This window comes from Apium graveolens, chromosome 5 (genome assembly GCF_009905375.1).
Source record: "Apium graveolens cultivar Ventura chromosome 5, ASM990537v1, whole genome shotgun sequence".
Classification (NCBI taxonomy): Eukaryota; Viridiplantae; Streptophyta; class Magnoliopsida; order Apiales; family Apiaceae; genus Apium; species Apium graveolens.
In genome coordinates this window covers 218,713,207-218,857,385 of record NC_133651.1, presented here as the reverse complement: position 1 = coordinate 218,857,385, position 144,179 = coordinate 218,713,207, and positions in this window count along the sequence as shown.

Genomic DNA, 144,179 nt, shown 5'->3' with positions numbered 1-144,179 from the left:
TAAATCGTTAAGCTCTCAGAGTTCCAAGGAACAGGTTGACCTAGTCGAGGCAAGAGCCTGGCTAAAGGAAATATAGGAATCATTTGAGATTCTAAATGATTGACGAATCACAAAAGACTGTTTTTATCACTCACCCTCCTAAGAGAGAGACCACCTGCTGGTGAAAGGCCAAGGAAGGCACGGAGCAAGAGATTATAATAAACTGATTAAAGTTCAGCCAATTGTTTTCGGGAAAGTAATTCCCAAGGTTATGGAATAGTGTAAAAGCTTTAGAGCCAGAACAAAGGCAGACGAGTATGATGAATTATGAATCTAAGTTGTAAAAGGTATCAAGATTCATTCTGAAGACACGAATCCAGAATGACGGGATGTTTGAAATCAATGCTTATGTTGTGTTGGTTCATGAAATAACGATAAGAGAAAGGAATATAAAGGCAAGAGAGTTTGAGGAATGATAAGGGAGTTGGGTATGAGGAAACCCTAAAGACTCGTAGAAATAGAAATAGAAGAGTATGTAATCGTCAGGATGAGGGTGATTCACCATGAGTTAAAATTGATGGTTGAAGGCATAAAAGTTATGTATATTTTATCCCCTTTAAGTTGGGAGGATTCGAGGAAAACCTTGAGATAGTTCGAAGGATAAATAATGAGACGCGGATAGACTGAGAAGACAAGAAAGTAAGAAATTAGGAAAATTGGATGAAGGAAGTGACCTTCAAGAATGTGAAGTGTAAGACCGGTGGCTTGATACCCAGAAAGGGAGACGCTAGGTATGAAAGATATCCCAACATTGAGGTGACTGTTGAGATAAACAACAAAAGTAAATAAGGAATTATTAAGAAGAAGTTCACATTGAACACGACCAATATTCTCCAGAACATCCTTGTTATCGTTACCAAATTAGGCGAGTCAAGCGGACAACCGTTGTTATCTTTTGGAGGCCATATTGATTGACCCCATTTTGAATACATATGTCATTGTGAAATTAGGTATATACTATCGAGGTGGGAATGATTGAATAAGACACCCTTATCAGGGATATATGACTTGATTTATCCATGAAAGGATGCAGGTACCTTTTAAAGGTGGAATTAAGGATAGAACATCGATAACTTAAAATGAATCCTAGGGGAATGCATAAAGGTTGGCATTTCACCCTTAATAGGGACAGTATGAGTTTTGACAGAATGATTGGGAAAGGGTTAAGGTAACAACAACCTTTAAGAATCAGTGGAGAAATTTTTCAGAAGTATATAGACAATGATTCTGGTATTAATAAATGGTATCTTGATATGCCCTGTATCTAGGGAATACAGGAGGAACGATTGAAGGATAACCTTAGAGGTTTTACAAGGAGAAAGGTAATATTCAAAATTCTCAAGAATAGAAATGTTGATAAAGAAAATATGACGTAATTATAATGTTGCCAGGTGGGGCACGTGTTAAACCACGAGAAAGTATGGATCGAACCAGTAATGGTCGAAATTGTTCAGGGCAATTAGGACTTAAGATAAAAGATGTTCTAAGTATGATTAAGAGTCAGTCTTGACAGTGATTAGCCTCTAAAGATTGAGGCAATAACTTATGGAAAAATGGTGATATTTTTTTTTATTTACTCGTCAGATATTAAAGAAAAGCATTTTCACATAAGCTGTGATTGAAATAAGGTAGAAAATTTATTTGGAGGTGGTTAAAATGACATTGACTGTAAGGAACTATTACTATCAGGAAAGGCCAAAGAGGTGGCCGACACTTTAACGGTAAAAGGATAATTGTAGGCGCTTGTGCCAAAGGATACAGTGATGATGGTTAAAAGCTGAAGGTTGTATTATGGTTTGGAAGATTGACATTCCTTCTGATGACTGTGCAATACCCAGCCGTAATAGTAGTTGGTAAAGGTTTAATTCGTGTAATCGCCATGAGCGGGCTATCTATCTTAGAAGGTACTATCTTGAGAATGAGCCTGGACCATGTTTCAAAAGGACTAAACGAACCTTTGAGTAAGTCTTCTATTTAAGGCATATGATTTAGAATGGTATTAACCTGCTATCGTTGCTTTGATTGAAACTCTTCTAAAATTTTATCTGCTTCATGTCATGTATGTATGTCAGGATCAGGAGTGTTCTTCATGAATCAGAAATGGTGATTATGTTACCTCCTTAGAAGGATTTGATACAACATGTATGGACTCCGTATGGTTAGCTATTAAGATTTCATGGAAAGTGAATGATGACAGTGGGTCAGTGGTGGACCATAGTAAGGCAGCAATGATTCTGCGAGTAACGAGCTGATTATAACTGTGAGAGTTGTATTGGAATGGATGTTGAGATTGAGTACCACTAATCGGGTCGTGGTAGTGTATAAGTTATCATTGATAGACTAATTAAGTAGAGTATCTACCTAGTGAATATTTATTCTTTCTTATCAATAGAGAGTCGTATTATTATACGAAGAAGGTTGCGGTATAGAAATGGGTTCTAGTAACGATGAGGTCTAGAATGAGATCCCAGATTCGATTTTCGATGTCGAGGGAGTTTCAAAGGTGATTGTGTATAAGCTCGAGGAAGAGCATGGGTCCATAGAATGATGAACGGAATAGAAATATTTAGGCATGGGAAATACGATGCTATAATACTTGATGCTGATATAAATACGTTTATATTTTGTTCTCCTATGACAAACCTCTATAATTCAGAGGTAGGTTCCAAGCCAGATATTTTGTGGCAGTATATATATTTTTTTATATACAATTCTCTTCAGTTCGTTCTTTTCTCTTCTTTTCATTTCATGTAATCTGAGAAGAACAACCCTTCCAGAAGGGGAGGTATTGCCGAATGACTATCTATCTGTGTGATAGAAGCCTAGTAGGATACCATCTATTGTTTAATTGCTTGTCAAGTACTAAAGGCTGGCCACCTTCTGTACTAACTATGCAATATAACAAGTGTTCATGATCATAGTGATCTCTCAACAAATTCCTTTACTTCTATATGATTGATCAAACTTTGGGAAATAGAAACAGCAGAAAAAGGAGTAATAAAGTTGTGGTAGTATTCGAAATGGAAACACATTCGTGATACTAAGGTTGAAGTGGTTATTAAAAGGTTATAGAACGCTAACGAGCAAAAGTATAACTAGTATAATATTAGGAACGGAAGGTTGTAGCGATTACGAACTAGAAAAGAATGGGTATTGAGAAGCAAAAGCTCTAATGTTAAACGCTATAATGAGAGTCTGTGCAATAGACTTGAAAGAATTTGGAATGATCACTTAACGCGGATTTAGTTATATCACGACAATAGATCATATGTCATTATCGAGGTGTCACCTTATGAGATCCTTGAGGGAAGATAATATCGATCTACCTTATGTTAGGATGAAGTTGTAGAGCGCAAGATGCTCAGACCAGTAGTGGTCCAAAGGACCAAGGATATAATAGGTCTAATCAGAGGACGGCTGGTAGTAGCCCAAGATAGGAACACGAAGTATGTTGATTTGACACGAAAGGACAAGGAATAGGAAGTGGGGGACCTAGTGTTGTTATAGGTATTCCCTTGGAAAGGAAGGATAAGGTTCGGAAAGAAAGGGAAGCTAAGTCCACGAATTGTTGGACCCTTGGATATATTAAGACATATTGGGAAAATAGCATATGAGCTAGCCCTACCCCCGAATATGTAGCAAGTTCATAATGTGTTCCACGTATCAATATTAAGAAAATGTAATTCGGATGCCAGATAAATAGGGGCATATGAGCGCATAGGCATGCGACCAGACATAACCTATAGGGAGCAACCAGAAAGGGTTATAGATCGAAAAGGGACAAGTGCTTAGGAGAAGGGTTATCAAACTAGTCAGAGTTTGATGGTAGAACCACAATGTTGGAAAATTGACTTGGGAGTTAGAAAGTGCAATACTAAGAAAGTATCCCTATTTATTTCTATCTGATTCCGGGACGGAATCCTTTTAAGGAGGGGAGACTGTAATAACCCCAATTTTTAGAAATTTTTGAAACCCTTATGAATAGTGTTTTTGCTGAATGAGAAAACTTTTCATGCCACACTATGTAGGGGTTCTGATATGGATATTCTGAGATTTTATTAGTACTTTATATGGGATATAAGTGTATGTAAAGATCGTCAGAATCCAAATCCGAACACTTTGATTTTTCCCGGAAATCCAATAGATACGGAAAGAATTGAGTATAAGGTAACAGGATAAAAGGATTTAAATTAAAGGATTATAATAGAGGATCATAAAAAGGAATATAATGTATTGAGAAAGGTTAAGGGAACCTAAGTAATAAGATCCCGGGTATGATCCCTCAAACGATAAACGAAAATGAAAGTTAAGCGAACAGTATAACAGATCAGCGGTCATTAGGCAAACAATTAGGAAGTTAATCAAAGGGATTAGAGAGGATGATGTCACCCAACCAATAAGAAGAGGACAAGGAGGGGAGGATGATATCATGAGGATGACACAAGCATGACATGGGAAGGAAGGAGATGTGGTGGCTTTTTAACCACACAAAATCAAGGGCAACTAGGTAATTTACTAAAACAAACACAAAAATCAAACCAACCAAGCCAAGCAAATCATTTTTCATCAAAATCAAAAAGAAACCAAGGCATTGTTCTTCATGCTCTCGGCCAAAACAGAACCAGAACACTAAAACTGCTGTATCTCCTTCATTTCTCACTTAAATATTGTGTTCTATAGCTCATTGGAAAGGTATTGAGATGGCCTACAACTCTTGTTCACAAGTCTCATCCAAATAATCATGGTAAGACCCTCATTTTTACAGTTCTTTAAATCGGACTTTTAGAAACTTCAAAGCCTAACTTTGTGTTCTTGATTTCTTTGGAAAGATCAAGCTTGTAGGAGGCTCCCTAAGGCTTCCTAGCAACTTAACACCTCCCAAGGAAGGTATAAACTTCAAACCCTAGCCTTTACTTTATTTGTTAGTAAGTTTAATGGTTGGTGTTGTGAAATGAGAAGCATGGATTGTGATTATTAGTAGTTTGGTTTGATTTGGAAGTGTTTTGGTAATTGAAGCTTGATTATAGTTCATAGGTCTTGATTGTGGTTGTTTGAGTTGAAAACCTTGGAGATTATGGACTGATGTGGTAAGGTTTAGGTGAAGTTTTGTTGTATTGATGGTTATGAGTTGGTTGGTAGTTAATTAGAGTAGTTTAAACATTGGTAATCGCGTAAACATAGCCGTCGTAACGTCCGATTTTCTTTGGACTATTTTTGTGCATAACATTAGGACCCGAGAACCCCCTGCTAGATTATGACCACTGCCATTTTTAGATAGCTCATGTTACGAGCTTCGTTTTGATATGTAGTTCGTTCGATTCTGATACACGGTTTAGGAGAAACGACCGTCTCAAGTAACGGCGTTTCGCGAACGAAACTTTTCCCCTCGCCTTACTTTGAAACATAGGTTAAAGACCAAAAAGAGTTAATTAATGTATGAAACATTTATGGTAAGTGTGTTAGGCAGTTGGTAACACACTCGCGAAGGAATCGCCTTAAAACTCGTAAAGGTTAAATTATTAAAAATGGTGGAGCCGAGGGTACTCGAGTGACTTAAGAGAATCAGTAAGCGCAAAACAAGCGTTAGAGTCTAAGTTAGTTAAAGTATAGATTTACAAGTGACTTTGGTTTAATTCCAACTTACTTGTTGTTTATAGGTTACCAGACTCGTCCCGAGCCATTCGTAACCCCCAGTCGCTCAGGCAAGTTTTCTATCCGTTATACTGTTGTTGTGATGTATATATGTATATGCATTATCTTGTGATAGATGCATGTTGGTTAATTAGCAAATTTTACGATATATTGAAGCATGCTGATATGGTATATATATGCATGCCTGTTTCGTATTCTTGCCATATATATCTGTTGGTTCAGTTGATAATACCTATGCTAGAGAATAGCGGTAATTTGCATATACCCTTAGTATAGGGACCCAAAGGTGAAAACATTTTCTAAAACCGGGAGTCGAGTATCCCGAGTAGATTTTATATATATATATTTATATATATATGGTTATAGTTTTCAAAACTATTAATCGAATAAGGTTTATTCGATAACTTTATTTTATTAATGAATATTATTTCGAATATTCATTCGAGGGCTTATGACTCAGCTTATTTATTTATTGAATATTATTTCGAATATTCATTCGAGGGCTTATGACTCAGCTTAATTTATTTATTGAATATTATTTGAATATTCATTTGAGGATCTATGACTCCGATTATTTGCTGAGATATATTCTTTATTTTATTAAAGAATAAGGTTTCGATAATCAAACTCACTTTTGATTATTCAAATAAAGATAGTACTTTCGTATAGGTATATCTTTGGATATTTAATATTCATTTCAAGTATAAGTTTCAAAACTTCTACTTCAATTATTTTTATAAAGATTATTCTTTATGGAAATATTATTTAAATAATAATATTCAGATATTTTCTAATATATTGGGACTGATTTATTTTGTTAAATCAGCATCACTCCAAACATTCTTAAAAATGTTTTGCGAGTCTTCAAAATGATTTTTAAAAGTTAGAGCGGATCCCAAAACTCATTTTTATATTTAAGATCCTCCTTTCGAAGGGGATTTAAATAATCGCTCAAAACCTGAGGGATCCGGCTCTGTGGTGTGTTTTATATTCGCAACAAGGTTGCTGTTTTGTTAAATGAATCGATTACTTACCCAACACTCGGGAAGTAAAATTCTTGGAACAAGTTAATCCATTAACAGGCATCGCCTGGGAAATATCGGTGAGTTCTCCTTTCCAACTAGATACGACTTCTTGGTGGAGCCGTATCAACAAGTTTCTACTTTGGGAAAGGGGGAACGAGCTTTACGTTTCAGAGTCATGGATTTCATCTGAACTAGGAGTGGCGTAAGTGGTCGAGTGGCGCCGGCCCAGCCTTATTATATTGGCCCAAATGGCCTGGAAGTTCCGCTAAGGCGGTCCATTCCTTAGGAGTTCAGTGTTCGGTTGACAAGTAAATCCGACAGGTTCTCCTCTACATGTAGAAAATGGTGGGGTTGTACTACTACGACTGATCATCGTAAGTGGTCTTCCTGGCGCGGCAAACTCCCGTAATGAGTTCATCATGATATTTCTGCAACACTACCCAGAGCACTTCGATAGAAAGGCTACGGCTGGGCGATTGTTGAGTGTTGGCAGGGTCAAGTTTTCAAAATGATGTTTGCATCAAATGAAGTATCTCGTAACTTCATTTTATTTTGATGATATTTTAAAGATTTAATCTATTCAAATCTGGTCTTGTAGTCTCATCTACGTGATGAACTTTTGAAACTAATTATAACTTGAACGGTGGTAGTTCAAGTAGTATTTGGAAAAGATATAAGTATATTGGAGTATCTTGTAACTTCATCTTTTAAACTTATATCTAGTAAATGATTATCTTATGCATGACAAAGATTTTCAGAAAAAAACGTTGAGACAAGGTTAGATATATGAGATCACCTTGCAACAATATTTTTATACAGTTATAAACTGGAACTCTGTGTATATTATGTATGTAAGAGGACTTCCAAGATTTTGAAAAGTATATATGTATATATACTGAATATTTTGCGACTTCATCGCATTAAGATATCAACTTGGTTCATTTCTTTTGACCAAGACTTTCATGAGTACTATGAGAAGGCTCATATACTATTAATCATTATACATATTATTTTGGTGGGCTTGCTGCTCACCCTTGCTTTCTTCTTTCATCACACAACAACAGATAGAAAAGATGAACAGAACCAAGCTCCTGATTCGCAAGCGATTAGGAGACGTTCCGCAGTTTTCTAGAAGCATTGATGCCGCCGTAGCTGAGGTAGGAACTACCAATAGGCTAGGCTTTCAACTTTTGATGTACCAGATTTATTTATATTTATGAATTGTAATAATGGCAAAGAAATGTAAATTTATTCAGAAAACCTTTTAAGGTGTATTGGCAGATAATTGTGGAATAAAATGACTTGTGGTTATTTTTGGATGTTCATCTCTGAGACTATAATGTGTGGTGTGTGTGTTTATTGTGGGGTCACAGTACAGAGTAGTTGAGTAATTATTAAGATTGGGTGTTATTAAGGGAAATGGAACTCGTGACGACCCGGATCCCCGACCCCGGATCTGGGGGTGTTACAAAAATAGTGATAATCAGGTACAAGAAGGAAATTTCAAAATGGATTAGGAAGTGTTGGATATGTCAAATAATTAAGGCGAATTATCGGAGGCCTAGTGGACAAGGCAGACCAAAGAGTGGTTTTACAAGAAGCGAATCGTAAAGTGTACCAGTAATATTGATGGAGAAAAGGAATGAAATTATGAGATTATGTACTGATTATCGGGAGTTGGACAAGAAAATAAATAAGAATAAGTGACCCCTATAAAGAATTAATTACTTACGAGACCTAATTCAAGAAGTATATTATGTTTCGAGGAGTAACTTAAGATCCTACCTGAGAACATATTAGAGATTACGATTAAAGTGAGTTATGAGCATTGCAAGCTCCGGTGATATCATGTGAAATAACTAGTGTATCAGTTGTCTATAAGAAATTAAGGAACATGTTGTATAAGGAGTACTCAGATACGTGAATTGTATTTATTGATAACATCTTCAGCTATTCAGGGAACTATACGTTGAGTCTTCAAGAATGAAATTTTGACTAAGGTTAACAAAAGATTCTGAATTAATCCATTAACAACTACCTAAGTAAAGCCGTATGGTAACAGATGCCTTAGGCCGACAGAAAGGATTGGATGTAATTAAGACCACCGATGAGTTAATAAACGAATTGGAAAGAGTGGAATCTGAAATTCAAATACTTAAAGGTGATAATACGTGAATATATGAGATTACTTTTCAGCCTTAACTGATGAAAAAGAGTAAGAGATGTTTAAATGTTTAGAAACCAAGTTGAAAACAAGTACCGCCTATCATTCTTAAACGGAGAGTCAAAGTACGGAAGTGATTCAGGAAATGTAAGATATGTTGAGAGGTTGAGTTTTAAGGAAACACTGGAATGATCAGTTATCATCGATGTCAGCTTTGGAATGCCACTTTATCAAGATTCATATGAACGCAAGTGCAGGTCCCCATTTTTATTGAGATAAAGTGAGAGAAAGAAAGTTGTCAAATCCTACGTTAATTTAACACATCAAGGGCATAATGATATTGATTGAAGCAGCTCGGAGTAGACAAAGAAAGAAGGTGGATTGTATCGAGAGAGAGAGAGTAAGAGTATAGAAAGAGGACCAGTGGTGTTAGTACAAGTTTCATCTTGTAAGGGACTGAATAAGTCTGAGTAGAAAGGACAGGTTAAGTCCTAAGATTAGTAAACCATTCGGGGTATTGATAAATATAGGTAAAGTTGTTCATGAGTTGATGTTACCGTCACAACAGTATGTACATATAATATGTTTGGCCTGTTAAAGTTAAAGCGATAAGTATTTGATTTGAATTAAGTGATTGATCAGGAGCCAATGGGGTTCTTACCTAAGTTTGTTTTGCATATAGTGATCAATCCAAATTCTTGATCGTTAAAGGCGAGTCTTTGCAAATGAGTGTATATCTATAGTAAGTACGTTGAAATCCTCGAGTAGAAGAGTCTACTTAGAAACTAGAGTCAGATATGCTTGACAAATATCCTCACTTGTATAATTAGACCATATTCTGAGGACAAAATCTTTTTAAGGGGGGAAGGATATAACGACTCGTGTATTTTTGAATTATTTAAATATGTAATTATTATGGAAATTATTAAATAAAATATTTGTATTGGTTTTGACCGCTATGTGTTGTTTGATTATTATCTATGTGTGATTTATGATGTATCGAGTTGTCCGCGTGATTAATTATGGAGTCGTACTGAATTATTTTCAATTTCAAAAGTGGAATTAGTGCAAATTTAATTGCATAAATATTTGAAATGTCTTTAAAATTATTTTTATGGTTGTATAATTACAATAAATATTTTTAGGATTTTATAAAATTGAGAAATCAATATTTTATTGATTATTTATCTTTAAATAATTTTCTGATTACATTTATTTGTAAAATCCATATTTAATTCTATAATTCTTCAAAAATTATGAAACTCAGATTTATTTAAGTTTGGAATATTCCGAGAATTTTAAAATTATTTTGGAGATTTTCGAGATTAATTTCACGCACTCGTTGTTTCGTTTCATTGCTAAAAGCGGGTATAAATTGTGTTTCAAAAATTTTCTTAAAATTGCTAAATTTATGTTTCTGTAAGCTTCGGGATATTTATAATATTTTAAGATTATTTCCGTAATTTTCTGAATTTGTTTTAAGTGCAGGTTGGATTGTAAATTATAAAATGCGGGTATATTGCGCGATTCAAACATGTTTTAAAAATTACAGAAACTTTAATTTATTAGTAGTTGAATATTTCGAGAATTTTAAAAGTGTTTCGAGAATTTTCGGGTTATTTTTACTCGCATTTTGATTCGTTTAATTGGGAAAAATGAATCAGCAATCGAGAGAAAAGAAACCAGGACACATGTTTTCTTTTTATAATTCTTCAGGTACGTGGCAACTTTGTTATAAATGAAAACCCGTGAATTTTTCCGCCGTCGACGATGAGCTTCGGCGAGTCGACGGTGGACGGTGATGAATTTATTCTGAGTCCTAATTTTCATAAAATAAATCAATTGATTCGTGAAATTATTTTTGAAACGAGAATTTGATTATACATTAAAGTCGAGTACGTAATTTAGTTGACAAATTGTGATGGGATGGATTGTTGGGTTAAACTGGTAGTTGGGATTGTGGTTGTTATGAATTGGATTGTTGTTATTGAATTGACGTCGACTGATGTTTCGACGAGTAGTCCGATAAACAAAGGGAACGCTGTCCGATTTCCGGGAAATCGAACTCCGTAAATACGGGAACGTATCCGATGAATATCGGGACGTCGAGAAACTATATATATATGTGTGTGTGTGTTTTATACGAAACTTGGTTGCGCTATGTGATGAAATATTTATCCAAATCGATAAACCCGATTCCATAAAGTAAAAAGTATATGTTTTTTCCAAAAACGAACACCGAACCGATTTTTCGAGATTGTGAACCCTACTTGTTGCGTGTGATATTATAATATACATAATTACGAGTCAGGTTTGAATATCGTTGGGTAAAATTGGTATTAAGGATATGTCAAGCATACCTAGACATCTAACGTAGGGTATTTCGACCCTGTAGGTTATAGTCGGGAACCTGAAAGTGGATGATGGACTAAAGATAACCTAGCGGTTAGTCGACGAGCTCAGTAGAGTTTCAACAGAAAAACCTGAGTGTCGAAGTCGAATCCAATGGGACCTAGTGGTTGGACGTTAAAGCCTGAGCGACGGAGTCGGCTCATAGTTGATCACTAATAGTTATAAAGCCCTGTAAGGCAAGTATTTCTGAACTTTTCTTCAAGATATCTTACCATTGTTGTCGAACTATTTTATAACATGTCGCTATTATTCAAAATAACTCCCGTTTTATATTGCAAGTGTTTTAAACTATTTAAACTTGAACCCTGATTTTCTTTATCTTGAGCCATAATCCTTATTCTCTGTAAACCGTCCTTTGTTGATCCTCAAACACCAAACCATACAAATATGATACTACTCCCCAAATGTTTAACTAACAAACACTGGAAGAAAATTGCTTGAAAACACAGAAACTTTTATACCCCAACCATTCCTTATAACATCAAAATAACTATACCTTGAAAAATCATCACTGATCTAATACCTGATGCTTTTATAACTGAAAACTGTTTCTTATACATACCTTGATATACCTTGTGATACTCATGAACTGCATTACGCTTTTGTACAAGTGCTTTATCAATGTTGATTATGATTTTGCTTATTGAATTATATTGTTTATTACACTGAATTGTTTTAGGATTGGATAGTTTTCTAATTGTGGACCAGATTCGTGGTCAAACCAGATTTGTGGTCAATTATAGGTCAATGTGTGCCTTGGATCCAGTAATTAGAGCAGTGCTGTGTGCTTTGCTCGGGATTAGTGCGTGACTGATCAGCAGCATAACCTTGTTTTTTTAATCTAAAATGAATATACAATTCTAATAATTAGTTAAAAAGAAACTTGATTCATCTGAATCATTTCATTTGATTATTGCTTAACCTCAGTTATCCCTATTAAGACTTGCTGAGCTAGTTAGCTCACCCTTGCGATTCTTTTATATATTTTACAGTTAAAAAGAATAAGGATGATAGTGAAGTTCCTCAGTCCAAAGTGCGGGCTAAGGTTCCAGTTGAGTTGGATCGAGCTAGCAGAAGCTTCATGCGGTAAAGAGATAGTCAGATTGTAAGAATGATTTTATTATCAGTTGTAAGTTAAATTAGTTGGGATTTGGTACGTTGTAATAAAGGTTAAGATTGTGGCTTGTTTTCATACTTTAACCTGTTGCGATCCGGGGTTATATGAAACAGGGTCATTGCAAATAATTTTTTTATAGGTTTATATATTGTGTAAGTGTTGTGGACCCCAAACTTCTGACCTGGGTTTGGAGGGCGCCACAAACATGATAAAGTATGAGACAAGATTACAACTACCAATCATACATTATAACTTACAACCCCAAAAATAAAATTAAATAATCATATTCGATTCTGGATTGCAACCGACAGATAACCCATTGTATCTTTACAACTCTCTGGCTAAGCGCTTGCTCACTCAAAAACTTTACTACCTGCTCTGGCAACCGGAAGCCCTCAACATGATAGGGACCACCAGGTACGCTCTTACGAGCAGTGCGCCTAAGCCTGACCATCTTCTTGCTTAACTACCATGGTTAGATTTAAACAAAACATATGAGTATAAAACTCAGCAAGTAACTATAAAGCAGTTCTACGATATCAAAATCCACAATATACTTTACCAATTTCAGGGCATTCTACTTTATCTGATCTAGGTGGCAGATTTCTATCTTTCGGGTTAAGAAAGGGTTATGAAGGAAAAATTTGGGGCTTTCAAGGAACAAGGCTCAAAGCAGGGTGAAAGCCGACATTCATCACAAATCATTAAGGGATCAAAACAGATCTTTCAAAAAGGAAAGCGACAATCTTTTCATTATATGGAATCAATTATATGATCAATAGAATAACAATCAGGGTTCATGAGTTATAAGCTTCACAATATCACAATCAACTCTTTTCAAAGCAATATAAACCATTTTCATTTTCAAAGAATCAATTACTGCGTAGGAAATTTCAATTCCTTTTAAAATAATCAATATGGAACCCTTGATTGGACCACGTTATCTTTCATTTCATTATAATACGGGTGATCAGCCCGTACTGACCTCCATCCGGTGTTTAAGGTACCAAATGGCATAATTTCAGCCTTAAACTGGACTAGCCCCGCTAGCCTCTTACTATGACTAGACTAGTCCCACTAGCCTCTTATGTCCCAATCTAATCCATCAGGAATTCGATTGGAAAACCTTGAGTTGGAAAAATTAGGTTTTCTAAATTCATTTTATCATTACCAAGAATATGAAATCATTCGGATTCTTTCAAGTCGAAATTCATTCTTAGATTCAATTTCAAGAAATCAAAGTTAGGGAAATGAATCAAGGATAGGAAGGTGCAATTCTAGGGATCTTGAATCAATGATATCAAGGTACTTAAGTTAGAAGAATCAAAACTGTTTCAAGGATCAATAGGGAATATGGTGATCTAGGATTGTAGCATTATTACAAGGGGTTCGTAAAGGTACTTATAGGGTTTATAACAGTTCATGATATATCAAATAAGTAAAACAGGAAAAAGAGTTACCAAAGGGGGTTGGATCAATAAGATTATCAATAACAGTTTTACAAGATCAAAGACAGGGTATCTCAAATCAATAACAGGGGTTCATTATTTTAACAGTTCAATACTCTAAATGGAATGAACAATATCCTCTCTACAACCATTTACACAAGTAATTAGAGTTACTTGCCGGAAGCTTGAACTACTGCCACCTAGTACACCTTTCCCTTTCCTAGCCTGAATGCCCTCACGCTCCGAATCTACAATAAAAACCAAACCCTTAATCAGTTCTCAACTCTCGTTCCCAGAACGTTCACTCAATACGATAGCTCGGTTATACTCTTGACTCGAACTATACGAGTATAGCTTATATACACACATGCACATAACACATAATACATAACACATTCTTTTCTCGTAGCCTCTATATCTTTATACTCAATAATCAACTTATACTCTCTTTAATCTCGACTATTCTTTAAATCAAATGATTATAACTCATACGAGTACACGATTCATACACAACTAAATCTTTACGATTATAACTATCACTTATAGCTTTTAAAATCAATCGTCCTAGTTCCCTTTTTCTTTTATTCCTTAATTCGAACCACATACTACAATCAAACAATCGAATCCGTAGACATTTACATATACACACCCAATCATTCTTTCGATTATCAAAAACCAAGTTTCATTCTAAGTTTATATGGCCTATTCGGACTTCTTGCAATTACCAATCACAAAATCAATCAAATACTCACTTAGTTCGTATAAACACGTACTCATTCAAAAACCTTTAAAGAATCATTTTCCTTTCTTTCAATTTACGAAAATTCGAACCATAAATATATATATATACAATCAAATTTCTCAAAAATTACACCATATAACTTTAGTTCTAGCATAATCCAACATTTAAGCTATCACCCTTTTCTTTGTTGATAAAATTCGAACCAAATCATACATATATGCTCACATGCAAATCAAGTTCATCTCTTAATTAAATCAAACACTCATTTTTATCACAATTTTTGAATTACACATCAAAACATCACTTAGTGACTCAAGCTCTAATCAAATTTTCGAATTAAACATGCATGCATTCACTTAGCATCAAATCAATCTCTTTTAGACCCATTTTCCATTCGGCTAAAATCATAAATCACAATTCAAGGACCAAACAATGACATGCATCACTAGTTCTTCTTTTAAACCAACATGCAATCACATTTCTCACTAATTAAGCTTAGTTTACACTAAGATCAAGTCACAAAATCTAATTCCCATTTTTATTAGTACAAATGCCGAACCAAAACCCCAACATGCAACCCTCAAATTTGATTTCTTAAGCATCCAATCGATTACACAAGTCCAAATACTTTTAATACAATCGTAGCAATACTTTTATCAATCAACACACTTAAATTTCAAAGGAAGTACAAAACCCTTTTTGAACTCTTCAAGAAACCAAGACACGCAAAGGCTACATATAATTTTTAAAGGGCATAAAGCTCAAAAATCACATTAGTACAACTAACATATCATTTTCTTAAAATCCCACCGGCTCTCCTTGGACCATGGCCGGTGGTGGTCGAACTTAAGAGTGCCCATAACGGGTCTCCTCTTGAGTTTTAAACCATAAAATCTCTTAAATCTTCTCTTATGATCATAGATCAAGAAATCATATTTCCTTGAACACAACCATAGAGATGGAATCCATGAAACTTACATAAACACTTACATGCAAGTGATGTTTGAGTAGTATATCTAAAATAGAAGCTATGGATGGTGAGACCTTTGAATTTGGGTGAGTATTTGGTGTTCCATGCAAGAGAGAGAAGAGAGATGGGGAGAGAGCCGAGAGAGAGTGTGAGAGAGAGAGGAAGAAAGAAAGAGAGGGAGAGAGGGGTGCTCATGGAAAGAAAGAAGAAAGAAGGGGGGGTGAGTTTATATTTGTATTAGGGCCAAGGGTAGTTTAGTAATTTACTAATTCCCTTTTTGTTTGATTTATCCTTTCTTTTTACTCAAATAAGATAGAAATCGAATATTGAATATATCCCTCTCGAAAAGTCGAAAATTATTGTGAATGACAATTTTAAGACGTAGATCTCGAAATTAGATTTCCAACCATTACTCATCATAAACTTTTGAGCGTACGGTTGATCTTATATGATTTTCACAAGTTTGTGTTAAATATAGCATTTTATCACATAAAAATCAATTTAAAATGCAACGATCATCAAATAAATCCGTCCATCATTTTTAGAAAGTCTCTAGGACTATTTCGAAGATAACAGAACAAATCTCATGCCTTTATCTTACTCAAATAATTTAATAAAAATGCGCGAAGGTTAAATAAACCTTATTTAAATCAAATAATTCCCTTAAATCCATAAAAATATTAACAGATCACGTAATCATGCATACAGACAAGCAAGCACATATATGGACACATCACAACTCATGTCTGATCATAAAAATTGTCCTTCTTTAATATTATTCCTTTTTACGCGTACTGGGTCACGTTCAGCCTGACGGCCCGACGCTTAGCGTTTCATTTACGCTTCACAATATCGTTATCGACCGACACGTCACTAGAATGCATTACTTTACCCAAGCATTTCATTTCACATAATAACACATAATTCACACTTTAAATACTTTAATCCCTTTTTAGGACGGGTTCCGTTTTTCCCGACGGCCCGACAACATAGCTTAACTCCTAAGCTGACTCTTTAAATTGGAATGCTTCTAAATATGCTCCTAGATACTAATATATAGTAAGGGCAATTAATCAATACTTAATCACATAATTCATATTTACAGCACATAAATCACACTTTATTCACTTAATTACGTCGCAAAATTCTCAGTCGTCACAGTAGCGTGCGGCCGCGCTGGGTCCATGTGTTCGAAAAAAATTATTAGACAAAATGAGTGCAAATTCGGGAAATTTAATACAAAAACAAATCCCACCCGAATTTTACTCTTCCAAATCCCAAATTTTCCTCACCAAATCAAACCCATTATTCCCACTCCTTTTCCATAACTAATTCTCTCCCAATCTCCTATATATACACACACTTATACACAAACTTCTCTATCACTTCTCAAAACTCTCAAATACACAAATCTCTCTTACAAACTTCTATTCTCTCAAACTTATTCAATCTCAATGGCACCAAAAAGACATTGAACTCAAGTAGGCAGCAGCACCACCGATTCTTCGAGTGCAGGTGGAGTGAGGCCTAGACTTTCAACTCCCGAGGTTGAGGCGGAGTATGTGAGGCTACTTTCGAAGCCTATAGCTAAGAAGCATGGTTTTATGCCATCGGGGAAAGATGGTAAGTTGTTGGAGATGATATTGGAGATGGGCTGGGTTGCTTTTTGCCAGACACCCGCTGTTGTGCCCATGAGTGTGGTGCGTGAGTTCTACGCGAATGCTAAGGCGGAGAAGAACGGTTTCATGGTGGTTAGGGGGATGACGGTGAAGTACAATGCTGAGGCTATTTGTAGGGCGATTGAGCAGCCCGAGAGGAGGCCTGATCAGCAGAACTAGAACGAGAAGACTCCAGAGGAGTTTAACTTGGATTTGATTGTTGCTATCATGTGTGTTCTTGAGACTCATTGGAAGTTGAAGAAGGGCACGAACGAGTATGCCACTTTCCCTGCATCGAGCATGAACAGGTTTGCACGTGCATAGAATTCTTTTATTTATGATAACATCATGCCATCTTCTCACGTGCATGATGTTACTGTGGAGCGTGCGCGTTTGTTGTGGGGGATTCTTCAGGGAGACTATGTGGATCTTGGGATGGTTATCAATCAGGGTATTCTGAGGTTCTTGAGAGGGAGTACTATGGGTTCGATACCCTATGCGTCCGTTGTGATGAAGTTGTGTATGGCGGTTGGCGTTCATTGGCCCGCACATGAGCAGTTGCAGCTCCCTAGTACTCTGATTGATAGTTCAACATTGTTGAATATTACAGAGTGGTATGGTGGGAAACCCGATCCTAAAGGGCTTGGATATTCTTATGACCATCTACCAGGTGGAAGGCCAGCTTCTCAGGCATATGCTGGTGGTATGGCACAGGCGAGTAAGGCAGCATGGAGAGCAGAGTTGGGAGAGACTGGTCCTTCGGCATCGCAGCGGGAGGAAGCACAGGGCAATGCTGGTTTGAGTACGATGCAGTATAGGCATTTAGCTAGGAGGATGGATGTGATGCATGACATTCATAGCAGGTTTGCATATAACCTCACCCAGGCATTGGGGACTGCATTAAGAGCCACCGAAGTTGACATCCAGTGGCCAGTATTCGGTGAGGACTCTGTGTATCCACCTCCAGACACTCCTGACACTCCACCCCTTGAGGGTGATGACCCTGATTCTGATTAGGTATGCCTGATTCCTTGCTATTACCTTCACTAAGGACAGTGAATATTTTAAGTTTGGGGGTAGTAGTTAAGGATTATGAGTTTTTTGTGAGTCGCATATAGTTTGCATATTCATGCTAGTTTAATTCATATAGTTGCATATTTGCCATGTAGTAGTTTTTTTATTTTTTGTAGTTTTTATGATAGTTTGTTGATATAGTTTCATGCATTTGCTTAATTAATAACATGACCCCTTAGATGATTTTGCCGATTAATTTGTGATATTGATGCTAGTGTAGTGATGTCGTGCTTAGTGATGTTAAGTCATATCGAGTTGATTTGCATGCTAGAGATAATTGTATTTCACTAAGTCTTATAGGTTGTTTGAGGGCTAGATCATGGTCATATTTTTTTTATTTGTCGATGTTTAATCGCTTATTTATATTTAGAATTTAGGATATTCTCTTAATGATTAAATAACATGGATATTTAAAAAATAGGAGAAAATCGGATTTCATTGCTAGTTGTTGTGACTAGGTGTCAAATGGCTAGTAGCCGGCTCATTTTATATGAGTAGTCTAGGGTTGAACGAGATGGAGCGAAACGCACTCGTTCAGAAATTTGTGGAAAAAGGGAAAAAAAAGAAAAAAAAAGAAAAAGAAAAAATATATGTGTTTATGCATAAATGATCACGAGTGGGCTCTTTAATACTCGAGTGGCTCTTTAATACTCGAGTTATTAAGTTCTTAGGGGACTTTGTGCCTAGTGACCTAAGGCTTTTTATAGTCTGGGATCCACTAACCTAATGCTCGCTACATGGGTATTATTGTATAAGTCTTTTATGGACCTCACTCATTGCACGGTCAAATAAGCATATTTTTGTTATTTTTTGTTGTGAATAAAAGCATGCATCCATGTAAAACTCCGATATAATAATTGAAGTGTTATAAGTTATTTTGAGTTTAGCTTTTATTCTATTTATAACCTTGCGATTGCTTTGATGAATAGTGAGTCATGATTATTGATCTAGTTACAATAGTATATCTGTAAGCATTTGCACACACGCACGTTTCCGGATTGTAAGTTGATTTGTAAGGCTTGATTGATCTTTATGCGAATAACTGCATTTATTGAGATATTGTTTGTTGATTGGTTTTGTTATTCTATGGGGATCGTTGCATTCATATAGTTGCATTCATGCACTTTTATTTCTTGTTCTTTGAGTTTGTTTATGCTTGAAGACAAGCATTGATTGAAGTTTGGGGGAATGTTGAGTGGCATTTATGATACTTAATAATGCTCCATAAAACTTTGAATTGATGATTTGTACTCAAGTTGTTAGTGTTTTTAACGTGTTTTGCATTTCAGGCATTTATTAGGAATCCAGGTGAATTGACATTGTTTTGATGCTAATATGGTGTTAGGAATGTGCCGGGAAGATTGCTCGTGAAAAGACAAGCTCAAACCAAAATGAAAAGAAGAAGTCAAAAATTTCTCCAGAGAGACGGCGCGCCCCGGCTGTAGTAGCGCACAACCGCGCCCAAAGAGCAGAATGTCAGCGCGCCCGCGCTGGTGAAGCGCGCGGCGGTGCTAGGTCGGGAAAATTAAATCATGCTTCTTTTGGAATTTTGATCCGTTGGACTTCTATTCTGCATAGGATGCTATATATACATAACATATGTTCATTTTTTATAACAGAGACATACAAGAGCTTAAGGAGAAGGCGTAAAAAGACCGTAGAGCAGAATTCAACCAAAGCGAAGATGATCTAGTTTATTCTTGTGATTCTTTGTTTTAAGTTGTAACTTTGGATGCTAGTTTTCTTATTCCTGAACCTATACTCTTGTTTCATACTTGGTTTATTATTTATTCGGTATAAATAATATGTTTATTATACCACGTTTTCATCAGAACCCACATTGATGATGAGTCTGATTATGGGCTAATCATTATCGTGGGGTTCTAACGGATTTATTTATGGATTTCTTTAGTTAATTTGTTTCGATGCCTTAGTGTGTGGTGATTGTATGATAACCTAGTATTGGTTGTGCTTATTCGTCTTATGAGCGTCACGAACTTATAAGATAGTGTGTTAATCTTTAATGAAGCGAAATTGAATTTAAGGGTTTAGAACTTTCCATGCTAGCATAGTTTCATGTATTAATTATGCATGATTCGTAGGTAATTTTAACCATCTTACTTGCCTTAAGTAATCACGATAGATTACTTGTGTATTAAACCGTTATATTGTCAAATTCTATAGACATATAGGGTCTCAATATAATTGGTGTGTATTCAGCTTCTATCTCTTTTATGGATGTCTGGTAGTATGGTATTCGTACAACGAAAGTTGGCATTTATCAGTTTTGTGTTATCTGATTAGTGTCATCACCATTACATGCTAAGGTTAAGAACAAAAAGGCTATTGAATGAAGTATTTGATGAAGTTAGAATCCCATGTCTGTGTCATATAGTATTCAACTCTCTTTAATATCTTAGTTAATGTTCTTTAGTAGAATCTCTTAGTTAATCTTAGTTATAAACAATCTCAAATTGTTATTCGTCTTAGGATTGGATAATAATCATACCATTGTTGCATAAATACATTGATTGAAATTAACCTAAACAGGGGAACGAACTAGAATTTATTCTATATTACTTGTGATCGCGTATGCTTGCGTGAATATTAGCGCGTGTTTCAGCCCTAACACTCAATCAGTAGGCCAATAATATTACTCCTATAATATAAGAGGGATAAATCCCATCTAGTTCATTTATATTTCTCATAATATACCCAATGTATATTTTTATGATTACCCGGTCAAGGATAAATTTCAATAGTATCAATTTATATTAATTCTCGTATAGAAATTTAATGATTTCAGGTCTAAGGACCAATACATCATTATCACTGTGAGATTAAATTATGACACATTAAACATGTAGTATCTCACAACGGGTCATTCCAGCACCATGTATTTAATACATGTGCCTGTTTTTTGACTTTAGTATCATCATACCTATGATCAATGAGATTTGATCATCAGTCAACAAGCACACTGGTCTCAACATATTTATTATCGTCCCTTAACAATAATACTTGACTAGGGACCTTTAGGAATGATAATACTATTCGAATAATCTCATTTTAAGTCACGTACTTAGAGATATAGATTTACATATCATATTCCAAGGAAATTTATTAATCTAACATTTTATCACTGAAAATAAAGATATAATAAATTACTAAAGAATAATCCATAGAATCATAATTAATAATCCAAATGTTTAATAATATAAACATAATAGTGTTGTCTCTAGGGAAAAAATACTAAAATCCAATGCGTTAACCCCTAGATCAATAAAGAGTGGATTCGCCAAAACGAAGTACTCCCATCTATTGTGGGAGATGTGTTAAAGTATATTGATACTTTTTTACTATTGGGTTTGACTTAACTAAGTTACCACAATAGGATTGTGAACTTAGAGGTATAGATTTTGGCGATATTTATTAGATAAATATGAACAAATGTTGTTCCACCAAGCTATCCAAGAGTTATATAGTTGATATAATTGACAAATGTCGTCTACCTAAATAATCATGTTTTAGGAGAAAAGCTAAAGCTAACCTAACGCATGGTGAAATATGGATCTTGGCTCACTGGAAAGGATATAAAAGATATTCTTCCCAAATTATTAGTTAGTGCTATTGATTTGATAAAAATAGTAGGAGATATATACTATGAATATATATATATATATATGAATAATCACTTGAACATAATTTAATGATCATCTATAGACTAATTCATTTTTTGCACTTTAATATTGTAGATATCAAATGTTAAATAACACAAATAACTTTTCTATGTAATAGTCCTTGAGAAGTACAAGTTGACATGAAATAATTTCCTCGATTGACATGGGAACTTGAGATTGTCCTCAGGTTTAAGAATGTCACTCAAACCCCTCCCGTATTTATTCTAGCTGAGAATGAAATATATGCTGAACAAAATGCTTACCAGAAGCAAATTGATTATGCAACTGATGTTTCATGTCTCATGCTTGTAATTATGAGTGCTAAGCTTTAGAAGCAACAAGAGCATATGATTCTTATGATATGATTGAGCACCTTCAAAGGATGTTTGAAGGATAGGCTCGTCAGAAAGATTTGACAATAATAAGGCACCATACTTTTACATTAATGGGAGAATGATATCTGGTTGGACCCTATGTTTAAAAGATGATAGGTATATGTACTTTAATATTTTGGGTTTCAAGAATGGTTAGAGACTCAGCTTGATTTGATCAAACAATCTTTGAATAACTTTTATTCTCAGTTTGTAAAGAACAAAAGGAATGAGATAGACTGAACAGTCACTGAGTTGTTAGGCATGTTTAGAATTGCTAAAAATGACATGGTAAAGACATAAATTACGTTCATATTGAGGGTGTACACATGGAATGCAAATGGGAAAGGAAAGTGGACAGACAAGGTGAAGATTTGATCTTATTCGATGCTAAACCAAAGTCCAATCCCAAAGGGCTTTTGAATCCTAATAGTGGTGTTGTTGAAGGAGATGATTGTCACTTCTGTGGAATTAATTGGATGATTAAAAGTTAAATTATCAAGCTTGTTTGGAAGATCTAAAAAAGAAGACCATCAATGGTTAATCTTCATGTATCGGGTTAGAATTGGAGCAAAAGTTGTTGCTCTAGTTGGAGTAACTCAATACCTAATTTTGCCCATAAGGTGAAGTTGAGAACTTGGTAAATTGTTAATACGTGCTTGCCTTTAGCGGAGATATTATATTAATTTCTTATTAGGACAGGAAAGGTTATTCATTTTAATTAAATAAACAATAGTTGTTTATTCTATTTTCGATGATAAGGCTTATAATGTTGCATAATTAGTTAACAATTTATATGTTCTAAGATGACTCAAATCAAAAATTACCTCTAGTATTATCGTTCAAGCCATATTAATGAGAAACGCATTTTTGAGTTACATACAGAAGGATACTTGGATAAGTTTAATTTTGATCATATAAAAGATGCAGACTTTGTCTCATTGGCAAAATGACTAAAGCTTCTTTTACCAGATCAGGTGAAAGGGCTACTGAACGATTAGGACTTATACATAATGATGTATGTGGTCAAATGCGTATGATGGCAAGGGGTGGCTTATACTACTTCATAAGATTTACTGATAATTTCAGTAGAAATGGATATGTGGTTCTTATGAAGAACAAATCCGATTCTTTTGAAATGTTCAAAGAATATAAGGACGATGTAGAAAAGCAAACAAGGGAAAGTATAAAATTATACGATCAGATCATGGAAGAGTATATTTAGGCCTCAATTTTAAGAGTTTCATGAAGGAGTGTGATATTGTATCACAACTTACTCCTTCTGAAACACCTCAATAGAATAGAGATTCTGAGAGGAGAAATCGTAACTTGTTGGACATGGTGTGATCGATGATGAGTCAAGTGGATCTTCCATTCAGTTTCTGGGGTTATGCTCTAGAAACGGCTGCATATACACTTAACCAAGTTCTGACTAAAGAGGTTCAAAATACTCTTTATGAGATATAGACTGATAAACGTCATAGCATGTCATTTATGAAAATTTGGGGACGTAAGCGTTTGTAAAACATTTAGCCTCTGACAAGCTTTGACGAAAATTAGATAGATGTAATTTTGTGGGATACCCAAGTGAGACTACGGTATAGTTTTTATAAGCCTTCCGAGAATAAAGTGTTTGTTGCTCGGGCTGCTGTATTTCTTGAGGGGGAACTACTTTCTAAGAAAATCAGTAGGAGAACAATACATCTCGATGAAGATCGAGAACCACATTATAATATTGAACCAAATTTGGAATAAGATCAGAATATACATTAAAATGTTGAAAGTAATCATGTTCAGAAAACACAGGTTATTCGTAGATCTAGTAGGATTCACCATGAGTCCGAGAGAATTTATGGATTTATTTTGACTCAAAATGCTGATGTGATGCTTACGGATAATGATAAGCCTCTCACCTACCAAGATTCTATGAACTATCCATACTCTGAGAGATGGATGGAGGCCATGAAATCTGAGATGGAATCCATGTATTAAAATAAAGTATTAACTTTAGTTGATCCACTCGAATGGGTAAAATATATAGGGTGCACGTGGGTTTTCAAGAAGAAAACTGACATGGATGGTAAAGTATGGACCTATAAGGTGCGACTAGTGGCAGAAGATTTCAATCAAATTCATGGTATAGACTATGATGAGACTTTTTCACCAGTTGCTATAGTCAAGTCCATTAGGATTTTGTTAGCAATAGTTGCTTACTTTGACTATGAGATTTGGCAAGTGGATGTCAAAACCGCTTTCTTATATGGGAGCCTTGAAGAGGATGTATATATGATACAACCTGAAGGTTTTATCGATCCAAAGTTTGCTAAGATGGTTTATAAGTTGCTTCTATATATTTATAGATTGAATCAAGCCTCAAGGAGAATGAATATTCATTTTGATGAAACGGTCAAAGAGTTTGGCTTTATTCAAAATGACGATGAACCATGTGTTTGCAAGAAGGTTAGTGGGAGCCATGTGACATTCCTGTTATTATATGTAGATGACATATAATAGATATGGAATGACATACCTTCTCTACAGGCAGTTAAGACTTGGTTGAGAAATAGTTTTTCGATGAAAGACTTAGGCGATGCTACATTTATATTAGGGATCAAGATCTATAGAGATAGATAAAGAGATTAATCGAACTAGTCGGAGTTCATAAATTGATAAAGTATTGCATCATTTTATGATGCAGGAGACAAAGAAAGGATATGGTTTGATATTTATGGGATAATGATCTCAAAAGATAATTGGCCCATGAATCATTAGATGATAAGGGCCGCTTGAGAAAGTTCCATATGCTTCAACAATTGGACATAATGTGTACAATGATATGTATTTATCCTGATGTTTTATATGCTTTGAGCACGAGGAGCAGATACAGTATAATCTAGGTGAGGGTCACTGGATAGTTTTCAAGAATATTCTTAAGTACTTAAAGAGGACTAAAGATTTATTTTTGATGTATGGAAAAGATATGGAACTATTTGTAAAGGGTTACACTAATGCTAGTTTCTGAACCTAATTTTTGGACAGGCAAGGATGATTATGTGTTTATGTCTGTTTGATGTTTTGTCTAAATATAAGTGAAGTTAGCTGGAATAGTTCACATCAAGAACATTGATGATTCTATGATGGAAGCCGAATATATTTATGCTTTTGAAACAGCCAAGGAGACTATTTAGGCATGTCCTTAAGCGATATCACCTTATTAATGAGATTAATGATCAGGGATATATAAATATAAAGTGCATAGTAATGATAGTATTTCAGACCCACTGACTAAGGCTTTGTCGCAGCAGAAGCACGATGGTCATTCTAGTTCCATGAGTATTAGATATGGTCATTCTAGTTCCATGAGTATTAGATACATGGGTGATTGGCTCTAGTGCAAGTGGGAGATTGTTAGTTTTTATGCCCTAGATACAACACTATGATATTTTAGTTTAAGATATTTGGATTATTAATATTTATGTTCTATCGATTATTCTTTTTATAATTTATTAATTCTTAATTTACTGCGATATTAATGTTAGATTAATAAATATTCTTGGAATATGATATGTGAATTCTATATCTCTAAGTACGTGACTTAGAAATTAGATTATGAGAATAGTATCAATATTCCTAAAGGTCCCTAGTCGAATATTATTATTAAGGGACAGTAATAATGTATTATGACCGGTGTGTTTGTTGACTGATGATCACATCTCATTGATCATAGCTATTGTAATACTAAAGTCAAAAATACAGGAAGATGTAAATATACAATGTGTTGGACAGGCCCAATGTGAGATTTTATATGTTTGTCGTGTCATAAGTAATTCTCACAGTGATAATGATGTAATGGTCCTTAGACTTGAAATCATTATATTTTTATACGATAATTAAGGTACTTTGATTACATTAAAAGTTACATTTGACCCAGTAAAGATAAAAGTGTATTTCAGGTATATTATGAATCTTATGAGAAATATGAATGATCTAGAAAGGATTTAAGCCTCCTAATTTAAGGAGTGATATTATTGGTGTCTTGTGTGAGCTAGACTATATAAATGTGTGGCCACGCTTAAATGTTGATTTGATATGATAGTCTACTCATTGATCAAGGAAACTGGGATTAAACTATGATGAGGATGACATGTTACATGCCTCTAATTTAATCTATAATATTTGGTGAAAAGGATTATATTACATTGTACATTATCACGAAAGATTTAATCGAATCACCGATTTAATTATTACCTGGGCAGCAATAATGTATTACTAGATGTCGCTCATTGTTTACAATTTTAAATTAGATTTAAAATTCATTTCCAATGTAATAACAACCTACAGGGTCACACACAAAGGATGCTTGAAGGATATTTAATTTAAATTCGATTGAAATTATATTAAAGTAATTCGAATTATTTAAAATATTAATTAGTATGACTTAATTAATTAGATAAATAATGATATTCGAATTTACTAATATTAATTATGAAATCCAGTTGTAAAATAACTAAGTGTTACTTAATTATTATACAAATAGGAATTTTAAATTAATAATAACTCCTAAGTAGTTAAGAGTTATAATTCATTTTTCTACTCTCTATATAATATCTCATGTGGCTGATTTTAAGATAAGACTTTTACTTAAACCCTAGCCATCAAGAGAGAAGATGGAGAGAGCAAGAAGAAACGAGTTTGTGCTATTACACATCCAATCCTTGAGTTCAAGCATTCTCTGGATACCGATAGAGCGTAGATCGCAGGGGCGGGATGCGTGGTGATTGAAAAATCTTTGCATCTCCATTATTCAACCAATTTGTAAATCTTCTTAAGGTAAAAAATCTAATCTATGAATTAAATATCTATTTTTCACATGGATCATGCCTTGGATTTCATAAATTCTGGTTTTTCACATTTTAAATTACTATTTCCGTTGTGTTTATGTGCTCGAACCCCTTCAGGTATAAAGTGCAAAACAGAGGGGGTGGTGAATGTATTTTCTTGCTTTTCTTGATTATATGAAAGAGTATGTGGCTTTTAGAACTTAACAGCTAGCATTGAATTCGCAATGATAAAATACTAAATGTAAAGACACGAGTAATTTATCAAAAACTAACTTGATTTATATTAAATCAAATTTGTTTGTGCTATAAATCTATGTTCTTGAAAATATGAACTCTGCTTCTTTTCTTGAGAGTATACAAGATTTTCTAGATTATGTTTGTTACTTCTAAACAAAGGACCGGTGACATGTTTTATTGATCAACATGCACAGTTTACAGAACTTGCACTAAAATAGACTAACATAATTTCTAAAGTTCCTTTGTCTGTTTCTATTTCTACTGAAGCATATTTATGCTGAATCTACTAGGTCTATGACCCTCCTTTGTCCAGTTCATCTTGGCCCTTGATCTCATATTCTCCTAGCAACATTTATAGTCTTTCCAATTCACTGATAGAATTGTTTTTTGACTAATAATCTTGGATCTTCAAGTTGTCTATAGTATGATCTTCAAAGTTGTTGTCGAGATCCCTTTTATTGTGTATATAAGTCACATATCGATAAGTAAAATGACGTATCGATATCTCTACTTTTCTATTAGTATTATGACTTATCGAGGTCTCCAGTTGTCTACAAGTAGAATGACTTATCGATATCTCTAGTTCTCTACATAGGCTTTTGACTTGTCGATATCTCCGGTTCTCTACAAATAGATTTTGACTTATCGATATGTCCAATTCTCTACAAGTAGATTTTGACTTGTCAATATCTCCAGTTTATCTATATGGAATTTTTGACTTGTCGATATCTCCAGTTCTCTACAAGAAAATTGACTTGTCAATATCTCTTTGAACTTCTCTACAAGTCATTTTTGAGTTCTCAACATACATCTCTATATTCCTTGATCTCTGACTTGTCGATATCTGACTTAGAACATTTTTTTTAGGAAAAATTTATTCAATTCCAAGCTTCGACACTTCTCTCTTAGGCATGATCAGGATTGATCTTCTTCAAGAATTTATTCCTTAGGTTGATGGTTGTTCATTGAAAAATCTTCCAATCTAATCTCCCTCGCATTTTTACAGACTCATGAAATACAAATACAAAATACAATAAGATTATCATACAACTGATTCTTAGGGTTGTCAGAGTAACTTAGTCTTGTTATATACATGCATGCCTTGCTTCCCTCTTAGCCTTTTCTCTAACATGTCTTTCATCTCTCTCTCTTAACCTTTCAGCTAATTCATCATTTCTTATCCTGGTAAAAGCATCCTTTGCATTCATCAAACTGCTTACCCTTTCAAGCTCTACAGTGGAGTAGTTTTCAATAACTTCTTTGTTGAGCAAGTTGAATGTGCCATCCTTAAAGTAGATTCTTACTTCTCCCAAAGTTTCAACACAAACTTTGATTATTTCTTCAGTTAGCTTTTTGTTATAGTCATCATCTATTATATTTTATGAGATATGTAGAAAATTATTTTGATTAAAATAGTTTCAAAAAGCACCAGCTTCAACTTCTATTTTCTTTGTTTTTCTCCCTGTAGAATTGAAATGAGTCTTAGTTGGAAGTTTGAATGAATGAGATTTGAGGAGTTTCTATAAAGAGGTTTGATTGGATGTGATAGGTATTTTGAGTAGAGAGTTGACTCTAGGTTTATATAGATATTTAGGCTTTAAGGTGTGAATGTTTTGAGTTTGTGTTTGGCTGGGGTTTGGGGTTGGGATTGAGGTTGATAGAGTTTCGGGTTTTTAAGTTATTGGTGTTTTCTTGGAATCTTTAACATCTCCTCCACCCTTCTTTCTACCATCATCCTTACCTTTCTTCTGCTCACCCTTGCTACCTTTGGCTTCCTTATGGCTCCTACTACCTTTGCTTGATTGACTTGGATTTAAGCCAAAAGATTTGTGTTCATCTTTCTTTTACTCATCATCATCCAAGTCATCATTTTTTTAATTTATCTAAAGTTTTGGTAGCATGGTGTTTGCATTCTTCAAGTACTATGCAAATATTTTTATCAAATCAACATCTTCATGAGTCTTGATCTTCTTTGTCTTCAAATTTGTCTAAAATTTTAATCATCAGCCTTTTATTACCCATCACATAGTGCTTTTGTAATTGAAAGTGCTTGCATCTCCTGGTGTTAGGGCATATGTAAGCCACTCCTTTTTTAGGTTGCAGATAGGCTTCAGGGAAAGCTCCTATTTGACCTGATTATAGCTCATGTAGCAAAAGAGTGTTCTATGAACTCACCACCTTTATTTTGTTGATGAACCTATCCATTTCTGAGGCTCTTTTTGATTGGTAAAATTAAAAAGAGACCTACATGCACCTATCAACACCAGAGTCATTTACATTCACCATTATTCTCTTTTCTTTGAAGTTCTGTCTTGTGACCAGTACCACTCTCAGAAAATTGACATTGTTGTTCACAACCTTTTTTTAAGTGAAGTGATTTTGGTTGAGTAGGACTCACAGGCCTTCAACGAAATCACCAAACTCCTTGTCAGGAGAAGGGCCTTCAACTTCCATCTTGAGTCTTTCAACTCTAACATCATTTTTATTTTGGCTTGATTTTAGCTTGGGATCCATCATCTCCCCCTTCGGTTTGTTGGCAGAAAGAGTGACACTGTGAAGAATCTGGGCCCTTACTATTTGAGGACTTTCCTGAAGAGGGACCTTCAAAACACCCATAATATCTCCTAAAGAAACACATGTCTGTATTTGAAAATATTTCTTAGAGTCTATCAGGGACTTGATGTCTTTCTTTTGACTTTGAATAAGAGAAGTGAGCCGAGAGACTTGAGATGTGAGAGATACATTAGATGTATGTAGTTCATTTATTTGACCTTTTAATGCTTGAGATTGAAGAGATGAAGTGTTTGAAGGAGCAGATGTAGATGTTGTAGAGATGATTGTACCAAATGTATCTTGCACTACCCTTTTGATTTCCTCCATCACCAAAGCTGAGGGTTCATATCTTGTCTTGTGTAGTTGATCCAACTTGACCTTTCTGTAATTCTTTCATGAGAATTGGTTTTGGACAACTTCATGTAGGGACAAAAATAAGCCTTTGAGATTTTTGATGCTTGTCTCAACACCAACAAAAAACTGAAGGTGGCCATCTTCTCAGAAAAGTTTTTGAATTTATTCTTTATTTTTGTCTGAGATGGCACCAATTCTTCTATCTTATCACACATCATCTTATGAATTTTTTCTTGATGACCATCCACGGCTATTATTAAGGTCTTCACTTAAATATGTTTTTTTGCCTCCCCAATAGCAGGATCATTGGCAATTGGACCCCTAGCTTCAATTATTAATGCAGTTTTAACTAGGCTTTTAATGGGAGTTGTTTCTTCATGAGAAACCTCCAACTGAATTGGAGAGGATTTAAATAGCTCCCCCTCAAGAGTACTACCCTCAAACCTTGTAGTCTGTGAAGAACGGGATGCACATGAAGGTGCATTAGAAATATGAATGACAAGGTCTTCATTAAAAACTGATAAAACCCCTGTATTTGTGATGGTGTCATCAAGGTCTAACTCATCATGTAGCCTCTCATCATCTAAAGATTGGTGATGAGCTATTATCACAATTTCAAGATATGTGTCACTTGATTTTGGCAGAGCTTGAGAAGTGGATTCAAGTTATTCATTGTAACAAGAAGAAATTTGAGAAATAGGATATTGAGATTAGTGTTGAGTGTTGACAACTCTCCCTGAGTAAGAGATGGATTTTCAGTTGATGTGCTCTCACTTAAGTGTGTGCCAGCCAAATTACTTCTTTGAACCTCTTGAGAGTGCTCAAGAGGGAGTGCAGACTCTTTACAAATTGCACTTGGGATGGTACTTGATTCAATAGTGGTATTTTGTTGAGAAGATGTCTCTAGAGTCTATTGAATTCTCATTTTTACAACTGCATCTTTTTTAGAAGATGTGGAGGTGGTCATGTGAGTGGTCAGCTCTATCTTCTTTTACTTCCTTGGTTTCGTGACCAAGTGACTCACTTCCTTACTAGGATCTTTCTCACCCTCTTCACTCTCAGGAATAACATTCAGGGTTACTTGTTTTCACTTCTTTTTACTAGCTCCACCCTTTTAAGAGGATGAAGCTGTTGGTTTGCTATTAGCTAATGGTTGAGAAGAAAAGGTTTTAGCTGTGGTAGGCCCCTATGGGTTGTTCTATTTAGGTTCTTCTATAGGACCAGAGGCCATTGGTGTATTAGTTAAAAAACTGCTTCTCATGTCAGGAATTTGGTAAGGTAAGTTCTAAATTCCTCCAACATGAAGTCACTGAGATTCAGACTTACCTTTACCTCATTCTTTGTATTAAGTGAACAAAATAGAAATTTGGAAACTTGTTTACAAATGCTTATTTGATTGATATTTATACCTTTTAGGAAATATATGTCATGCACTTTATGATTTAAAGTTGACATAATAAACCTTGGGAAGAAAATTTTGTTACCTCTACTTGCCAAAGGCATGGTAAGCCTGGTGCTTAGCTCCTCAAGTATCAAGCTTCCAACATCTACATGGAGTTAAACCATCTTTCCTAAAAGATGGTAAGACCACTGAATACATTAATTTTGGACCATACCGGAGATGCTGTCATAACCAGTCTTTCTGCATGTGAATGCCCTGATAATGGAGTCAAAAATAAAAGACACTCCCTTCTCAGGTACTTTTTGTTCAGCCTGACCAACTCAATCTTCTCACTGTAACTGATGAAGTTGATGAATTCAGTCAATTCCTGATGAGTAGGAGCTTCAACCATATTATCAGTAGAAATGCCATGAGCTTTGTTGACATCATTTGCATCAAATTCAACAGCTACGCCCCTTATTGTTCAATTGACCACCATGGAAACTGTTTGATTATCATTAATGTTGGTGTGAATGATTGTAGTGTTCCAGAAATCATTAAGAACATCCAAGTAAAGCACTAGGTTGGAGGTTAGGGCTCCTGATAGATATGAATCAACAATGAACTTCACAAAACACTTGAAGTTGTCTAGTGCCTGAGTTGGGTCAACAAAAGCGAGGTAGTTGATTCCATACTTAGGGATAAAATCTTTTTCTTTGTTTGCAGCCATTTGAGAGATTGAGTTTCAGTGGGTAAGAGTTTTTGAAAGATAGAAAGCTTAAAAAGTTTGAGAGTGGTGAAAAATCACAGTGTTTAGGTCAATTGAGATCTCGAAAGCGTAAAGAGGAATTATGTTGAGATGTATGGGCATTTATAGTATAGAGATGTGCCTTATTGATAAGAGAATAATGAACGGTTTAAAAGAGTTTTAGAGAAGTCACGTGACTTATAGCGATCACATGTCGAGATGTCACTTTCTTGACTCTTATCGAGAACTAGATAGTGATTATCGAGATGTTATACAAATACCCAGCATGTCCTTTTAGGACTGATATATTCAAATTTATATGAAGAATTCAACATACAATTAGAATTAATTTTATATTAAAAGTATTTTATTGAAATAATTTATTGAATTAAATAATTTCAATTCCGAGTTATCGAGAAGTCTAAATTTTGAACTATAGAGAACACCTTATGTATAAGTATATCGAGATCTCTACGTTGCTTTTTGAGAAGTCATGAAAAGACTTATCGAGAAGTCATGAAAAATACTTATCAAGAACTCTATTGAGAAGTCATTTATTGACTTATCGATAAGTTATTTAGACTTAGTGGGAACTTAGTTCTCTACATACTTTTGTTTTTATAGAACTCTTTCTTATATTAGTTCAACATATTAATAATATGAAGTAATATTTGGACATTTTTTCTCAGAATTAGAAAAATTCTAAGTTAAATATTTTTGAGAAACAAATATACAGAGAGTTCTAAAATATTTATAGATCATATTCCAGTTAATTCCTTATTAAATCAAATTAACTTTGATTTATTAAAAATGAATCTGCTGCAACATGTTAGCTGAGTTCTTGCCTTTAGGATGAAGAATTTAACATACCAATTTCACTTACAAGTCTGGTGAAAGTTGCTTCATCCAAAGGTTCAGTGAAAATGTCAGCTAACTATTTTTTTGTTGGAACAAAAACAAGCTCAATAGTACCATCTACAACATGTTCTCTAATATAATAGTACCTTACATCAATATGCTTGGTTCTGGAATGATTAACTGGATTAGCAATAATAGATATTGCACTAGTATTGTCACACATGATTGGAATCTTTTGTAAGACTAAGCCATAATCCATCAGTTGATTTCTAATATAAAGCACTTGAGCACAACAAATTCGAGCAGTTATGTATTCAGTCTCATCTGTGTAAGTTGATACAAATTATTGTTTCTTACTATACCATGATAAAAGTCCCTGCCCAAGGAATTTACAGCTTCCACTAGTACTCTTTCTCTCTACCCTGCATCCAACAAAATATGTATTTGTGTATCCAATATTTTCAAAACCATTTCCCTTAGGATATCACAATCCCAAGTATAGTGTTCCCTTCAAATATCTGAAAATCGTCTTGACATCCATTGGATGCGATTCTTTAGGATTTTCTTAAAATCTTGCACATAGACATGTAGCAAACATGTTGTCTAGTCTACTAGCAGTCATGTAAAGTAAAGATCCAATTATTCCTCTATAGCTTGATATGTCAACACTTTTTCCTTTCTTGTCTTCATCCAATTTGGTAGCTGTAAACATAGGAGTAGATGTTAGTGTTTGTACCCTAGAGACAACACTATGATATTTTAGTTTAAGACATTAGGATTATTAAAGTTTATGTTCTATCGATTATTCTCTTTATAATTTATTAATTCTTAATTTACTATAATATAAATGTTAGATTAATAAATGTCCTTGGAATATGATATACAATTTTATATCTTTAAGTACGTGACTTAGAAATGAGATTATGAGAATAGTATCAATATTCATAAAGGTCCCTAGTCGAGTATTATTATTAAGGGACAATAATAATGCATTAAGACTGGTGTGTTTGTTGACTGATGATCACATCTCATTGATCATAGGTATAGTGATGCTAAAGTCAAAAACACAGGCAGATGTATATGTACATGGTGCTGGACAGACCCAATGTGAGATTCTACATGTCTGTTGTGTCATAAGTAATTCTCACAGTGATAATGATGTAATGGTTCTTAGACCTGAAGTCATTATATTTCTATACGAGAATTAATATACATTGATTCCATTAAAAGTTATCCTTCACCGGGTAATGATAAAAGTGGACATTGGGTATATTATGAATCGTATGAGAAATATGAATGATCTAGATGGGATTTAACCCTCCTATTTTAAGAGTGATATTATTGGCCTATTGAATGAGCTAGACTATGAAATGTGTGGCCACGCTCAAATGTTGATTTGATATGATAATCTACTCATTGATCAAGGAAACTTGGATTAAACTATGATGAGGATGACATATTACATGCCTCTAGTTTAATCTATAATATTTGGTTAAAGGGATTATATTAAATTGTACATTATTCACGAAAGGTTTAATCGATCACCGATTCAATTATTATTACTTAGGTAGCAATGATGTATTACTAGATGTCGCTCATTGTTTACAATTTTAAATTAGATTTAAAATTCGTTGCCAATGTAATAATAACCTATAGGGTCACACACAAAGAATGCTTGAAGGATTACTTAATTTAAATTGGATTTAAATTAAATTGAAGTAATTTGAATTATTTATAATATTAATTAATTTTGACTTAATTAATTAAATAAATAATGATATTCAAATTTACTAAAATTAATTAAGAAATTTATTTGTTAAATAATTAAGTGAGACTTAAGTATAATACACATAGGAATTTCGAATTAATAATAACTCCTAATTAGTTAAGAGTTATAATTCATTTTTCTACTCTCTATATAATATCTCTTGTGTGGCTGATTTTTTGGGTGTGCAAGACTTTTACTAAAACCCTAGCCACCAAGGGAGAAGATGGAGAGAGGAAGAAGAAACGAGTTTGTGCTATTACACATTCAATCCTTGCATTCAAACATTCGTGTGGATACCGATAGAGTGTATATCGCGAGAGCAGGATGCGTGGTGATTGAACAAGCTTTGGATCTCCATTAGTCAACCAATTTTTAAAGCTTCTGAAGGTAAACAATCTGGTCTATGAATTAAATATCTATTTTTCGCATGGATCCTGCGGTGGGTTTTGAAAATTCTTATTTTTCATGTTTTTAATTAATATTTCTGTTGCGTTTATGTGCTCGAAACCCTTCAGTAGATGCTGGTGAACAATCTACCAACCCAAATTCTTTAAAAGATATTTAACATACTTAGTTTGACTGATATAAATTTCATCACTTCTTTGGCTAACTTGAAGGCCAAGAAAGTAACTTAGTTCTCCCATCATACTAATCTCATATTCACTTTGCATGAGTTTAGAGAATCTTTGACACAGATTCTCATTAGTAGATACAAAGATGATATCATCCACATAGATATGAAATAGGATAATGTCATCACCATGTTACTTGTAGAATAGATTTTTATCAATTGTACCTCTAGTGAATGCATTCTTTATTAGAACTTCTGATAGAGTGTCATACCATGCTCTTGGTGCTTGCTTCAATCCATATAGAGCCTTCAAAAGTCGTTAAACAAAGACTGAAAATTCTGGATTTTCAAAGCCAGGAGGTTGTTGCACATAGACTTCTTATTCAGGTTCACCATTAAGGAATGTACTTTTCACATCAATTTGATACACCTTGAAATTGGAATGTGTAGTAAATGCAAGGAAAATTCTTATTTCTTCAGGTCTTGCAACTTGAGCAAAAGTTTTATCATAATCAATTCCTTCTTCTTGTGAGTAGCCTTTGGTAACCAGTCTTTCTTTGTTTCTTGTTACAACACCATTTTCATCCATTTTGTTCATGTACTCCTATTTTCTTCCAATGATGCTTCTATTTTTAGTTATAACGCCTGAGAAATATTATGTATTTATTTTTATCAATAAACAATTGTTATGTGATTTTTATGTGAATTTTTGGTGAATTATTTGATAATTGATATTAATATTTGGATGTGTATTTCTGATGAAAATGTGAATATTTTAATTTTTAATTATCCAGAATTAAATCTAGATAATTTTGATATTTTTCTGGTAATTTTTGGATAATCATATGATTTTATAGGGATTTATAGAATTAACAATGATTATTTTTACATAATTATAAAATTACTTTTTAAAATCAGAAATTGTCCCACTTCAATCGTTTTAGCGTTTTTACAACCCGAAACTCTTCTGAAAACTCCTTCCTAACCTAATCTGGTAATTCCGGACATTTTCCGTGTTTTGACTTTTTCAATCCGGATTACAGTTTGATCAATGTGCGGCCCGACGCAAGTTTTTCGATACGATAATCATTTCGGTGAACCAACGAAACCCGTATTTTCAAAAGACGGGATATTATTACGTTATATTTATATAAAGTATTTTATAGAAAGCCCGGTTGGGATAATTATCCAAAACTGATATCAAATCGGATCGTTATTGCAGTTACTTAGCGGCTAAGCAACTAATTTAACGATCCAAAACGATCCAAAACGAACCAATATTTCGTAAATATAAATAGCATATTTCTTAATTTATTTTATTCGTTTATTCATTTACAACCAGTAAAAATACCGTAAATATAGAGAAAAACCCTAGAAACCGATACGTTCCTGAGAATCAAACGCACGAACGAAGACGTTATCGAACTCCGATTCGGGCGTGCAACATATCAAAACGAAGCTCTCGAAATCTTCTTTCTGAATCAATCATCAGTTTCTTCCCAGAAATCATGGTAATTTTCTTATTTATTTATTTATATTCGAATTATTTAATAATTAAATTATGAAAATTTGTTCTTGATGGTGTTGATGTGTTTTGATGATTCCATGTTATAGAGCATGTTTTTCTGGTCAATTTGGTATATTATACTTCAGAAATAGGGTTCAGTATCATGTAGAAATTAAGGTTTGATTCTCTGAAAATTCTTTGAATATGTGTTCTTGGTGTTCTTGAAGAATTCTGAGAATCAAACCTAAATTTGAAGGTGATGCAAACTTCAGAATTTAAAGTATGAGTAACCAAAATGTTCAGATTTTCATGCTCTTTCTGTTTATGCCATCAAATCATTCAAACAATTAGTAATTTTCGAAATCGATTCTAGGGTTCTTGACCCGAATTGGGGGTTTTTAATCTATGAATCGTTTGGTGATTTTGAAGCTTGGATGAGCTTTATGATTGAATTTAGAGTCGATTGATGTATATACTTGATGATTATAACCCCTGGAAGTACTAAGTCGAGTTTTAGTTTTTAGACAATTTTATCTTTTTGATTTTCTGACTAATATGATGATTGTTAAATGATTGTAATGATATTAATAGATTGGCATACCCTCAAGCTTCGATTTCGTGTATATATCATTAAGTTTGATTCAATTTTTATGCAAGTCGGAGTTTCGCCGTAAAACAAGAACACCGGGCCGGATTTTGGCCATTTTCTGGGTTTGAACGCGTTTCTGCGAATGATTGTGACTGGGTTTTGTTGAGGGGAGTACGAGGAACGTTTTTCTGGAAAGAAACGGATTTTTCAATCAAGTTTGGGGGGGGATTTAAGGCTACCGGAGACCGCCGGAAGTTCGGCCAGAATCTGGGAAAAACCCAGAAATCGGCGAACCGCCGGCTGTGTTCTTCGGCTGGTCGGGTGAAGGAAGCCCTGGGGGACTGCCGTTTGATCCCCTGGGGAAGAAGATAAACCCACAAAATTCTGTTTCTACAGAATTTTAATTAAAAAGTTTATAAGAATTCTATTTCAAATTCAAAAATCCTTTTTTTAATTATTAAATAATTAACTGAATTATTTTAAATTCCCAAAATTTATTTATTTTATTATTTTAAATATGCATATTTGTAGAACTATTTATAATTTATTTTAATTAATTATTTATGGTTTAATTACTTGATTAATTCGTTTAATCAATTAATTTTACTTTTAAATAATTAAATAAAGTATAATTATTCATAATTAAGCCAAATAAATTATAAATATTATTTTAAGTTTTTTTAAATATATTTGGGTATTTAAAAATTAATTAATAATTATTATTAATTGATTTAATCTTATTTTATTCATAATAAATCAACCGTTCGTCCGTTTAATACGAAACGAACGCCTCTACACTCAGAAAAAAATTTTGCTTCTATTAAAAATATTGTCGAGATCTAAAATTCCTTTGTATATAAAGGACGTTTGTTTTAGGAATTATTCTGAGTCGGTTATTGATCGATTAAATATTCTTTTTGACCTGATTTCAATTTTAAACATATTAAGACCTATCTTTTGTCGATTTAACTTATGTGCTACGTGAGTTACGTAATTATGTGTTTTATGGATAATATGATTACCTGCCCTATGTGTACATATTATGTGAATAATGAGCCAACATGTCTTTTAAACGTTATCTGAATAAGATGTGATTCTTATATATTATTATCGGGCGGGTAGACGATAGGGATAAGTGTATAGACTAGTCAATTATATATTGTCAGTTCATTGAATAGTATTATTTGTGATAGATGCACATAGTGCGAGACGTTCAAAGCCAGATAGAGATTGTAGAAGTAAAGCCTGATTGCGTGTAGTACTGAAATGAGTGGATTCAGAATAAAGATAAACCTAAGAGGGTAAATGATAAGAGAGGTCAAGTAGCCCGTCAAGGGTAATACATATGCGACATGACTGAGTGATATGGAAGCTAGTTAAAGATCGGAGGATTATCAATTAAGAAACAGATAAGGATAAAAAGTGAATAGCTTTGATAGACAACAGAAGTTAGAGATATTTCCGCTGCGAGAGGTTGAAGGTGTTAGAAGAAAGTGACAAGAGCATTAGTTCAAAGGTATCTATACTTGTATTTTAGTTATTGTGAGTTGTAAAGGGTCATATTCTTGTTTCATACCATAACCTGTAAACGATCCGGATTCAAGGGGTTATTTATTTATTCTTTATTTTATGTAATGATGGTTTAAGTGACACCAAATCTTGACCCCGGATTTGGGGTGTTACCGTTTGGCATCAGAGTTGCAGGTATTGGTCACTGAAATAAGAATAGGTGAGAGTAAGATAGGAATGATAGGTCGTACAAGATAGGAAAGACCCTAGGCATATTCAGGATAAATTGAGTTGAGTGCGAATTAGGGTTAGCAGATCCGATAAGGAGTTGGTAAGATAGGATTGATGAGAAAGTGCAAGGAAAATATCACAACATCATAGGTATATTGAAACCTCAGATCATAAAATAATGAGAAATCGACGGATCGGCAGAGATTGGGTATGTTACCCAACTTTTCATATGGTTTTGAAGACTATGCGATCGATTCTTGTGAGAATTTGTGTAAGAAAAGTTATGATTTAACTTAGAATTAGGTATTAGGACGCGTACCACGTCGGGAGCAACCAGTTGATGGAAGCCGATGAAGAACCAACATTGCACGTTTCTAAGGTACCACCGTTACGAGAAGATTCTTACCACCCATCGGGAGCTGCGCGAGGAATGATAGCTACCTTTCTAGATATAGGTAAGATTAGCAAGAAAATGCGACCCTATCTACCGATTGAACACCGAATCACATGCGTGGTTGTAAGCATAACGTCAATGACGATGACAAAAATGTCAAAGATATTAGCAGATGTCGGCATTGCGATAAAATTGTGAATAAGATGATTTACGATGGTAAATGAAGTTTTATCGACTAAGAAATGCGAACAGAGTCCAAGGAAAAGAATAGAAGGCGTACCGAAATAGAAAGACCCTTATATGGGAATTCTTTTAATTAGATATTTCATTGGTAAATCAGGAAAATAACAAGTAACTTATATAGTAATGATGACCAAATATTTGATTTTCAAAACCTTAAAAATGAGATTTTGGAAAAGATTTCCTTAATCAACTTTCAAAAGATTTTGCATGAAATAAGTTTTACAATTTGGTTGTCAAGGTACTACTTAAGTTCTTGTTATTATAAACAGAAAATGACCTAAAAAGAAGAATAGATTTAGACTCAGTGTTGTTAATTCAAAGGGCCAAGTAGACCCACCAGCAAGGAAAAGGTTTAAGGTTTGCTGTGAAAAATGAAAGTAAACATTGTTTAATAAAATCAATAATTAAATCAACATATTAAAATATTACTTACCCCAATTCATGAAATTATTAAAATTTAACGAGATTCGTGATTCGAATGGACGGAGGATGATTGAAGGAAATGGCAGAATCTTCCAGATGATTGGAGAAGAATCGTATTTTATTGACAAAATTGAGGCATTGCGTGATCGATGGATATTTTACGCGACATAGATGAAATCTGAAGCCGTGATTATAAATTTCGGGAGGACGCGATTAAGATCAAATCATTGAAGCATTTGATGTAAAGGCATTTCCAGACAGCACTTCGAAGCAATGATGTGACTTGAATCGTGAACCTGTATTCGCACCATCCCGGAAACAGATATAGGTGAAGCATGGAAGGTGATAAACACTGATATTTTTTCTTCTAATATGATAGTATATGTTTATCTTGATTCGTGAATATGTTTGAGCTTCTTCTGTTGATAAATTATATGAGGCAAAAACGAAAGAAAATTTATTGTATTCCTTCTGAATTATTTCTCTTTTCGAATCCTTGATTTCTGATTGAGACAACAGTGTTGTGATATGACATTTTGTCGAAACGACGAAAATTCGGGTGGGACGCCACCTAATTATGTGCTGCATGCCATATAGTATGAAAGACTGGCCATCTTAAGTACGAATATGATTGTCTCATTCTTCACTCATTTTTCTTCCTTCAATTTTCTGATTTACAAATTCTTTCAATTGGTTGTTGTATTGTTATTCCTTATTCCGTTTTTAATCAAAATCATGTTCACAAACTTTCCTCTTGCGCAAAGTTTGATCTCTGACGATTTCATAAGAAATGAAATAGGATTATACGTGGAACCATACAACGAACATAGATACGACTGCAAATCGATAAATGGTGGACATCTGCGAACGAGGAAAAATAGATGCACCGACAAATGTGGACATGACGAAGATATCAAGTCAGACAGTTGTTCGTGTTACGAGGATCTCATGAGTACGGTAGATTACGTTAATGCGATACACTTCAAATTGGAAAATTTTGATAAGGAACGAATCGTTAGTGAACCGTAATAATTTGATCAATGACAAAATAAGGAAGTAAAGTTGTGTGCATCAAACGGAGCAAACAAGTATCGGGACAACGATCAAAGATCAAGGAAATTCTGAACAATGACTCAGACATGCAATTACGACGTGAAACATCCCTTCGTCGCTGAAAGATACTTGTCGTGAAGATTCAAGGTGGAAGGATGTGGCTTAATTCTTAAAAATAACTGTACACAATGGGTAATGACAAGAAATAAGTTAAGATACTCGCGAAATAAAATTTTGAAAAACAAGACAAATTTTAAAGTTCACTAATAAAATTTTATAAGATTTTGAAAGAACTGGAAAGGGAGTGGTTATGTTAATCCTTGTTGATTTAAGACCTTAAGTCTCATTTCAAAAGATATATGATATGCCAGACAGGTGCTGATCAAGATGATAAAATGTGAATTGTGGAAAATTAATGATTTTGGTTAATAAAAGTGGGTGGATATGAATGTGGATGATCTGGTTGATTGATGGTGTCGGCTTGAATCCGACTGGTAGACAATGGTATTGGGGAAGTGCTGCCCAAATTTTCAGAAATTATCCTATAGTTAAGAACAAAGAAATAGATTGTCGTTCTCGTCATTACTCCAAATAATTGAAATCTCGGTGCTTGAGAAAGTTGTTATGACCAAACCGACTTTATGTAATTGGTCTTTGATTCCAGTTAGCTAGTCATCACTTGGTTTAAGTGATCATTTAAAGGAGTTGATTGATCCACTTTGCCAACTAATGGTTAGTTAAATGGAAATCGATTCCAATTAGATTGAGTCAAACTCTAACATGATTTCCAGATCCGAAATTAAAGTGATAAGAAATTGGAGAAAGTAATGGCATTAACGTAAAGTAAAAAGGCCTAGTTCAATCGGCGTGATGTTATTGTAATCAGGTGCAAGGTGTCATCTAGAAAAATACGCTCTTTTCGATGAATAAGAGGAACACGAAGTTACTGGTACACGTTAGTAAGAAGAATATTTTTAAGAACTGAAGGTTCAAGATAAAGTAAAGAGATTATATCATCTGTAATAACGTTCCAAGAAGAACTTGGATGTATATCCATATCGAATGACGAATTAATGGAAGATTTGAATGTACACTTCTTTTGAACGGCGATTGAATGGAAGTTGCGGTAGAATAACGGAAAGCTCGCAAATTCAAGCATCCAATGAACGACGGAGATTGATGAAGTCTGTATGTGAACTCAGGAAAAGAGATGAGAATCAATGAAGAGAAGTCAAACACGTGATTTGTGACATGCCAAGCAAGGCTAAGAAACTAGCTACCGTGGAAATTCGATAATTCTATTAGTAAGAATTTTAATAGTACAAATAAAAGCCTTTATTCCAGTGTGAACTCCAGAAATGACCTATCCAATAATAAACAGAGTAATATTACTAAAAAAAAGAGAAATTTGTTATGTATGAAAAAGATAATGAATAATGAGAATGAAGAACTAATCAAGACTAGAAATGGAATCAAAAGGATGATAAAGAAATTTATAAAATAATCCAGAAAATATGCAAGTTGGGAATGTCGGTTGTGCCAAAACTATTAGAAAAATGAGGTGAAACGTCGATACTTGAAGATAGGAATTTCATTCAAGGAATGCGTGTAAACAGGAATGATTAAACCAAGGTATTGATGGCGACTGCTGAAGAAGAACGTTGCAATAAATCTCATATCGGAATTCTTTCAAATTAAAGTGAAGTCCCGAAGGTTCGAACGAATAATTTACCAAAGGTACCTCAGGGAATGAGGTAAGAATTTCTCGTCGGTTATTGCACAGAGTCAAGCTAATGCCAAAAGCATGTGTCGTATAACTCAAAAAGAATGAAATAATAAGTGAAGGAAAACTTCAGAAATGTAAAAAAAAAGAATAATGAAATAAAGAGTATTTTGCGCTACGCACAAAAGCGGTCATGGAAAAAGAGAATGGAGATATAAGGTTACGCGTCGATTATCGGAAATTGTAAGTTTGAAGATTAAGTGAACACAATATACCAGGAGTATTGAGATAGAGTGATTGTATTTATTGATAACATCCTCGCCAATTCAAGGACTAAGGAAGACTAAGTCGAACGACTAAAGATATGCTTGCAAAGAGCTGGAAAATAACGGCTGCATTCTTAGCTTCAAGGATATGAATTCTGGTTAAGAGAATTGGGAAAGTTAGGAATTGAAAAATAGGTTTTGATCCGTCTTCTGGGTTATGCTGATACTTACTTTGTTGTTGATTATCAAAGGTGGTATTAATGCAGATGATTGATGTTGACTTCGGTATGGGAAGTTGTGAGCATCAAAGTTCGTATTGATATCTAATTTGATATGACAACAAAATGAGTATTAGTACCCAAGAGACCGGGTTTTGAATAAAGTTTGGTTCATTTCGTTTCAAATTAATGTATTTCCTTTCAGATAATAAGGGAATCTTGCTTGATGAAGCTACTTGATAGTGATTGAAAAGAAATAGAAGTATGCTACCAAATGGTGAGTAGATGCAATTACCGAGACTTTTCTTTTTAGCTTTTGACTAGACGTAGAACATTTCGAAGCATCATACGTCATGAACTCAGGACATCGGGTGCAGATGGATAGAAAATGCAAGAGACCGATTAAGAATTCTCAAATATGATTGGAAACGATCATAGGTCAGGCTAATCGAACAGAAGGAGACATGAAAAGTAGAATACAACAGTCAGTGAAAATAGACAGTTCATGAACACGAACTATTAGAAGTGGAAAGAAAAGAAGATTAGTGTGAATTAAGTAAGTCCTTTGAGGCAATAAGATAGATAGAATGAGTGTGGATGAGTTGATCTTGTTGTCACCGGTATAATGAATCTATAAGACATTCATGTGTGTATGACTACGAAAATTCATTTAGCTTCAAATTTATGAAGTAGAAATTGAGATAGGGATAGCATGAGCAACTGATAGAGTTAATGACGATAAAAGGTCGTTGAGTTGTGATTAATGAGAACTGAGAAATTATAAGAAAGATACTTGAGAAGCATCATGGTCTGTTCCTTAGCATGATTCTGAGGACAGAATCCTTTTAAGGGGGGAAGGATGCAACGCCTGGGAAATATTATGTATTTATTTTTATCAATAAACAATTGTTATGTGATTTTTATTTGAATTTTTGGTGAATTATTTGATAATTGATATTAATATTTGGATGTTTATTTCTGATGAAAATGTGAATATTTTAATTTTTAATTATCCAGAATAAAATCTAGATAATTTTGATATTTTTCTGGTAATTGTTGGATAATCATATAATTTTATAAGGATTTATAGAATTAACAATGGTTATTTTTACATAATTATAAAATTACTTTTTAGAATCAGATAATGTCCCACTTCAGTCGTTTTTGCGTTTTTACAACCCGAAACTCTTCCGAAAACTCCTTTCTAACCTAATCTAGTAATTCCGGATATTTTCCGTATTTTGACTTTTTCAATCCGGATTACGGTTTGATCCGTGCGCGGCCCGGCGCAAGATTTTTGATACGATAATCATTTCGGTGAACCAACGAAACCCGTATTTTCAAAAGACGGGATATTATTATGTTATATTTATATAAAGTCTTTTATAAAAAGCCCGGTTGGGATAATTATCCAAAACTGATATCAAATCGGATCGTTATTGCAGTTACTTAGCGGCTAAGCAACTAATTTAACGATCCAAAACGAACCAATATTCCGTAAATATAAATAGCATATTTCTTATTTTATTTTATTCGTTTATTCATTTACAACCAGTAAAAATACCGTAAATATAGAGAAAAACCCTAGAAACCGATACGTTCCTGAGAATCAAACGCACGAACGAAGACGTTATCGAACTCTGATTCAGGCGTGCAACATATCAAAACGAAGCTCTCGAAATCTTTTTTCTGAATCAATCATCAGTTTCTTCCCAAAAATTATGGTAATTTTCTTATTTGTTTATTTATATTCGAATTATTTAATAATTAAATTATGAAAATTTGTTCTTGATGTTGTTGATGTGTTTTGATGATTCCATGTTATAGAGCATGTTTTTCTGGTCAGTTTGGTATATTATACTTCAGAAATAGAGTTCAGTATCATGTAGAAATTAAGGTTTGATTCTCTGAAAATTCTTTGAATATGTGTTCTTGGTGTTCTTGAAGAATTATGAGAATCAAACCTAAATTTGAGGGTGATGCAGACTTCAGAATTCAAAGTATGATTAACCAAAATGTTCAGATTTTCATGCTCTTTCTGTTTATGCCATCAAATCATTCAAACAATTAGTAATTTTCGAAATTCGATTCTAGGGTTCTTGACCCGAATTGGGGGTTTTTAATCTATGAATCGTTTGGTGATTTTGAAGCTTGGATGAGCTTTATGATTGAATTTAGAGTCGATTGATGTATATACTTGATGATTATTACCCCTGATGTACTAAGTCGAGTTTTAGTTTTTAGACAATTTTATCTTTGATTTTCTGACTAATATGATGATTGTTAAATGATTGTAATGATATGAATAGATTGGTATACCCTCAAGCTTCGATTTCGTGTATATATCATTAAGTTTGATTCAACTTTTATGCAAGTCGGAGTTTCGCCGGAAAACAAGAACACCGGGCCGGATTTTGGCCATTTTCCGGGTTTGAACGCGTTTCTGCGAATGATTGTCACTGGGTTTTGTTGAGGGGAGTACGAGGAACGTTTTGCTGGAAAGAAGCGGATTTTTCAATCAAGTTTGGGGGGGATTTGAGGCTACCGGAGACCGCCGGAAGTTCGGCCGGAATCTGGGAAAAACCCAGAAACCGGAGAACCGCCGGCTGTGTTCTTCGGCTGGTCTGGTGAAGGCAGCCCTGGGGTACTGCCGTTTGATCCCCTGGGGAAGAAGATAAATCGACAAAATTCTGTTTCTACAGAATTTTAATTAAAAAGTTTATAAGAATTCTATTTTCAAATTTAAAAATCCTTTTTTTAATTTCCAAAAAAATGATTTAGTTAATTATTAAATAATTAACTGAATTATTTTAAATTCCCAAAATTTATTTATTTTATTATTTTCAATATGCATATTTGTAGAACTATTTATAATTTATTTTAATTAATTATTTAGGGTTTATTTACTTGATTAATTCGTTTAATCAATTAATTTTACTTTTAAATAATTAAATAAAGTATAATTATTGATAATTAAGCCAAATAAATTCTAAATATTATTTTAAGTTTTTTTTAAATATATTTGGGTATTTAAAAATTAATTAATAATTATTATTAATTAATTTAATCTTATTTTATTCATAATAAATCAACCGTTCGTCCGTTTAATACGAAACGAACGCCTCTAGACTCAGAAAAATATTTTGCTTCTATTAAAAATATTGTCGAGATCTAAAATTCCTTTGTATATAAAGGACGTTTGTTTTAGGAATTATTCTGAGTCGGTTATTGATCGATTAAATATTCTTTTTGACCCGATTTCAATTCTAAACATATTAAGACCTATCTTTTGTCGATTCAACTTATGTGCTACGTGAGTTACGTGATTATGTGTTTTGTGGATAATATGATTACCTGCCCTATGTGTACGTATTATGTGAATAATGAGCCAACATGTCTTTTAAACGTTATCTGAATAAGATGTGATTCTTATATATTATTATCGGGCGGGTAGACGATAGGGATAAGTGTATAGACCAGTCAATTATATATTGTCAGTTCATTGAATAGTATTATTTGTGATAGATGCACATAGTGCGAGATGTTCAAATCCAGATAGAGATTGTAGAATTAAAGCCTGATTGTGTGTAGTACTGAAACGAGTGGATTCAGAATAAAGATAAACCTAAGAGGGTAAATGATAAGAGAGGTCAAGTAGCCCGTCAAGGGTAATACAGATGCGACATGACTGAGTGATATGGCAGCTAGTTAAAGATCGGAGGATTATCAATTGAGAAACAGATAAGGATAAAAAGTGAATAGCTTTGATAGACAACAGAAGTTAGAGATATTTCCGCTACGAGAGGTTGAAGGTGTTAGAAGAAAGTGACAAGATCATTAGTTTAAAGGTATCTATACTTGTATTTTAGTTATTGTGGGTTGTAAAGGGTTATATTCTTGTTTCATACCATAACCTCTAAACGATCCGGATTCAAGGGGTTATTTATTTATTCTTTATTTTATGTAATGATGATTTAAGTGACACCAAATCTTGACCCCGGATTTGGGGTGTTACATTAGTGCAGGAACCAATTCCCAAACTTTATTTCTTTCAAATTGATTTAGCTCTTCTTGCATATCAGTTATCCAATCATGGTCAACTAGAGCTTCTTCAATTCCCTTAGGCTAAATTTGAGATAAAAAGCATACATGTAGGCATTCATTTGTAGTGGCACTTCTAGTCCACACACCGGCACTAGGATCACCAATTAGGATGTCCCTTGTGTGACTTTTATCCCATTTTATGGTGTGATGATTTTGATGACTAGAACTGTCCTTATTTTCTTCATTGTTTGCATGACTTGCATAATCCTCATGAGTTTGTGCTATCAAATTCAAGTGTGCTTCTTTATTGAGATGCATTCTCATTGTCTGAATTTACTATTTCACCTATTTCTTCATTCACTCTAATTTCTGCATTATTTTCAACTTCTTCTTCAGAATCACTGTCAATATTGAGATTGTCAAATTTCAAAGCTTTAGCTTCATTTTGTCGAGGCATTCCAAACCTGGATACTTGTCATCATCAAATGTCACATTTGTACTCTCCACTATCTTCTTTTTCTCTAGCACATAAACTCTGTAAGCAATCCTCTCCAATGAATATCCAAGAAAAATAACTTCAAACACTTTTGAGGTAAATTTTCTTACTTAGAGTTGTTGTGAATATGTTGTGTACTTGATGATCACTTAAACAAAACATCTAAGTAGATTTTACTTAGTGAAATAATGTAGCACTCGACGGATAAGAATTATAGTCCCGACGGATAACTCATTATAGTCCCGACGGATGATTAACTTATTATCCATCGAGTGAGTAGCTTATGTAACAATAAGTTTGTAGCACAGTGATGTATGCACCTTTGTATAGAATCTGTAGTAGCATATAAGTCATGTTGACTTTAAATAGATATGCAGAATAGGTTGATTAATTGTACATAAGTAATGTCTTGTAATTCTGTATAAGTGAAATGAAGTCAAGTGCCAAAATAGCTACCGACGGATGATTAACAAAGCCTTTGATGGATGATCAAATGACTATCAACGGATGTTTAACATAGTAGTCGACGGATGATCAATTAAGTCATCGACGGATGATCTGAAAGTCGACGGATGATCATATCGAGAATACAAACATCAGTTGAACAGTGAAAGCTGACACACAGCCGTCGAGTTGTATACAAACACATTGTGGATGCCCATTAACTGGGTAATAGAGGACGAAAAGCAGCAAAGATTAAGACTGTTAGATTTTTTATTTGTTCAGTCTTTTTGACTTTATAATCTTGGTATTATATAAACCAAGAGAGTAGCAAATAGAAAAAGAACTGAGATAACTGAGAGAAACACAAAAATAGAGAAATCTTTGTAAGCAGAATCTTTAGCATTTCCTGTAAACTCAGTAGTTCATTTGTAAGCAGCTGTGAGCATTCTTGCACACAGAGTCCTCTCGATATATTATATATATCTCTGGTGGAATTGTTTAAATCCACCAGAAAGTTTTTAAAGACTCTTGTTTTTAATTACTTATGTTTTGATTCATTATATTTCTATTCCGTATTGTGCCAATCAAAACATTATATCTATATTCGAATTGAACATTTTTATTTCAAGAAAAAGGTTCAAGAATTCCATTCAACCCCCCTTCTGCAATTCTTGCTATATTGTTAAGGGACTAACAAGAGTTGTCTTTTAACACAAAACACTTGCTTCCAAACACATGAAGAGGCTTAACTGTAGGCTTTCTTTTCGACATGATTGAGTAGGGTAACTTGCCAATTTTTTTGTTCACCAAATAACTATTATGATTATAGCATGCAGTGTTAACAGCTTCTTCCCAAAAACTTGTTGGCAATTTGGCATCCAACATCATTGTCCTTGTAGTTTCAACTAGAGTTATGTTCTTCCTTTTAAGCACACCATTTCGTTGGGTGTTCTTGGAGAAGAAAACTCTTGAGTAATGCCTTTGTCTTTATAGAATTCACTTAGTAATGCATTTGTAAATTTAGTACCACTGCCACTCCTCAATCTTTTGACAGAATTTTGATCTTCAGCCTACTTCTCAATCTTATTTATGTGTTCAATAATAATGTATGTAGTTTCATATTTTGAATGCAAAAATTCCACCCAAGTGTACCTTGAGTAATCATCCACCATGACCAGTGCATACTACTTTCTAGATATGGACATGACATTTATAGGACCAAACAAATCCATATGGATAAGTTATAGTTGAGCATTAATTGAGTTCACAACTTTTCTTTTGTGACTTGATCTCTTCATCTTTCTTTTCTGACAAGCTTCATAAACTTTATTTTTTACAAATTCCAAAGCTGGCATATCTCTCACCAGTTCTCTTTTCACAAGAGTATTGATTACTTTGTAGTTTAAGTGAGAGCTTCTTGTGTTATAGTTTGCTTTTCCCACTTGTTGCCTTGCTGTAGAAGCAACAAATCTTGTCCCTATTTGATGAATGCATGTCTGCAACAAACAGGCTTCCTTTTTTCACTCTTTTCTGAGCAAATTCACCACTCTTCTTGTTTGTGATTGAGCAATTTTCTTTGTTAAAAAAATCTTGAAGCCTTTGTTTGTAATATCACTGACACTTAGAAGATTCACTTCAAGAACTCCAACCAGTGCTACATATTCAATGAAAATATTTTCATAAATCAAGCTGTCATATCCCATTATGAATCCTTTGTTGTTATCTCCAAAGGTCACCAAAATGCCAATCTCCTCAAACTGTGATAGCAGGGCTTTATCACCTGTCATGTGCCTGGAACATCCACTGTCAATGATCCATAAGACTTTATTCTTCTTGTCATTCACACAATAAAGTTTAAGTGTATTTAGCTACCAAATCAGTGTAGGGCACTTTCTTCTTCTTGATGGAGTTAGCAAAAGTATAGCTTGAACATTCAAAAGAAACAACATACTTAGTTTGATTAACATTTTCTTCTTTGATCACAAATCTAAAGTTAACTTTTTTTATATCTTTTGTCAACTTATGACAGCTAGTCATAACTTTCATGTTGCATGGAATGCAATCAAACTTGTCAAAAAAAGAGTATGGATCATCAGTTTGAGCTTCATTATATTTGCAGGCTCCATACTTTGGCTCACTAACAATCTTTTTACAAAGATGAGTTAGGTGATTTGTTGAGCCATATCTTTGACACTTCTTTCTGGGAGCATTGCAAAGTTGTTGCTTTTGTTGACACCTCTTTTTCCATTTTTGTTCTTCTTTTTCTTTCCAGTGCTTTCATTTTTTATTCCATTTACTGAATTATGGATAACTGGACTAGCTTCAGGCTTTTTCTCACATTCAGTGTTGAGAGTAGATTTGGCATTCTTCTTTTCTTCATCTTTATCTACAATTTCTTACTTGATCATAAACTCCTCTTCACTGAAGTTCACCTCACAGACTTTGAACAAGGGTGCATTCACCTTTTTAAGCACATGAGAAATTTCTTTGTTCATATTTTCCTTTCCCTTGTCAATTTGACTTTTCTTTTGAGATGCACCAGCCTCATAGTCCAATCCAATAGTTATGTTAACACAAGGCTTGTTTTTTTCATGTTATTTACCAACTAATTGAGATGCATTTTTAAATGACTTAAGGTTAAAATCATTTTTCTCAATTTTGTCTCTCAACGCAACTTCTACTTTCTCTGCAGATTTCAGCTTGTTTTTGGGATACGCATTTTCTTGTCTAACTGCTTTTAGACTAGCAAGTTGCAGTTCCAAATCTTATTTCTCAACTTCAAGTTTTTCACTCACTTTTGACAACCTACTAACTTCCTCAGTAGCACCCACCATGCTTGTGTGAATGTAAAATAATTCTACACTTACCTTTTTAACAATTTCCTTATATTTTGAAGCATTTAAATCAATGGTAGTTAGGATATGTACCTCAAGTTTGATGCAGTACCTAGGCTTCTTGACTCTAATGTTTTAAAATTTTCTTGCTAGGTAGGACATAGACTTGTCCATTTCATCCAACTCATCAAGAGTGTAATACTCATCCTCTTCCAACTCCAAAATGACTTATTTTTTAGGTTCCTTATTTTTCTGCTCAACAACTTGAATAACTTGAGTCTGGGATTCAATTTCATCTTTAGTTATTTTCTTTTCATTTGCTATCAAGGCACTTGACACATCCACAACATGCCCTTGACTCACTTTAAATCACGTTCTCTAGATTATTTCTAGCTCATAGTTTTTGGGAATGCCATACAAAACCTTCAAAGTTTTCTCCCTAGATCTCTTCCTTCTCATATTGCAGAGATCTTTTGTTCTAGATGGTCAGGGAGAGTGAACAGGAATTTTAGGTTAACTTCCTTAAGTTTTTAGTACTTGTCATGAAGCTACATGTCATTTATCAACTTGTTAAATCTTTCAAAGACCTCGATAATACCTTCTTTAAGTTTATCCATGAAACCCTCATATTGTGAGACTTAAATCCTTTTTTGGTTTGACCTCACTTCTTCAGTACCTTCACACAGAATCTCTATCTTTTTCCAGTTTTGCTTGGCTGAATCACAGTTGATAGTGTTGTTATACATGATATTATCAAGAGAATCAATAAAAATAAGTTGCAAGCTACTGTCAAGTGAAACTTTCTCCTTTTTCTGGTTCAGTGTATGTAGATGGATCTTTAGGAGCAAAGTGACCAGGAATGAGCATATTACCATATGTTGCTTCAGGTACCCTTATCATAGAAATGGAGGGTCTTATGCTTGAGAATTTTAATATAGAGTGGATTGGCCATCCTGATGAACAACATCATTTTTCTCTTCCATAGAGTATAGTTCACTTTGTCAAGGCATGAATCTTGATACCGCTAGGTTTCTCTATACTTATACTGCCAAAATCTAATCTGTTTACTTTCATATTTTGCTATGATACCAATTGTTAGGTATGAAGTATAACATAAAGGGGGGTGAATATGTTTTCTTGTTTTTCTTATTTATATGAAAGAGTTTGTGGCTTTTAGAACTTAACAACTAGAGTTGAATTTACAGAGATAAAATACTAAATATAAAGACATGAGTAGTTTATCAAAAACTCACTTGTTTATATTAAATCAATTTTTTTGGTGCTACAAATATGTGTTCTTGAAAATCAGATTTTCTACTTCTATTTGTTATTTCTAAACAAAGGACCTGTGACATGTTTTATAGATCAACATGTACGATTTACAGAACTTGCACTAAAATAGATAACACAATTTCTGTATCTCTTTTGTCTGTTTCTTTTTCTAGTGAAACATATCTGTGTATAATCTACTAGGTATGTAACCCTCCTTTGTCCAGTTCATCTTGGCCCTTGATCTTGTATTCTTATAGCTGCATTTGTAGTCTTTACAATTCAGTGATAAAATTGTTTGTTGACTGATAATCTTGGATCTTCAAGTTTTTTGTATTCTGAATTTTAAAGATGTTGTCAAGATCTCTTTTACTGAGTAGAGAAGTCACATATGGATAAGTAAAATGACTTATCGATATCTCTACTTTTCTACAAGTATTAATGTGGAGGTATATAGTTCTTTACAAGTAGAATGACGTGTCAATATGTCTAGTTCTCTGCATAGGCTTTTGAATTGTCGGTATCTCTAGTTCTCTACAAGTGGATTTTGACTTGTCGATATCTCAAGTTCATTACAAGTAGATTTTGGCTTGTCGATATCTCCAGTTCTCTATATGGACTTTTTGAATTGTTAATATCTCCAGTTCTCTACAAGCAGATTGACTTGTTGATATTTCTTTGGACTTCTCTACAAGTCATTTTGACTTCTCGACATACATCTCTATACTCATTGATCAGTGACTTGTCGATACTTAGAACATTTTTTCAGGAACAACATTATTCAACTCCAAACTTCTACACTTCTCTCTGATGCATGATCAAAATTGATCTTCTTCTAGAGTTTATTTATTATCTTGATGGATGTTCATAGAAAAATCTTCCAGTTTAATCTCCATGGCATCTTTACAAACTCAAGAAATATAAATGTAAAATACAATAACATTATCATACAAATTATCCTTAGGGTTGTCAAAGTGACTTAGTCTTGTTATATACATACATGTTTTGCATAACAGTGGAGCTAATAAAAAAATATTAGACGAACTTCCGTTAAAGTTAAACTCAAACTTAACGGATGTGCAAGTTTTTTTATTGTTAGTGACCGGATTGCAAGTTTAATTAGTTGAATTACTCATTTGAAAGTTCTTTAAGTTTGATGATCCACTTGCAAGTTGAACTTAGTTCAGTGAGAAAATTTCCATTTAACCATTTTTATATATTCTCATGTTGGCCTTATACTCCTTTACAAAAATAAATTTGTTCCATTTATATCATAACAATTTATTACTTTTAACTTTACTTTCATAATTTTATAATAAAATAATATATGTAGTACAATAATGGTGTAAAATTTAGTGTTGGTTAGTTGAATTTGAATTTGAAAATAACGTAATTTTAAACTATTTTGATGTAAAAATTACAGTAAAATGATGTAATGAATTGAAAACGCTCTAATACCGATCTCACACATATTGTAAGTTATTCAAGTCTTCTTAGATCATAAGTCTTCATGCATTTATACTCTTTATTAATAAGTGAAACCATATAAGTTGGTATTAAAAGCACCAAAGTACCAAATTTTGGTACTCACCTGACATAAGTTGACTTATATTCTCTATAAACTTTATTTTCAATACAAATCGACTTCTATTATCTTTAAAATTTATTTTATATTAGTTAGTGTCCATCCAATCGTCTATTTACTTTTATAAAATAAAAATTATTTAAAAAAAAATTATGAATTGGATTAAAATTTTATTAAGTTACGTTAAATAAAATAAAGTAACAGATATTTACTTTTAATTTAAAAAACTACTAACTACAAATTACAAACAAGAATTGACTTATATTCTCTATAAATTTTATGTTCTATCATTTAGTGTCAATCCTAACATTAGTTTAATTTTAAATTGGATAATATTATTTTAAAAATATTTAAGTAATAGCAAATAAGTTTAGTGACATTTATTAAATTTTAAACTGATAATTATTAATTTAACAATTGTATCGGCGTTTATTTACTTTTAAGTTCAATTTTTTTTAAGAGTGACAATTTTATGATTTGTATTTAGATTATATTAAGTAATATTAAATAAAATATAATAACATCTATTTACTTTTTATTTGAATTTTTTCAATCAATAATTAAGTAATATTAAATAAACTATATTCAAAAATCTAATTATAAGATAATTATCATATACTATTAATTAATATTAAATTATCTAAAATAACAAATATTTGGTTTATAAGATAAATATACTATATGTTTCATAAAAACAAAACTAATATGTTAGATTTTTATATAAAGTAAAACTATGCAGAACTGGAATTATACAAGAAAATTTCATACGTGATTTGACTCTTTTTTACCACATACTTATTCTTTGCAAGTATAAATTTAATATTTGATATTAATATATTAATTTCAATCAGTATTTCACACGGATTATAAATTCAATTCTCTTCAAGTATTAAATTAAAGTTTTTAATATCGGCTCGTGTCTCACATGTGATATCAACTATCTATACTAATAAGCGAAATCATATTTTTTTAAAAACACGAAAGTACCAAATTATATGTAATTAAATCTCAACTAACAAAAATTAACTTCTACTCTCTGTAAACTTTATTCTCACTTCAATTTTTATTTGTTAATGTACATCTAATCGTCGGTTTATTTTTAAATAATCGTATTAGTAAAAATTAACATGTCAGATTTATATAAGTAAATAACTAAGTGCATAACTAGAACTACATGATGAAATTTTAGAATTACCCTTAACTTTGATTTTTTTAACTTCAAAATTTAATAACATCTATTTATTACATACGGCTTATAAATTTCAATTTTATGCAAATAATAACTCCATATTATTTTTAATTTTGGATCCGTGGTTCGCAACCAACTAGTAATATATTATGCATAATAGAGATGCACAAAATGTCCGGGTCCGAAAATCTGGCCCGACCCCATCCGATTAAAGCTTAGTCAAGCTCGGCCTAGTCCCGGCCCGTGCTTAGGGCCTCGACGGGCCTTATATTTTTAGGAAAAGCCCGGCCCAGTGAAAAGCCCGAGCTTCGGCTAGACCCGATTAAAAACTCGAAAAAGTCCAGTTAAAATATTATTATTTTATTATATTTTCTTATATATTTATGCATTCACATTTACTATAAATATAAATAATACTTTAAATACATATATATTTTTATATCTGTGACTAAGAATACTATTTATATACTTTATTGTATGATTAATGAAAAAAGATATAGTAAGTATACTCTATATATTTTGATAACATTTATAAAATATATTATTTTATAAACATGTTCATTTTTTGCAGCACTTTAATATTTTGAATGAAGTAGTGTTTTCATAAAATATTTGTAACACCCCCAAATCCGTGGTCAGGAATCTGGTTCGTCACGCAATCCTTCAATCATGTGTAACCTGCATTAAATCAATAATCCAATAATTCCATATCATAGACCCCCAATCTCACACACTCACAAGTTATAGCCTTAGAAACGATGTACAACAAGTATTATCTGTTATTAAAACTCAAATGTACTTTACAGGATCTCAAACAATTCTTCATAACCTCTACATGAAGTTACAATAATTACGACTGATATCTTATACCTATCTGATACTCTGGCCCACCTGAGACAAAGCTGCCAGGATTTCTCCCCATGAATGCAAGCGACTAAGTCCCACTCCGGCATACTGGTTATATGTTGTGTTATGATATTTAAAAGAAAGCAAGAGTGATCAATAATTCTCAGCCATAAAAATGTACAGTATGAAAAGACTGTATGAAAAATTAAAGTATAATTCCATATATGATAAATATGTTTATTCAAAAATAGTTTTCCTCGGTGATACACACCTTCTTTCGAAAACAATTCTTTCGTGGACTTATTATCCTGCGAATACCTTAATGGTAAACCTAGCACCTAGGCTTGGGTTACAGTATTGCATCACAATTCCAATTGGAAGAATAGGACATTCACTGGAGCCACCGCATACTATGATTAGTCGTACTACGGAAATAGTAAACTTTTCTACTAGTAGAAGGACGATTCCCTTTTTATTATCGGTTATCATCCTAGCCGCATTCGGGTATTTTTTATTTCCATCCCTCTCAGGTACACACTTCGTGTCTATCCCTCTCAAGACACGGTTTTGTGTCCATCCCTCTCAGGTACGCATACTCCACATGTTCATCAGTATATAAGATACCTTCTCATGTGGTAGGAAATTGGTAGTCTCCCCAGTCCACGAAGTACTAGAGTCTACCCCTCCTTGTCCTTGTAAGAATCTCATCATATATCTGTAACTTATATTGTTCCCCAAGCATATTGCTTGTTGATAGGTATACTTTGATTTGTATGTATATATATGTACTTTCGAGAATTTTCGGAGGAAGTACTAAGGATGTGAGTTGACCGTTGTCAACAGATAATTGAATAGGGGGGAGTTTCTTTTGAAACTATATTCAAAATATTTAAAATAAGTCGAGATAATATTCTCCGACGATCTGAAATTATTTGAATGATTTTCCGAAAATCAGAAAGTATTTTAAATTAGGCTTTATGATTTTTAAATCATAATAAATCATTAGATAAATAATTAGTAATTAAATATTAATCATTAAATAATTAAAACTCAAATAATTATACTTTAAAAGAATATTTAAAATAATATTCCTCAACTAATTTATGTTTAGGTGATTTAAAGTGATCTTTAATATTTAATCGGGTTTTAAATAAATAATCATTGGAGAATACTTCTCTTATAATAAATGAATACTTAAATAATACTCATTATTCGAACAATAAAAATATAGTTGAGGGAATACGATCTTTGGAAATTGTTTTAATAAAAGTTCGAGGTATTTAATATTTCGTAAGTGGACGTCGAGTCCCCTGAAATAAAATAGCTACGGACTTTTAATCATCCCAAAATATCTCTGGGATAATTCAGGGGTTTATACTTTATAAAAAATGACCGACTCTCGGTCTTACAACTTATACATCACGCTCTACTGTAGCGTTAATATTCTTTAATAAAACACCTCCGGAATACTTCCGGGTTTTCATCAAATTATACTGACCGACCCTCAGTCTAAAATATACTCCTCATATATACAACGCTACTCTCTAGCGTTATCGATTGAAATTCGGAAATATTCATATACCAAAATCATTATCATATCGTATGATATTATATAACATAATTCGTAAAATATCATAAATATAGCATCATGTATATATCGACATTATTTGAAAACAAACACAACAAAGCAGTTTCAAAAAGGTAGGGTTTGAAAACTTGCCTGGAGTCCAAAATACGTTTCCCGACTTCCTCTCGTTCCGGGTTTTCTAATCAAAAAACATCATAATCTTAATCAGTATTCCTACTCTAATCACCAAATTATATTTCTAATAAGTTCAATACTACATAATTTTCATTATTCGACCAACTCGAAATAAGTATCACTCCTTGGTCGAAATGGACGGTCAAAGTGGTCTTCTAGATTTGACTTTACCGAATATTACTATTACGCGACTCGCACTCTATTATTTTTAATAAATCATAAAATTAATATTTTAATACGAAACCACCTTGAGGAACTTATTGAGTGATTTTAATATTTATCCTAAAAGTTTTATTTTGATAAAAAAATTTAATTAGGTGAAAAGCATTCCAAAAGTTCGGTCAACCACATAGTTTTACTATTCAAACTGCTTTCACTAAAACGTTGATATCTCTCAAACCGTTAACTCAATTGACGCACTGTTTTCACGTGCGTGATCTAGAAAAAAATTTAGAACACATAATTTAAAAATGGTTTTCTGGTAACAGGGTTGAAAATCCCGAAGTGGTAGTTTCCTAACAGGGGGTTGTTTTTGACGTTCGTACTCCGCGCGACCTCGGCTCCGATATTTTTATAAAATTGAAAAATCAACATTTTTACTTGAAATTTTATGGCAGTTAATAAACTCTATTTATTACTCTCTGTAAAAATTTCATGAGTTTTAAATATTTTTAAGTCGATCATTTATATTTACAAAGTTTGATATTTGTAGAAGTTTTGTCGCGTAAATCACTTTTACTAAAATGGTCATAACTTTTGATCCGTAAATTGAAATAAAGAGATTCAAGCGCCTAAATGATACTCATAATATTGTCTATCATAATCAAGTCTCACTTTTCAAGAAACTATAGTTTATACATTCGGGAACTTCTGCAGAAACTTAAGTTGAGTTTTGTTCATTTTAACGAGGTTACGATTACGATCCGAGTTTCGTTTACGTCTTAAATCATTATACCACCATCAACAACCATCAAATCATCATATCAACACTAACTCCTCTCAAGAACATCATGTACTTGAGGCAAAAATATCAACCTTAAAACTAATTAACTAAACATCAAGATAATATGAAATTAATCATCAAAACCATACTTATATCCAAGATCCTTACTTTTCTTGAAACTTAAAACTTAAAAAAGTTTGGATGAATGTGTATACCTTCCTTGAAGCTTTTTAATACTTAATAAAGTCCTAAGATCCTTGATGAAGCCTTAGTCTAGCTTTAGGAGCCTTAAAGTTTCATGAAAAATTAAGAAAACAAGTTAGTGATTTTCGGAGTTACTATTCACCATCAACTTCAAACATTTTTATAAAATTAGAAACTTCATGGATGGGCATGAAATTTGGTTTTTGACTTACCCATGATATTAAAGAGGTTGGGTAAAAATTTGGTGATCTGTGAATGAGTAGATCATGAGATATGAATTTTTCTTTCCATGATATTCTTGAAAATCAGCATTGAGTTTTTTGGAGAGAGAGAGAGAAAAAAAGTTGATTGGTTTGGCTTCCTTTGGAAGTATTGGATGATATTTGTGATATATATTGTGTATGTATAAGGTGTGTTCAACAAGATGCTTCTTATTCAAGCCTAGGTATTAGCTTACACCCCACACTTGACTAGGCATTTTAATTATAAAACATAAATTCTTATTTTAAGAAATATTATCTTTTACTTAATTTTTAATTTAATTAGCTAGCTTGGATTATTTATTTCTAATTAATTTGGATGAGATTTTCATGGCCTTGGTTCATTTATATATTCGCGTAAATATTCACTTGGTCGTTTATTCGGTTTCGTAATAAATCTTCGTTAGCGACTGTCGGGTAAATCCTTTCTTATAAATCCTTTATGCTTTAAAACCTTGTACTTAGATTTAATTCGTAGAATTCTAAATTCTTAATAGTAATTTGATTCTCGTATTCCTCGATAGTCCGTAAGATAAGGTCATTTTACAAAAGTTCGTTTTCTCCTAAAATGAATGGCTTTTACATACACTCATTTGGTACATATAGTCACAATATCAACTCGAAATATTAAATTAGAAACTCGTATAGGGTATGGTCGTAAAAGTTTTTATTAAACCGCAAGGTTACTATTCCTAAAGGTCTTTTACAGATGTCAAAAATTTGGGTACTTACAGTCTTCCCCCCATAAAAGGATTTTGTCCCGGAATCAGTTCAGAAATAGGCAGGGACACGCTTCTCATAGGACCACGTCGACTTCTCACGTTAACTTCACAGTATTGGATCTCTTCATAAAATTTCCACTTATCCATCAAATATATTTCTGGGTACTCGTTATAAACTTGGTGACTGTTCGATGTTGGTGCTAATTTATACGCCAAATCTCTTAGTCCTTTAAAGATTTCAACCAGTCCAATAATCCTTGGTTCAACATTTCTGTAACACCCCCAAATCCGGGGTCGGGGATCCGGGTTGTCACGAGTTCCATTTCCCTTAATAACACCCAATCTTAATAAATAATCGATTACTCTGTACTGCGACCCCACAATAAACACACACCACAAGTTATAGTCTCAGAGATGAATATCCAAAAATAATCACAAGTCGTTTTATTCCACAATTATAGGCCAATACACCTTAAAAGGGTTTCTGAATAAATTTACATTTCTTTGCCATTATTACAATTCATAAATATACATAAATCTGGTACATCAAAAGTTGGAGCCTAGCTTATTGGTAGTTCCTACCTCAGCTACAGCGACATCAATGCCTATAGGAAACTGCGGAACGCTTCCTATCCGCTCGCGAATTGGGAGCTTGGTCTTGTTCATCTTTTCTATCTGTTGTTGTGTGATGAAAGAAGAAAGCAAGGGTGAGCAGCAAGCCCACCAAAATAATATGTATAATGATTAATTAAATTTATGAGCCTTCTCATAGTACTCATGAAAGTCTTGGTCAAAAGAAATGAACCAAGTTTGATATCTTAATGCGATGAAGTCGCAAAATATTCAGTATATATACATATATACTTTTCAAAATCTTGGAAGTCCTCTTCCATGCATAATATACACAGAGTTCCAGTTTATAACTGTATAAAAATATCGTTGCAAGGTGATCTCATATGTCTAACCTTGTCTCAACATTTTTCTGAAAATCTTTGACATGCACAAGATAATCATTTACTAGATATAAGTTTAAAAGATGAAGTTACAAGATACTCCAATATACTTATATCTTTTCCAAATACTGCTTGAACTACCACCGTTCAAGTTATAATGAGCTTTCAACAGTTCATCACATAGATGAGACTACAAGACAAGATTTGAATAGATTAAATCTTTAAAATATCATCAAAATAAAATAAAGTTATGAGATACTTCATTTGATGCAAATATCATTTTAAAAACTTGACCCTGCCAACACTCAACAATCGCCCAACCATAGCCTTTCTATCGAAGTGCTCTGGGTAGTGTTGCAGAAATATCCAATTGGATGATGAACTCATTACGGGAGTTTGCCGTGCCAGGAAGACCACTTATGATGATCAGTCGTAGTAGTACAACCCCACCATTTTCTACATGTACAGGAGAACCTGTCGGATTTACTTGTCAACTGAACACTGGACTCCTAAGGAATGTACCGTCTTGCGAAACTTCCAGGCCATTTGGGCCAATATAATAAGGCTGGGCCGGCGCCACTCCACCACTTACGCCACTCCTAGTTCAGATGAAATCCATGACTCTGAAACGTAAAGCTCGTCCCCCCTTTCCCCAAGTAGAAACTTGTTGATACGGCTCCACCAAGAAGTCGTATCTAGTTGGAAAGGAAAACTCACCGATATTTCCCAGGCGATGCCTGTTAATGGATTAACTTGTTCCAAGAATTCTACTTCCCGAGTATTGGGTAAGTAATCAAAACTCTTTTATCAAAATAGCAACCTTGTTGCGAATATAAAACATACCACAGAGCCGGATCCCTCAGGTTTTGAGCGAATATTTAAATCCCCTTTGAAAGGAAGATCTTAAATATAAAAATGAGTTTTGGGATCCGCTCTAACTTTTAAAATCATTTTGAAGACTCGCAAAACATTTTTAAGAATGTTTGGAGTGATGCTGATTTAATAAGATAAATCAGTCCCAATATATTAGAAAATATCTGAATATTATTATTTAAATAATATTCCCATAAAGAATAATCTTTATAAAAATAATTGAAGTAGAAGTTGTAAAACTTATACTTGCAATGATTATTAAATAACCAAAGATATACTTATACGAAAGTACTATCTTTATTTGAATAATCAAAAGTAAGTTTGATTATCGACACATTATTCTTTAATAAAATTAAGAATAATAATTAGTAAATAATCGGAGTCATAAGTCCTCGAATGAATATTCAAATAGTAATATTCATTAATAAAATAAACGGAGTCATAAGCCCTCGAATGAATATTCAAAATAATATTCAATAATAAAATCAACGGAGTCATAAGCCCTCGAATGAATATTTAAAATAATATTCAATAATAAAATCAACGGAGTCATAAGCCCTCAAATGAATATTCAAAATAATATTCAATAATAAAATAAACGGGGTCATAAGCCCTCAAATGAATATTCAAAATAATATTCAATAATAAAATAAACGGGGTCATAAGCCCTCGAATGAATATTCAAAATAATATTCAATAATAAAATAAACGGGGTCATAAGCCCTCGAATGAATATTCAAAATAATATTCATTAATAAAATAAGGTTATCGAATAAACCTTATTCGATTAATAGTTTTGAAAACTATAACCATATATATATAAATATATATATATATATATAAAATCTACTCGGGATCCTCGACTCCCGGTTTTAGAAAATGTTTTCACCTTTGGGTCCCTATACTAAGGGTATATGCAAATACCTCTTATCTCTAGCATAGGTATTATGCAACTTATAAGCAATTGAATCAACAGATATATATCAAGATTACGAAACAGACATGCATATATACCATACCAGCATGCTCCAATATATCGCAAGAATTTGCTAATAACAAATATGCATTTATCGCAAGATCATGCATATACACATATACATCACAACAACAGTTATACGGGTAGAAAACTTGCCTGAGTGCTCCCGGATAGACTTAAGCTTAGAGTGGGTCCGATAACCTATGAACAACAACATAAGTCGGAATTAAACCCCGGTCGTTTAAGAAACTAGACTTTAACTATTTAGAGTCATAACGTTCGCTTTCGCGCTTAACGATTTACTTAAGTCGCTCGAGTACCCTCGGCTCCACCATTTTTAATAAATTAACCATTAAGGGTTTTAAGGCGATTCTTTCGCGAGTACCTTACCAACTGCCTAATCCACTTTAAATAATTGTTTCTTACCTCAATTAGTCATTTAAGGTCCTTAACCAAGGTTTCAAAGTAAGGCGAGGGGTAATGGTTCCGTCGCGAAACGCCGTTACTTAAAACAGTCGTTTCTCCTAAACCGTACATCGGAATCAAACGAACTACATATCAAAACGAAGCTCGTAACATGAATTATCTAAACATGTCAATGGTCAAAACCTAACAGTGAGTTCAAGGGTTCTGATGTTAAGAACAAAAACAGTCTACGGTAAATCGGGCATTACGACGACTATGTTTACGCGATTTCCCAAATTTTATACCATTCCAATTCAACACCAAGCCATCACCAATCAATCCCAATACAACCATATGACCATATCACTCCTCAACCACTTTAAACCATTTAAACCAATCTCAAATCACACCATGAATCATCAAGAACAACTAGTGCTACTTTTTAACTCCGAAATCAATAAAAGCACTTAACCACTAAGATCTCAACATGACAAAACAACTACTACACTTAATCTATCATTCCATCATCATAATCATTTATATCAAACAATCTTAATACTAAGATCATGAAGAGTTATACCTTCCTTGAAGCTTTTAATCAATGAAAGATCCTTGGAATGTCCATGGAAGCCTTAATATACGCTTAAGCTACCTTGACCTTGCAAATAAAATCAAAAATCAAAAATTTGTTCTTGAAAGTTACTATTCACCCTAAACTAAAATGATTTGTTTGAGATAGAAAACCTTTGATTCAAGCACTCAAACTACTTGCTCTTCTTAGTTATGAAATATAGGATCCAAAGAAACAAACCTTATAATTTTCCATGGAGTATAACTTGTGTTTTGAATTTCTAATTCACCATTTTGGTGAAAAATTCGAAATGAAGAAGATGAAAAGGGGGGAGAGAAGCTTGCTTTGTTTTATTGATCTTTGTGCATAAAAGGCTTGGTTGATATCCTTTTGTTTTGTTAATTACCTTTTAACCATGGTAAAATTTGTGTGGCTTGAAATCAACCAACAATACCTTCCCTTTGGTCATGCTTATGTCATCCTCCTATGTCATCTTCCCACACTTGTCATCTTCTTGTTGGTGTGGTGACATCATCATCACTAACCTCTTTGATTAGCTCTTAATTACTTGGCTAATGACCGCTGATCTGTTATACGGTTCGCTTAACTTTCGTTCTCGTTTATCGTTTGAGGGATCATACCCGGGATCTTATTACTTGGGTTCCCTTAACCTTTATCAATGCATTATATTCCTTTTATGATCCTCTCTTATAATCCTTGAATTTAAATCCTTTTAATCATGTTACCTTATACTCAATTCTTTCGCTATCTGGTGGATTTTCGGGAAAAATCAAAGTGTTCGGAATTGGATTCTAACGATCTTTACATACACTTATATACCATATAGAGTACTAATAAAATCTCAGGATATCAATAACAGAACCCCTACATAGTGTGGCATGAAAAGTTTTCTCATTCAGCATAATCTGTAAAATCACTATTCATAAGGGTTTCAAAAATTTCCAAAAATTGGGGTTATTACAGTCTCCCCTCCTTAAAAGGATTCCGTCCCGGAATCAGATAGAAAATGAATAGGGATACTTTCTTAACATTGCACTTTCTAACTCTCGAGTAAATTTTCCCACATTGTGGTTCTTCCATCAAACTCTGAATAGTTTGACAACCCTTCTCCTAAGCACTTGTTCCTTTTTACTCTATAACCCTTCCGGGTTGCTCCATATAGGTTACGTCAGGTTGCATGTCTATGCGCTCATATGCCCCTATTTATCTGGCATCCGAATTACACTTCCTTAACATTGGTACGTGGAACACGTTAAGAACTTGCCATATGTTCGGGGGTAGGGCTAGCTCATATGCTAGCTTCCCAATACGTCTTAATATATCCAAGGGTCCAACAAATTGTAGACTTAGCTTTTCTTTCTTTCCGAATCTCATCAATCCTTTCCAAGGGTTTCCAAGGGGATACCTTTAAAAACACTAGGTCCCCTACTTCCTATTCTTTGTCCTTTCGTGTCAAATCAACATTCTTCTTATGTCCATCTTGGGCTACTACCAGCCGTCCTCTAATTAGATCTATTATATCCCTGGTCCTTAGGACTACTGCGGGTCCGAGCATCTTGCGCTCTACGACTTCATCCTAACATAAGGGAGATCGACATTGTCTTCCCTCAAGGATCTCATAAGGCGATACCTCAATACTGACATATGATCTATTGTCGTAAGAAAACTCAATCCGTGTTAAGTGATCATTCCAATTTCTTTCAAGTCTATTGCACAGACTCTCATTATAGCTTTTAACATTAGAGCTTTTGCTTCTCAATACCCATTCTTTTCCAGTTCGTAATCTCTACTACCTTCCGTTCCTAATATTATACTGGTTATACTTTTGCTCGTTAGCGTTCTATAACCTTTTAATAAATGCGTCAACCTTAGTATCACGAACGTGTTTCCATTCCGAATACCACCATAACTTTACTACTCCTTTTTCAGCTGTTTCTATCTTTGGAAGCTTGATCAATCATATAGAAGTAAAGGAATTTGCTGAGAGATCACTATGATCATGAACACTTGTTATATCGCATAGTTAGTACAGAAGGTGGCCAGTCTTTAGTACTTGACAAGCAATTAAACAACATGTGGTATCCTACTAGGCTTCTATCACACAGATAGATAGTCATTCGGCGATACCTCCCCTTCTGGAAGGGTTGTTCTTCACAACTTACATGAAATGAAAATGAGAGAAAGGAACGAATTGAAGAGAATTGTATATATAAAAAAAAATATACTGCCACAAAATATCTGGCTTGGAACCTACCTCTGAACTATAGAGGTTTGTCATAGGAGAACAAAACATATGTGTATATATATCAAGTATTATCGCATCGTACTTCACATGCTTAAATATTTTGCTATTCCGTCCATCGTTCTATGGACCCATGCTCTTCCTCGAGCTTATACACAATCACCTTTGAAACTCTCTCGATATCGAAAATCGAATCTGGGATCTCATTCTAAACATCATCGTTACTAGAATTCTATGCTTGCACCGCAACCTTCCTCATATAGTAATACGACTCTCTTTTCATAAGAGGGAATAAATATTCAATAGGTAGATACTCTACTTAATTAGTCTATCAATGATAACTTATACACTACCACGACCCGATTAGTGGTACTCAATCTCAACATCCATTCCAATACAACTCTCACGGTTGTAATCAGCTCATTACTCGCAGAATCATTGCTGCATTACTATGGTCCACCACTGACCTACTGTCGTCATTCACTTTCCATGAAATATTAATATCTAACCATACGAAGTCCATACATGTCGTATAGAATACTTCTAAGGAGTTAACATAATCACCAATCATAATTCATGAAGAACACTCCAAACTCTGACGTACTTTCATGACATGAAGTAGATAAAATTGCAGAAGAGTTTCAGTCAAAGCAACGATAGCAGGTTAATACCATTCTTAATCGTATGCCTTAAATAGAAGACTTAATCAAGGGTTCGTCTAGTCCTTTTTGAAACATGGTCCTGGCTTATCTCAAGATAGAATCTTCTAAGATAGATAGCCCGCTCATGGCGATTACACGAATTAAACCTTTACCAACTACTATTACGGTTGGGTATTGCACAGTCATCAGAAGGAATGTCAATCTTCCAAACCATAATACAACCTTCTTAGCTTTAACCATCATCACTGTATTCCTTTGGCACAAGCGCCTATAATTATCTTCTTACCTTTAAAGTGTCGGCCACCTCTTTGGCCTTTCCTGATAGTAAAATTTCCTTACAGTCAATGTCATTTTAACCACCTCCAAATAAATTTTCTACCTCTGTCACACCCCCAACTTAAGTAGCAAAATAAATATAGCTATTACATTATTTTAAATGAAGAATACATAACCAACTCCAAGATCTTACAGTTTAGGGTTTGGAACAGCCCAACACTACCAACTATTACATCTGATTACAAATACCGAGTCCTCACACAACTATTATTACTTATTCTACCTGAGCTCGAACATAAGCATCAGCATCACATGTCTTACGGGCAGTCTGCTTGAATCTAACCATAGCTGCTAGCTATAATATCAGGGTAAGCAAGAAGTGAGCCAAATGCTCAACAAATGCTAACAATACGACACAAAACATAAATTGAGATATACTTTTAAGAATGACAATGGAAAGACATAGCCAAAGGTAACGAGAGATAAAAACTATGTGAGATGGCATCATTTTGCTTGCATCAAAACAATTTTAAAATCATGTCTTAATCAAAATCATTTTATGACGCTACGGATTACAGCCGGTGATCAGCCGCGAAGTAATCTCGAACCTCGCTGGGTTCTAAAACATTAATGGGAATCCCTAGGCAACTTTTAAGCCTAATATAAGTGTGGAAAGGACTCGCATCTCAGTCCAGATCCACCATTCAAAGAAAACATGTATCCCCCTTTGGGACTGAGAAATCCACATTTTAATCATTTTAAAAACTGATGCCGATTTATGACAAAATCTCTTTTGACTGTAAACATTTTTATCAAGGGATTATAGATCAACTTGAAACACTGGAAATATGACACTAAATCTCAGGTCCATGATCAACTAGACTTTACTATATTAGGGTAATTGAGAGGTTTCCATAAATAAGAACTTTGACAAGGAAATTGAGCAAGGCTATTGGATAATATGAAAGAGTAATGCCAAACTAGGCTTAAAGCAATGGTTGTAGACAAGGTATAGGTATTAGAACATCAAGAAGATAAGCATCACTGGTTCCAAATAGGATAGAGGTGTTAAAATATAAAGAAAGTGATCATCAACTCAAGATATAACAGGGTATCAAGCTTTAGGGTAAGGATAAGGTTATCAAACAATCATGAATGAATTTAAGAAATGATTGGCTTTTAGGTATCAAGATAAAGTTTCTATCGAAGTTATTTCAAGAGTTTAATCAAATCATCAGGGTGCAATATCAAGATTTCTCAGGGATCAATAGCATGATAATCAAAAGGATCAATAAAGTATTATAACAAATCTCTATTTTATCATGGCATCCCATTACTTTGGTATACTAGCATGGTATGACTTTTGATCTACTTGCAATAAGTACTTGAGGGTTCATGGCATTTTTATGATTCAAAGATAAACATAAGATACGCTTGATTTAAATATATCAAAATGACTCAGGATATTTGCATCGATATATATATATGAACTGATTTTAGTAAATACGAAGGTCAAGTTGAATCACTTGCCTTGAGATAGGCTGGTCTGGTCTGACTGGTAGGAGCAACTGGAGCTTCACTCGACTTTTATGGCAAGTTTTCCCTCGTCTCGAGATCCTACATAAATAATAATAATCCTCATTATAATATATTCTCACCAACTTAACCTATTTACAACTCGAAATTAAACACGGATGGCACTTAGGCCTATATGCACTTAATTTATATTCTCCTTTAAATTATAATTGCACACACATAGCCACATATTCACATATCATATATTAACACCAAATAACACCATATATACCATAATGCAACACTAGGCTCGGATGATCTCGACTCACCACTTTAAGTCACTTGGTCGCTAAACTAGACAAGGTCTTCTAATTTTGGCTTCTGAACTCGATGTGCCTTTCCTAAATTATCCAAAACCTATTGACCCTCACTTGTGCCTTTTGCTCTACTGACCTTATACTATCTCACAACTATGGTGGTCGACCTAGTACTCACTTCTAAGTGTTCTAAAACTATGTGATAAGTGATAGTGCTCACTGGTGCAAATTTCAGAATGACAACTATGGTTTCTTGAGTACATTAGACACTCTTAAACTACAAGTTTTCATTCAAAACTTTTACACAAGACTCTCCTGACCTAAGGGCATCTCACAAGATTGATGTGGCTCAAGGGCCTGGCTTGGGCCTTCTTGGGCCTAAGCTAAAAGTCCAAGGTTCCCCTGTTTTTCTGGGCAGAAAATGCCCTGACTTGAATTAACTTTTGACACATGGTTCTAGCTCATATCCTATGAACTATGATTGGAAAAACTTCTCTGACATACCCTCTAACTAAGGCCCAATTGGGACTAATGAGGGCCTACCCATGACATGGTCAAATCGCCCTATATCTAAGTTGCAACAAAACTGTCCCCTGCTGGACAGATTTTGTGATTCTACTTGTGCACCTAACCAAATGACATGCAAACCTCCAATCAACTCCTAAAACCTTTTATATACTCCCAATACTAACTTCTGGGAGCTTGGACCTCAAAGTGCACACCAATGACATGGTCAAAACTCACTCTAAACCTCAGGGTGCTATACTGATTTTTCTGCAGAAACTATAACTCTCATTTTCCAAGGTTTTGACTTGACAAACTCAACTAACAACAACTCAATACTTAAACCAAGACTTATACATGGTAATCTACTGAACTAACTCCCTTATTCTCAAAATAAACTTGGGTGAGATCATCCATGCCCAAAAACAACAACATGCAACTAGATATATAACATGCAACTCATGGAAAGCACATAACAAGATTTCGGCTAGGCATAAAGTTTTAAATGCTTGCAAAATCGACTTGCACCTAATACTCATCCTTAATAATCATGAAATATAACTTCTTTTAAGTATTAATAAGAAATTTATCATGGAAACAATCTATTTTAAGCACACATATTTGGAATTTATAGATTTTTAAACATAACTACATGATTTCGAAAAGAGTAGCATGAAAAACATGGTTGACCATCATTTTAATGTCTTAAAACTAACATGCATGGCTAAACATAAATATATAATGAAATTTCAGTAGCATGCAAAGGATTTTAAAGCATGATATCTCCATAAAACACTTAGTTAGCACATATACATAATATATCTCATAAAGAGCTCTTGAATTCACAAGAATCAAGAGTTTCTCTTTGGAGATCACATAAGAACTACACATGCATCCATGGAACTTCAACTTCCAAGTCACAAAACACTTGGAAAGTATATAAGATGAATGTAGGTAAAAGATTTACACTTGGGAAGATGAAGAATGAATTGAAAAATGGAAGGGGGTGGGGGATTTTGGCCTTCGGCCGAGAGCAAGGTGGGAGGGGGGAAAAGGAGAGAAATTTGTGGTGTGTTGGAGTGTGGAATGAGAATGACTTCTCCCACTTTGATTTCTTTGTTTTATGATATTTGGTTTACAAATGAAGAGTGGAAGTGAGAACTTACAAAAATGTCCCTTAGTTAAAGTTAGGCCATTTTGCATGCAAGGCTAAGGTAGTAATTTGGTAATAATCAAATGAGTTAGTGGGGTTGGAAAAGTCTTGTTTGCCCTTTGAGAGAATAGAAGGGTGATTTGCATGCATGGTCTCTTATGTAATTTGATAAATATGACAACTAAAATTTATAATGATTTATTTTTATAAAATAAAATACAAGTTCAAAAATTATAAAATTTATACCATAAAATAACTTGGATTTTTAGAGACTTTATAAAATCATTTTCAAAATTTGTGAACAAAATACCTTTTAAAAGAAAATTTTTCCAAAGCTTAGAATATTCCTTATAAATCAAAAATAAAGAAATTAAATAAACTCTTGCTTTGAAAAATCATATACTACACAAAGCAAATTTATAATGCAGAAACTTTCACTCACACTAGCGTACAATCATTGAATATAGTTTCATTTGACTTTAATATTATACCAAATCCACAAATAATATTACATAAAATGCCGGTCGTAACATCCTCTCCCCCTTAAGGGATTCTGTCCCCAGAATCTAAGAGAAAAGATGAGGATGTCGGGAACGCATATCAGACTCTAACTCCCAAGTCGACTCTTCGACCTTAGGGTTCCTCCAAAGTACTTTTACTAACTTTACCGACTTATTCCTAAGACTCTTTACTTGCCAGTCGAGTATTTTAACCGGTTGCTCCACAAATGACAGGTCTGCCTGAATTTCTACAGATTCATATTCTATCACATGGCTAGCGTCAGGATTGTACTTCTTAAGCAATGACACATGGAACACATTATGCACATGCCGATACTGAGGTGGTAAGGCCAACTCGTAGGCCACCTTTCCCACTTGACTCAAAATCTCAAAAGGACCTATGTATCTAGGTGCTAACTTCCCTTTCCTGCCAAATCTTATCAACCCTTTTCTAGGTGACACTTTCAGCAACACAGCTTCGCCAATTTGGAATTGAACGTCCTTACGCGCTGGATCCGCATACTTCCTCTGTCTATCTTGAGCAGCAAGCAACCTTTTCTGAATTAACTTGACCGAGTCATGCAACTGTTGTACCAAATCCGAGCCGAGAATTCTTCCTTCTCCTACTTCATCCCAACTTGTTGGTGATCTACACTTTCGCCCGTACAAAGCTTCGTATGGTGGCATGCCGATACTGGAATGATAGATGTTGTTGTAAGAGAATTCAATCAACGACAAGTGATCGTCCCAACTTCCTGCAAAATCGATTGCACAACTGCGCAACATGTCTTCGATTGTTTGAATTGTCCTTTCGCTCTAGCCATCAGTCTGCGGGTGGTACGCCGTGCTCATATTCAACTTTGTGCCAAGACATTCCTGAAATTGCTTCCAGAATCTCGAGTTAAATCAGGGATCTCTGTCTGAAACTATTGATATGGGTACTCCATGCCTTAGTACGATTTGGCGCACATACAGATGAACCAACTTGTCCAGTGACGACTTCTCATTTATTGGAAGGAAATGCGCCGACTTTGTAAGACGGTCAACTATAACCCATATTGCGTCCTGTCCGGATTTCATTCGCGGTAGTCCTACTATAAAGTCCATAGCGATATTTTCCCATTTCCATTCTGGAATCTTCAGGGGCTGAATTAATCCGCTTGGTCGTTGATGTTCTGCCTTTACTTTCTGACAAGTATAGCACTTCGCAACCCATTCTGCCACGTCTCGCTTCATATTTGGCCACCAAAAGTTCTTCTTTAAGTCTCGATACATCTTGGTGCTTCCCGGGTGGATTGAAAATTTTGAATTGTGGGCTTCATGGAGGATCTCATTCTTTAATTCAGGTACATGGGGAATCCATATTCTGGATGAAAACCTTAGTATCCCTTGCTCATCCCTTTGAGTATTAATCTCCTCTCCAGATAACTGATTCTTCTCTTTTTCCATTACTTCCTCTTGACACTTCTTTATCTTTTCCACTAGTGTTGGCTGAAAGGTCATTGCACGATAAACTTCCTCGACTTTTCCATAAGCACAAAGTTCCAATTCCAATTTTTTGATTTCTTCAGATAACTCTTTTGATGTTATCATCATATTCAATCTCTCCTTCCTACTCAGAGCATCGGCCACTACGTTCGCCTTTCCAGGATGGTAATTTATCGAGCAGTCATAGTCCTTGATCAATTCCAGCCATCTCCTCTGCCTCATATTGAGCTCTTTCTGAGTAAAAATGTACTTTAAACTCTTGTGATCCGTGTAGATTTCACACTTCTCTCCATAGAGGTAATGTCTCCAGATCTTGAGTGCGAACACTATGGCGGCTAGTTCCAAGTCATGCGTCGGGTACTTTAACTCATGCGGCTTCATCTGTCTTGACGCATATGCGATCACTTTACTGTGTTGCATCAACACACAACCCAAACCCTTATGTGAAGTGTCGCTGAATATTACAAAATTCCCTTGATCATCTGGAAGTACCAACACCGGAGCTGTTACCAACTTCCGCTTTAACTCTTGAAAGCTATCTTCACATTCTGCACTCCATTCAAACTTTTGATTCTTTCTGGTTAACTTGGTTAATGGCGTGGCAATCTTCGAGAAATCCTTGACGAATCTTCTATAGTATCCGGCCAATCCTAGAAAACTTCGCACTTCCGTAGGAGTCTTTCGCCTCTCCCAACTCATAACTGCCTCAACCTTTGCCGGATCCACTTTAACTCCCTCATTTCCAATAACATTCCCCAAAAATTGAACTTCCTTTAACCAAAACTCATATTTGGTGAACTTGGCATACAACTTCTCTTGTCGGAGTATCTCCAAGGCTATCCAGAGGTGCTGCTTATGTTCTTCTTCCGACTTAGAATAAATAAGGATGTCATCAATGAATACCACGACAAATTTGTCCAAATACTTCTTAAATACCCGATTCATCAGATCCATAAATGCGGCCGGAGCGTTGGTCAATCCAAACGGCATTACTAGGAATTCATAATGCCCATATCTGGTCCTGAATGCGGTCTTAGGAATATCTTCTTCTTTGATCTTTAATTGATGGTATCCTGATCTCAAATCAATCTTCGAAAAGCATTTCGCTCCCTTCAACTGATCAAAAAGGTCATCTATCCTTGGTAGCGGGTAGCAGTTCTTGATCGTCACCTTATTCAACTCCCGGTAATCTATGCATAGACGCATACTCCCATCTTTCTTCTTTACAAACAGAACAGGTGCTCCCCATGGCGACGTCCTTGGTCGTATCACTCCTTTATCCAATAATTCTTGTAGTTGGCTCGCCAACTCTTTCATTTCTGCTGGTGCCATCCTATATGGGGCCTTTGAAACTGGTTCCGTGCCTGGAGCAAGGTTGATCTCAAACTCAATTTGTCGATTTGGTGGTAAGCCTGGTAGTTCGTCGGGAAACACATCGGGGAACTCACTAACTACAGGAATATCTTCCATGCTGAGGCTGCCTCTCTCTGAATCCACTACATATGCTAGGAACGACTCACAACCTTTTCTAAGCAACTTCCTAGCCTGAACGATTGTAAGAAATAGTTGCTCTTGCCTCTGCCCCTTAAATACTACCTTCTCTCCACTCTTCGTCTTTAAATACACTCTCTTGGTCTTATAATTAATCTGAGCGCTATTCTCTCCTAACCAATCCATTCCTAAAATTATGTCAAACTCTCCCAACTTGAAGAGTATCAAGTCGGCTGAAAATTTATATCCCGAAATATCGATCTCACACTTTGGACAAAATTGATTCACAAGAATCTTCTCTTGGTTTGCAATTACCATATTTACTACCTCACTCATAACCATTTTCTCACATTGAAGCTTATCAACAAAAGATTCTGATATGAAAGATCTTGTTGCTCCCGAATCAATCAATACTTTAGCTTTGACATTATTGAGTAAAAGTGTACCTGCTATCACCTCAGAATTCTGAACAGCATCTTTCATCTTTAGATCAAATGTCCTTGTTGTTGCTTGCGGGGTTGGTGCAGGTGGTGGAGGTAATGCCAATACCTCAGCTGGCACGCTTGCACTTGTACTTGCCACGTTCATCAGAGCTTTGACTGGTCCTGTTGCCTTACACTCCCTAGCCATGTGTCCAGTCTTCCCACACTTGTAGCACGTAACTCCTGGCTTCGGCATCTTGCACTCATTTGCCAAATGTCCCTTCTGATTGCACCTATAACAGGTCATGCTCAGCTTATTGCATACTCCGGGGTGCCTTCTTCCACAGTGCTTGCATTCCGGTCTCTGGAACCTGTTTTCTCCAACTTGCCCTTGGCTTGCCTGGTTGTTCCCTTTTGATTCTTGCCTTTTGCCCAAATTTCCTTTCTTTTGAAAATTTCCGCCCTTCTGGAAACCAATCCTCTTTATATTCCGATCTTGCGAACTTCCGGCTTCAGACTTTTCTCCATAAAATGGAACCTTCCTCTTCTTGTTATCCCTCTCTTTCCTTGACTGCATCCCATTATTCTCAATCAGAGCAGCTTTCTGTACTACTCCTGCATAAGTTTCAAGCTCAAACATAGCCACCCTATCTCTGATCCAAGGCTCCAATCCTTGCTGAAATTTCTTTGCTTTTTCCTCCTCAGTGCTGGTATACTTTGTCACAAACCTTGACAACTCAGTGAACTTCTTCTCATACTCCAATACAGTCATGTTCCCTTGCTTCAACTCAAGAAATTTTAGCTCCATCTGATTCTGCATGTACTTAGGGTAATACTTGTCCAGAAATAACTTTTTAAATCTCTCCCAAGAAACCTGCTGAGTGACTTCCATAGCCTTTACTGATTCCCACCAATAGATGACTTCTCCCTTCAAGAAGTAAGTAGCATACGGCGTCTTCTGATCATCTCCTAACTGTACCAACTCAAAAGCCCTTTCCATCTCCTTGATCCATGTGTTAGCTATCACTGGATCAGTGGTATCATGAAATACAGGTGGATTCACATTCTGAAAAGCCTTGAAAGTGACAATTTGTCTAGGTGGTACCGGTGGTTCAGGTGGTTGGTGTGGCTCACGGTTATCTTGGTTTTCAATTCGTTGTTGAAGAGTTAGTTGTTGTTGAGCTATAGCATTGGTTTACTGTTGCAAAGTTTCCAGTAGTCGAAGAATATTTGGGTCTGTGGTGGAGGTGGTTGTTGGGTTCTTCTTTTTGGGAGGCATGATCCTGAAATAAGAGTTGTGTCAAAACAGATATGAATGATGAAATGATTCGAGGCTATCGCATGGCATTCTCATTTTCATATGGGGTCAAGTTTCCAAATTAAGCAGATATGATGATAAAAACATAAAATAACAGTTGAGAGCAAATGGAACAATAGCACATAATTATTGAAATTTTAAAGGTCACAGTACATAGGATTGGAACATAGTCTGATTCTAGGAATAACAGGCTTATTTAAAGGAAAAACGGAAACAACTGGGGATTCCATAGAGTCTGATAGTACAACAACATGAAAGGTAAATGGAAAGAACTAAGGCTCCACTCCATCTGAATGGGGCTTGGTAGTCTTTTCCTCTCGAAGCGTCTTCACAATGCTCTGGAGCTCATCCACCACCATCTAAATGACATACTGGCTGGTACGGTCCCGGTGTGCTAGCATCTCCTCAAGCTTAGTGTTGACGTACTGAACCAAGGTCTCAAGTCTCGCAGTCATCTGCTCCTTGGGCTTTCCTTCGTAGTTTCGGCTGTCTGGATACACGTTCTTCAGTCGGTCTATCAGTCGGTCGTACTTGCCCTGAAGCATGTCGAACTCGCGCCTCAACTCAGCATATACGGAGAAAGCAATAGTGTCGTCCGACCCAGAGGATGACGAGGAATGCGCCCTTTGCTGACAACCAATAAGAGGAGTATTAATAATAATTTACTTAACCTACTCTCTCGCATAATATCTATAACCTACACACAAATCCTATAACCTATTTGGGCTGTCCAGGGACTCTAAACCGTAGCTCTGATACCAAAACCTGTCACACCCCCAACTTAAGCAGCAAAATAAATATAGCTATTACATTATTTTAAATGAAGAATACACAACCAACTCCAAGATCTTACAGTTTAGGGTTTGGAACAGCCCAACACTACCAACTATTACATCTGATTTAAATACCGAGTCCTCACACAACTATTATTACTTATTCTACCTGAGCTCGAACATAAGCATCAGCATCACAGGTTTTACGGGCAGTCTGCTTGAATCTAACCATAGCTGCTAATTGTAATATCAGGGTAAGCAAGAAGTGAGCCAAATGCTCAACAAGTGCTAACAGTACGACACAAAACATAAATTGAGATATACTTTTAAGAATGACAATGGAAAGACATAGCCAAAGGTAACGAGAGATAAAAACTATGTGAGATGGCATCATTTTGCTTGCATCAAAACAATTTTAAAATCATGTCTTAATCAAAATCATTTTATGACGCTACGGATTACAGCCGGTGATCAGCCGCGAAGTAATCCTGAACCTCGCTGGGTTCTAAAACATTAATGGGAATCCCTAGGCAACTTTTAAGCCTAATATAAGTGTGGAAAGGACTCGCGTCTCAGTCCAGATCCACCATTCAAAGAAAACATGTATCCCTCTTTGGGACTGAGAAATCGACATTTTAATCATTTTAAAAACTGATGCCGATATATGACAAAATCTCTTTTGACTATAAACATTTTTATCAAGGGATTATAGATCAACTTGAAACACTGGAAATATGACACTAAATCTCAGGGCCATAATCCACTAGACTTTACTATATTAGGGTAATTGAGAGGTTTCCATAAACAAGAACTTTGACAAGGAAATTGAGCAAGGCTATTGGATAATATGAAAGAGTAATGCCAAACTAGGCTTAAAGCAATGGTTGTAGACAAGGTATAGGTATTAGAACATCAAGAAGATAAGTATCACTGGTTCCAAATAGGATAGAGGTGTTAAAATATAAAGAAAGTGATCATCAAATCAAGATATAACAGGGTATCAAGCTTTAGGGTAAGGATAGGGTTATCAAACAATCATGAATGAATTTAAGAAATGATTGGCTTTTAGGTATCAAGATAAAGTTTCTATCGAAGTTATTTCAAGAGTTGAATCAAATCATCAGGGTGCAATATCAAGATTTCTCAGGGATCAATAGCATGATAATCAAAAGGATCAATAAAGTATTATAACAAATCTCTATTTTATCATGGCATCCCATTACTTTGGTATACTAGCATGGTATGACTTTTGATCTACTTGCAATAAGTACTTGAGGGTTCATGGCATTTTTATGATTCAAAGATAAATATAAGATACGCTTGATTTAAATATATCAAAATGACTCAGGATAGTTGCATCGATATATATATATATATATATGAACTGATTTTAGTAAATACGAAGGTCAAGTTGAATCACTTGCCTTGAGATAGGCTGGTCTGGTCTGACTGGTAGGAGCAACTGGAGCTTCACTCGACTTTTATGGAAAGTTTTCCCTCGTCTCGAGATCCTAGATAAATAATAATAATCCTCATTATAATATATTCTCACCAACTTAACCTATTTACAACTCAAAATTAAACACGGATGGCACTTAGGCCTATATGCACTTAATTTATATTCTCCTTTAAATTATAATTGCACACACATAGCCACATATTCACATATCATATATTAACACCAAATAACACCATATATACCATAATGCAACACTAGGCTCGGATGATCTCGACTCACCACTTTAAGTCACTTGGTCGCTAAACTAGACAAGGTCTTCTAATTTTGGCTTCCTAACTCGATGTGCCTTTCCTAAATTATCCAAAACCTATTGACCCTCACTTGTGTCTTTTGCTCTACTGACCTTATACTATCTTACAACTATGGTGGTCGACCTAGTACTCACTTCTAAGTGTTCTAAAACTATGTGATAAGTGATTGTGCTCACTGGTGCAAATTTCAGAATGACAACTATGGTTTCTTGAGTACATTAGACACTCTTAAACTACAAGTTTTCCTTCAAAACTTTTACACAAGACTCTCCTGACCTAAGGACATCTCACAAGATTGATGTGGCTCAAGGGCCTGGCTTGGGCCTTCTTGGGCCTAAGCTAAAAGTCCAAGGTTCCCCTGTTTTTCTGGGCAGAAAATGCCCTGACTTGAATTAACTTGTGACACATGGTTCTAGCTCATATCCTATGAACTATGATTGTAAAAACTTCTCTGACATACCCTCTAACTAAGGCCCAATTGGGCCTAATGAGGGCCTACCCATGACATGGTCAAATCTCCCTATTTCTAAGTTGCAACAAAACTGTCCCCTGCTGGACAGATTTTGTGATTCTACTTGTGCACCTAACCAAATGACATGCAAACCTCCAACCAACTCCTAAAACCTTTTATATACTCCCAATACTAACTTCTGGTAGCTTGGGCCTAAAAGTGCACACCAATGACATGGTCAAAACTCATTCTAAACCTCAGGGTGCTATACTGATTTTTCTGCAGAAACTATAACTCTCATTTTCCAAGGTTTTGACTTGACAAACTCAACTAACAACAACTCAATACTTAAACCAAGACTTATACATGGTAATCTACTGAACTAACTCCCTTATTCTCAAAATAAACTTGGGTGAGATCATCCATACCCAAAAACAACAACATGCAACTAGATATATAACATGCAACTCATGGAAAGCACATAACAAGATTTCGGCTAGGCATAAAGTTTTAAATGCTTGCAAAATCGACTTGCACCTAATACTCATCCTTAATAATCATGAAATATAACTTCTTTTAAGTATTAATAAGAAATTTATCATGGAAACAATCTATTTTAAGCACACATATTTCGAATTTATATATTTTTAAACATAACTACATGATTTCGAAAAGAGTAGCATGAAAAACATGGTTGATCATCATGTTAATGTCTTAAAACTAACATGCATGGCTAAACATAAATATATAATGAAATTTCAGTAGCATGCAAAGGATTTTAAAATATGATATCTCCATAAAACACTTAGTTAGCACATATACATAATATATCTCATAGAGAGCTCTTGAATTCACAAGAATCAAGAGTTTCTCTTTGGAGATCACATAAGAACTACACATGCATCCATGGAACTTCAACTTCCAAGTCACAAAACACTTGGAAAGTATATAAGATGAATGTAGGTAAAAGATTTACACTTGGGAAGATGAAGAATGAATTGAAAAATGGAAGGGGGTGGGGGATTTTGGCCTTCGGCCGAGAGCAAGGTGGGAGGGGGGAAAAGGAGAGAAATTTGTGGTGTGTTGGAGTGTGGAATGAGAATGACTTCTCCCACTTTGATTTCTTTGTTTTATGCTATCTGGTTTACAAATGATGAGTGGAAGTGAGAACTTACAAAAATGTCCCTTGGTTAAAGTTAGGCCATTTTGTGTGCAAGGCTAAGGTAGTAATTTGGTAATAATCAAATGAGTTAGTGGGGTTGGAAAAGTCTTGTTTGCCCTTTGAAAGAATAGAAGGGTGATTTGCATGCATGGTCTCTTATGTAATTTGATAAATATGACAACTAAAATTTATAATGATTTATTTTTATAAAATAAAATACAAGTTCGAAAATTATAAAATTTATATCATAAAAGACTTGGATTTTTAGAGACTTTATAAAATCATTTTCAAAATTTGTGAACAAAATACCTTTTAAAAGAAAATTTTTTCATGGCTTAGAATATTCCTTATAAATCAAAAATAAAGAAATTAAAAAAACTCTTGCTTTGAAAAATCATATACTACACAAAGCAAATTTATAATGCAGAAACTTTCACTCACACTAGCGTACAATCATTGAATATATTTTCATTTGACTTTAATATTATACCAAATCCACAAATAATATTACATAAAATGCCGGTCGTAACAACCTCATTTCAATCACAGCTTATGTGAAGATGTTTTCCTTAAAATCTGATGAGTAAAAAAAAATATCACCATTTTTCCATAAGTTATTGCCTCAGTCTTTAGAGGTTAATCACTATCATGACTGACTCTCAATCATACTTAGAACATCTTTTATCTTAGGCCCTAATTGCCCTGAACAATTTCGACCTTTACTGGTTCGATCCATACTTTCTCGTGGTTAAACACGTGCCCCACTTGGCATCATTATAATTACGTCATATTTCCTTTATCAACATTTCTATTCTTGAGAATTTTGAATATTACCTTTCTCCTTGTAAAACCTCTAAGGTTATCCTTGAATCGTTCCTCCTGTATTCCCTAGATACAGGGCATATCAAAATACCATATACTAATACTAGAATCATTGTCTATATACTTTTGAAAAAATTTCTCCACTGATTCTTTAAAGGTTGTTGTTACCTTAATCCTTTCCAATTCATACTGTCAAAACTCATACTATCCCTATTAAGGGTGAAATGCCAACCTTTATGCATTCCCCTAGGATTCATTTTAAGTTACCGATGTTCTATCCTTAATTCCACCTTTAAAAAGGTACATGCATCCTTCCATGGATAAATCAAGTCATATATCCCTGATAAGGGTGTCTTATTCAATCATTCCCACCTCGATAGTATATGCCGAATTTCACAATAACATCTGCATTCAAAATGAGGTCAATTAATATGGCCTCCAAAAGATAACAATGGTTATCCGCTTTTATTGCCTAGATTGGGTAACGGTAACAAGGATGTTCTGGAAGATATTGGTCGTGTTCAACGTGAACTTCTTCTTAATAATTCCTTATTTACTTTTGTTGTTTATCTCAACAGTCACCTCAATGTTGGGATATCTTTCATACCTGGCGTCTCCCTTTCTGGGTATCGAGCCACCGGTCTTACACTTCACATTCTTGAAGGTCACTTCCTTCATCCAATTTTCCTAATTTCTTACTTCCTTGTCTCCTCAGTCTATCCGTGTCTCATTATTTATCCTTCAAATTATCTCAAGGTTTCCTCGAATCCTCCCAACTTACAGGGGATAAAATATATGTATCTCTTATGCCTTCAACCATCAATCTTAACTCATGGTGAATCACCCTCATCCTGACGAATGCATACTTTTCTATTTCTATTGCTACGAGTCTTTAAGGTTTCCTCATACCCAACTCCCTTATCATACCTCAAACTCTATTGCCTTTATATTCCTTTCCACTTCAGTTTCTTTTTATTTTCCTTTTTCTTATCATTATTTCATGAACCAACACAACATAAGCATTGATTTCAAACATCCCGTCATTCTGGATTCGTGTCCTTAGAACGAATCTTGACAACTTTTACAACTTAGATTCATGATTCATCATACTCGTCTGCCTTTGTTCTGGCTCTAAAGCTTTTACACTATCTTCATAACCTTGGGAAGTACTTTCCTGAAAACAATTGACTGAACTTAAATCAGTTTATTATAATCTCTAGCTTCGTGCCTTCCTTGTGAAAGGAATATGTCCTAAGTCCAATCATGTATTAGGATTTAGGAATAACTTTTATGTAATCTGTTTTGATTTCATTGATATTAATAAAGACTTGTTTTGTTTTTATTACGGGCTCTATCTATTTAAGTGTTTAAATAAGATATACCATAGTTTAGAGTAAAGCTTTTTATGGATTATGATGAGATCATAATAGTGAGACCTAAAAAGATGATAACTCTAAACTTAAATAGTTCCTGATCATAGGATTACTAACTGGTAATTAGTAATCCGCAAAGATCGGTACATACTATGCTTGCTTCGTTATGAAGGATGTCTGTTCTCATAGACATTTGTGTGGTGACACTATAGCTAGTATGTAGGTGCTTATTATGGAATAAGTTCACTGAACATGACTCGCACAGCTGAACAACTGATGGAGTTCACTCACGTGTCAGCAGTTGTTCACATAGTGATAGTTGTACAAGTATCCTTAGACTTGAGGTCATCATAGTCATCTTGTGTACACTGAACTATGCTTTGGTTTAGTTCTTAGTCTCCAGGGACAATTATTAGGGCTCTTCTGGGTATAGGAATTTGTACACGAAGATAGTGTATGATCAATAAAGGATCTACCCCTTCCAGTGAAGGAAGCGAATGTTCAAGGCTGATCCACTTATGCTAGTTCAGGAATCTCTGGCCAGAGTGAATGAAATTAGAAAGGAGTTTTTAATTTGCATAGAACTACGCATAGTAAATGGTAAGAAAGTGATTGAATTAGATAGGCTTGACACGAGATCCATGCCTTGTATTTAATCGGGACATTGTAGGGTAGAAGGAGTTTATTGTATGGTAACTATTCACTGACAGGTTCTTGGTATTCTACGCAGTGAATTCATATTATCGGGATAGTCGCGATATGTTGAGAAGCATCACTCACGATGTAGAATAAATGTGATTAATTAATTAATCATATTTAATAAATTAGAGAATTTATATAAATAATGATAAAATAGTTTTATTATTATTTATTTCTACTACCGGCTTAATATTGAACCTACAGGGTCACACCATAAAAAGAAAATGATTTTATGGTGGAGGAATTAATTAATAATGGCTAATAATTATTTATTTGTGAAATAAATAATTAATTGGAAAATTTAATAATTGATTAAATGAGATTTAATTGATTATAAATTAATTAAGAAAAGTTCTTAACATTATTAATTAAGGATTTAATTTTTGGAAATTAAATCAAGAGAGAGAATTATTTCTAAAGTGTTTAGAAAAAGGATTAATAATTAAAAGGTGTTTTAATTATTAATGAGAATAATAAATGGGATAATAATAATAATATTATGTATGGGAAAATTTCAGCTGAAAATTTTGCCTATAAATACACTATTATAGACCCTATTTTATTCTAACCCCAGAAACCCAAACGTTTCAGAAAACAAAATTCTCTCCACCTCCTCCTCCTCCTAAAAGTCGTTTTCTTGGTGGATACCGGTGGAGTGCTTCACACTTGAGGAGCAACTGCTAAGGATCTCTGATCGTTGTCTCCGAATTATTTTTAAAGGTTAGATTCGATCCCTCGAATTTTTATTCACGATTTATATGCTTTTATTTGGATTTTGTGTGTGTAAAAGTGTTTTTCCATGCCCCGCTGCGTTTAAAGATCCAACAATGGTATCAGAGCATAGGTTGTATACTTATAGATCTGTGGTAAAAATTTCAGAATTTTATGTGCTTGTATGAATTAATTATGATTTTTACAAGTTATATTAGGGATTAATTTTGTCTGATGAGAAATCGTTTCTCAGAATAATTTTGAATGTTGATCTGGGTTCTACAAGTGTTGTAGATCGTCTGGGTATTTTTTTCATAATTTTATGATGTATAGATTATTTATTATGTATATATCTGCACTTTTGCTGCTGTGTATTTTTCTGTTGACTGCTGCTGCACGGAGAAACAGCAGGTACAGGTCTGACATGCACGCAGTTCGAGGAGAGAGAAGACGGCGGCGGCTGAAAAATAAAATAAAATATAGGGGTGTAACGCATTCCGGGAATGCGTTACACACCTGTAACGCATTCAGGGAATGCGTTACACCTTTTAAATGGCTTAAAAGGCTGTAACGCATCACCGGAATGCGTTACAGTGCTTGTAACGCGTTCCGGTAATGCGTTACAGCCCGTCTGTTGATTTTAAAATTGATTTTCTGGGAGTTTCGTAACTCCGTTTTGGGCGTGCAATATACCGTTGGATTCGTTTTTGTGAGACGGATCTAATGGAGTGATCAATTTTAGTTTATATAAAAGTTTTGAACTGTTTATATTTCCATGAAGTGTTTTAAAGCTGTTTTTTGACTGTTTTAATTGCTTTTAAATGCTTCATGTGATACATAGAGATGTATAATACTTAGACTAATGTGCTAGATGATATAACATACCTATCTTGATGTTTATTCATGTTAATATATGTGATATATGCTTAGTTTATCATGCGATGATAGATTTAGGTGAACTTAAATGAACATAAGGCGTTTGTTAGACAACCTAGTACAGTGAAATTTTTTCATAACCTTAAGAACAATATTATGAATACAATCATGAGATTCTTGTATTTGTGAAACACGTAATTGAATATGAATTTTCGATATGAGAGAAAGGATGATTCTGTCAACAACAGATTTCTATCTGTAAGAAAGGGTTATTAAGTGACGCCTCTTGACAATGTTCCACCCGATCTGGGAATCGTTTGATTATTGATTATTGATTTGAAATATTTAATTTAAAAGGAAGAATCTCTTTATAATATGATTATGATTGTAACGTAATATAATCCCTCTAAAATTAAATAATATCAAGTAGTAATTGGCCAATGATACAACGGGCTTGTGTCGGTCATAGCCTTCCAACATGGTAGAAAGTAGTTCTTATTTTTGAATCATTGTCATTTCGTGCCACAGCCGAGGGCTTTGATTTCAAAATAAGAAATACTTGTCTATTACATAGAGATGTGTACATTGAATAAGAATCTAAAGGTCGTTACGTGCCACAGTCGTGGGCCTTTGGGGACTGATTCAATTGTACGGGATGTTGGGTTTGACTTGACTTAGAATATTGAGTTTGTCGTGCCACAGCCGTGACTCAATTATTCAAGAGGCTAAAGTTTGATTAGGGAATAACATTAGATGTAATTGACAAGAGTTGTCTGCCTATTGAACATTACATGGCGTTTCGTGCCACAGCCGGGGTTGTGTAATGGAATGTAGGATCCCTATTCCCACTAGCATTATGAATGCTTAATTTTTCATGTAGGGGGTTGAATAAATTAGGAAAACTAGTGGGAGCCACTTATGAATAAAGACCCGATTCATATAGTGTTTTGAAATGAAATCGAATATTTGCTGAGTGATGTTATGTGTTTATCATTTACAGATTTACTTTGTACGTTATGTCTTCTGCACTATCACTCAGGAGCATACTAGATGCTCATAAATTGACTGGTCCTAATTATGCTGACTGGCTTCGAAACTTGAGAATTGTTCTCAGGATTGAGAAGCTGGAATACGTGATTGACTCACCTAAGCCTACTGAACCTGCTAGTGATGCACATAATGATGAATATGTTGTGTATCGTAAGTGGATAGATGATGCAAATGTTGCTCAATGTATCATGCTAGCTTCCATGAACATTGAGCTACAGAAGCAACATGAGCATATGGATGCTCACACTATCCTCATGCATCTACAAGAGTTGTATGATGTGGCGGGGAGGACAGCTCGATATGAGATATCGAAGGAGCTGTTCGGTTGTAGGATGTCTGAGGGATCATCTGTGAATGACCATGTACTTAAGATGATCAATTTGATTGAACGTCTTGGACAACTTGGTTTTGCCATGGATGGGGAGCTGAGCCAAGACTTGGTCTTGCAATCGCTTCCGAGTTCGTTCTCGCAGTTTGTTGTGAACTTTCACATGAATAAGTTGGATGTCAGCCTGCCTGAACTCCACAACATGTTGAAGACTATGGAATCAAATTTTCCCCCTAAGAAGAGTTCTATTCTTCTAATTGGTGAAGGTTCCAATCCTAAGAAAAGGAAGAGGAACTCTTCCAAGAAGAAGAAAGTAGGTGAGAAAACGCCGGTTCCACCAAAAGCTGAAGACCCCAAGAGCAAATTTGTTTGCTTTCACTGTAACAAGGTGGAGCACTGGAAGAGGAACTGCAAGGTTTACCTTGCAGAATTGAAGAAGAAGGGTAGTGAGACTACCGCTTCTGATTCAAGTATGTTCATGATAGAAGTGAATATGTCATTTCTACTTGGGTATTATATACCGCCTGTGGTTCTCATATCTGCAATTGTTGCAGGGACCAAGGAGAAGTAGGACTCTTGAGGAAGAGGAGGATATTCTACTGATGGAAATGGAGCAAGAGTTGCTGCTGAAGATGTAGAATCATTTCATTTACATAAGCCTACGGGCAAGACTATTGTTTTAAATAATTGTTATTATGTTCCCTCGATTGTGAGGAATATTATTCCCAAGTTAGACTTGGCTGGATTTTTCATTTATTATTGAGAATAATGAATGTTCTATTCTTTGAGATAATATTCTTTATGGACGTGGTGCTTTAAATAATGGTCTGTATATATGTGACATAATTTACTTCAGATTGAACAAACTAATAAAAGAAAAGGGATGATGAAAATCTCACTTCATAGTGGCACTGCAGTCTCCATTTAGTGGACATGGAGAGAGGGCTGCAAATTTGCTAGGAATGGTACACACAGATGTATGTGGACCAATGTCTACGCAAGCCATGGGTGGATTTTTATACTTCATTACTTTCATAGATGATAGATCTGGATTCAGATATGTGTTTGATGAAACACAAGTCTGAAGCCTTTGAAAAGTTCAAAGAGTATAAGTATGAAGTGGAGAAACAACCAAACATAGTATTATAACTCTTCGATCAGATCGAGGTGGTGAATACTTTAATGGAGTGTTTCTAGATTATCTCAAAGTAAATGGTATAGTCTCCCTGTGGACGCCTCCAGATTGGTATCTGAAAGGAGAAATCGAACTTTGTTAGACATAGTTCGGTCCATGATGAGCTATGCAAATCTTCCAGTATTCCTATGGGGTTATGCATTGGAAACCTCAGCATATTTACTGAATATGGTGCCTTCCAAAATCTGTTCCTCAAACTTCGTATGAGATATGGAAAGAAAGGAAACCGAGTCTTAAACACGTTAAGATTTGGGGATGTCCAGCTTATGTCAAGAAAGTTGACCCAGATAAGCTGGAATATCGATCCGTAAAATGTAGTTTTGTGGGATATCCTAAAGAGACTTTAAGGTATTACTTTTACACCGATCATCGGGTGTTTGTCTCCAGACATGCTACCTTCTTGGAAAAGGAGTTTATCCTTGAAGGAAACAGTGGGAGCAAAATTGAACTTAATGAAGTTCAAGAAGCACAAACTACTACAGATCGAGTGGAAACACCTGTTCTGACTGAACAACCTTTTGTGGAACAGCCCATTCATAGGTCAGGGAGAGTATCTCGCCAACCTGAGAGGTAATATGGCCTTGTCATTGAGAATGACAATGAGTTGTCAATCATTTGATGATGACGACCCTGTGATCTATAATGAGGCTATGAGTAGTGTTGACTCAGAGAAATGGCATAGTGCCATGAAATCCAGAATGGAATCTATGTATACGGTATACAAAAGATAGATTATAGCAGATGGCCAGGTGGAGACCTTTAAGGCCAGGCTTGTGGCAAAAGAATTCAAACAAAGGCAATGGATTGACTTTGATGAAACCTTTTACCTGTAGCCCTGTTAAAATCAATTCGGATTTTGCTTGCGAATGCTGCTTACTACGACTATGAGATCTGGCAATTAGCCAGATGGTTTTCTTTCCAAGAGAAATGAAAACCTAGTGTGTAAGCTGCTGCGAACCATATGTGGTTTAAAGCAAGCTTCTCGTAGATGGAACATTCATTTTGATGAGACAATCAAAGAGTTTGATTTTATCAAAAACGTAGATGAACCATGTGTCTACAAAAGGGTTAGTGGGAGCGCGGTAACATTTCTTGTATTGTATTGAATTAGAGTTGACACACATAACAACATAGCAGACCCACTCACAAAGCTACTTTATGAAAGTCACTTTGATCGTCATAAAGACAAGATGGGTATTAGATACCGGAGTGATTGGCTTTAGTACAAGTGGGAGATTGAAAGGAATATGTCCTAAGTCCAATCATGTATTAGGATTTAGAAATAACTTTTATGTAATCTGTTTTGATTTCATTGATATTAATAAAGACTTGTTTTGTTTTTATTACGGGCTCTATCTATTTAAGTGTTTAAATAAGATATACCATAGTTTAGAGTAAAGCTTTTTATGGATTATGATGAGATCATAATAGTGAGACCTAAACAGATGATAACTCTAAACTTAAATAGTTCCTGATCATAGGATTACTAACTGGTAATTAGTAATCCGCAAAGATCGGTACATACTATGCTTGCTTCGTTATGAAGGATGTCTGTTCTCATAGACATTTGTGTGGTGACACTATAGCTAGTATGTAGGTGCTTATTATGGAATAAGTTCATTGAACATGACTCGCACAGCTGAACAACTGATGGAGTTCACTCATGTGTCAGCAGTTGTTCACATAGTGATAGTTGTACAAGTATCCTTAGACTTGAGGTCATCATAGTCATCTTGTGTACACTGAACTATGCTTTGGTTTAGTTCTTAGTCTCCAGGGACAATTATTAGGGCTCTTCTGGGAATAGGAATTTGTACACGAAAATAGTGTATGATCAATAAAGGATCTACCCCTTCCAGTGAAGGAAGCGAATGTTCAAGGCTGATCCACTTATGCTAGTTCAGCAATCTCTGGCCAGAGTGAATGAAATTAGAAAGGAGTTTTTAATTTGCATAGAACTATGCATAGTAAATGGTAAGCAAGTGATTGAATTAGATAGGCTTGACACGAGATCCATGCCTTGTATTTAATCGGGACATTGTAGGGTAGAAGGAGTTTATTGTACGGTAACTATTCACTGACAGGTTCTTGGTATTCTAAGCAGTGAATTCATATTATCCGGATAGTCGCGATATGTTGAGAAGCATCACTCACGATGTAGAATAAATATGATTAATTAATTAATCATATTTAATAAATTAGAGAATTTATATAAATAATGATAAAATAGTTTTATTATTATTTATTTCTACTACCGGCTTAATATTGAACCTACATGGTCACACCATAAAAAGAAAATGATTTTATGGTGGAGGAATTAATTAATAATGGCTAATAATTATTTATTTGTGAAATAAATAATTAATTGGCAAATTTAATAATTGATTAAATGAGATTTAATTGATTATAAATTAATTAAGAACAGTTCTTAATATTATTAATTAAGTATTTAATTTTTGGAAATTAAATCAAGAGAGAGAATTATTTCTAAAGTGTTTAGAAAAAGGATTAATAATTAAAAGGTGTTTTAATTATTAATGAGAATAATAAATGGGATAATAATAATAATATTATTTTTGGGAAAATTTTAGCTGAAAATTTTGCCTATAAATACACTATTATAGACCCTATTTTATTCTAACCCCAGAAACCCAAAAGTTTCAGAAAACCAAATTCTCTCCACCTCCTCCTCCTCCTAAAAGTCGTTTTCTTGGTGGATACCAGTGGAGTGCTTCACACTTGAGGAGCAACTGCTAAGGATCTCTGATCGTTGTCTCCGAATTATTTTTAAAGGTTAGATTCGATCCCTCGAATTTTTATTCACGATTTATATGCTTTTATTTGGATTTTGTGTGTAAAAGTGTTTTTCCACGCCCCGCTGCGTTTAAAAATCCAACACCTTGGCCTTTCACCAGCGGGTGGTCTCTCTCTTAGGAGGGTCAGTGACATAAACAGTCTTTTATGATTCGTCAATCATTTAGAATCTCAATTGATTCCTCTATTTCCTTTACCCAGGCTTTTGCCTCGACTGGGTCAGCTTGTTCCTTGGAACTCTGAGAGCTTAGCGACTTAAAGGTCCTGAAAGAATTTCCCACTACATTGCTTCCTCAAGGTGGTGGTTGGGAATAAAGTATAAGTTCTGTTTAGACAGGTCCATGAATTTCCGTATAGGAGTACCGTCTCGGGTCTCCTTATCTCGCTCGACTTCTGTTTTCTTAGTCTAAACATCCCCTCCTCCCCCCCATAATCGGGGTCATCCTTCATGTTTTAAATCCTCATTTTCCACTCCATTATGTTATGGGTTCCTTCTATCTTTATGGCGACCTCCTTGACTATCACGTTCAGGGCTTGCTCTAAATCTTATTCCTCAAACTAGCTTTCATCTAAGATTTCATCTTTAAGCTCTTGAACGTTTAGAACTCAAATTCTGTAGGAATACCTCATTATTCCCTTATCATTTTTCTCGATATTAATCTTTTATCTAATTGTTGGCTCTCTGCCTTCATTCATCACTTTTTCTGGCACAATATGTTCTTTTTCCGATAATTCGGACTGTATTGCAATCTCAAACAGCTTTTCGGTACCGGCTCCGGTTACCTTCACTTCTATTTCCATTTTTTTCAAAATCTCTTATAAATTCTCCCAAAGACATTATCATCTTGAGTCTCTCCTTTTTACTAAGGGTATCAGCCACCACATTGGCTTTCCCCGAATGATAAAGAATCTTTCACTCATAATTCTTGATTAGATCTAACCGCCTCCTCTGGCGTATGTTGAGCTCTTTCTACGGGAAAATGTACTAGAGTACTTATGGCTTAGGTAAATCTCGCACTTCTCTCCATACAAGTAGTGCCTCCAATATTTAGGGCAAAACTATTGCCACGAGCCCAAGCTCATGGGTGGGGATATCGAATTTTATATTCCCTTAATTGTCTTGACACGTACGCGATTACCTTGTTATGCTGTATAAGAAGCACCCTAATTCCTTATGCGAAGCGTCACTACAAATCACAAAATCTCCTTTCCCATCCGGCAACACCAACATGGGAGCCGTCACCAACCTTTGCTACAGTTCTTGAAAGCTGTTCTCGCATTTCTCTGTCCATTCAAACTTCTCAGTCTTACGAGTAAGCCGCGTTAAAGGGCTACTATCTTTACAAACTTGAACGAACCTCCGGTAGTGACCGACCAATCTTACCTCTTGTAGTCGACCTAACCATGGTCATCAATTCATCAGTGGTCCTTTATTCATTCTTGTCAGGATCCTCCACGGGATTCTTCTCAGCAACAATCCCTTCTAGGACAACATCCTCAACCGCTACATCCTCAATATGAACATCATCCGGTCCCGCGTTAGGACGCTCTATCGGATCCATAATCTGATCTCCAACAAGTAATAAAACATCATCGTGTTGTTGCTCCTCAACCTCAGGGTTCGGAGTCCCGCTACCATATACGATAACGAACTACGCTTCTATCACGATATTTATAAGGGTTCCCATAAGGGTTTTAACTGTCAGTACTACGTTAGGTAGTCCGACTATGAACTTGGCAAGAGTTCTTATTATCTTAGTGACCTTATTATCTTAACGTCACATCATCTCTGAGGTTTATAACGCTTAGCTCTGATACCACTTCTGTAACACCCCCAAATCCGGGGTCGGGGATCCGGGTTGTCACGAGTTCCATTTCCCTTAATAACACCCAATCTTAATAAATAATCGATTACTCTGTACTGCGACCCCACAATAAACACACACACCACAAGTTATAGTCTCAGAGATGAATATCCAAAAATAATCACAAGTCGTTTTATTCCACAATTATATGCCAATACACCTTAAAAGGGTTTCTGAATAAATTTACATTTCTTTGCCATTATTACAATTCATAAATATACATAAATCTGGTACATCAAAAGTTGGAGCCTAGCCTATTGGTAGTTCCTACCTCAGCTACAGCGACATCAATGCCTATAGGAAACTGCGGAACGTTTCCTATCCGCTCGCGAATTGGGAGCTTGGTCCTGTTCATCTTTTCTATCTGTTGTTGTGTGATGAAAGAAGAAAGCAAGGGTGAGCAGCAAGCCCACCAAAATAATATGTATAATGATTAACAATATATGAGCCTTCTCATAGTACTCATGAAAGTCTTGGTCATAAGAAATGAACCAAGTTTGATATCTTAATGCGATGAAGTCGCAAAATATTCAGTATATATACATATATACTTTTCAAAATCTTGGAAGTCCTCTTCCATGCATAATATACACAGAGTTCCAGTTTATAACTGTATAAAAATATCGTTGCAAGGTGATCTCATATGTCAAACCTTGTCTCAACGTTTTTCTGAAAATCTTTGACATGCACAAGATAATCATTTACTAGATATAAGTTTAAAAGATGAAGTTACAAGATACTCCAATATACTTATATCTTTTCCAAATACTGCTTGAACTCCCACCGTTCAAGTTATAATGAGCTTTCAACAGTTCATCACATAGATGAGACTACAAGACAAGATTTGAATAGATTAAATCTTTAAAATATCATCAAAATAAAATGAAGTTATGAGATACTTCATTTGATGCAAACATAATTTTGAAAACTTGACCCTGCCAACACTCAACAATCGCCCAACCGTAGCCTTTCTATCGAAGTGCTCTGGGTAGTGTTACAGAAATATCCAATTGGATGATGAACTCATTACGGGAGTTTTGTTGCGCCAGGAAGACCACTTACGATGATCAGTCTTAGTAGTACAACCCCGCCATTTTCTACATGTAGAGGAGAACCTGTCGGATTTACTTGTCAACCGAACACTGGACTCCTAAGAAATGTACCGTCTTGCGGAACTTCCAGGCCATTTGGGCCAATATAATAAGGCTGGGCCGGCGCCACTCGACCATTTACGCCACTCCTAGTTCAGATGAAATCCATGACTCTGAAACGTAAAGCTTGTCCCCCCTTTCCCCAAGTAGAAACTTGTTGATACGGCTCCACCAAGAAGTCGTATCTAGTTGGAAAGGAAAACTCACCGATATTTCCCAGGCGATGCTTGTTAATGGATTAACTTGTTCCAAGAATTCTACTTCCCGAGTATTGGGTAAGTAAACAAAACTCTTTTATCAAAATAGCAACCTTGTTGCGAATATAAAACATACCACAGAGCCGGATCCCTCAGGTTTTGAGCGAATATTTAAATCCCCTTTGAAAGGAAGATCTTAAATATAAAAATGAGTTTTGGGATCCGCTCTAACTTTTAAAATCATTTTGAAGACTCGCAAAACATTTTTAAGAATGTTTGGAGTGATGCTGATTTAATAAGATAAATCAGTCTCAATATATTAGAAAATATCTGAATATTATTATTTAAATAATATTCCCATAAAGAATAATCTTTATAAAAATAATTGAAGTAGAAGTTGTAAAACTTATACTTGCAATGATTATTAAATAACCAAAGATATACTTATACGAAAGTACTATCTTTATTTGAATAATCAAAAGTAAGTTTGATTATCGACACATTATTCTTTAATAAAATTAAGAATAATAATTAGTAAATAATCGGAGTCATAAGTCCTCGAATGAATATTCAAATAGTAATATTCATTAATAAAATAAACGGAGTCATAAGCCCTCGAATGAATATTCAAAATAATATTCAATAATAAAATCAACGGAGTCATAAGCCCTCGAATGAATATTCAAAATAATATTCAATAATAAAATCAACGGAGTCATAAGCCCTCGAATGAATATTCAAAATAATATTCAATAATAAAATAAACGGGGTCATAAGCCCTCGAATGAATATTCAAAATAATATTCAATAATAAAATAAACGGGGTCATAAGCCCTCGAATGAATATTCAAAATAATATTCAATAATAAAATAAACGGGGTCATAAGCCCTCGAATGAATATTTAAAATAATATTCATTAATAAAATAAGGTTATCGAATAAACCTTATTCGATTAATAGTTTTGAAAACTATAACCATATATATATAAATATATATATATATAAAATCTACTCGGGATCCTCGACTCCCAGTTTTAGAAAATGTTTTCACCTTTGGGTCCCTATACTAAGGGTATATGCAAATACCTCTTATCTCTAGCATAGGTATTATGCAACTTATAAGCAATTGAATCAACAGATATATATCAAGATTACGAAACAGACATGCATATATACCATATCAGCATGCTCCAATATATCGCAAGAATTTGCTAATAACAAATATGCATTTATCGCAAGATCATGCATATACACATATACATCACAACAACAGTTATACGGGTAGAAAACTTGCCCGAGTGCTCCCAGATAGATTTAAGCTTAGAGTGGGTCCGATAACCTATGAACAACAACATAAGTCAGAATTAAACTCCGGTCGCTTAAGAAACTAGACTTTAACCATTTAGAGTCCTAACGTTCGCTTTCGCGCTAAACGATTTACTTAAGTCGCTCGAGTACCCTCAGCTCCACCATTTTTAATAAATTAACCATTAAGGGTTTTAAGGCAATTCTTTCGCGAGTACCTTACCAACTGCCTAATCCACTTTATATAATTTTTTCTTACCTCAATTAGTCATTTAAGGTCCTTAACCAAGGTTTCAAAGTAAGGCGAGGGGTAATGGTTCGGTCGCGAAACGCCGTTACTTAAAACAGTCGTTTCTCCTAAACCGTACATCGGAATCAAACGAACTACATATCAAAAAGAAGCTCGTAACATGAACTATCTAAACATGGCAATGGTCAAAACATAACAGTGATTCAAGGGTTCTGATGTTAAGAACAAAAACAGTGTACGGTAAATCGGGCATTACGACGGCTATGTTTACGCGATTTCCCAAATTTTATACCATTCCAATTCAACACTAAACCATCACCAATCAATCCCAATACAACCATATGACCATATCACTCCTCAACCACTTTAAACCATTTAAACCAATCTCAAATCACACCATGAATCATCAAGAACAACTAGTGCTACTTTTAAACTCCGAAATCAACAAAAGCACTTAACCACTAAGATCTCAACATGACAAAACAACTACTACACTTAATCTATCATTCCATCATCATAATCATTTATATAAAACAATATTAATACTAAGATCATGAAGATTTATACCTTCCTTGAAGCTTTTAATCAATGAAAGATCCTTGGAATGTCCATGGAAGCCTTAATATATGCTTAAGCTACCTTGACCTTGCAAATAAAATCAAGAATCAAAAATTTGTTCTTGAAAGTTACTATTCACCCTAAACTAAAATGATTTGTTTGAGATAGAAAACCTTTGATTGAAGCACTCAAACTACTTGCTCTTCTTAGTTATGAAATATAGGATCCAAAGAAACAAACCTTATAATTTTCCATGGAGTATAGCTTGTGTTTTGAATTTTTAATTCACCATTTTGGTGAAAAATTTGAAATGAAGAAGATGAAAAGGGGGGGAGAGAAGCTTGCTTTGTTTTATTGATCTTTGTGCATAAAAGGCTTGGTTGATATCCTTTTGTTTTGTTAATTACCTTTTAACCATGGTAAAATTTGTGTGGCTTGAAATCAACCAACAATACCTTCCCTTTGGTCATGCTTATGTCATCCTCCTATGTCATCTTCCCACACTTGTCATCTTCTTGTTGGTGTGGTGACATCATCATCACTAACCTCTTTGATTAGCTCTTAATTACTTGGCTAATGACCGCTGATCTGTTATACGGTTCGCTTAACTTTCGTTCTCGTTTATCGTTTGAGGGATCATACCCGGGATCTTATTACTTGGGTTCCCTTAACCTTTCTCAATACATTGTATTCCTTTTATGATCCTCTCTTATAATCCTTGAATTTAAATCCTTTTAATCATGTTACCTTATACTCAATTTTTTCGCTATCTGGTGGATTTTCGGGAAAAATCAAAGTGTTCGGAATTGGATTCTGACGATCTTTACATACACTTATATACCATATAGAGTACTAATAAAATCTCAGGATATCAATAACAGAACCCCTACATAGTGTGGCATGAAAAGTTTTCTCATTCAGCATAATCTGCAAAATCACTATTCATAAGGGTTTCAAAAATTTCCAAAATTTGGGGTTATTATAATTTCTTTCCCTTTCGAATCTCATCACTCCCTCCCCGGGAGGCACTTTCAATAATACTTTGTCTTTTACTTCGTACTTTTCTTCTTTATAGATCTAGTCCACATATCTCTATTGTTCATCCTGGGCTGCCACTAGCCGGGTTCTGATAAGTTCTAGGAATTTCTTTTGTCTGTTGACTCAACTATGGTCCAGTATCCTCCCCTTACCAATTTCTTCCCAACCTAAGGGAGAACGATTCTTTCTTCCGTACAACACTTTGTAGACGTTCCAATGCCCGCATGATAACTCATTATTGTCGGTAATTCGATTAACGTCAATTGGTCACTTCATCTTCCTTAGAAATCTATAATATGGACTATTAGCGCATCTTCTAGTGTTTGGGATGCTCCTTTAACTTATTCGTTTCCCCCTCCATCACTCTTACTAGTGCTAGAGTTTCGTTCCTTAACATTTGCTCATTTCGGCGCATCATCTATGTCAATTATTTTATGTAAGATTTCTCATTGCATTTCTACAAGCTCGTCTCCTGTTATACGTTTAGCGCCAGATTTAACATTTCTTCCCGTAATAACGTAAGGCACGTCGGGTCCTATTGCCATCTTGAAGGAAGCACCATTTCATACGCAATTGATTGCACATTTAGACTCATGGAATCTCAGCTTCCGTTATCGGTCGGACTTCTTTAATCATTCCCCGTATAATATAAATAGTACTACGATACCTTCTGGGTCGTACTTGTTATTCTCGCTAGCACCTTAGATGTATTCGCGTTTATTGGTACCTGCTACCAGTGCCCCTTATAGGGCGTGTACGATCTTATTTATCTTCTATCAGCTCTGACAATGACATCCTTTATTCTTACATTATCCTTCATAAGGGATATCGGTTACTATTTTTCATATGCTAGCGTGGTAAGTACATCTACACAAATTATCTATCAACAATAGGCGATTCCCTAAATTGTTCCAAATAAAAGGTAAGCCGCTAGACGTATCTTTAATGGCCAGGATAGTCCTCTCATTCTACTTGTCGATTTGAGAACTCTAAGTCGTGCCTCTATCCGTCCTTTTCCACAAAATATCTTGGGAAATAGTCCCGTTGTGAAATTAAATCTTGCGTCCTTGTGCGACATAGTCATCACGGGGTCTCTCTGTCCCAATTATCTCTTCTTCATTCATAACAATTTTGTAGAGTGGGCATCATTCGTTTGTATAATAAAATAAGCGGTCTTATTTAATCTATCAGTCAAAATCCTCAAATAGCACGACAGCTAACTTGGTTCTTGATAATCCTCCTTCAAAATTTATTATAATTAACTCTTACTCCCATTTGGGTCATCTACATGTCGTAATCACCAAAATTTTAATCCTCGCCTTTCCTTTTTCATTTTCAACCATGTCGAATACTTACTTACCTACTCAATGATAACCCTTTTCATATTATGTCATGACTAATATCCTTTTATGTTTTTAGGCATCTTTAAGTCTTCTTGTTAAGTAATAAAGGGTTCTTTTCATGTGATCCTTCTAATTAGTTATTTTGAGATTTGTCTTCAATATATCTTTTCCTACTTAAAGTATCGGCCACCACATTGGCCTTTCCTTGATGATAATAGATTTCTCAATCATAGCCTTTGATCAATTTAACTATAGTCTCTATCTCGTGTTCAGTGTAAGAAGAAAAAAATTTCCAAAATTTCCTCATAAGTAAACTCCTTGTCCCTTTCAGTGCGAACCTTATCGCAATTATTCTAGATCATTATTAGGACGTCTTATGTCACGGTCCTTAAGCTGCATAGATGTATCATTACATTTCATACAAAATCTTGTTTTTATCGCCGAGTATTTCTAACAAGAGGCTATTACTAATCTTACCTTCACTTTTTAAAAATCTTATTCATCGAATTCATACATGATTGGTCTTTCCCAAATTCATTAGTTCTTATCCCGATAGTGTTTCACAGAAGCGTACTAATCACGTTGTATCTCTATTATCGTTCTTCTATAACCATGTTAAAGATCCTTATGATATAACTAAACATGGTATTCCCTTTTTAAAACAACTTACTCATCACGATGCCCCGATTGCACCATCATAGCACTGAGCTTTCAGTCTCATATTACAATAATCGGTTGTCAACTATACCTCTCTATGTTCGGAAGGCAATTAGCCTTGGAAAAATGATTTTCACGATATCGATGAAATTTAGACAATCTTAACAAGATTTCAAAATCTAACATTTGAAAAAATAATGAGCTCTGAATAAAAGAGTCGCAACACTCAGAAGATTTATAACTTGGAAGGAAGAATACAACAAGGATTATCCTTCCATGTCCTTAGAATTTTATATTGTGATATTATAGAGAATATTCATTGAAAGCAATGATTGCTGAATAATAACATCATACGAATGATACTTGTAAGATTTTCCCATTGAAAGAATACTTTTCTTTTCAAATAATGAAGGAAATTTGAAATAACATTCTCAACCAAAGGTTAACCATTGAGGTTTCAAAATGATGTTATTTTGAAAGAAGGAATTTTACTCAATGATTAACAAATAAAGAAATATATTGTTCTTCAATCACTTTATGATTTTAATTGGATATTCTTTATATAAACAAAAGAATAGAATATTTCATGAACAAAATATTTTATAAAACTGAATATAAATTCTCGTTTGAGTGGGCGACCTAGTTAGGTCTCAATTAAATCATTCTTTGAAAATTTCGTCAACAATTAAATTTTTCATATATAATGCACTATGAAATAATAAAAATTTGATTGGAAGTGGAACTAGAAAAATAATAACTAGTCCATATCAAGCAATATTATCAACCGGCTAAGAAAATGGACAACACAATTGGTTTGGCCCATAGCAACTAGCTAGAACGATTAGCTAGACTTTCATCGTATTAATTAAAATTTCGACTAGTTAGGACATTAACTAGTCGTTCATGGCATATTTAAGTTTGTTCGAAAAAGAAAATCTCAATATCGTAACCACCAAAGAATTTGTGGCTACCTGGATGATGATTTCAAAATAAAGTGTTTTCCGATTTTGGTCGAGAAAGACAATTATAACTCTGAATCGAGTGGTTTTGGCATCGGAACAATCGATAGCCTCTTATCAAATATTTCTTGCCAATAAAAGGGTACTCAGAGGTATTCTCGTTCACATACTTTATTAGATTCTTAAATAGAATTGAATTCGGAATATCAATATCAAATTGATACCTTTACTATGATTTCAAAGTTCAATATACAATTTCTTTCCGATTAGAAGAAAAGGATTCCCGAGGAATCTATGGGTATTAGATCATCCATATTTTTAACAATTTGTTATATATTTACAATCTCAACTGATAAGAGTAAGTATGAAAGGAGAATCAAATGAAGATATGCATTATGAATATTCGTCAATGAATTGAGGAGAAAAACAAATTCCTTGGATAATTGAAGTAAAGTATAAATAGCTCTGAGCCGAACAAGAAGATCATAATCTATTAATGAAAGTTCATTGATCAACTAAAAGAATTGAACAAGTCCTGATACGGAGAAAGACTATTCAAGATGGTCACATCAGAAGTTCAAAGTAGGGAACGAAAAGGATTGCCTGATATGACTTATCAAGGCAATACGAATGATCAACAGTTTGGAGGGAGTAACGTGACAGTGAGTAGGTGCTCTAATATTTCACTGATTATCCTACCCTCATCATTATCCATCCAAGGATGATCCCATCTCTTTATTTCCTCAATTTCATTTTTCAACTAGTGTCTCCCTCAATAATCATTTTAAAATCGCTTACTATCTTGACTTTCGCACGTATATATGTCATTCCGGTGTTTCACCTCGAAGACCTTAATCAGAAATATTCCAAAAGCATCTGTAGGGGCCGATAGGGGCCTGCTACATGTATCCGTTACTAATTATAAGTGGCCAGTTCCCCCTAGAAATAGATCAAAGAGATCTCTCAAAATATCAATGCAGTCCATAAGTTCGGTGGCATGTGCGTGTAATTGAACATACGTTACCGAATATATTAGAGGTCTACGAGTATATATACGAAGCCTCTGACATCATATCTACCGAAGAATTCCGCTCTAGACTAACTGGTCTATCCCTTTTAAAAGGTTCTAAGATCGAACCATCGCTCATTATAATCTTACACCATTTAATTGTAGCCATGCCATCAATTCTCGATGCTCTTAATTTTTAAGCTAAACCATCATAACCTTACATGTTAAGTGCACTAATAATATCATGTAGTGTACTCTTTTTTTCATAATAACATTCATATATTATATTCAAATCCTCCTTAATGGAATTAAAAATCCTCAAGAGTATATCGGACACTATCTCTGCTCAATTCGTTAGTAATACGATATTCAAATCCTTATTGGTAAAATGACACCTTCAACTAGTTTGGGTCAATAACCTCAACTGTATACTAATAGTTAGACTTTATGGTTCTTACATGTGATGCCCCTTCATGGGCAACCTAAAGAACTACGAGTAACCAGACTCGTGTTATAAACATATGGTGTTGGTAATACCGTCTTTACCCCAAATGCCTTGGAGACTCAGCTCCGAGTTCAACATCCATATACTTGCCAAATCATATATGATTCTAATTTTTCTTCTCATCATTCTGATAATCTTCAATGGTCCTATTAGTCATACTTTAATACCTCAAATATACACTTATCCTAACCTACACATTGAGGCTACATCTGGTAGTCCAATGATGAACTCTATATGAGCTCTTACGAAATCTCGCATCTAGACACACTCATAACACTCTCGTCTCTGAGTACTATAACTTATTGCTCTGATACTATTTCTGTAACGCCCCCAAATTCGGGGTCAGGAATCTAGGTCGTCACGCAATCCTTCAATCATGTATAACCTGCATTAACTCAATAATCCAATAATTCCATATCACAGACCCCCAATCTCACACACTCACAAGTTATAGCCTTGGAAACGACGTACAACAAGTATCATCTGTTATTAAAACTCAAATGTACTTTACAGGATCTCAAACAATTATTCATAACCTCTACATGAAGTTACAATAATTATGATTGATATCTTATACCTATCTGATACTCGGGCCCACCTGAGACAAAGCCGCCAGGGATTCTACCCATGACTGCAAGTGACTAAGGCCCACACCGGCATACTGGTTATCTGTTGTGTTATGACATTTAAAAGAAAGCAAGAGTGAGCAATAATGCTCAGCCATAATAATGTTCAGTATGAAAGGACTATATGAGAAATTTAAGTATAATTCCATATATGATAAATATATTTATTCAAAAATATTTTTCCTCGGTGATACACACCTTCTTTCGAAAACAATTCTTTTGTGGACTTATTATCCTGCGAATACCTTAATTTGTTAGATGTATTTTTGATGTCATGTCTAATCTAATTTGTTTAGTTTCAGAACTTACTATCAGAAATTAACTGGAAATCAGAACTTAATGAAGACAGGAAGTTATCAGAACTTAAACCATCAGGACTTACATCAGAACTTAAGTGCGGATACACTTCAGGGATGAAAAGTGGCTGATTTACAGGAGAGGATCTGTATTAAACAAAAGAAGATATTCTTGGAGAGGTATACAGCTAAAAGACTACAGTAGATAATCTCTGATTGATGTATTTTAGGAAACAGAACATATCATATCAATTAGGAGATATCTTGTAACTGTGTAGTATATAAACACATATTAGGATTTACATTATATGTGTTATCATTCACGAGAATATTATTCATTATAACCCTAGCAGCTCTTAGTGATATCATACATCAAGAGAATAGATTAAACCTACTGTAACAGAGTTTGATATATTGAATAAACTTGTTTTATGTTACATACTTATGTTTATAATCAAATTGATTGTAGATACTATATTCAACCCCCTTCTATAGTATCATTGAGGCCTAACAAGTGGTATCAGAGCCAATCTGTTAAGCTTACAAACAATGAAGATCCAAACAAACAATCAATCATGTCTGATCAATCAAAAACACAAGACCCTCATGAATCTACAAAGGTTCAACCCATTCAAAACACCAGTAGATATGAAACCATCAGGGTTCCTATGCTCAGGGTGTCTGAGTACCCTGTATGGAGTGTGAAGATGGCCATGTTTCTAGAAGCTACAGATCCAGAATATTTAGACAGAATTTATGATGGTCCACATAAGCCCACAAAGCTTTCTGTTGCAGTTGGGAATGAGCCACATAAGATAATTCCCAAAGAAAAGAGAGAACTCACCACTGAAGACATCTCTTCACTAGGAAAGGATGCAAAAGTAAGACATTTGCTTCATGGTGCACTTGACAATGTCATGTCAAACAGGGTGATTGGATGCAAGACTGCAAAAGAAATCTGGGATGCATTGGAAGTGAGATGTCAAGGAACCAATGTCATCAAAAAGAACAGGAAGACAATACTCACATAGGGAGGACTTTGACTCAAAATCTGATGAGTCACTAACTGATACATATGACAGATTCACAAAGCTGTTGAATGATCTGTCACTAGTGGATAAGGAATATGATCCAGAAGATTCAAATCTGAATTTCCTACTAGCTCTTCTTGAAAAGTGGGATTTGAAAGCTAGTACAATAAGAGATAACTATGAACTTGCTGACATGTCTCTTGATGAAATCTATGGGATGCTCAAGACTCATGAACTTGAGATGGAGCAAAAAAAGAAGAGGCATGGAGGGAAGTCTAAGACAGTTTCTTTAAAGACTGAAGAAAAGCCAATTGTCTCTAGAAAGGCAAAAGGAAAGGCTCTCATAATACAGTCTAATTCAGAGTCATCAGATTTTGATGATGATGATTCAGAACTTGGAAATTTATCTGAAGTGGATGTTGATGCAGAGATGATGCAACTGTGTGCTCTTATGGTGAAGGGTATCACAAAGATAGCCTACAAGAAATTCAGAAAGGGTAAGAAGTTTTCCAGGAAAGGTGAAAGTTCTGACAAGAAAGGGTTCAAAAAGACTGAAGGCAAAGGAGGAAAGTCTGACAGAGGAGATAACTCAAATGTCAAATGCTACAATTATGGTGAAAGAGGCCACATCTCTCTTGATTGTAAGAAAGTTAAAGGTTTTAAAGGCCAGACACTTATCACAAAGAAGAAAAACTGGGCAGACACTTCAAAATCTGAAGAAGAGGTGAACTATGCCTTAATGGAAAATGCTGATAGCAGTTCTGATGCTGCTGAACTAAAGGTACCTCTATCAACTCTTGCTTTTGATACAGAAGATATTACTGAGTTGAGATTATTTCTGAAAAATATTTATATTAGCTATAGAGATGAGACTTTAGAGAATAAAAGATTAAAATCTAAAAATCTAAAGTACAAAAACAGAAATAGCTATCTTGAAGAAGAGTTAGTCAAGATGAATACTATTTAGACAGAGAGAGATAATGCTTTGTCTGTTAAGAATGAATTGCTTAAACAGAATGATTATCTAAAAACTGAATTAGAAAAAGAAAGAGAAATCATAAGGACTTGGACTAACTCAGGCAGAACAACTCAGAATATTCTAAGTAGTGGAAACTGGAAAGAGGGGTTAGGTTATAAAGATGGTAAAAGTGAGAAAGGGACATTGCAAATTAAGCCAATTGCTATCAAACAGACTGAAAAGCCAAAGGTAAATCCTGTTAAATTTGTTGCAAAAACTGTTGTGTCTGATTTTGAAGAGATGAAAGACTCTAAAACAGAAGTCAAAGAAAAGTCAACTTCTGACAAATTAAAACAGGATAAACCAGCTTTGGTAAACATTGTCTTAATGACAAAGAAGCAACTTAAGTATAAGCTGAAAGAGATTAAAAATGTGAACAGGGTAAAGGAAGCTAGGAAAAATAGGAATGGAAAGGAAGGTGTGAATAAAAGTAATAATTATATGCCTGTTCCTAATGCTCCTAGAAAGAAATGCTATAATTGTGGAAACTCTAACCATCTTGCTTCCTTTTGCAGGAAAAATAAAGATATAAACTCTTTACCTCCTAGATGAGGAGTTAAGAGTCAGTTTGTTAGGTTTAAACCATAAAATCCTTGTTTTCATTGTGGTAGTTTATGGCATTCTATTTATATTTGTAAAGAATATCATAGTTTGTACTATGATTATTATGAAATAAAACCTTCTTTAAAGAAAATTAGTGTAATTCCTTCTAGTGTAAATTCTGATGCAACGTATGATATAAAGTCTGATAAAATGCATATTAGCATAAACTCTGAAACTAAATCCGCTGCAAATGCTAACAAACTTAACAAGGCCAAAGGATCCAAGCAAGTCTGGGTCCTTAAAACTAATCAATAGTGGTCTTTGTGATTGCAGGGCAACAGGAAAAACATCTTGGTTCTGGACAGTGGATGTTCAGGACATGTGACTGGAAATAAAGCCCTGCTATCAGACTTTATGGAGAAAGTTGGCCCATGAGTTTCTTATGAAGATAGCAACATGGGAAAGACTCTGGGATATGGCAATATCAATCTTGGGAATGTCATAATTGAAACAGTAGCTTCTATCTCAGGACTTAAACACAATCTGCTAAGTGTGAGTCAAATATGTGACAGGGGTTATCATGTGGATTTCTTTGAAGAACACTGTGAAGTTGTAAGTAATTCTACAAGCAAAGTGGTTCTGAAAGGTTACAGACATGGTAACATATATGAAGCCAGACTTTCAACAAATTCAGATGGTTCTGCAATCTGTCTGTTAAGCAGAGCATCAATTGAAGAAAGCTGGAATTGGCACAAGAGACTCTCTCATTTAAATTTCAACAACATAAATGAGCTAGTAAAGAAAGATCTTGTAAGAGGACTGCCAAAATCAGTATTTTCACCTGATGGTCTTTGTGACTCATGTCAAAAGGCAAAACAAAGAAAATCTTCATTCAAGAGCAAAACTGAATCCTCAATTCTTGAGCCTTATCACTTACTACATGTTGATCTATTTGGTCCAGTCAATGTCATGTCTATTGTAAAGAAGAAATATGCTATGGTTATAGTGGATGAGTTCACAAGATACACTTGGGTGTATTTCTTGCACAAGAAAAATGAAACTGCATATACTCTAACTGATCATGTTAGAAAGCTGGATAAGTTGGTCAAAGATTCTGTTAAAATAATAAGAAGTGCTAATAGCACTGAGTTCAAGAATTCAATCATGCAAGAGTTCTATAAAGAGCAAGGAATAAAGCAGGAGTTTTCTGCACCTGGAACTCCACAGCAGAATGGAGTTGTAGAAAGAAAGAACATGACTCTTATTGAAGTTGCACGAACTATGCTTGATGAAGCAAAGCTACCAACCTATTTTTGGGCTGAAGTTGTGCACACTGCTTGTTTTACACAGAATGCTACACTCATAAATAAGCATGGAAAAACACCATATGAGATGGTGAAGAAAAAGAAGCCAAATCTGAAATACTTTTATGTATTTTTTGTTCTACCTCAACCATGGAAAGGACTTACTTTTGGTACAGATATGTTGATGATATCATCTTTGGCTCTACAAATACAAAACATTGTGAAAGATTTTCCAAGTTAATGCGGTCAAGATATCAAATGAGTATGATAGGAGAGTTGAGTTATTTTCTGGGACTTCAAGTCAAACAAACTGAAGAAGCTACTTTTATCAGTCAATTCAAGTACACCAGAAATCTACTCAAGAAATTTGGAATGCAAGACAGTTGTACTGCATCAACTCCCATGGCCACTGCCACCAAGTTAGATAAAGATACTGGAGCATCAGTAGATATTACTAACTACAGAGGTATGATTGGATCTTTACTCTATTTAACTGCATGTAGACCAGATATCATGTATGCTACCTGTCTTTGTGTAAGATTTCAGGCTGATCCAAGAGAACCTCATCTAATAGCTGTGAAAAGAATTTTCAAGTATCTCAAGGGTATAGCTAATCTAGGATTGTGGTATCCTAGGGAATCAGATTTTAAGATAATAGGTTACTCAGATGCAGATTTTGCAGGATGCAAAATAGACAGGAAAAACACTAGTGGAAGCTGCCAATTTCTTGGAAGCAGATTGGTTTCTTGGTTTAGCAAGAAATAGAAATCAATTTACATATCAACTGCAGAAGCAGAATATATTACTACAGGAAGCTGTTGTGCACAGATTCTTTGGATGAAGAATCAGTTACTGGACTATGGGTTAGAATTTTCTAAAATACCTATTTACTATGATAATCAAAGTGTTATTGCTATGACAAGAAATCCAGTTCAACACTCAATGACAAAGCACATCAGCAATAGTTACCATTTCATAAGGGAACATGTGATGGAAGGTACAGTGGAATTGCATTTTGTTCCAACAGATCAACAACTAGCAGATACCTTCACAAAACTACTATGTGAAGCTACTTTTACAAGACTGGTAAATGAACTTGGAATGGTTTCAGATTCTTTCTCAAAATCTGTTTAGTTTTTGTTCTCGTACATCAGACTTTATGATCAGTGTTTACAGATTTTCTTATCTCAATGTAATATGTGCTTAAATTGTAACATATTAAACACTGCTTATTATCTGATGTGATTCTATAAACTCTAAAAGTGTTTTGAATATTCTGTGACTATTCAATCCAATGAGGATTATCTTGCTAGATGTTGACTTAGTAGTCTTTAACAACCTATGTATCCCATGTTTGAATTAGTTATTTATGTGGAAATCAGTAACACAAACAAATTCTGATTTTGATCTTAGTCAAATTTACTTCCTGTATCTTATTACTAAGTCACAAACTAGATTATTGCTTCTTATCTGTCAAATTCTGATGTCAGTAAATCTTAAAGATGAACTACATGCTTGATAAGCGTCACTTATTTGAAGAAAAAAAAGAAAAAAAATCAAAATTAGGTACTCCTTTGAGATCTAGAGTAATTTATGTGAAAGGGAAGATCCAAGTGTATTGCTGGTATTAAGTTATATGCATTAGAAAAGCAATTTTTTTCTTGGTGACTTTTCACATTCTCTGATTACTGGACAAATATTCTAATAAAGGTATTAATTCTGATGGCAATTGTAACTCATTTAAACTGAGAAGCCCTTGTCAAAAGAATTTCAAAAGATGCATAAAATAAGCACAAACAGTTGAGGTGGATTCTTGCATAACTTTATTCTACAGTAGACTTCACAATTCAAGAGAGATTTTAAGCATTTTTCTTAGTTATGCCTTATTTCTAAGATATACTGAATTTTATCAGTCTTTAATCTTTATCTGATCATTTGCACATACACACACTATCTCTCCATATGAATGATGAAAATTACTGTGGTGATTAAGTTGTTTCTGATAAACAGTTAAGTATTATTTGCATAAATTCTTAGGACAAGTTCTGACTATGTTCTGATGATTAAACTCTAAAGAAACCAGTCAGTATTTGTGTGAAAAAACATAGAAACGGTCATTCATTTTTGAGTATAGAAGCCATGTTCTGATGACCGTTAAATTCTGATAATAGTCAAGTTCTGATGCAAATCCTGTTGCTTGTGTGGCATTATTTCTTTACTTGACTTATTTTTAGTATTTACTGTAACGGTTATATTTCTCAGAAAAATAATTAGGTGAGATAAAAATAGTCATAATCATTTGTTAGTGGGTTGTGTGTTTGTTAGATATATTTGATAATGTCATGGTTAATATGATTTATGTTTAGTTTTCAGATCTTACTTAAACAGTATAAATCAGTACTTACTGGAAGTCAGGATTTAAGGATATCGGTACTTATATTATCAGGAGATAATCATCAGAAGATGGATATCAGAACTTAAGTACTGAAGGACGTTCAGATAAGGACAACAGCTGATTAAAGGAAAGAAGATCGAGACAAACATAAGAAGAGATATGCATGAAGAAGAAATTCTATGAAGAATAGAATACTTGGAAGAAAAGATATCTGATTGATATATTTTAGGAAGCAGAATTATATTCCATATCAATTAGCGATTATCTTGTAACTGTGTAGTATATAAACACAGACATAGGGTTTACACTATAAGTGTTATCATATTCGAGAAGATTATTTATTGTAACCCTAGCAGCTCTCGTGATATTTGTTCATCACTGAGAGGTAACAGTTCTATATTGTAACAGAGTTTATTGTTTTAATAAAGTTTTTTTTCTGTTACTTGAGTTATTAAAGTTCGATTTGATTGTACTATACACTGTATTCACCCCCTCTACAGTGTGTGTGTGACCTAACAAGTGGTATCAGAGCCTGTCTGTTAACACACAAACAGTTTAAGATGCAAACACAATCATGTCTGATATAGAAACTCCAACTAAGCCCACCAAAACTGAAGAACCTCTAAAGACACAAATTCAAAGTCGGTATGAGACCATCAGAGTTCCCATATTGAGACCATCTGAATATGCCATATGGAAGGTGAGGATGACCATGTTTTTGGAAGCTACATATCCAGAATATCTTGATAGAATCAAGGAAGGACCTCACAAACCAACCAAGCTCGTTGTTGCAGTTGCAGGTGAAGCAGCAAAAACTGTACCAAAGGAGAAGAGTGATTACACTGCTGAAGATATCGCATCAATTGCTAAGGATGCTAAGGTACGACACCTGCATAGTGCCATTGATAATGTAATGTCAAACAGGGTAATAAACTGCAAGATTACAAAGGAGATATGGGATGCTCTGGAAACAAGGTGTCAGGGAACTGATACAATTAAGAAGAACAGGAAGATAATACTCACTCAAGAGTATGAACACTTTGACTCAAAGGCTAATGAGTCATTGACTGATTTGTATGATAGATTTGTCAAACTCTTGAATGATCTGTCACTGGTTTATAAGGAGTATGATCTTGAAGATTCAAACCTTAAATTCCTGTTAGCTCTTCCTGAATGCTGGGATTTGAAGGCGACAACAATAAGAGACAACTACAATCTTGTTGAAACTGTTACGACCGGCATTTTATGTAATATTATTTGTGGTTTGGATATAATATTAAAGTCAAATGAAAATATATTCAATGATTGTACGCTAGTGTGAGTGAAATTTTCTGCATTATAAATTTGCTTTGTGTAGTATATGATTTTTCAAAGCAAGAGTTTATTTAATTTCTTTATTTTTGATTTATAAGGAATATTCTAAGCCTTGGAAAAATTTTCTTTTAAAAGGTATTTTGTTCACAAATTTTGAAAATGATTTTATAAAGTCTCTAAAAATCCAAGTTATTTTATGATATAAATTTTATAATTTTTGAACTTGTATTTTATTTTATAAAAATAAATCATTATAAATTTTAGTTGTCATATTTATCAAATTACATAAGAGACCATGCATGCAAATCACCCTTCTATTCTCTCAAAGGGCAAACAAGACTTTTCCAACCCCACTAACTCATTTGATTATTACCAAATTACTACCTTAGCCTTGCATGCAAAATGGCCTAACTTTAACCAAGGGACATTTTTGTAAGTTCTCACTTCCACTCATCATTTGTAAACCAAATAGCATAAAACAAAGAAATTAAAGTGGGAGAAGTCATTCTCATTCCACACTCCAACACACCACAAATTTCTCTCCTTTTCCCCCTCCCACCTTGCTCTCGGCCGAAGGCCAATTCCCCACCCCCCTTCCATTTTTCAATTCATTCTTCATCTTCCCAAGTGTAAATCTTTTACCTACATTCATCTTATATACTTTCCAAGTGTTTTGTGACTTGGAAGTTGAAGTTCCATGGATGCATGTGTAGTTCTTATGTGATCTCCAAAGAGAAACTCTTGATTCTTGTGAATTCAAGAGCTCTCTATGAGATATATTATGTATATGTGCTAACTAAGTGTTTTATGGAGATATCATGCTTGCATGCTACTGAAATTTCATTATATATTTATGTTTAGCCATGCATGTTAGTTTTAAGACATTAAAATGATGATCAACCATGTTTTGCATGCTACTGTTTTCGAAATCATGTAGTTATGTTTAAAAATCTATAAATTCGAAATATGTGTGCTTAAAATAGATTGTTTCCATGATAAAATTTCTTATTAATACTTAAAAGAAGTTATATTTCATGATTATTAAGGATGAGTATTAGGTGCAAGTCGATTTTGCAAGCATTTAAAACTTTATGCCTAGCCGAAATCTTGTTATGTGCTTTCCATGAGTTGCATGTTATATATTTGGTTGCATGTTGTTGTTTTTGGGCATGGATGATCTCACCCAAGTTTATTTTGAGAATAAGGGAGTTATTTCAGTAGATCACCATGTATAAGTCTTGGTTTAAGTATTGAGTTGTTGTTAGTTGAGTTTGTCAAGTGAAAACCTTGGAAAATGAGAGTTATAGTTTCTGCAGAAAAATCAGTATAGCACCCTGAGGTTTAGAGTGAGTTTTGACCATGTCATTGGTGTGCACTTTGAGGCCCAAGCTACCAGAAGTTAGTATTGGGAGTATATAAAAGGTTTTAGGAGTTGGTTGGAGGTTTGCATGTCATTTGATTAGGTGCACAAGTAGAATCACAAAATCTGTCCAGCAGGGGATAGTTTTGTTGCAACTTAGAAATAGGGAGATTTGACCATGTCATGGGTAGGCCCTCATTAGGCCCAATTGGGCCTTAGTTAGAGGGTATGTCAGAGAAGTTTTTCCAACCATATTTCATAGGATATGAGCTAGAACCATGTGTCACAAGTTAATTCAAGTCAGGGCATTTTCTGCCCAGAAAAACAGGGGAACCTTGGACTTTTAGCTTAGGCCCAAGAAGGCCCAATCCAGGCCCTTGAGCCACATCAAGATTGTGAGATGCCCTTAGGTCAGGAGAGTCTTGTGTAAAAGTTTTGAAGGAAAACTTGTAGTTTAAGAGTGTCTAATGTACTCAAGAAACCATAGTTGTCATTCTGAAATTTGCACCAGTGAGCACTATCACTTATCACATAGTTTTAGAACACTTAGAAGTGAGTATTAGGTCGACCACCATAGTTCTAAGATAGTATAAGGCCAGTAGAGCAAAAGGCACAAGTGAGGGTCAATAGGTTTTGGATAATTTAGGAAAGGCACATCGAGTTAGGAAGCCAAAATTAGAAGACCTTGTCTAGTTTAGCGACCAAGTGACTTAAGTGGTGAGTCGAGATCATCCAAGCCTAGTGTTGCATTATGGTATATATGGTGTTATTTGGTGTTAATATATGATATGTGAATATGTGGCTATGTGTGTGCAATTATAATTTAAAGATGAATATAAATTAAGTACATATTGGCCTAAGTGCCATCCGTGTTTAATTTCGGGTTGTAAATAGGTTGAGATGGTAAGAATATATTATAATGAGGATTATTATTTATGTAGGATCTCGAGACGAGGGAAAACTTGCCATAAAAGTCGAGTGAAGCTCCAGTTGCTCCTACCAGTCAGACCAGACCAGCCTATCTCAAGGCAAGTGATTCAACTTGACCTTCGTATTTACTATAAACAGTTCATATATATATCAATGCAATTATCCTGAGTCATTTTGATATGTTTAAATCAAGCGTATCTCTCGCTTATCTTCGAATTATATAGAAATGCCATGAACCCTCAAGTATGTATTACAAGTAGTTCAAAAGTCTTTTCATGATAGTTAAATGCCATGATAAAATAAAGAGTTGTTATATTACTTGATTGATCCTCTTGATTAGCATGCTGTTGATTTCTAAGTATTGATATCTCATCCAGATACTTGAACCCCTATAGAACCTTACCTTGAACTCTGATAGTCAGAAACTTACCAACATGTTTCCTCATTGATTGATACCCTCTTTCTTATCCTAAAGCTTGTCAATTCTGATATATCCTGAGCTAAAAATCATTTCTTCATACCTTAACACCCTTAGTATTCATGAAGCTTACATTCTTGATGATCCAGCACTTGAACCTTGACGAGAAACCATTGCTTTAAGCCCAGTTTGGCATTACCCCTTCATATTATCCATAAGACTCACCATATTTTCCTGTCCAAGTTCTGACATATGAAAACCTTTTGGTTACCCTAATAGAGTAAAGTTTTGTGAATCATGGCCCTGAGATTTAGTACCATATTTCCCATGTTTCGAGTTGATCTATAATCCTTTGATAAAAAATGTTTACTGCAAAAAAAGAGATTTTGTCTTAATTCGGCATCAGTTTTTGAAATAAATAAAATGAGGGTTTTTCAGTCCCAAAGGGGGATAAATGTTTTCTTTGAATGGTGGATCTGGACTGAGCCGCGAGTCCTTTCCACACTTATATTAGGCTTAAAAGTTGCCTAGGGATTCCCATTAATGTTTTAGAACCCAGCGAGGTTCGGGATTACTTCGCGGCTGATCACCGGCTGTAATCCGTAGTGTCATAAAATGATTTTGATTAAGACATGATTTTAAAATTGTTTTGATGCAAGCAAAATGATGCCATCTCACATAGTTTTTATCTCTCGTTACCTTTGGTTATGTCTTTCCATTGTCAATCTTAAAAGTATATCTCGATTTATGTTTTGTGTCGTACTGTTAGCACTTGTTGAGCATTTGGCTCACTTCTTGCTTTACCCTAATATTACAGCTAGCAGTTATGGTTAGATTCAAGCAGACTGCCCGTAAGACCTGTGATGCTGATGCTTATGTTCGAGCTCAGGTAGAATAAGTAACAATAGTTGTGTGAGGACTCGGTATTTTAAATCAGATGTAATAGTTGGTAGTGTTGGGCTGTTCCAAACCTTAAACTGTAAGATCTTGGATTTTGGTTGTGTATTCTTCATTAAAATGATGTAATAGCTATATTTATTTTGCTGTTTAAGTTGGGGGTGTGACAGGTTTTGGTATCAGAGCTACGGTTTAGAGTCTCTGGACAACCCAAATAGGTTATAGGATATGTGTGTAGGTTATAGATAATATGCGAGAGAGTAGGTTAAGTAAATTAATATTAATACTCCCCTTATTGGTTGTCAGCAAAGGACGCATTCCTCGTCATCCTCTGGGTCGGACGATACTATTGCTTTCTCCGTGTATGCTGAGTTGAGCCGCGAGTTCGACATGCTTCAGGGCAAGTACGACCGACTGATAGACCGACTGAAGAACGTGTATCCGGACAGCCGAAACTACGAAGGGAAGCCCAAGGAGCAGATGACTGCGAGACTTGAGACTTGGTTCAGTATGTCAACACTAAGCTTGAGGAGATGCCAGCGCACCGGGACCGTACCAGCCAGTATGTCATTCAGATGGTGGCGGATGAGCTCCAGAGCATTGTGAAGACGCTTCGAGAGGAAAAGACTACCAAGCCTCGTTCAGATGGAGTGGAGCCTTAGTTCTTTCCATTTACCTTTCATGTTGTTGTACTGTGACCTTTAAAATTTCAATAATTATGTGCTATTGTTCCATTTGCTCTCAACTGTTATTTTATGTTTTTATCATCATATCTGCTTAATTTAGAAACTTGACCCCATAAGAAAATGAGAATGCCATGCGATACCCTCGAATCATTTTATCATTCATATTTGTTTTGACACACCTCTTATTTCAGGATCATGCCTCCCAAAAAGAAGAACCCAACAACCACTTTCACCACAGACCCAAATATTCTTCGACTACTGAAAACCTTGCAACAACAAACCAATGCTATAGCTCAACAACAACTAACTCTTCAGCAATGAATTGAAAACCAAGATAACCGTGAGCCACACCAACCACCTGAACCACCAGTACTACCTAGACAAATTGTCACTTTCAAGGCTTTTCAGAATGTGAATCCACATGTATTTCATGATACCACTGATCCAGTGATAGCTAACACATGGATCAACGAGATGGAAAGGGCTTTTGAATTGGTACAGTTAGGAGACGATCAGAAGACGCCGTATGCTACTTACTTCTTGAAGGGAGAAGTCATCTATTGGTGGTGGGAATCAGTAAAGGCTATGGAAGTCACTCAGCAGGTTTCTTGGGAGAGATTTAAAAAGTTATTTCTGGACAAGTATTACCCTAAGTACATGCAGAATCAGATGGAGCTAAAATTTCTTGAGTTGAAGCAAGGGAACATGACTGTATTGGAGTATGAGAAGAAGTTCACTGAGTTGTCAAGGTTTGTGACAAAGTATACCAGCACTGAGGAGGAAAAAGCAAAGAAATTTCAGCAAGGATTGGAGCCTTGGATCAGAGATAGAGTGGCTATGTTTGAGCTTGAAACTTATGCGGGAGTAGTACAGAAAGCTGCTCTGATTGAGAATAATGGGATGCAGTCAAGGATAGAGAGGGATAACAAGAAGAGGAAGGTTCCATTTTATGGAGAAAAGTCTGAAGCTGGAAGTTCGCAAGATCGGAATATAAAGAGGATTGGTTTCCAGAAGGGCGGAAATTTTCAAAAGAAGGGAAATTTGGGCAAAAGGTAAGAATCAAAAGGGAACAACCAGGCAAGCCAAGGGCAAGTTGGAGAAAACAGGTTCCAGAGACCGGAATGCAAGCACTGTGGAAGAAGGCACCCCGGAGTATGCAATAAGCTGAGCATGACCTGTTATAGGTGCAATCAGAAGGGACATTTGGCAAATGAGTGCAAGATGCCGAAGCCAGGAGTTACGTGCTACAAGTGTGGGAAGACTGGACACATGGCTAGGGAGTGTAAGGCAACAGGACCAGTCAAAGCTCTGATGAACGTGGCAAGTACCAGTGCAAGCGTGCCAGCTGAGGTATTGGCATTACCTCCACCACCCGCACCAACCCCGCAAGCAACAGCAAGGACATTTGATCTAAAGATGAAAGATGCTGTTCAGAATTCTGAGGTGATAGCAGGTACACTTTTACTCAATAATGTCAAAGCTAAAGTATTGATTGATTCGGGAGCAACAAGATCTTTCATATCAGAATCTTTTGTTGATAAGCTTCAATATGAGAAAATGGTTATGAGTGAGGTAGTAAATGTGGTAATTGCGAACCAAGAGAAGATTCCTGTGAATCAATTTTGTCCAAAGTGTGAGATCGATATTTCGGGATATAAGTTTTCAGCCGACTTGATACTCTTCAAGTTGGGAGAGTTTGACATAATTTTAGGAATGGATTGGTTAGGAGAGAATATCACTCAGATAAATTGTAAGACCAATAGAGTGTATTTAAAGACGAAGAGTGGAGAGAAGGTAGTATTTAAGGGGTAGAGGCAAGAGCAACTATTTCTTACAATCGTTCAGGCTAAGAAGTTGCTTAGAAAAGGTTGTGAGTCGTTCCTAGCATATGTAGTGGATTCAGAGAGAGACAACCTCAGCATGGAAGATATTCCTGTAGTTAGTGAGTTCCCCGATGTGTTTCCCGACGAACTACCAGGCTTACCACCAGATCGATAAATTGAGTTTGAGATCAACCTTGCTCCAGGCACGAAACCAGTTTCAAAGGCCCCATATAGGATGGCACCAGCAGAAATGAAAGAGTTGGCGAGCCAGCTACAAGAATTATTGGATAAAGGAGTGATACGACCAAGTACGTCGCCATGGGGAGCACCTGTTCCGTTTGTAAAGAAGAAAGATGGGAGTATGCGTCTATGCATAGATTACCGGGAGTTGAATAAGGTGACGATCAAGAACCGCTACCCGCTACCAAGGATAGATGACCTTTTTGATCAGTTGAAGGGAGCAAAATGCTTTTCGAAGATTGATCTGAGATCGGGATACTATCAATTAAAGATCAAAGAAGAAGATATTCCTAAGACCGCATTCAGGACCAGATATGGGCATTATAAATTCCTAGTAATGTCGTTTGGATTGACCAACGCTCCGGCCGCCTTTATGGATCTGATGAATCGGGTATTTAAGAAGTATTTAGATAAATTTGTCGTGGTATTTATTGATGACATCCTTATTTATTCTAAGTCGGAAGAAGAACATAAGCAGCACCTCTGGATAGCATTGGAGATACTCCGACAAGAGAAGTTGTATGCCAAGTTCACCAAATGTCAGTTTTGGTTAAAGGAAGTTCAATTTTTGGGGCTTGTTATTGGAAATGAGGGAGTTAAAGTGGATCCGGCAAAGATTGAGGCAGTTATGAGTTGGGAGAGGCCAAAGACTCCTACGGAAGTGTGAAGTTTTCTAGGATTGGCCGGATACAATAGAAGATTCGTCAAGGATTTCTCGAAGATCGCCACGCCATTGACCAAGTTAACCAGAAAGAATCAAAAGTTTGAATGAAGTGCAGAATATGAAGATAGCTTTCAAGAGTTAAAGCAGAAGTTGGTAACAGCTCCGGTGTTGGTACTTTCAGATGATCAAGGGAATTTTGTAATATTCAGCGACGCTTCACATAAGGGTTTGGGTTGTGTGTTGATGCAACACAGTAAAGTGATCGCATATGCGTCAAGACAGTTGAAGCCGCATGAGTTAAAGTACCCGACGCATGACTTGGAACTAGCCGTCATAGTGTTCGCACTTAAGATTTGGATACATTACCTCTATGGAGAGAAGTGTGAAATCTACACGGATCACAAGAGTTTAAAGTACTTTTTTACTCAGAAAGAGCTCAATATGAGGCAGAGGAGATGGCTGGAATTGATCAAGGACTATGACTGCTCAATAAATTACCATCCTGCAAAGGCGAACGTAGTGGCCGATGCTCTGAGTAGGAAGGAGAGATTGAATATGATGATAACATCAAAAGAGTTAACTGAAGAAATCGAAAAATTGGAATTGGAACTTTGTGCTTATGGAAAAGTCGAGGAAGTTTGTCGTGCAATGACCTTTCAGCCAATACTAGTGGAAAAGATAAAGAAGTGTCAAGAGGAAGTAATGGAAAAAGTGAAGAATCAGTTATCTGGAGAGGAGATTAATACTCAAAGGGATGAGCAAGGGATACTAAGGTTTTCATCCAGAATATGGATTCCCCATGTACCTGAATTAAAGAATGAGATCCTCCATGAAGCCCACAATTCGAAATTTTCAATCCACCCGGGAAGCACCAAGATGTATCAAGACTTAAAGAAGAACTTTTGGTGGCCAAATATGAAGCGAGACGTGGCAGAATGGGTTGCGAAGTGCTATACTTGTCAGAAAGTAAAGGCAGAACATCAACGACCAAGCGGATTAATTCAGCCCCTGAAGATTCCAGAATGGAAATGGGAAAATATCACTATGGACTTTATAGTAGGACTACCGCGAACGAAATCCGGACATGACGCAATATGGGTTATAGTCGATCCTCTTACGAAGTCGGCGCATTTCCTTCCAATAAACGAGAAGTCGTCATTGGACAAGTTGGTTCATTTGTATGTGCGCAAAATCATACTAAGGCATGGAGTACCCGTATCAATAGTTTCAGACAGAGATCCCCGATTTAACTCGAGATTTTGGAAGCAATTTCAGGAATGTCTTGGCACAAAATTGAATATGAGCACGACGTACCACCCGCAGACTGATGGCCAGAGTGAAAGGATAATTCAAACAATTGAAGATATGTTGCGCAGTTGTGCAATCGATTTTGCAGAAAGTTGGGACGACCATTTGCCGTTGATTGAATTCTCTTACAACAACAGCTATCATTCCAGTATCGGCATGCCACCATACGAAGCTTTGTACGGGCGAAAATGTAGATCACCAATAAGTTGGGATGAAGTAGGAGAAGGAAGAATTCTCGGCTCGGATTTGGTACAACAGTTGCATGACTCGGTCAAGTTAATTCAGAAAAGGTTGCTTGTTGCTCAAGATAGACAGAGGAAGTATGCGGATCCAGCGCGTAAGGACATTCAATTCCAAATTAGCGAAGCTGTGTTGCTAAAGGTATCACCTAGAAAAGGGTTGATAAGATTTGGCAGGAAAGGGAAGTTAGCACCTAGATACATAGGTCCTTTTGAGATTTTGAGTCAAGTAGGAAAGGTGGCCTACGAGTTGGCCTTACCACCTCAGTATCGGCATGTGCATAATGTGTTCCATGTGTCGTTGCTTAAGAAATACAATCCTGACGCTAGCCATGTGATAGAATATGAACCTGTAGAAATTCAGGCAGACCTGTCATTTGTGGAGCAACCGGTTAAAATACTCGACTGACAAGTAAAGAGTCTTAGAAATAAATCAGTAAAGTTAGTAAAAGTACTTTGGAGGAACCCTAAGGTCGAAGAGTCGACTTGGGAGTTAGAGTCTGATATGCGTTCCCGGCATCCTCATCTTTTCTCTTAGATTCTGGGGACAGAATCCCAAGGGGGAGAGGATGTTACGACCGGCATTTTATGTAATATTATTTGTGGATTGGATATAATATTAAAGTCAAATGAAAATATATTCAATGATTGTACGCTAATGTGAGTGAAAATTTCTGCATTATAAATTTGCTTTGTGTAGTATATGATTTTTCAAAGCAAGAGTTTATTTAATTTCTTTATTTTTGATTTATAAGGAATATTCTAAGCCTTGAAAAAATTTTCTTTTAAAAGGTATTTTGTTCACAAATTTTGAAAATGATTTTATAAAGTCTCTAAAAATCCAAGTCTTTTTATGATATAAATTTTATAATTTTTGAACTTGTATTTTATTTTATAAAAATAAATCATTATAAATTTTAGTTGTCATATTTATCAAATTACATAAGAGACCATGCATGCAAATCACCCTTCTATTCTCTCAAAGGGAAAACAAGACTTTTCCAACCCCACTAACTCATTTGATTATTACCAAATTACTACCTTAGCCTTGCATGCAAAATGGCCTAACTTTAACCAAGGGACATTTTTGTATGTTCTCACTTCCACTCATCATTTGTAAACCAAATAGCATAAAATAAAGAAATCAAAGTGGGAGAAGTCATTCTCATTCCACACTCCAACACACCACAAATTTCTCTCCTTTTCCCCCTCCCACCTTGCTCTCGGCCGAAGGCCAATTCCCCACCCCCCTTCCATTTTTCAATTCATTCTTCATCTTCCCAAGTGTAAATCTTTTACCTACATTCATCTTATATACTTTCCAAGTGTTTTGTGACTTGGAAGTTGAAGTTCCATGGATGCATGTGTAGTTCTTATGTGATCTCCAAAGAGAAACTCTTGATTCTTGTGAATTCAAGAGCTCTCTATGAGATATATTATGTATATGTGCTAACTAAGTATTTTATGGAGATATCATGCTTTAAAATCCTTTGCATGCTACTGAAATTTCATTATATATTTATGTTTAGCCATGCATGTTAGTTTTAAGACATTAAAATGATGATCAGCCATGTTTTGCATGCTACTTTTTTCGAAATTATGTAGTTATGTTTAAAAATCTATAAATTCGAAATATATGTGCTTAAAATAGATTGTTTCCATGATAAATTTCTTATTAATACTTAAAAGAAGTTATATTTCATGATTATTAAGGATGAGTATTAGGTGCAAGTCGATTTTGCAAGCATTTAAAACTTTATGCCTAGCCGAAATCTTGTTATGTGCTTTCCATGAGTTGCATGTTATATATTTGGTTGCATGTTGTTGTTTTTGGGCATGGATGATCTCACCCAAGTTTATTTTGAGAATAAGGGAGTTATTTCAGTAGATCACCATGTATAAGTCTTGGTTTAAGTATTGAGTTGTTGTTAGTTGAGTTTGTCAAGTCAAAACCTTGGAAAATGAGAGTTATAGTTTCTGCAGAAAAATCAGTATAGCACCCTGAGGTTTAGAGTGAGTTTTGACCATGTCATTGGTGTGCACTTTGAGGCCCAGGCTACCAGAAGTTAGTATTGGGAGTATATAAAAGGTTTTAGGAGTTGGTTGGAGGTTTGCATGTCATTTGATTAGGTGCACAAGTAGAATCACAAAATCTGTCCAGCAGGGGACAGTTTTGTTGAAACTTAGAAATAGGGAGATTTGACCATGTCATGGGTAGGCCCTCATTAGGCCCAAATGGGCCTTAGTTAGAGGGTATGTCAGAGAAATTTTTCCAACCATAGTTCATAGGATATAAGCTAGAACCATGTGTCACAAGTTAATTCAAGTCAGGGCATTTTCTGCCCAGAAAAACAGGGGAACCTTGGACTTTTAGCTTAGGCCCAAGAAGGCCCAAGCCAGGCCCTTGAGCCACATCAAGATTGTGAGATGCCCTTAGGTCAGGAGAGTCTTTTGTAAAAGTTTTGAAGGAAAACTTGTAGTTTAAGAGTGTCTAATGTACTCAAGAAACCATAGTTGTCATTCTGAAATTTGCACCAGTGAGCACTATCACTTATCACATAGTTTTAGAACACTTAGAAGTGAGTATTAGGTCGACCACCATAGTTGTAAGATAGTATAAGGTCAGTAGAGCAAAAGGCACAAGTGAGGGTCAATAGGTTTTGGATAATTTAGGAAAGGCACATCGAGTTAGGAAGCCAAAATTAGAAGACCTTGTCTAGTTTAGCGACCAAGTGACTTGAGTGGTGAGTCGAGATCATCCAAGCCTAGTGTTGCATTATGGTATATATGGTGTTATTTGGTGTTAATATATGATATGTGAATATGTGGCTATGTGTGTCCAATTATAATTTAAAGGTGAATATAAATTAAGTACATATAGGCCTAAGTGCCATCCGTGTTTAATTTCGGGTTGTAAATAGGTTGAGATGGTAAGAATATATTATAATGAGGATTATTATTTATGTAGGATCTCGAGACGAGGGAAAACTTGCCATAAAAGTCGAGTGAAGCTCCAGTTGCTCCTACCAGTCAGACCAGACCAGCCTATCTCAAGGCAAGTGATTCAACTTGACCTTCGTATTTACTATAAACAGTTCATATATATATCGATGCAATTATCCTGAGTCATTTTGATATGTTTAAATCAAGCGTATCTCTCGCTTATCTTCGAATTATATAGAAATGCCATGAACCCTCAAGTATGTATTGCAAGTAGTTCAAAAGTCTTTTCATGATAGTTAAATGCCATGATAAAATAAATAGTTGTTATATTACTTGATTGATCCTCTTGATTAGCATGCTGTTGATTCCTAAGTATTGATATCTCATCCAGATACTTGAACCCCTATAGAACCTTACCTTGAACTCTAATAGTCAGAAACTTACCAACATGTTTCCTCATTGATTGATACCCTCTTTCTTATCCTAAAGCTTGTCAATTCTGATATATCCTGAGCTAAAAATCATTTCTTCATACCTTAACACCCTTAGTATTCATGAAGCTTACATTCTTGATGATCCAGCACTTGAACCTTGACGAGAAACCATTGCTTTAAGCCCAGTTTGGCATTACCCCTTCATATTATCCATAAGACTCACCATATTTTCCTGTCCAAGTTTAGACATATGAAAACCTTTTGGTTACCCTAATAGAGTAAAGTTTTGTGAATCATGGCCCTGAGATTTAGTACCATATTTCCCATGTTTCTAGTTGATCTATAATCCTTTGATAAAAAAATGTTTACTGCAAAAAAAGAGATTTTGTCATAATTCGGCATCAGTTTTTGAAATAAATAAAATGAGGGTTTTTCAGTCCCAAAGGGGGATAAATGTTTTCTTTGAATGGTGGATCTGGACTGAGACGCGAGTCCTTTCCACACTTATATTAGGCTTAAAAGTTGCCTAGGGATTCCCATTAATGTTTTAGAACCCAGTGAGGTTCGGGATTACTTCGCGGCTGATCACCGGCTGTAATCCGTAGCGTCATAAAATGATTTTGATTAAGACATGATTTTAAAATTTTTTTGATGCAATCAAAATGATGCCATCTCACATAGTTTTTATCTCTCGTTACCTTTGGTTATGTCTTTCCATTGTCATTCTTAAAAGTATATCTCAATTTATGTTTTGTGTCGTACTGTTAGCACTTGTTGAGCATTTGGCTCACTTCTTGCTTTACCCTGATATTACAGCTAGCAGCTATGGTTAGATTCAAGCAGACTGCCCGTAACACCTGTGATGCTGATGCTTATGTTCGAGCTCAGGTAGAATAAGTAACAATAGTTGTGTGAGGACTCGGTATTTTAAATCAGATGTAATAGTTGGTAGTGTTGGGCTATTCCAAACCCTAAACTGTAAGATCTTGGATTTTGGTTGTGTATTCTTCATTAAAATGATGTAATAGCTATATTTATTTTGCTGTTTAAGTTGGGGGTGTGATAGAAACAACTCTTGATGAAATTTATGGAATGCTCAAGACTCATGAACTTGAGATGGAACAAAGAAGCAAGAGGAAAGGTGGAAAGTCAAGGACAGTTGCTCTTAAGGATGAAGAAGAATCCCCCAAGGCAGCTACCTCAAGGAAAGACAAGGGTAAAGCTCTCTTCATAAAGTCTGATACTGAGTCATCAAATTCTAAAAGTGATGATGACTCAGAATCTGAAAGCTTGCCTGAGACGGATGTTGATGAGGAGATGATGAAGCTGTGTGCTCTTATGGTGAAAGGGATCACAAAGATTGCATACAGGAAGTTCAGGAAGGGAAAAAAGTTTTCCAGGAAAGGCACAAGTTCTGATAAGAAGAATTTCAGAAAATCTGAGAGAAGAGGAGGAAAGTCTGACAGAGGAGATTATACAAATGTCAAATGCTACAACTGTGGTGAGAAAGGCCACATATCTCCTGATTGCAAGAAAGTGAAGAGTGACAAAGGCAAGGCTCTTGTCACAAAGAAGAAAAGCTGGACAGACATCTCAAATTCTGAAAGTGAGGAGAATTATGCCTTGATGGCAAATGCTGATAAGGCAAGTGCTGAAAGTAGTCCTGAAGCTGCTGAATCAAAGGGCAACAGGAAAAACATCTTAGTTCTGGACAGTGGATGTTCAGGACATATGACTGGAAATAAAGCCCTGCTATCAGACTTTGTGGAGAAAGCTGGCCCAAGTGTTTCTTATGGAGATGGCAATATTGGAAAAACATTGGGATATGGCAATATCAATCTTGGGAATGTCATCATTAAAGAAGTAGCTCTGGTCTCAGGACTTAAACACAATATGCTAAGTATAAGTTAACTCTGTGACAGAGGTTATCATGTTGATTTCTTTGAAGAACACTATGAAGTTGTAAGTAAATCTACAGGCAAAGTTGTTCTAAAAGGATTCAGGCGTGGTAAAATTTATGAAGCTAAGCTTTCAACAAGTACTGATGGTTCTGCAATCTGTCTGATGAGCAGAGCATCAATTGAAGAAAGCTGGAATTGGCACAAGAAACTCTCTCATTTAAATTTCAACAATATAAATGAACTAGTCAAGAAAGATCTTGTGAGAGGACTGCCAAAGTCAGTATTTGCTCCTGATGGCCTTTGTGATTCTTGTCAGAAGGCTAAACAAAGAAAATCCTCATTCAAGAGCAAGACTGAATCATCAATTCCTGAGCCTTATCACCTACTACATGTTGATATATTTGGTCCAGTAAATGTCATGTCTATTGAAAAGAAGAAATATGCGTTGGTCATAGTGGATGAGTTCACCAGATACACATGGGTGTATTTCTTGCACACAAAAAGTGAAACTGCATCAATCTTGATTGATCATGTCAGGCAACTGGATAAATTGGTCAAAGACTCAGTAAAGATAATAAGCAGTGATAATGGTACTGAGTTCAAGAATTTGATAATGGAAGAGTTCTGCAAAAACCATGGAATTAAGCAGGAATTTTCTGCTCCTGGAACTCCACAACAAAATGGAGTTGTTGAAAGGAAGAATAGAACTCTCATTGAAGCTGCATGTACAATGCTTGATGAAGCAAAGCTTCCAACCTATTTCTGGGCTGAGGCTGTGCAGACTGCTTGTTTTACTCAGAATGCAACACTCATCAACAAGCAAGGAAAGACACCATATGAGATGGTGAAGAAAAAGAAGCCAAATCTGAAGTATTTTCATGTATTTGGATGCAAATGTTTTGTTCTTAAGACTCATCCGGAACAGCTATCTAAATTTGATTTAAAAGCTGATGAAGGAATCTTTGTTGGATATCCACTTTCCACAAAAGCCTTCAGAGTCTATAACTTGAGAACAAGAGTGGTCATGGAATCTATCAATGTCTTTTTTGATGACAAGAAGATTACTGGACTTGAAGATTTTATTGATCATGATCAGCTGAGATGTGAAAATGAAGACTCAAATTCTGATACTGATAATCCTGACAATCTAAGTCCTGATACTGCAAACTCTGATGGATTAAACTCTGATGTTATTGAAACTGTGGTGACTACGCCAAAGGGAGATGCACCTATGCAGGGGGAGCATACTCAAGATCTTACCACATTTCAAGAAGCATCAGAACATACATCTGGCTCTTCAAGTTCTGATTCGTGAAGTTCTGATAAGCCAAGTTCTGATAGGTCTAAAAATCTAAATTCTGAAGAATCCAACTCAGAGAGCATAGTTTCAGGGGGAGCATCAGAAAATGAAAATAAAGACAGCATGGATCATGGGGGAGCATCCAGTTCTAGAGAAAACCTTCCATCTGCAAGGAAGTGGACTAAATCACATACACCTGATTTGATAATTGGAAATCCTGATGCAGGTGTCAGAACTAGAACAGGTACTTCAAATGAATGTCTTTACAATTCTTTTCTTTCTCAGACTGAGCCAAAGAAAGTGGAAGAAGCTCTTCAAGATGTCGATTGGGTGCAAGCAATGCAGGAAGAGTTAAATGAATTTGAAAGAAATAAAGTCTGGACCCTAGTACCAAGACCAAAGAACAGATCTGTTGTTAATAAAAAATGGATATTCAGAAACAAAACTGATAGTGATGGCATAATTACAAGGAATAAGGCAAGGCTGGTTGTAAAAGGATATTCTCAACAGGAGGGAATTGATTATGATGAAACATTTGCACCAGTTGCTAGATTAGAAGCCATAAGGATATTTTTGGCTTATGCTGCTCACAAAAAGTTTACTGTCTTTCAAATGGATGTGAAAAGTGCTTTTCTCAATGGAGAATTGGAGGAAGAAGTATATGTTGAACAACCTCCAGGCTTTGTAGATTTAAAATATCCAGATTATGTCTACAAGCTTGATAAAGCACTTTATGGACTTAAGCAAGCTCCAAGAGCATGGTATGAGACTTTAGCTCAGTTTCTTCTGGAAAGTGGATTTAACAAAGGAACTATAGACAAAACACTGTTCTACCTCAACCATGCAAATGACTTACTTCTGGTCCAGATTTATGTTGATGATATCATTTTTGGTTCTACAAATGACAGTCTTTGCAAGAAGTTTTCCAAACTGATGCAGTCAAGATATCAAATGAGTATGATGGGGGAACTTAGCTATTTTCTGGGCCTTTAAGTCAAGCAGAATGAAGAAGGCACCTTTATTTGTCAAACTAAGTACACCAGAAACTTGCTGAAGAAATTTGGAATGCAAGATTGTTCAAGTGCATCCATTCCCATGACCACTGCAACAAAATTGGACAAAGATACTGGTAAATCAGTAGATATTACTGATTACAGAGGTATGATTGGCTCTCTACTCTATCTAACTGCTAGTAGACCTGATATCATGTATGCTACCTGTCTTTGTGCAAGATTTCAAGCAGATCCAAGAGAACCTCACTTAACAGGTGTGAAAAGAATATTCAAGTATCTTAAAGGAACAGCTGATCTGGGATTGTGGTATCCCAGAGAATCAGATTTTAAACTAATAGGTTACTCAGATGCAGATTTTGCAGGTTGCAAAATTGACATGAAAAGCACAAGTGGAAGCTGCCAATTTCTTGGAGGCAGATTGGTTTCTTGGTTTAGCAAGAAACAAAAGTCAATTTCCACATCAACTGCAGAAGCAGAGTACATTATTATAGGAAGCTGTTGTGCACAGATTCTTTGGATGAAGAATCAGTTACTGGATTATGGGTTAACATATTTCAAAATCCCTATTTACTGTGATAATCAAAGTGCTATTGCTATGACAGGTAATCCAGTTCACACTCAATAACAAAGCACATCAGCATTAGGTACCACTTCATAAGGGAACATGTGGATGAAGGTACAGTGAAATTGCACTTTATTCCAACAGATCAACAACTAGCAGATATCTTCACAAAACCAGTGTGTGAAGCTACTTTTACAAGATTGGTAAATGAACTTGGAATGGTTTCAGGTTCTTTCTCTAAATCTTCTTAGTTTTGTTCTGATGCATCAGACTTTATAATCAGTATTTACAGAAATTACTCTCCTTGTGTATTCTGTGCTTAAATGAAAATTGCTTAAGTACTGATTGTTGTCTGATGTGACTCTCTAAACTCTGATAATGATATGTCTGTTTGTGTAACTATTCAATCCTATGAGGATACATGTGCTAGATGCTGACCTAGTAATCTTCAATATACTAAAGATCCCATATTAGAAGTAATTATTTCTGTGGAAATCTATTAACACAAGCAAATTCTGATATTGAGTTTAGTTGAGTTTACTTTGTCTATCTTATTACTAAGTCGCAAACTATAATAATGCTTCTCATCTGTTAAGTTCTGATGCTAGTAAATCTGTTGAATGTACTAAGTGCTGATAAACCTCACTTATAAATAAAAAAAGGAATCAAGGATTAAGATCAGGTACTCCTTTGAGATCTAGAGTAAAAATATGGAAGGGACGACCCAAGTGCATTGCTGGTATTAAGTTAATATGCATCAGAAAAGTAAAATATTTTTTTGGTGACTTTTTACACTCTATGATTACTGGAGAAATACTCTGATAATAGCATAAATTTTGATAAGCAGTCTGGACTCACTTACACTGAGAAGCCACTATACAATGGAATTTAAAAAGATGCACAAAATTAGCACAAAACAAGTGAGGTGGACTCAAGTATGAACTCATTCAATAGAAGGCTTCAGAATAATGACAGGTTTTTAGTAAAGTTTTAGTTATGCCTTATTTCTAAGATGTACTAAAGTGAATCAGACTTTACTATTTGTCTGATATTTAGCTTAATGCACACAATAAACACTCCATATAAATGATGAAAATTACTGTGGTGATCTATGTTATTTTAGATGAACAGTTTATGTATCAAATTGCATATATTCTGAGGACAAGTTCTGATTGAACGTTCTGATGATTAAGTTCTGTAGAATCTGTATCAGAATTTGTGTGAGGAATTACAAAGATAGGCATTCATTTTTTGAGTTAAGAAATTATGTTCTGATGACTGTTAATTTCTGATATAAGTCTAAGTTCTGATATTAAACTCTGATCCTTTACTTGACTTCTTTGTGGATAAAATCTAAAAACGGTCTCATTTTAAATCAGAATATGTTTGGATAGAATATTAACAGTCAATATCATTAGGGATAGTGGTACACGTAATGCACAGTTTTTTTTACTTGTTACTTGTGCGCATTAAACCCTGACTTACACTTCCAATGACTGTTTTTCGTCTTCCCAAGTCTAGGGAGACGAGGTAGAATTAATTCTACCTGTCAGCATTAAATTTCTTTGCGTCTCCTGGAGTTCTCTTGCCTATATAAACGAACACTTCACATCAGCCTATACATCAATTCTTTCCTCAAACACTTACTCTCATTTCCCTCATATACACAACATCATGGTTAACTACAATATGTTTTTAAACTATGCGACCTTCAACATGGAGTTAAGCTGTGAAGCCTGGCAGCAGGAATGGCACGTCACTTCCATTCCTGATGAGATATGGGACTCAGTTCCCCAGGAGGTACTCACCCACCTCCTGTTCTTCTATATGGACTACCATCGCCATCTGGAGCGATTGGAGGAGGAAAGGCTGGAAGCTCTCCGCCAGAAAGAGCGAATCATCAGACTCGCTATTCTGTTTGTCAAGAGTAGGAAGAAGAAATAATTTATTTTCTTCTTCCTTTTTTTCTTCATCGTCAGCCTTGCCCTGCTTCTTTATCTAGGACAAAGGCTGTTGATGTTAGGTTTAGAAGCTTAGGACAATCTTGTAAAGCTCTGATGTAATTTAAATTTCATGAATTTATTCTCTTAATATATTAATGGAATTTCTACTTTTTGCAAGTTTTTGTCTCTGAGAAGTTTGTAATTTAAATGCACTGATAAATCCTGATATATCCATATTCTGATGACCATTTCAATTTTGATTTAAATTAAATTCTGATCTTACAATATCAGTACTTGTTTACTTGATTTATTTTGGTCATTCTCACTCGATTTTTTTTTCCAGAATATTGGTGTTGCAGTGAAAAATAATTGAATAAGTGGGAACAGTTTAAATTTTGAATTAAAACTGATTTACCTCGATTAATGGAATTACTGGGTAAGTGGAACGGTTTTTCCTTGAAAAACTGCAAGTGGGTAAGTAATGATTACTGTTTTCCCGTGCCCATTAACTATTCATTATTACTGCATGTCTGACAGGTGTCCAACGGTTATATTTTTTTTAAAGTATAAGTAAGACAGAGAGAGAATTTTCTAATCTTTTATTCACTTTTACACTTTATCTCTCTATTTGCTTTTACTCTCTTTCATCTCCTGACGTTGGTTTTTCATACAGACATTTTATCAAACACCTAACAGGCACTCTTAAATCTCAATTATTCTCATGGCACCTAAGGATTTGATCATTGATGGAGCTAAATTTGTTCCAAATAACTATGCTGCAATTTTTGATCATGCTGAAGCTCCGTCTGAGTTGCATTTTGTGCAAGATCTTCTTGCACACAGTGAAATTGGGTATGCCTTGACCCAGCCTTCAGACTTTTCAAGCCAACAAGTTCTGACATTTTGGCGGACTGGGCACTTTGATAATGGTGGTACAAATGGTACTCCCAGTATTGTTTTCGAAGTGGATGATTCTATACATGTGGTAACTCCTGGTACAATTCGCAAGGCCCTACATTTACCAGAAGGATGTACTTTTTCAACCCCGGAGTAATCAGCTCTTCAAGAGTTAATGGCCAGTTTGGGGTATGAGCAGAGTTTGGCTAAGCTCGGGCAGTTGAAACGGGCTCATATCAGAAAGGAATGGAGCTTCTTCTTCGACTGCATCACTAAAGCTTTTGGGAATAAGTGTTCCAACTTTGATGTCATCCCTATAATGAGTCAGCACATCGGGTATGCTATCATTAACCAAACTCATTTTGATTTTGCAACTGCTGTGATAGGTTTTATAGGGGATAGAATGACAGAGGATAGGAATGCTGTCTACTTTGCTAGATTCTGTCAGCTTATATATACTTTTTGTTGTACTGATGAACCCCAACCTGCCAGTACCTTAACTCCACCATTTAAAATTACAAAACGAGCCTTTAATGACTTGGTAAATGTTGATCTTAAGAAAAGGGTGGTTAGACCTTTACAAATTCCTTAGTCTGTAAAACAGATCTTGGTAAATGCTGATCCTGAAACCTATAGATCTGTTTATTCTGATGTCCAACCTACCACCACATCCCAAACACCACAACAACCATCAGAACATACCACTCATACTACTTAACCATCCCTCAGAACATATTTCAAATCATATCTCTCCACTTTACAGACAGCTCAACCCTCATCCTCAGCACCTACTGTGAACCCTTCATCTTCCAAGCCTAAGAGGACAAAGACTGTTCCTCAAACACCTCAGAAGAGAAGGAGGATTGTTTTGAGAGATGAGTCTGATAGTGAGGAACATGTTTCTATATCAGAACATGTTGCTAAAGAAGCTGAGAAAGTTCCTTCTCAGAAGGATTCTGGAATTGGGGGATCTAAGCTTCTCAAAAGGCTTAGAAGAATGACTTCTACTAAACCTCCCAAGGAATCCCCATCTTCAAAGAGATACAAGAAACAGAGAGCAAAAAGGCCAGTTTCAGATGATGAGGAAGCAGCAGCTAAGGAAGGAGATCAGGAATCTCTGATCTCACAAGAACCAGATTCTGCTAAAGCCACTGCTTCTCCATTAACTCCAACTCAGGAAGCTGCTACTGAAAAGGCCAACACACCATATGTGTCTCCCGTTCAAAAGACTGTATCTACTGAAAGTGCTCCAACAGCAACTAATCCATCAACAACACCTGTTACTGATATTGCTCAAACTCCAGAATTATCTACTACACCTTCTCTGCATCTAGATAATGATGATCAGAATAAAGGTGAGCATCAGGATATGGGTGTTGATCAGAACTTGGATCCAGATCAACACTTAGAGGATGATGCTGAAGCCTCATTTGCTTCTCATACTATTGTTTTATCAGAAGATGCTGATTCTGAAAGTTCTGATGCTGCAAATGCTGGAGATACTGGTGATGCTGCTCCAAATGCAAATGCTGATGAAGCAGGTCCTTCAGGACATGCACCTCAACAAACTGTTCTTAAATTTGAACTCGTTAAGAAGTTTGTTACCAGAGAAGCACCAGTGCCTTGGAGTGAAACTCCTGCAGGACAGGAGTGGACTAAGGATTGGAACTCAGTTACCTGTGTTCCATCTGCAAAGAATCTTGCTGAGCACTTGACAAAAGCTGATGAGATGTTAATCAATGATGATTTCAAAACACAGCTTAGAGTCACTGCATTGAGTACTAAAAATCTACAAGGACTTCATTGAACTACTCATGCAGAGATACATAAGATTCAGGAAGAATTAATGAAGCAAGAACAAATTCAGAAGATTGATAAGAAAAAATTCTTCCAACCTACCTTTGATAGAGTTGCTTATATTAAGAGGATTCAAGAGAAACAACAAGCTCAGATTGATGATATTCTAAAAAAATCAAGCTTCTCAGCAATCTCAACTTAATGAAATCCAAGCCTCAGTGGAATTGCTTGTCTCTCTTCTCTTACCTGCTGATGCCAAAAAGGGGGAGAAAGTAATTAAGTCCAAATGCAAAACTGATAAGACACTGAAGGGGAAGGATGATGAAAAAGATGACCATGGAAACCCTGGTATGGGTAGAGGTCATAGTCAAGGTAGAGGTTTCTCATCAAGAAAAGCTAAAATCACAAGTCACAGGACAAGTTCTGATACTGGAAAAAGAATCACTTCTGCTACTGGTAAAAGGATAAGTTCTGATGAACTTTTAGATATTGATGAAGAAATGTCAAGATAGTTATTTCTTCAAGAAAATCCAGGAATGGACTTGGAGAGTTTAATGGAAGAAGAAGCCAGACTTAAATCAGAAAAAGTCAAGTCTAAATCTGAAGCTTCTGATAAAAAGAAACTTCCAAAACTCAAAGGCATTGTGATAAAAGAAAGGACAAATACTGAAGCAACCATGGCTAAATCACAACCGCGGATAGATCCAAGGTCCAAGGGTAAAGAAAAAGTTGGTGAACCTATCAAGGTTTATGTGCCTCCTGTGAATGAAGAAATTACTGATGAAGATGCAGATCTTGCTCTGACTTTAAGAAAAGTTTTTAAGACAACCTCTGACATGGCTCAAGTTGTTCAGAGTCAAGAGATAGTAAGTTCTGATATTTCAAAAAAGCAAGTAACCTCTGACATAGCTCAAGTTAACTTGATATCAGAAGATAAATCAAAGACACTCCTACCAGAATTCACTACAGCAAAATAGACTCAACCTTTGAAGACTGCTGCAAGTGGTTTTGAAGCAAGAGTGGTTACTGGAAAGGAAGCAAGAGATAAAACTGGATTGGGAAGTGCTGATGAAAGAAGAATACAGAACAATACCAATGATCCAACTTCCTTAAGTGAACCAGGTATTGGAGCAACTCCTGAGAGATTGAATCAACTGGAATCTGTACAAATGGTTTACCATACCTACTTGAAAGAACATATCTTGTTGTACTTCATGACAGATGGTAGGGTTTATCATATAAGGGAAAATGCCATTCCATTAAAGTATTTTGAAGAACGGGAGCATGTATTATTCTTCAAGTGAATGACAAAATAACAGAAAGTGCTGCAAACTATTTGAAGAATCAGATTCAGACACAAAAAAGGCTTTATTCTGTTAAGTGTCACAACACATATCTTCCAAAGTACAGAGATCACAAGGGTGATATAGTTGAAATGAAGTCCAACACTGCTAAGATTATAACTACCTTTCTGGGTTACAGGGCTGTGGAATTCAATCTTGAGTCTGACAAGGCATATTTGATTAGACTGGATCAGGATATAAGAAAAGCTAGAATTAATGATCTCAGGGCTGCAATCTTTCAAATTGGTGAAGATACTGCAGAATTTAAAGATGCTAAAAGGAGGATGATTGATTAACTCAGATATGCTGAGAGATGTTTGTTGAAGAACTATCTCAGAACAACTCCTGACATCAGAGAGATCAGAAGATGAAGCCAAGTCAAGATCTACAACTGCTTAAATTCTTATATGAATACAGACTGAAGTTGTTATCAGAAGTTAAAGACTGGTAAAGCTTTAAGGACTGTAAGTTGTAGTTATCTAGTCTAATTCTCATGCATTTGTACTTAATGTTTTTGACATCATCAAATATCTGTTAAACTTGTATATTATGCTAATTTATAAGTTGGGGGAGATTGTTAGATATATTTGATAATGTCATGGTTAATATGATTTATGTTTAGTTTTCAGATCTTACTTAAACAGGATAAATCAATACTTACTGGAAGTCAGGACTTAAGGATATCAGTACTTATATTATCAGGAGATAATCATCAGAAGATGGATATCAGAACTTAAGTACTGAAGGACGTTCAGATAAGGACAGCAGCTGATTAAAGGAAAGAAGATCGAGACAAACATAAGAAGAGATATGCATGAAGAAGGAAATCTATGAAGAATAGAATACTTGGAAGAAAAGATATCTGATTGATATATTTTAGGAAGCAGAATTATATTCCATATCAATTAGCGATTATCTTGTAACTGTGTAGTATATAAACACAGACATAGGGTTCACACTATAAGTGTTATCATATTCGAGAAGATTATTTATTGTAACCCTAACAGCTCTCGTGATATTTGTTCATCACTGAGAGGTAACAGTTCTATATTGTAACAGAGTTTATTGTTTCAATAAAGTTTGTTTTCTGTTACTTGAGTTATTAAAGTTCGATTTGATTGTACTATACACTGTATTCACCCCCTCTACAGTGTGTGTGTGACCTAACAGTGTTGGTTTTGGTATGTGCATGTGTGCAATAATTACTACATGTTTGCCATGCCCACTATTTATGTTTTGACTGATTACACGCTGCCAAGTGTAAAAACTGCCGGTTCTAATTTAAAAGAGACGTTACCATGTGCAGAGTATAAATATCAGAGATAAAAGATTATACAATCTTTTACCCACTCTTTTACTCTATTCTCTCTCTCTCTCTTTCTTATTTCCTTACTCTCTTATTTTCTGAAGTTCTCTTACAGGCATTTTATCAAACACTTTGCAAACACAAAATTTTCACTTGGTTTTTCAACAGAAATGGCACCAAAGGATGTTATTTTTAATGGAGCTAAGTTTGTCCCAAACAACTACTCTGCTATCTTGAACAAGGATGTAGCTCCTTCAGAACTTCACTTTGTTCAGGATTTCTTGGCTCACAGTGAGATTGGGTATGCTCTGACCCAACCTCAAGCAATTTATGGTAAACAAGTGCTGGAGTTCTGGAAGACTGGAATCTATGATAATGGATCTCCAAGCATCATCTTCTCATCAGGAGAAGATGAGTATATGGTAACTGTTACTACAGTGGGGCAGGCACTTCATCTGCCTGAAAACTGCACTTACAACTCAGCACCTGGAGAATCTATTCTTCAGAACATGATGGAAAGCTTGGGATATGAGAAAAGCTTATCCCAGCTAGGACAGTTGAAGAGGCCTTACATCAGGAGGGAATGGAGCTTCTTCTTTTATTACATCACAAAGACTTTTTCTAATAAATGCTCAAATTTCGATGCCATTCCAATCATGAGTCAATAAATAGGGTATGCACTTCTTAATCAGATTCATTTTGATTATGCATCTGTTGTGTTAGGCTATATTGGCGACAGAATGAAGGAAGATGCAAATGTAGCATATTTTGCTAGGTGTTGTCAATTAATTTATAGTTATTGTCGTTCTGATAAGCCACAAGTGTTCAGTGACCTAATCGAACCTTTTAAGTTACATAAAAGGGCATTTACTGACTTGTTATCTGTTGATAACAAGAAGGACGTACTAAGACCTCTCCAAATACCCCAATCTGTCAAACAGTTCTTAGTCAACACTATCACAGACACTTACACAACCATATTCCCTGATGTAGCACCATCACAACCATCCACTACTCAACAACCACAGTCTACCTCACAACCACCAACATCAGCACATGTTGTCAGCACTTCACAGTCCAGACCCAAATCCAAAACCAAACCAACCTCTGGTACTTTTCAAAAGGTGCTATTTGTAAAATCTGACACATCCTCCAGACCCAAAACCTCAAGAGCTAAATTTGTTCCTCAATCTTCACCAAGGAGAAAGAGAAGGCTGATTCTGAGAGATGAATCAGATGAGGAAGAACAGGTCCAGGTTCCTGCATCAGAATCTGTGACAGGGGAAGCTGAAGAGTCAACTCTTCAGAAAGAGAAAGCAGTTGAAGCTTCTGGCATTCAGAAAAGAAAGAGGTCTTCACATTCTGATACATATCAAGTCACCCCTCCATCTAGAAAATCAAAATTCATGAAGGTGAGAGCAGGTGTACATATTGCACAAACTCAATCTGAGGATGCTGAAGATGCTGAGGAAGGGGATCAGGAATTTCTGATCTCATCAGAACTAATTGTGATTGAAGCCCTGCTAGCAACTGATGAAGTTCCGCTTCAGGAATCTGAAATTCCTGAAGTCCACGGATCAGAACCTGTACAAGAATCTGTGATTTCTCCACCTCACTCTCCAATCGAAGCTACAGATGATGTTGAAGAACAAGATACAAGTCCTGAAATAGATATTTATAATTTGAATATACCTACTGTTCTTGTTAGGAATATGTGTATTAGTTTGATGATAAGTTAAACAAAACACTTAAGTAGAAATCTAGTGTTTGTAGCCTCAACGGATAAGACCATCTTGGCTATCCATTGAAGGAGTAGCTTTACTTAGCAATAAGTTTAGTATTGTAGCACATTTCATTCTCTGGATTCAAGTTGTAATTCTTAGATGTTGTAGGAAATTATCAGTCATGTTGACTACTAGTGGATATGCAAATAGGAGGGCTAATTGTAAATATTTCATGCCTTGTAATTTTGTATAAGTGAAGAAGTATCAACGGATATTGAAGACCTTCAACGGATAAGAAACAAAGCTTCAACAGATGTCTCTAATGCTTCAAGGATAATATCCATCAACGGATAAGTGATTCAAAGGATAAAGACTTCAACTGATAATGCATCAACGTATAAAGCTTCAACGGATAAAGCCTCAACGGATAAGGCATCAACGGATGCTTAGTTCATTAGCAGTTGATAGTGACAATTCACAAGCTGACAGAGGCACATGAGTTGACAGAGACAAACTGGAATGTGGAAGCCTCTAGGAGGAATCAAGAAAATGCAGCATTTCCATTCTGATGCAAACAAGGAAGTATTCAAAGATCTACAGCCAAGCCTAAATTGCATTTGATAGAGAAATGAAGAAGAAACATGTGAAGAATCTTTTTAATTGTATTTTATAGTTTTTTCTTCACTTGTAAACTTGGTGATATATAAACCAAGTAGTAGCTAGTAATTAGATATAAATTTATCCTGAGGTGTTTAGAAATATCCAGAGAGAAAATCATCTAGTTTGTACTAGGAAGCAGCTGTGATTTAATTCTTTGAATCACAGATTTTCTGAAATAACACATCTCTGGTGGAACAACAAATCCACCAGAAAAGTTTTTAAGTTCTTTGTGTTCCTTACATTTGTGTTTGAATATATATCTATCTGTATTAGCTTCAAGCAATTCACACACTTGTTCTCAAAAACACTTAGCCTTAGAAACTGCTCAAAACTTGAAAAAGTTTTGAGATTTACATTCAACCCCCCTTCTGTAAATCTCACTGTTAGTCCACTGGGAATAATAATTGGTTTCAGAGCTTGCTCTTAACATACAAAGAGTTTAAAGATCCATTCTGCTAACATCATGAGTAAGAAGGATATTGGTGTAAAGATTCCAATCCTGGAAAGAGATAACTATCATCACTGGAAGGTGAAGATGCATTTACATCTTCTCTCTCAAGACGAAAGCTACATCAACTGCATTGAGAATGGTCCTCACATCCCACACAAGGTGGCAACAGCTGCTACTGCAACAGTTGCTGTTGGACAGTCTATTCCCAAGCTAAAGGCAGAATTGACTGTTAAAGATATTTAAGAGGTCCACAAGGACAAGAAAGCCATGAACATTCTGTTTAATGGCCTGGATCAAGATATGTTTGACAATGTCATCAACAACCAAACTGCTAAGGAAATTTGGGATACTATGCAACTTATCTGTGAAGGCACTGAGCAAGTTAGAGAAAACAAAATGCAGCTTCTCATTCAACAGTATGAATATTTTCACTTTGAAGAAGGAGAATCATTGAATAATACCTTCAACAGATTTCAGAAACTGTTGAATGGATTGAAGCTGTATGGGAGAATTTACCAAGTCAAGGACTCCAATTTAAAATTTCTAAGGTCTCTACCAATGGAATGGAAGCCTATGACTGTTTCTCTAAGAAATTCTCAAGATTATAAGGACTTCACACTTGAAAGATTATATGGAATTTTTGAAGACATATGAACTTGAGATGGAGCAAGATGAGCTGTTGGAAAAGGGAAAGAGAAAAGGAGGATCAGTTGCACTTGTAGTTGACAGTGAGAAGGTTGAAGCCAGGAATGAGGAAAAGACAATGCCAAGTCTCAAAATTGGCACAAGCAAATCAGAATCAAGCAAGGGTAAAGAGCAAGTAGCTGAGGATGAAGACAATTCCAGTCAGGATGACTCTGATGATATTGATGAACATCTGGCTTTTCTGTCCAGGAGGTTTGCAAAGATGAAGTTCAGGAAAAATACAAAATTCACTAAGCCAAACAAAAACATGGTGGACAAATCCAAGTTCAAATGTTATAACTGTGGCATGAGTGGACACTTTGCAAGTGAGTGTAGGAAGTCAACCTCTGACAAAAAGAAATTTGAGCAAGTTGATTACAAAAAGAAGTATTTTGATTTGCTCAAACAAAAGGAAAGAGCTTTTCTCACTCAAGATGATTGGGCAGCAGATGGGGTCAATAAAGATGATGATGTGGAATATGTCAACCTAGCCCTGATGGCTAATTCTGATGAAAATGAAACTAGTTCATCAAGCAACCAGGTAATTACTACTGATCTCTCGCAGCTTTCTAAACATGAATGCAATGAAGCCATAAATGATATGTCCAATGAATTATATCATTTGCGTGTTTCCCTTAGATCACTAGCTAAAGAAAACACTAGGATCAAAGAGAATAATGTGTTTTTAAGTGATAGGAATGTTGTGTTAGAGAATCAGGTAATTGAGCTTGAAAAGATTAAACTTAAATGCTTGACTGTTGAGAGTGAACTAGAAGAAGCTGTTAAAAAAGTAGAAATTCTTTCTAAACAGTTAGAAAGTGAGCAAGAGGTAATCAAGGCCTGGAAAACATCTAGGGATGTTAGTGTTCAAATTGCCAAGGTTCAGGGAATTGAATCATTCTGTGAGGATGCCTGGAAGAAAAACAAAAAGGAGTTAGAATTAATTGATGGATTGTCAACGGATGTGGAATCAACGGATGATGAAAGTTATCCGTTGAAGGAAGAAAAGGAGCATCCGTTGAAGGCTCATCAATTAAAACAGGCAAGTAATTTTAAAAATAAAAATCTCAATAAGAAGAATGATTCAACTCTCAAGAACTTTGTCAAAGAAGGAGCTAGCATATCCAAAGATGTCAGTAAGGTGAATATAGGACACATGACTTTGGATCAGCTGAAAAATAGGCTTAAGTTGGTTGAGGATAAGAAGGAAATTAAAAGAAAATCTAAAAGAAATGGGAAGGTAGGGATTAATAAACATAACAATTACACACCTGATAGGTATGCTCCTAGAAAAAGCTGTGTGTATTGTAAAAGTGTTAATCACCTATCTGATAATTGCAAATCTATTAAAAATGCTCCCATGCCTTCAAATCCCTCCATGCCTAACATGTCTATGTCACCTCTGCATGCTATGCCTGTTATATCTCATCAGAATCCCCTTGCACATTTTTGCAAACATGCCATATATTAATAATCCTTATTTTACTGCATTTAGTATGCCTCAAATGCCATACAATATGCCTATGTGGAATAACATGTTTGCACAATCCATGCCTTATCAAATTCAATCAAATGTGCTAAGTGATTCTGTGACTAACCCTACACTTCAACCAACCACATCTGAGATCAAGGTTGACCCAAAGTTACCTAAGTCAAAAGATGCAGGAGGAATGAAGTCTAGGAAAAAGACTAACAAGGCTGGACCCAAGGAAACTTGGGTACCAAAATCAACTTGATTGATTTTGTTGTGTGCAGGGAAAAAGAAGGAATCTATGGTACTTGGACAGTGGATGTTCAAGACACATGACATGAGATTTCACCCTGCTCACAGAGTTTAAGGAGAGAGCTGGCCCTAGCATAACCTTTGGAGATGACAGCAAAGGATTCACTATGGGATATGGCTTGATTTCAAAAGAAAATGTCATCATTGATGAAGTTGCATTGGTTGATGGTCTCAAACACAACTTATTGAGCATCAGTCAACTATGTGACAGAGGGAATACTGTTTCCTTCAATTCTGAAGCCTGTATTGTCACAAGTAAGAAGGACAATAAAGTGGTTCTAACTAGATTTAGAAAAGGAAATGTGTACCTAGCTGACTTCAACTCTACAGATGCAGAATCCATTACTTGTCTTTTCAGCAAAGCAAGTGCAGTTGAAAGTTGGCTATGGCACAAGAAGCTGTCCCATTTGAATTTCAAGACAATGAATGATCTAGTCAAAAAGGACTTAGTTAGAGGAATGCCTCTAGTGGAATTCACAAGGGATGGACTGTGTGATGCTTGTCAGAAAGGAAAGCAAAAGAAAGTATCATTCAGTAAGAAGCTTGAATCTGCAATTGATGAACCATTACAACTGCTACACATGGATCTTTTTGGACCAGTCAATGTATTGTCAATTTCAAGGAAAAGATATTGCCTAGTGATTGTAGATGATTTCTCAAAGTTTTCATGGGTCTATTTTCTTGGATCAAAGGATGAAGCTAGTGAAATCATTATCAATCATATCAAGCAAGTCAACAATCATCCTGATTTCAAAGTAAGGAATATTAGGAGTGACAATGGAACTGAGTTCAAAAATTCAACCATGAAGTTGTTCTGTGAAGAAAATGGGATCATGCATGAGTTCTCAGCTCCAAGGACCCTACAACAAAATGGTGTGGTGGAAAGGAAGAACAGATCACTAATTGAGGCTGCAAGGACAATGCTTGAAGAGTCAAAACTCCCAACTTACTTTTGGGCTGAGGCTGTTAACTGTGCATGTTACACTCAGAATATTTCTCTAATCAATCAAGCAAAAGGCATGACTCCCTATCAATTATTCAAGAGAAGAAAACCAACTTTAAACTTTCTGCATGTCTTTGGTTGCAAATGTTACATCTTAAGGAATCAATCTGATCACAAAGGGAAGTTTGATGCAAAGGCTGATGAAGGAATATTTGTTGGTTATTCTGCTAGAAAATCTTATAGGGTCTACAATCTAAGAACCAACATTGTCATGGAATCTGTGCATGTTGTGTTTGATGATAAAAAGATTGATGGACTAACATATGTGGGACATCATGAAGGACTCAAATTTGACAACATTGAGATATATTGTGATGATAGTAAAGATGAGAATGATGAAGAAGGCATCTCAAGAAGAATTCAGAATCTGCCTTTGGATAATGTACAGAATGCTGCATCCATTGAAAAACATAATTCAGCTTCTGTTGAAAGAAGCAATGCAACATCCGTTGAAAGACAAAGTGCATCATCCGTTGAAGTTCATAATGAAGCATCCGTTGATCACAGTCTGTCAACGGATAATCAATTCACTTCATCAGTTGATAGAGCTCCCAATTCCTTTCAAAGGATCAGCAACTCAGGGGGAGTTTCAACCAATCAACATTCTATCTCATATCATGACAATACTGAGGCAACCTCATCTAGAGCTAATCTACCACCTCAAAGGAAATGGACCAAGAATCACCCTTTTGAACTGATCATTGGTGATGCTTCATCTAAAGTGCAAACTACAAGGGCTACTCAAGATGAATGTATGTATAGTAGCTTTCTATCACAGGAGGAACCTAAGAGAGTGGAAGAAGCTCTATTGGATCCAGATTGGATTTTAGCAATACAAGAGGAGCTAAACCAATTTGAAAGGAACAAAGTATGGAAGATGATACCCAAGCCAAAGAACAAGAGTTCTATTGACATAAAATGGGTATTCAGAAACAAGATGGATGAAAATGGCATTGTCATAAGGAATAAAGCCAGATTGGTTGCTAAAGGCTATTCTCAACAAGAAGGAATAGATTTTGATGAAACATTTGCTCCAGTTGCCAGACTTGAGGCCATCAGAATCTTTCTAGCCTATGCAGCCCATGCCAATTTCAAAGTCTATCAAAGGGATGTCAAGAGTGCATTTCTAAATGGGGAATTGGAGGAAGAAGTTTATGTAAGCCAACCTCCAGGATTGGAAGATCCCAACTTTCCAGACTATGTGTATTATCTGTTGAAAGCACTCTATGGACTAAAGCAAGCACCTAGAGCCTGGTATGAGATTTTGTCAAAATTCCTTCTAGATAATCACTTCACAAGAGGTACTGTTTAAAAAACTCTCTTCTTTAGAAATGTTAATGGCTCTAAAATACTTGTTCAAATTTATGTAGATGATATTATATTTGGATCTACAGATGATAAGCTTTGTAAAAAGTTTGCTAAGTTAATGCAAAGTAAATATGAAATGAGCATGATGGGAGAGCTAACTTATTTTCTTGGTTTACAAGTTAAACAAGTTAGTGATGGAATTTTCATAAGTCAAACTAAATATATTTATGATCTTTTAAAGAAGTTTGACTTAATGGATTGTTCATCTGCAAAAACTCCCATGGCCACTACCACCAAGCTTGAATTAAACAAGGCTGAAAAGTCTGTGGATATTTCAAGTTATAGAGGCATGGTTGGCTCACTTTTATATTTAACTGCTAGTAGACCTGATATAATGTTTTCTACATGTCTCTGTGCTAGATTTCACGCTGACCCTAAAGAATCTCACTTAGTGGCTATTAAAAGAATCTTCAGATATCTCAAAGGGACTCCAAATCTAGGAATTTGGTACCCTAGAGAGTCTAGTTTTGATCTAATTGGCTACTCAGATGCAGATTATGCAGGCTGTAAAATAGACAGGAAAAGCACAACTGGCTCCTGTCAATTTCTAGGGAACAAGCTTGTGTCATGGTTCAGTAAGAAGCAAAATTATGTTTCTACATCAACAGCTGAAGCTGAGTACATTGCTGCTGGTAGTTGCTGTGCACAGATACTATGGATGAGGAATCAACTATTTGACTATGGTTTGACTGTTGACAAAATTCCAATATTCTGTGACAACACAAGCGCCATTGCCATTACTGAAAATCCAGTGCAGCACTCAAGAACCAAGCACATTGATATCAAGTACCACTTCATTAGGGAACATGTGATGAAAGGTACAGTGGAACTTCATTTTATTCCAAGTGAAAAGCAGATTGCAGAAATATTTACCAAGCCACTTGATGAATCAACATTCACAAGATTAGTAAGTGAGCTAGGTATGCTTAATTATTCATAAATTTATGTCCTCTATATAATCTGCATTGAAGCTTGAAATGAATTTGCTGTAAGAACAAAGTTGGCTTGAAGAAAGACCTATCCTATCAACGGATATTCCCTATCCGTTGAAAGCCAAAATTGTTCTATCAACGGATGTTCATTATCCATTGAAAGACAAATACATTTCTGGTAATTTTATCCCTCAACGGATAAAATAGTGTTGGTCATCAACGGATAACTATTTACCTTATCCGTTGAAGTGTCACATCAGTTACTTTCAGTAAGTCACAGCCGTTGATTTCTTTACTTAACCGTTGATACTGATATACACTGTTGTATGTATTTGTTTTAAAGGCAGTTTAGAATTTCTACAGTTTTATTTATTCTTGAACGGCTGTAATTTACTTAAAAGTATCATTTTATTTACGTTTTAATTCAAGAAAGTATAAAAGCCCATTGAACTCTTATTTTCACTTTACGCTTTCTTGCAATTTTCATTCTCCTTCTCTCCCAAAATTCTCAAGTTTTTCTCTGCAACCTCTACTCACAACAATGGCACCAGTAGTCAAAATTATGTCTCAAACAGGATTTGTTTATGAAAAGAATAATTTCGTAGCCTTGGTTGAAAAGAATGAAGCCCATTCTGATTGTCACAAGATGATGAACTTCATCAAAAACTACAAACTGAGCTATGCAATGCTGGAAGCCCCAACCATCTACTGTGAGGTGATTGAGGAGATTTGGACAACTGCAGAGTTCAACTCCACAGATATGACTATTGCCTTCTCTCTCAAAGGTAAGGATTATTGCATTAACTGTGATGATATACAGTGTTGCTTTAAGTTGCCTGAGAATAATGCCATGACACCACACACTGATAAAGATGTATCTGCTATGTTAGATTCCATAGGCTATGCTTTTGATTCTGCTAGTTTAGGTAGTATTAGAAGGAAAGGCCTTAGGAAAGAATGGAGTTTTCTTGGAGATGCCTTTATCAAGGTTTTCTCTGGGAAAATTAGCAATTTTGATGCCATAACTTCATCTCTTGTTAATATGCTTTATATGCTAGTTTCTGATAGGTACTTTAATTTTAGCAAATGTGTAATTCTAGAATTAGGTTCCAGATTAGGTAACAAAGCTAATAGACCACATAACATCTACTATGCTAGATTTTTTATGTTATTGGCTAACAATGTTGCTGAAGGATTGGTTATATCAAATAAGAATAATAAACTCAAATGCTGGGCACAAGAGAAAAGGGTCCTTGCAGACCTTTTGAGAATGAACCTCAACGGCCAGGTGTCATTGGTATATTTGCCAATCATGAATGCACCACAGGTAAGTGAGGTAAACACTTCTATAACTCCTACTATTTCCAACCCCATTGTTTCTTTGTCTTCCAGTGTGGCAATGGAATCTGTGTCTTTGTCCAAACAGGTTCCTACCAAAGCCACCAAAACTAAAGTTTCAAAACTCAAGTCAAAGAAAACTACCTCTGTTGTTTCTCAAAAGACAACAGTTGTAACAACTACCATAAACCCTGAAGGGAGTGAACAGGGTGTGAGTGGTGAGGGGAGGGGTGAACATCAAGAAAACCCCCAGGATAAGGTGGGAGAGGTGAGTGGTACCCAAGCCAGCCAAGCCACAGTCTCTCAAAAGACTGTGCTGGTTCAAAAGGAGTCTAACACATCCCTAGTTGCATCCTCCCAAAAGGATGTAACTATTGAAAATAGTCCCCAACCAGGGACACAGACCAAAAGAGGGAGGGACACTGAAGCCACACATTCACCAATTAAAGCCTTTTCAAGGAAGAAGAAGGCCAAGACCCTAGTTTCCACACAAGGGGCACACACAGCATAGATACATCCACCTGTATCTGTGCCTTCTCAAATTCAGCTTGATGTGATTCCAGCAAATGTGGAGTCACAGCCCCATTCTCTCATAATAGAAACACACCAATCATCAAACTCTCCATCACCCTCTCTGGATGTGGATATGATATTCACATCAATTCCTGATTCTCCCTCATTAAAACTCAGGGAGGAGGCCCACTCAAAACCTGATGATCATCATCTTTTAAATGATTTGT